This window comes from Neofelis nebulosa, chromosome 12, assembly GCF_028018385.1.
Source record: "Neofelis nebulosa isolate mNeoNeb1 chromosome 12, mNeoNeb1.pri, whole genome shotgun sequence".
NCBI classification, from domain to species: Eukaryota; Metazoa; Chordata; class Mammalia; order Carnivora; family Felidae; genus Neofelis; species Neofelis nebulosa.
Window position 1 is genome coordinate 5,331,352 of NC_080793.1, and position 140,023 is coordinate 5,471,374.

General features: G+C 54.2%; 3 protein-coding genes and 1 non-coding gene across 18 annotated transcripts; 1 reads left to right on the forward strand and 3 right to left on the reverse strand.

The window, feature by feature from the left end:
• The first annotated feature begins 1,006 nt into the window (after positions 1-1,006).
• UCK1 (uridine-cytidine kinase 1) lies at positions 1,007-7,153 on the forward strand. 3 transcript variants are annotated; one of them, XM_058693781.1, is made up of 8 exons: positions 1,019-1,253; positions 1,711-1,870; positions 2,833-2,929; positions 3,166-3,308; positions 3,386-3,480; positions 3,790-3,900; positions 5,247-5,295; positions 5,758-6,056. In XM_058693781.1, the coding sequence occupies exons 1-8, from the start codon at positions 1,146-1,148 to the stop codon at positions 5,934-5,936; spliced, it is 942 nt and encodes a 313-aa protein (XP_058549764.1). In that variant the 5' UTR covers positions 1,019-1,145; the 3' UTR covers positions 5,937-6,056. The 3 variants fall into 3 exon arrangements, with proteins under 3 accessions (XP_058549765.1, XP_058549764.1, XP_058549763.1); XM_058693780.1 differs by lacking the exon at positions 3,790-3,900 and having other exon boundaries at positions 1,030-1,253; positions 5,758-6,049; XM_058693782.1 differs by lacking the exons at positions 3,386-3,480; positions 3,790-3,900 and having other exon boundaries at positions 1,007-1,253; positions 5,758-7,153.
• POMT1 (protein O-mannosyltransferase 1) lies at positions 6,447-24,013 on the reverse strand. 4 transcript variants are annotated; one of them, XR_009251339.1, is made up of 20 exons: positions 22,921-23,078; positions 21,684-21,790; positions 21,199-21,249; positions 20,501-20,647; positions 19,688-19,799; positions 19,243-19,308; positions 19,062-19,155; positions 18,705-18,860; positions 17,393-17,523; positions 16,790-16,885; positions 15,753-15,845; positions 14,169-14,265; positions 11,954-12,046; positions 11,527-11,647; positions 11,051-11,148; positions 10,444-10,557; positions 9,549-9,675; positions 8,373-8,550; positions 7,258-7,947; positions 6,447-7,115 (listed from the first exon to the last, which is right to left on the reverse strand). XR_009251339.1 is itself a non-coding variant. In XM_058693779.1 (20 exons), exons 2-20 carry the CDS (start codon positions 23,040-23,042, stop codon positions 7,773-7,775), a joined length of 2,178 nt encoding a protein of 725 aa, XP_058549762.1. In that variant the 5' UTR covers positions 23,043-23,078; positions 23,919-24,013; the 3' UTR covers positions 7,145-7,772. The 4 variants fall into 4 exon arrangements, 3 of the variants coding, with proteins under 3 accessions (XP_058549762.1, XP_058549761.1, XP_058549760.1); XM_058693779.1 differs by lacking the exon at positions 6,447-7,115 and adding an exon at positions 23,919-24,013 and having other exon boundaries at positions 7,145-7,947; XM_058693778.1 differs by lacking the exon at positions 6,447-7,115 and adding an exon at positions 23,456-23,833 and having other exon boundaries at positions 7,145-7,947.
• Positions 24,014-27,734: 3,721 nt separating this feature from the next.
• Positions 27,735-116,255, reverse strand: PRRC2B (proline rich coiled-coil 2B). 10 transcript variants are annotated; one of them, XM_058693767.1, is made up of 32 exons: positions 116,019-116,247; positions 87,893-88,058; positions 86,966-87,143; positions 84,070-84,172; positions 81,478-81,550; positions 77,291-77,434; positions 74,807-75,048; positions 74,221-74,342; positions 73,314-73,456; positions 67,969-68,059; positions 64,556-64,748; positions 60,066-60,381; positions 57,876-58,069; positions 55,527-55,722; positions 50,547-50,763; positions 47,833-49,896; positions 46,313-46,509; positions 45,587-45,732; positions 44,895-45,036; positions 42,991-43,073; positions 42,336-42,524; positions 41,994-42,191; positions 41,459-41,545; positions 40,637-40,741; positions 40,286-40,478; positions 39,342-39,439; positions 38,281-38,408; positions 37,466-37,706; positions 34,581-34,760; positions 33,905-33,996; positions 31,697-31,778; positions 27,735-30,352 (listed from the first exon to the last, which is right to left on the reverse strand). In XM_058693767.1, the coding sequence occupies exons 2-32, from the start codon at positions 88,005-88,007 to the stop codon at positions 30,218-30,220; spliced, it is 6,687 nt and encodes a 2,228-aa protein (XP_058549750.1). In that variant the 5' UTR covers positions 88,008-88,058; positions 116,019-116,247; the 3' UTR covers positions 27,735-30,217. The 10 variants fall into 10 exon arrangements, with proteins under 10 accessions (XP_058549750.1, XP_058549752.1, XP_058549749.1 ...); XM_058693769.1 differs by having other exon boundaries at positions 42,336-42,521; positions 87,893-88,062; XM_058693766.1 differs by having other exon boundaries at positions 87,893-88,062; positions 116,019-116,246.
• On the reverse strand, positions 35,452-35,535 carry LOC131492274 (small nucleolar RNA SNORD62). Its single transcript, XR_009251977.1, has one exon. It is a non-coding gene; the product is annotated as a small nucleolar RNA SNORD62 (small nucleolar RNA).
• Positions 116,256-140,023: the final 23,768 nt, after the last annotated feature.

The following is a 140,023-nucleotide window of genomic DNA, read 5'->3' on the forward strand; positions in this document are numbered from 1 at the left end:
GAGGGACAGAGAGAGAGAGGGAGACACAGAATCCCAAGCAGGCTCCAGGCTCTGAGCTGTCAGCACAGAGCCCGAAGCGGGGCTTGAACTCACCAACAGTGAGATCATGACCTGAGCTGAAGTTGGACACTTAACAGACTGGCCACCCAGCCAACCCGGCTAGTACTTTTGAAGTCACCTAAACAGCGACTTTGCCTGGTGTAGTCTTTGTGGCTTCATACCTTATTGTCATCAAATACCCATGATGGGGTTTCACGCTGCATGGGGAGCCGGACCTGTAAAGAGAGTCTTGATCCCTTGCGGAAACAGACCATTTGAGCTCATCAGCGTTTGTCTTCTCTGCGCCAGGCACTAGGGGGACAGGGGTACCCAGTCTGCTTCCTTGGCTCACAGCCTGCCTAGTGCAGGCGTCTAAAAAGTCATCGTTGTCACCAAGTGCTGGGGAGGTTAAGGAGGCTTGGTGGGGAGCCGCTGAAGACGGGGGTTGGGGGAGGAGCGACGCGATCGGAGGAATTTTAGGAAACTCTGGCCGGTGTGGAGCGCGGGGTGAGGGAGGCTGTGCGCCGGCGCGGACGCTGGATAGGAGCAGAATCCGTACCGCGTTCTCGGGGTGACAGCTCACGAGGCCGTAAAGTCGGTGTTTCCCACCCTGGCCACGCGGCTCGGGAGGCTGACTTGCCGGCCCTGGCGCTCCCCTTGACCCCACCCCGGCCTGCAGTCTCGGGAGATCATTCCCGAAGCCCCTAGGCACCTGAGGCGCAGACGGAGGGAACTTCCCGGCCCACCGCCTCTGATGCGGAGGCCGCTCCGCGACTAGAATCTCCTACAGCCAAACGCGGTACTTGGCGGCTTTCGTCCTTCGCCGCAAACCTGCTGCGCGAGAGGCTCCGGCGGACGCCGCCGAAGGTCGGCGGGCCTCCGTTTCCCCGGCAACGGTGGGCGGCCCGCCTGACGCATGCGCGGCCGCCCTCCGCTGCCTTGGACTACAACTCCCGCCGTGCTCGGCGCGCTCCCGTCCCCGGGCTCCCGGAAGTGGAGCCCGGGGGGGGGGGGGCGTCTCCGACCTTCGAGCGGGGGCGAGCGGACGGGCTGGTTCCGGGAGGCGCCGGGAGCGAGGACCCCGATGCCGGCCAGCGGAGCCCGCGATGGCTTCCGCTGGAGGCGGCGACTGCGAGGGCGCCGCGCCGGAGGCGGACCGCCCTCACCAGCGGCCCTTCCTGATCGGGGTGAGCGGCGGCACCGCGAGCGGGAAGGTAAGGGGCTGAGCGGCCCGGCGGGGCCTGCGTGCAGCTCGATCCCCGGCCCCCTGAGACTCCGGGCGGCCCGTTGCGGCCTCTAGCCAGAGAAGAGACCCCAGCTCCGGCTGCCCAGGCGCCCCCCTCTAGGGTGTGGGCGGAGCGGGGGGCGGAGGGGCGCGGGGCTGCGGCCGTGGTGGGCGGGCGGGGCGGGGGGCGCTTGCCCTCGGGCCCCCACCCCCACAGCCTTCCCGCCGGCCTGGTTCCTCTGGGGCCCCCAGTGCGTGCTGCCCCTGCCAGTGCCCCGCGGCCCTACCCGAGCCCAGCCCCACCTGTCGCCGGCCTGCTGGGCAGTCCGTGGGGGCTGGTGGGTCGGTGTCCCCAGAAGCCAGCTCCCTGCAGAAACGGCCGGGAAGGGGCCGCCCCGTGGCAGGAGGAGCGGGTCCAGGCGGGAATCCTGTTTGTGTATTCCCAGTCCACTGTGTGTGAGAAGATCATGGAGCTGCTGGGCCAGAACGAAGTGGACCACCGGCAGCGGAAGCTGGTCATCCTGAGCCAAGATAGGTTCTACAAGGTCCTGACTGCAGAGCAGAAAGCCAAGGCATTGAAGGGCCAGTACAATTTCGACCACCCAGGTGCAGCGCGAGACCCTGAGGGGAGCAGGGGAGGACAGGCCAAGGGGTCTGGGCTCCAGGGTCGGATGGGGATGCAGAGAGGCCCGAGTGCTTCCATGGAATTTGCCTGGCCCCCTGGGCCCCGAGCGGCCCCCCTCAGGCGTTCCCGGCTTCCTTGGTTGGAGCCGGCCAGGAAGTCGTCTCCGCGGAGGGGGAGAAATCCATGCACCCCTCCAGCTGTTTGGGGTCCTTTGTGCACAGCGTTTTACATTTCCCCACCTGCCCTGGGGCCAAAGTCCTTGAGAGGCCAGCAGGGGAAGCAGTGGGTAAACCAGAGGGCGGACTCTGGTCTGATCTGGTCTGGTCAGGGGACAGGTGGAAATGGGGTAGATGAGGGGAGAGAGCCAGCCTGCCCTTGCCTGCCACTGCTAGATTTCACCCTGTGGCTGGCACCCATCTTTCTTTCTTGGGGGACACGTGGGAGGAAGGCCTGAGGAGTGTCCGTCGGTGGTTATTTCTCAGAAACGGAAGCAGATGGGGGCGCCTGGGTGGCTCAGTCGGTTAGGCGTCCGCCTTCGGCTCAGGTCACGATCTCACGGTTTGTGGGTTCGAGCCCCGCGTCGGGCTCTGTGCTGACAGCTCGGAGCCTCGAGCCTGCTTGGGATTCTGTGTCTCCCTCTTTCTCTACTCTTCCCCCACTCAAGCTCTGTCTCTCAAGATAAATAAACATTAAAAAAAAATAGTAGATTTCTAACCCACCTACCTCCCTGGGCTGGCCACTCAGGAAATCGCTGGGTGCAAACTTCTGTGTGGGACAGGGAACCTGGGCAGCGGCCCCGTAAACGTAGTCTGCAGGGGTGGCTCCCAGTCCAAAATGTTCCTGGAGGTCGTGACTGGCCGACCCCGGGGCAGAGGAAGTCGCTCCGTCCCCGGCACAAGGGCACCTGGATAGATAGTCTTGCCTTTTGTTCTATCCCCCGCAGATGCTTTTGATAACGATTTGATGCACAGAACTCTGAAAAACATCGTGGAGGGCAAAACCGTCGAGGTCCCAACCTATGATTTTGTGACCCACTCCAGGTGAGCAGTGGTTCCAGGGAGAGGGACCGTGTGCGGGGGAGGGGGGGGGGGGCGGGGGCGGCTAGCGCGTCCCCGCCGGGGCGTCCACAGACTGACCTGCGGCAGCCTTGCCCTGTGGTCTCTCTGCAAACCCACCCCTCCCCCGCTGTGATCTGTCCCCCTCCATGCCGACTGGGCCCGGGCCCCCCGGGCCCCCGGATCGCCAGCAGGGCCCATCTCTGGGTCTCACCTCACAGGTTACCGGAGACCACGGTGGTCTACCCTGCAGATGTGGTCCTGTTTGAGGGCATCTTAGTGTTCTACAGCCAGGAGGTCCGCGACATGTTTCACCTGCGCCTCTTCGTGGACACGGACTCCGACGTCAGGCTGTCGAGAAGAGGTGAGGCGGACGCGGGCCTCTCTGCCCCTGGCCGAGGCCGGCCGCCGGTCCTCACCGCCCTCCTCTTCTTGCCCCAGTTCTCCGGGACGTGCACCGCGGGAGGGATCTGGAGCAGATTCTGACCCAGTACACCACCTTCGTGAAGCCGGCCTTCGAGGAGTTCTGCCTGCCGGTACCTTTCGCCTACTCGGGACCCTCCTTTTCTCCCTTTTCGAGAGGGACCCCTGGCGCCCTGTTCCGTGAGAGCTGAATCGTGGGCGCACAGGGTCTGATTTATGAATGGAGAGATTAGCCCACTGCACCTCGTTGCCAGGCTGTTCCCAGGCCGGTCCCAGCTCTCGAAGCGTCTTGTGCGTTATCACTTTCTCTGCCTCGAAAAGCCCCTCGTCCCCCACGTCCACGCGGCTCACCTCCTCTCTGCTGCGGGCCTTGACTCACCGCACGTGCTCACCCCAGGAACCCCCTGCTCCCCCTTCTCCAGGCACCTCTGGTCTCACACTCCCTGCTTTGCTGGCCCCTCTCAGAACGGGAAACGCCACGAAGGCAGGGACGTGTTTGTTCGCGGCCCAAACGGACACAGATCTGGCACACCGTAGGCACTTCGTCCCCCTGTCCCTGCCGCGTGTTTCTCCAGGCTGCACGTGGCTGGCTCTCCAGGTCCAGGTGGCCTGCGGGGAGGCCTTCACTGTTGCACGGCCATCTGTCGTGTCCTCCACCTTCCGTCCTAACTAGATAGGGTTTCCAGGTGCTTCTCAGGGGAAACTTAATATTTTGCTTCTTAAAAGTGAAATACGGCACAAAGGCCCTCGAATGCGGCTTCCTGCTTTGGTTAAGTTGGACAAACGAATTCCCTCTCCCGTTGCTTGAAGAGAACGTTTTTTAATCTCACGTTCACGTTTCCTGAAGCGTCCGGAGAATGGTTAGAGAAGTAAATGGTTATATCCTGTTATTCACAGGAAGATGTTTGGCAAAGTAGGTGGTTTACGGCAAAACTCTGGGTGCCCGGTCTGACGGTGACCCTGCGTGGACCGCCCTTGAACTTGCCACTCGTTTTACTCACAGCCTCACACCGAGTCCAGCCTGGGTGGCCGTGTCCCTCCCCCACCCCCCGGGAGCACGACCTTTCTCAGCTCTGCATTGGGTTCCATCCCTCCTGCCCCTCGCCGTCCCCTCATCTGCACCCCACCAGTCAGCAAACCTTGTGGAACCAGCCTGGCCCCCTGTGCTCATGTCCTCGGTGGGTCCCCACCGCCGGCCCGTGTGGCTCATCTCTTGTGACGTGCCCTATTGGTCCGTATCGACACGCCTGCGACATTGCACGCTCCGCGGGTCGGTCCCTCAGCCCCCACCCGTTTCTCTTTGCTCTCCCTCTGCTTGGCCTGATTCACGTGTGTCCCCCTCAGTGGCATCTAGTTGGGGTCGCTCCTCGGTGGCCCTGTGCCTCCTGTGTATCTGTCTCCCTGCCCGTACCCAGAGGGGCACCTGCTGGGGAGGGGTTAGCGAGGGAGCAGGTGCTGACGACGGCCAGGATCCAGTCTGCTGCCACTGGCCTGCTCACCGCACCGGGCCTCCTGCAGAAAGCTTCCTAGTTCCTGAGGAGGAAGGTCACGTGTTGTGGCAGGACGCCCCGCTGTACTTGGCTCGGTGCGCTGTTTGCACAGAGAAATGTTCCCACGGTGGTGTCCACGGGAAAGCGCGAGAGACACCAGGGGAGAGACACGTCTCTTCCGGCTGCCTCCGCTTCTCCTTCTTGTTTTGCCTCTCGGGTCACTGCCTCCGGCTCCTGGCTAAGCCCTGAATCCCGGCCCCACTGTCTGCCACGACACCGGTCCCTGCCATGGCCTGGGGCTGATTGAATCTGGCCTCAAACAACTAGAAGTCACCCGGGGGGGGGGGGGGGGGACAGATCCTTACGAGACCCCCCTTTCTGCCTTGCAGACGAAGAAGTATGCCGACGTGATCATCCCCCGAGGGGTGGACAACATGGGTAAGAACCCGCCCCGCCTCCTCCGTCTGCCCCCCGGAGCCCCAAAGCAGACCCTGCCCGGGCCTGGCACCGTTCCTGAGGCTGGGACGGTTGCCTGTCCGTGCACGTTAACGACACAGGTTCCAAGTATCAAAAAAGGGGTTTGACACGTCGTACACCTTAAGCTGACCCGATGCCGGCCGTCAGTTATAGCTCAGTAAAGCTGGGAAAAGATGTGTATCGACGGGGGGGGAGTCCCTCGTTCACAGAGAGCGGCCGACCCAGGCTCTTGGTTCACAGAAACCCCCGCAGACCAGGCCGCCGAGTTTTACTGTGCTCACTGCCCGACCCGCGTCTTTCCGTCTGCTGAGACGCGGTGCCACCAGGCAGGCGCGGCCCAGCGAGCCCGCGGCAGATTTTTCGCTGGCCCGGAGGCCTCGAGGGGGAGCGGGCGCGGCTAAGTGCGCTCTGTCTCTGCCGCAGTGGCCATCAACCTGATTGTGCAGCACATCCAGGACATCCTGAGCGGCGACTTCTGCAAGTGGCACCGAGGGTCCAACGGGCGGAGCTACAAGAGGACGTTTCCCGAGCCGGGAGACCGTCCCGCGGTGCTGACCTCCGGCAAGCGATCGCACTTGGAGTCCAGCAGCAGGCCCCACTGAGCGGCGGGGTGCCCGGCCTCCCGGGCAGGCCCCCCGCCCCTGCCCCGACAGACTGTTCGGGCTGTGTCCGGAGATGCCTGCCCCCCACCCCCCGTGTGGACGCAGCTGCTGCTTCCTCTCTGCGTCTCGCGGTACAGACGGGGGGTGGGGGTGGAGCGCGAGGATCACGGGGTTCCTCCCTGTTGTGGGCAGACCTGCACCTGTGACACTCAGCCCCCCGGGATGGCGGCAGGCCCTCCCGCTGCCTTCACCTGCTTCCTCACGTTCAGGAAGCTTCGAGTCCGTCTTTAAGTTCCTGAGAAGCGTGCCACAGGACGTGTGGCGAGCAAGTCACGTTATTTCGGGAGCATCGAGCAGCCCGCCTGGACGCGGTGGCTGTCCTAGTGTGTTCGACGGGAACCCACGGCGTGAGGGACTTTGTCCAGGACGATCTGGTTCCCACACAACGTGTGACCGAAACATAGGTTTGGAGAGGGAGCGTTTCCCCTTTTTACGTGTTACACGTGCGAGTGTTTTGTTTCGTTGTTATTTATTCTACCGTTAGTTGTGACCTAGTGACGGAGTCTCGTGCCCCGCAGTGGGGTGCGACCCGGTCTGGCACGCACGGATGTAGGAGCCACGGAGGGGTCTCCTTCCTCCTGGCCTGTGCGCCAAGGGCAGAGTCGAGGAAGGAGCCCTGGGAACAAGCTTCCCTTAGCCAGCCTCGGCCGCAGGGGACGGGCCCCGCTCCCCCGGCCCGAGCCCCGTCCCCGGCCCTGCGGGTTGGGACAGGAGGCAGGCTGGCGCCCGCCGTGTCCACACACAGTCCTACTCGGGGTCAGGCCTCCCCGCTTGCAGGAGCCGCCTGGGCCCCGCGTGCTCTGCGGACAGGCCTTCCCGAGTCGGGGCGCGCCGTCCAAAGGCAGCCCGTCTCCCTGCACACACCTAGAGTCCGCGGCCGCACAGACGATGCCCGGGCTCCATGTCGTCCTGCTTTGTCTTCCCCTCCCCAGTGGCACCGTTCCTGTAAAAGCGACGCTTTGCCGTTGCCACCGGCTAAACCGCACGGGCACTTCCGGTTTCCTTCTAGCGAGTACTGTGTGTAGTGACACGGATGGGACCTCAGTTGGGCTTGGCCAAGCTCCGTGGCTGCTTTCTGAGGTGTGTGTGACAGTCTTGTCCAGGTTATTTTCTCCCCTTCTGGAGGGAGAATCAATAAATAACACCGGTTACCAATACCAATTTGTCCCTTTTTTAATTCTACACGGGAGGCAGGTTCAGCACACGGATCCGCGGGGCTGCAATACCCGTCACGTGCTGCAGGTGCCGCTCGCCCACGCACCTCAGCCGGACCCCGCAGGGGCGGGGGGTTGAGAGTCGGCGGCAGTGAGGGTCCTCACTGCAGCGGCCAGAATCCCACCTCTGCTTCTTCAAAGGCTTCTCACTCGGTAGCTTGTGTGACACCACCGCGTTCAGAGCGCGTCCTCAAGACCTCACCGGGGGCAGGGGCTGAGACCGCCGTAGCCCAGCAGGTCCAGCGGGCACTCGGGAGAGCGACCGGGGCCTTGGCTGGCGCGACCCTCGCTCCCTTCCCGTTTCTCCTCCCGCGTGAGTCCCACACTAGCCTGGTTCGGGAGGTTCTTGGGCGTCAGTGGACCCAGAAGGCCGCGTTCTTTAACGCCTGGAACAAAGAAACTCTGTTGCTCAAAACGAACTTTGCTTATCCGGGGGCTGTTTGGAAAATGAAACCGCGGTAGCCCGGCCAGCCGGCCAGGCTTAGGGCTACCCTGTCACAAGAACACCCCCGTAAAAGTTCTGCCTCGCCCCGGCCCCGGCCTTCACCAGGTTTGTGTCCTGCTAGTGTTTGCGAATCAAAATGTCCCAGCTGTCCTTCCAGCGAAGGGCCTTCAGTTCGCTGGGGGAGAGTGACTTGTCCCCGTAGGTGAGCGGGCGCAGCGTGTTGAACACGTGACAGGCACAGGAGTACCACGCCACAAGCAGGGCGCTGAAGAGGCTCCTCAGGAGCTGGGTCCTGCGGGCACCAGGGCAGGGCACGGGCATGAGGGGCCCCGTCACCCTCCTCACGCCCTGCCTGATGTGCCGAAAGTGACCCTCGTGCACCTTCCCGAATCTTCCATCTACACCCACGATCCCACAGTAGCGTCCCCACGTCCAGCGTCATCGTACCACAGCCCTCCCGAGAGGCTCTGCGGCCCCTGACCGCCCGGATCCCGAGTCCATGCCCTTTGGGCCAGCTTCCAGAACTCGGGTTTACACATCTGTGCCGTAGCTCTGTGCACCGGGCAGCCCCGCCACGGGGGTCCTTCCCCGTCTCCCACGCCCGCAACTCCTCTCCCAGCCAGCCCCAGCTTCGTCCCCTGGCGTCCCTGCTGGGACCTTAGCCCGTCCCACGCCACACTGAAGCCGTCACTCCGGGGCCCCGGGGAGGGCCTGTACCTGCACAGGTGGTCGCTGATGTGCTGCAAGACCACGGGGAGCAGAAGGATCTGGAAGGTGAGCGCCGGCAGGTAGTGGTACAGGAAGAGCGTCTTCTCCATCAGGAAGAAGGGGACGTAGTTCACCGCCCAGCCGCCGGCACACAGAGCCCCCGCCAGCACCCAGCGCAGCCAGGAATCTGGGGCGGGAAGGTCGCCCTGAGCCAGCGCTGCTGACTCAGGCCTCGCCCGCAAAGGCCCCGTGGGTCCCTGGAGCCGCCTGCCTCCTCTTTCAGGGTGCCCACTCGCTCCTCCCCCGCCTCCTGACCCTTCCCGTGATCTCTGGGGAAAGAGCGGACTGTGTCGTAAGAACTTTCCAGTGGCTTCCTGCGGGGTCCTCGCCATCCCGCCCCTCTGAGCCACACCGGCCCCCGGGGTGGGCGGGGGGCAGGCCCGGCTGGTCCCCACGGTCCCTGGCTTGTCCGGGATCACCACCAGGTGGGTCGGCCTCCCGTAAGAGCCATAAGGGGCTGTGTTTGTGCGCCCGGCCGGCCCGCTGGGTCCAAGAGTCAGCGGGAAGAGCGGAGACGGGCCGCACGGCTCCCGAGGCCTTTGTGGCCCCGCCCTGCCCAGGTCCTTACAGCTCTTCTGTCTCAAGATGGTTTATAGTGGTTTCTATTACTGTAAAGCACCCCTGCCCAAGAGATCGCCTGCTGGCCACTCTGTGCCATCCGGCCATGCCGGAGCGTGCAGGCACCCAGGCTGTCACATCCTGAGGTCACAGCAAGCGTCCCCGGAGAAGCCTCCGGCACAACCGGGGAAGTCAACGGCAATTTTGTCTCTAGGGAGACAAACACTGATTTAAGTTCCTTCTATGCAGAAAATCGCCTAAGGTGCAGGATCCTGGCGAGGCCGGGCTGTCACCGGAAGTGCTGTGAATGCCCGTCAGAAACATGCTGCACACTCGGGGCACCTGGGGGGGCTCAGTCGGTTAAGCGTCTGACCGGCTCAGGGCACAACCTCGCGACTCACAAGCTCGTGAGTTCGAGCTCGGCGCTTGGAGCCTGGAGCCCGGAGCCCGGGGCCCGCTTCGGATTCTGTGTCTCCCTCTCTCCCTGCCCCTCTGCTGCTCACGCTCTCTTTTTTTAATGTTTGCTTTCGAGAAAGAGACAAAAAGAAAGAAACTGGCCGCACTAACCCTCAGGGAGGTCACAGATCTTTCTTCGGCGTCTAAGCAGGTACCAGAAGAAGAGCAGAGCGTAGACCACAGTGGCGAGGCTGGCCGAAGCCCAGATCACGACGTTCCCAAGCAGGTGGATCTGAGCCTGTGAGCACACAGGGACACACCGTTGGCCATCGACCGCCCAGAGGGATAAACCCTCGAGGACGCTTGCCTGTCTGCCGGCCTTCGGCCCAAACGCTGGCGCAGGCTGGGACCCCACTGCTGATGGACGTGCCTATTCCCAATGAGTCTCCCTCTGGAAAAGTGCTAAGCTCCTTGATCTGGTAGGCAGAAACCCAGCCGGGCGCGGCCGGCACTCTTACATTATCAAGTGCCAACCCAGAGCCACAAAGGGCCAAGGACCCTGCTTCCCGGCAAGTGATGGCTCGTCCCCCGCTCCGGCGGGAACGAGAGAGGTGAGCGTTCTCAGCATGAAAATTTGGGGAATATCTGCTGGCAACCGACTGGGCGCCAGCTCCAGGGCCGTTGGTCCTACTGGGACAAGAGGGACGACACACATGGAAATGGCACTGGTGGGCTCGGCCGCTCATGCTCCGCGGAAAATACAGCTTTTGTCAGGAAAGGGGAACAGCGTTGCTCCCCCCAGAGCAGTAATGCCTGGTTTCCGTCAACATGCAGACGCGTAGGACCTTACTCGTCACGTGAGGGAGGGAGCACTCTCCCGGCAGGAGCACTGACCCTGTGCTGCCGACTTGTGTAGGGAGAAAGCCCAACGTGGGCTTCTGTGTGGAGGAAGGCCCTGGAGGAAGCCAGGCTGGGTAGGACGCGGTGGCTGCTCTCAACGCCACGGGAGTCTCGAGGGACGCCTGTGATGGCCGCCCACTTACGACCAGCGCAAGCACCCACTTACGCTGGTCCTGGGATGCAGCCAGTACGCGATGCTGGTGTCCAGCGTGACCCAGTCCAGTGGCGACGAGCTGTACTTGTGCTCCGAGCCGTCGCTCTTGGCCGTCAGCATTCTCCACTGCAACAAGGCCACAGGCTTGAGGCGGGAGGACAGCCAGACGCCTCACCGCGCAGGGACCTGTCCCGGTCACGGGGGCATCCCGCTCCCCCTGAGACGCGGCCCCAGAGCTCCAACCACCCTGTCTGCAGACGAGAGAACTGAACTTGGTGCTGAGAACGCTTTTAGAGACGGGAGGCCGACTTTCTGCTTCTGACCTCTCTCGGGCCCCATCGTGTTGACCGTGGCACGCGATGACCTGACCCGGGGGGCTCAGCGTGTGCCACGCTGCTGGCTGGGCTCTGACTACTCCTGCCCCCGACGTCATAGGCCCCCCGGGCTGACAGTGGGGCACTGGCCACTTCCAGAGACAGAGGAGCCCGCCCCACTGAGCCAGGCCCCAGGCTGATGCCGGGGAGAGAGCCGCTCTCCGGGGCGCAGTGCCGTGTGGCCGGGAGCCCGCTCCCCCACGCAGAGCCATGGTGCGCCCACCCACCCGCCCCCACCACGTCACCTGCAGCTCCAGGAACCTGGCCAGGAAGCTCAGGTTCCTGTGGACGTCCATCTGCGTGGGCGAGTGCAATTCCACTTCTCTCTCCTTCTGCTCCTGGCCTGACAGACACACCGGACCCAGAAGAACGTTAGCGGAAGGTCGGGGAGCCCGCGACACAGCCGTCGGCGTGGTGAAAAGCGGGCCTCCCCCTCCTCAGACCGCCCACAGCGGCTGCGTCAGACCGTGTCACTCCGCTCGGCTCTCCCCCCGCAACGGGACCAGATCTACCCACCAAATCTAGATCTTTCCAGTCAGACAGCTCAGCTCATACCGCCTTCCAGCAACACTTCAGAGTGACGGCTTCGGTTGCTCACGGCTCGGCTGAGCGGGGAGCAGCGTGGACAGCGCGTCCAGCCCCCGCCGGAACCAGAGCCCGCGGGGCCGGCGTCCTGGTAAAGGGGCGGCGACGGGTGGCCAGCAGGCCAGGCCGGACTCACTTTTGCCGTAGCGGTGCTCCTCCACGTTCCACACGGTGCTCTCGTGGTAGCCCCGCGACAGCTTCTCCCCGACGACCTCCAGCTGCCGGAACCCCCAGTCTGGGAGGTGTGCCCCGCTCAGCTGGCAAAACCAAGGGAGGCGGGGCATGACTGGGAGGCTAGGGGCCCCGGCTCACACCCGCCGCCCCCGCCAACCGGTCACTTTGTCTGCAGCCCCCAAGGGCGACAGCCTCTCCCCCGTGGGGCCGTCACGGCGGGATTCAGTGGTGAGAAGTTATAAAGTCCTCCCTCGTCAGTGGGCAGGAAACACAGCGAGGACCTTGGCCAGATGTGCTGCCCGCTAGGAGCCCGTTCGGCCCGAAGGATCCGTAAACCGATTTCACGAGCCCCCTGCCCAGACGGCGAGCCAGACGCGGCGCCCTCTCACCTTCAGGACCGCGGAGGTGTTCACGTGCACCAGGCGGACCTCAGACAAGATGGTCTTCCAAACCCCCGCATCAGAGTCTCTGTTTACAATGTCCTGTGAAAGCAGACCCCATCTGTCGTCTCGTTCCATCCCCCACTTCCTTCCATGGAATGTGAGGACCAGTCACCAGACGACACTGTCCCAGGCCGACAGGAGGGGCCAAGCTCCGGGAAGCTAAGAGGACGGCGGCCTTGACCTCGCTGCGGACACCCAAGCATAGGTGCCGGTGCCGCGGGTCCGGGACGCACGCCGCCCTCCTGCAGAGTTGAGGGACCTCCGAGAGCTGCCTTCTCTGGCAAGTGCACACGTGGTCCCCGACAGGTCCTTGGAAGGGACTCCCCAGAGTGCATGACGGAAACACGAACGTCACAAGAGCACTGGCCTTGTCATAGTCATATCTTATCGCAGCCTCAAGAAGACCCCGTGAGGCCGTGTGCTGCCGGTGAGAACCGGGGGGCCCGGTGGGCACGGTGAGGAGCCCTGGCCGAGGAGCACGGCCCATGCCAGCCATCTTCCGGCCCTGTCCCAGCTTTGTGAGCTCCCGTGGGAAATGTGGGTGCGTGGGGCTGAAGGTGCTACCAGCAGGAGCAGGGGAAGGGAGGGGGGAGGAGGGGGAGGAGGGGGGAAGAGAGGGGAAGAGGGGGAAGGAGGAGGAAAAGAATCAGCGACAGCAGGACGGCAGAAAGGGCGGTGGATAGGACCCTCAGTAGAGATTCCAGGCTGGGCTGGGCGCGGAGTGTGTGCGTCCAGCGGGGACATCTGGGGGCGGGGGGAGACGAGCAGACTGCAGGCAGACAGCTGCCCACGGAGACGCAAAGCGGGAGACACAGCGTGCACACGAGCACCGACAGCAGCCTTGCGGCCCTGGCTTTGCCGGGACGGCCTACGAGCAGCACCGCACCCCGTGGGATGTGCCGGTCACGCCTGCGAGAACCACAAGTGGGGCGAGGAGGCTGGTGTTCGGCGGGCAGCTGCTGCCGCCGCGAGGAAAGCCCGCCTCTCGTTAGGGAGGGCCCCCCAGCGGGTCACCACGCTCAAGGGACTGTAGCGGTGTCTGCAAGCACGTCCTTAACTCTTGCGGGCTCAAGGACCCAGCCACGGAACGCTTTCCTCCTGCCTTCTTTGCTAGACGCGCGTGCAGCCCTGGAGAGTGACTCTGTGGGAACGGCACGCGCCCCTGGAGGCTCCAAGGAAGGGCGACCACGGCGCCCGCCACCTCAGCGAAGGGCCACCTCAAGGAACCACCCGACTGAAGGGCCAAGCAGCCCCTGGGGAAACTCTGTGGGGGGGACGGGGGGCGCTGGTTAACATCAGGCTCCTCTGGTCAAGGGAGGGGGGCCGAAGCCCCCGACCCCGTGTGTTCAGTGACCTGGAGGCTGAACAAGCAACCAAGTCAGAGGGAACCTTCACCTGGAGGCCCACGTGAACCATACAGCCGGCGTGGAGCGCTGACCCACCGTTCCGTAACCTCGTCACTGCCTCAGGGGAAGTCTCTGTCCCCAAGGAAAACACCTATGACCTTACGACTAAAAATCACTAATTTTACATCGAAATCAGAATTGTGTTTGTTTTTTTCAACATTTTTTTTTTTTTTTTTTTTATTTTATTTTTGGGACAGAGAGAGACAGAGCATGAACGGGGGAGGGGCAGAGAGAGAGGGAGACACAGAATCGGAAACAGGCTCCAGGCTCCGAGCCATCAGCCCAGAGCCTGACGCGGGGCTCGAACTCACGGACCGCGAGATCGTGACCTGGCTGAAGTCGGACGCTTAACCGACTGCGCCACCCAGGCGCCCCTGTGTTTGTTTTTTTTTTAAGATTTTGTTTTTCAGTCGAGAGAACAAGGAGGAGAGAGAATCTTAAGCACGCTCCACACTCTGTGCAGAGCCCGATGCGGGGCTGGATCCCATGACTCTGGGATCATGACCTGAGCTGAAATCCAGAGTTGGATGCTTAATCGACTGAGCCACCCGGGCGCCCCTCCAGATTTTCAGGTCATCTCTACGCCCAACGTGGGGCTCGAACTCAGGACCCTGAGATCAAGAGTCACCCGCTCTGCCGAGGGAGCCCCTGGGCGCCCCTGAATCGGAACCGTTCCAAGTGGCGGTTCTGAACGGTCACGTTACAAAGGAGGCAGTACTGACGGCCATTAAGCCCCGTTTCCGGTGGGGACTCACCAGTCTCCAGAGGTTCTGAGGAGGCATGGAGATGTTGTAGTCGATGTAGCATGACACCTCCTGCGAGTGGGGGCTCAGGGGCGCCGCGACGTCATGCCTGGAGAAGGAAACAGGCTTGCGGAGGGACTGCCTCAGGCTGCTCTGAAAAGGCGTTCACGAGGTCTTCGAGGGTCCCCGAGGACGCACCACCCTGGGGCTTGCTGATAAACGTGACACTGAAAAGGCAGCCGCCTGCCACAGTCACACCCCTGGGGGAAATGACACGTGATGAGGGGTCTGACAGAGGCGTCGTGTCGCTGGACAAGCGCCCACGATCCCCCAGAAGCACGACAACGTGCATCCGGCCGCTCCCGGACAGCCAGGCCTCAGAAACGTCTGGGCTACGAAGAGCACTGTCGGCGGACAAGGTGCCCTCGGTGCCGGCGACCTCCAATGTCCAGAAACACCCACCACCCTCGTTCGCTGTGTCCTACTGTTGCGCTGGGCACTATGGAGCAGCTGGGGACCCCACAGGGAACGGAGTCCGTCTCACACCCTGCAGAAGGCAGACCTTCACACAAGAGAGTGCCAGGCTTGTAGGGCACCACCGATAAAACCAAAGTAGCAGGGCAAGTGCCCGGGCGACGCTCTGAGGAGGTGACGTTTCAGTGGACACAGCAGGCCATGGGGGTGTGAGTCCAAGAACTTTCCAGGCCGATGGAGCAAGTGTCAAGGCCCCAGGGGTGCAGCACTTGGTCGTGTGGGGACAGCAGAGGCCAGGGTGACTGCAGGGAAGGTGACCAGGGGGTCACCAGGGGCAGATCCCAGGGGGCCTGAAGCCAGGAGAAGTGGGGACGTTGAGTGTCAGGGCCACACCGTGGAATCTACTGGAGTGCTTCTGGCCAAAAGGCCAGCACTGTGTTCACAGGGCGCCGCTGTCGGGGGTGGGGGGAATAGAGGCAGAGGTCGGGGCACCGGCCCCAAGAGCACAGGGATCAGGCCTGGCCTGGGCCGCAGTGAGAACGAGGACGGGAAGAAGTGGTCTTCTCTGAGGAGAGGAAGGGAACACAGAGAAGGACCCAGGGGGCGGCTCAGCAACTGACTCTTTCCAGAGAGAAGCAGGCCGGAGGCCGGGAACCTGCTGTACCCCAAAGCCAAGGTCTGCAGTGTGGCCTCCGGAGGGGGAGGCCGGGACCCGAGGCACAATTCATGCGTCCTGGAGAGCCGTGAGATGACCCACGAAGCCGGGTGGAGGAAGAGACGGGGCCCGGGCCCATCGATGTGCGGACGGCTCGGGTTAGGTGAGGTGAGGGCTGAGAACCCACACGTAAGGACCTTTCCCAGCCCCATTGAGCCTGCGTTTGAATCCTTCTCGAATTCACGTTTGCTTCAAGCAACTGGACTTCACATCCTCCTGTGCGGGAAGCAACTCCCGTGCTCGCCCCAAACTTGTCTTTCGAAGCTCTGGGGCCTCCCGGGCTCGCACTGCTCCTTCGCGCCCACCGAGTGCAGGGTCCCGCGCGGGGCCGCCCCAGGGGAGGCAGACGCGGCTTCGCCACACGGAGAGCCCGAGGGGGACCGAGGGGGCCGAGCAGGGACACTCACGTGTTGAGGAAGCGCGTGGTCATGCCGTGCACCAGCTGCACCACGTCTCCATGCCGCACGGGCCTCGGAGGGTTGCTCACCACCAGCTGGTGCCTGCGGGGACAGAGGGCCGGCTGGGACCGAGCTCGGGCCCCCGCGGAAGCACCGCGCCCACCGGGCGGCAAGGGCTCCACATTCTCCCACCGGCGGCAATTTGTACCTTATGGGAGGTGAATTCGTAAAAATCAAAATAGAGAAGTCTGGTTAACTCTTTTCTGAGACCTCAGGCCACTTTCCAAGCTTCCTGTTGTGACCCCGCTCGCCATCACCACACTCTGGTTGCTCTGTGTTTCTCTACAAACGGCGGAGTGGCAGACACACCTGCACCCGCCCAGAAATCGCTCGAGCGGATGGAATCTGTTTTCCGGCAAGCCCTCGATGAAAGCGTACTAAGGGCCCGTCGGGTCGGCACCGTGCGTGCGGTCAACGGTCGGAGGTGGCCGCTGGCCTCACGTCACCACAGTAAATGGGGAACACAGCCGCCGAGGGAGCGAGCTAAGCAGCAGCCAACGGTTGTGCCACGACGGACACGGGGAAGCCATCGGGCCACCCACAGGGAGGAGGGCGGTCCAGGCCGCCTCCCAGAGGAGCCGGCTGAGTAGGACTGTTCCAGCCAGAGGGGCGGCACGCGTGGAGCCTGCCTCACTCCAGAAACGCAGGGCCGAGGGCAGAGGTCTGGATTGCACTGGATGGGCGACAGCACAGCCTGGCTGACGGAGTGGCCTGGGAGAGGGGGACAAGGGGGTCCTCCATCTGGGAGACCTGGGCAGGTGAATGCCCGGGGAAGGTGGGGTGGATGGTGACACAGGAGCGTTTGGGACGCACCTGTACAGAACCCAGGGGTGGGACAGAGAGCGGCCAGTTCACGGAGGAAGGATCTACCCCCCGACTGCGGCTCATCAGCACGGAGCTGCTCTCGGAGCTCCGAGGGAGGAGGTGCACACGGCGAGGAGCCCAGGAGCCGAGCCCTGTCCCGGAGGCCCAGCACCTGCACGCACCTCCCAGGGTCCTTTATGATCCACCAGTTGTTGACGTCTTTGAAGGGGTAACAGGTCACTTGCTGCTGGTGCGAGCTGCCTCGGCCGTTCTCGTATCTGTGAAGGAACCAACACAGAAATGCGTCTGCCAGCGGGCGGCAAGCAGCCTCCTCTCCGGGTCCCTGAGAATGTCACCTAGCAGGGTGGGGGGCCGCGGGGGGGGGGGGGGGGAGGGGGAGGATGAATGTCTAAGTCTAAGCGGGGCCGGAAGACTCCGGCAGGAGGCTGTGTCCAGCGTGGAGGGCGCACAGCTGACATGACAGAGCCCGGGCCCCCGGCTCCTCAAGTCCCTCTGTTTTAGACACCAAAACAACAAGGTTTATTGATAATCAGACTCTCGGAGCCCAAAGTCTTTCTGTCTCGTGTATTTCTTTCTTTTTTCTTTTTTTCCACACTGTGGAGCCTAACGCAGGGCTTGAACTCATGACCCCGAGATCAAGAGTCAGACGCTTCACCCAGGCGCCCCCCCATAAACTTCATTTACAGTGAAAGCTGGTAACAGCCAACGTGTGAAACAAACCAAACGTGTTGCAATGTTCGAGTCGCAATGGCCACTTTCCTTACATCATGGGGTAGGTGCTCTGGTGGGAATGAAGCCAGCAGGGCACGGGTTTGCCAAAAACGTTCTTCAGAGTGACCTGGGAACCGTAGGCCACCTCCAGGGGCTGGCCCTGCGTGATCCGAGCCAGCCCTCCCTAAGACAAAAGCGAAAAGGTGGCAAGTGAGAAAGGGGGGTGCCGATCTCACCAGCCTCACTGATGGCCACACCTCCATGGGGTGGGGGTGGGGGGGGACATATTCACAGTGGTGGCTGTTGTTATCACGTCACATAACTGTGATGACAGGGAACCTAATCGTAATGTCACGTTAGGTAATCGCTAACACAGCTGCTGAGGACTGGATGCTGGCTGTGGGGCCAGGCGCTCACCTACCCTTCCACAACACCCCTAAGATCCGACAGCATCTTCGGAGAAGGGCAACCCTGTCCATTCAAAAGGTGAGAAAAGTAGGAACGGGATGAGCTGACAGATTTGTGCAAACACCCAGACCAGCACTCAGGAGCGGGTCCGTCTGACTGGAGTCTCCTGTCCTAACCGCCCCGACTGGCACATTTCACTATCGCTGCAAAGTCAGTATGAACGAATGCCAGAGTCGAGCTCGTCCTCGGAAGCATTTGCAGCTGCCCGGAGTTTGCAGGACGTCATGATGTCCCAGGGCAGGTCACACTGAAGAGCTAACCCCTTCATGCAATAGCTCACCGTCAGCATGTGCAGTATTAATTTAAAAATACTAAAACAGGGGCGCCTGGGTGGCGCAGTCGGTTAAGCGTCCGACTTCAGCCAGGTCACGATCTCGCGGTCCATGAGTTCGAGCCCCGCGTCAGGCTCTGGGCTGATGGCTCAGAGCCTGGAGCCTGCTTCCGATTCTGTGTCTCCCTCTGTCTCTGCCCCTCCCCCGTTCATGCTCTGTCTCTCTCTGTCCCAAAAAAAATAAAAAAATAAATTAAAAAAAAATAATAAAAAAAAAAAATAATAAAAATACTAAAACAGACTCCTCTTGACTTGGTTTTCCCCTAAACGCTCAACGTTTATGTGAGAAAACTTTGAGTCCACCCTGTCCTCTTTTTTTAATGTTTTTATTTATTTTCGAGACAGGAGAGACAGAGCACGAGCAGGGGAGGGGCAGAGAGAGAGGGAGACACAGAATCGGAAGCAGGCTCCAGGCTCTGAGCTGTCAGCCCAGAGCCCGACGCGGGGCTCGAACCCACGATCCGCGAGATCGTGACCTGAGCCGAAGTCGGACGCTTAACCGACTGAGCCACCCAGGCGCCCTGTCCCTGTCCTCTTTCTAAGGGGGCCGTGGCACCGCGTCTTACCTCCAAGCTGGCCTGGAAGGCACTGGACATGATTTGATCGTGGGGCCCAGAGCGGTAGACCAGACTCAGGTGGACGTAAAAGAACAGCAAGTACATGGCGGCCGGGACGACCAACAGAGCTGCCGCGCGGGCCAGCAGGTGACAGAGCACAGAGACCTACACGGGACGGAGACACGTCACGTCCTGCCCCACGCAAAGGCACGCAGGTCAGCAGCAGGGCTCCGGGCTCCACGCAGCCGCCCGTGGGGGGCTCACGGAGGTCTGCCTTTTGAGAAGCCTTTTCTGCCAGCCGCGCCCGTCACAGCCCTCTGCCCCACCCCGGGACAGCCACACGCCCCGCTCTACTTCAGCACCTACGTTTGACAGACTCCGGTCTCCTATCAGGTGCCAGGCGTGGACGCCAGCGACAGCGAGCACGAGCAGGTACGTGAAAACACCCACGTATTTGACGCTGAAAGGACACGATGAGAAGCCGTTGCGACGAGGCTCAGAAGCAGGAGGCCGCCAACGCCGCCTCAGACCCGTGGACCAAACTCACCCCACGGCACAGGAGCAGGCCACTCCGGTCAGCGTCAGCCAAAACCACCAGCTCGGAGAGAAGGGCCTGGGGTCAAAGAGGAAGAGCGAAGCTGGGGACGGGTCACCAAAGACCACCCGAAGGCCAGAGAGGGCACGTTTCTCAGACCTCTCAGGGTCGGCTGGCTGTCCCCGAGCTTCAGGACGGGAAAAACAAATGCTCGTCTCCCAAATGTCGGCCCTGCCAAAATCTCTTTTTAGCCGGGACATCTCTGCAGTTACTTTAAGTACGCAAAAATGAGAACGTATTTCTGGGGTCAGGAAGGAGCAAAGGGCCAGTCCAGGTGACAAAAGGTAGCCAGCGGGCGGCTCTCCGAAATGAAAAGGCATCAGACCGTCTCAGGTCAACAAACCACCCGAGCCCTTCTTTCTCACGAACTAGGAAGGGCGTGTCACATCCTGCATACCTCTGTTTTTGGGAGTTGGAGAACTTCAGGTAGGACAGCACAGCCAGCAGATTAAAGAATATTAACACGGACTCCAAAAGCATTAGCCTTGACTGAGTGATGAGAGCGTTCTCTGTTGCAAAGAGGACACACGTGTCGGTTGTGATGTAGTGAGGGCAGATGTACGAAGGTCGAAGCACCCACGGGAAGGGCCCGCCCTAAAAGTCACGGCACGTGGAGGTGGGAAGTTCGGGACTGGGGGGCCGGACGGGGTGTGGTCCAGAACCACGAAGGCAGGTTCTTAGGCGAGAATCATGCCCAGCAAGACCTGTGCAACCCTGGGCGAGTCGCCGAACCTGAGTCTCTATTTTTCCCACTTGCCCAAGGAATACCAACTTGGTGGGGCTGCCCGTTAGGACAGGACACTGGTTCAGGGCCTCCGTTAGAGGGGCCACTCACTCCACAAACCCTAGTTCTTTGTATTTTCTCACATGACTTCTCATCTTAGTTTTCAGTTGTCCATAAACCCGGGCCAGACTTGGCTGGAGGCAGAGGCACCACGGAGCACCCGGGAGCCCCGTCTGGGCAGCCCCACCCCCACACAGGACTGCGCAGGTCTGAACACAAGGTCCCGCCACCCTGCAGCCTGGGAGTCAGGTGACTCCCAGAGTCAAATCTGGGCGAACCGGGCACACTTCCCTCCATCCTGGGAGTAGGAGACACCACGGGGGGCAGGGGGTGGGGGCACATCTGGGCGTCACGCTCACACATAACAAAGGCCAGTGCTCGGTTCTTCCCTGCGCGACCCCAAAGCAGGCCGAGGCCCGGTCTTACCGATGAGCATCAGCAGGGCGGCCCCCATGGCGGCACAGTGAGAAAAGCCAAGCTCCGACAGGATCTGGTAGGCCATGGGGACCGACAGGGCCCCCGTGAGGGCGGGCAGCAGGCGCAGAGACCACACGGGCACGTTGCCGCTGTATTCTGAAAGAACAACCACACTCAGCCGAACACACCACGCGCACACCTTCATATGCTGCAGCCGTGTTTTCCAACAGGGCATCGCGTTCACAGAACTGAAAATGCAAGTCTGCAAAACCAGGGGCCGTGTCAGGAACGCAGGTACAAGCGACAAATGAAAGCTCTGAAACGAGCCGCGCGCACTCAAAACCTAGCTCTCGTTACGCCTAAAAACAACGGCCGATGATTCGGGAATTGGTGCTTTCCTCATTTACAAATTTACCTCACTTTTCCCCCAAAACATTGCGGCAATGTAGAAAATTTACACGTACAGAAAAGTGACTGTCGTCCGATGCCACATATGCAACGTGCTACGTATGCCAAAAACTCAGGATGCGATAGTTACCACGACTAAACGCTAAGAGAGTTACCAGATCTTTCCGAAGTCTTCCGCTCAGACCGAACTTGCCATACCCTGGACACGTCATAAACCACGCTTGTTAATCCCTATGAAAGCCACTCTCCCTCCATTGTGATACGTACACATCAGTAAAGGCCACGAAGATGACTTTTACCTGCTCCGATTCTGTTCCACAAGAAGTTACCATCGAATCCTCCTAAATAACCTGAAACAGAAGACGAATCGGTAACTCAGCCATTCAGCAAACGGTTCTGGAGTTGCCAGACCGTGGCAGGGAACAAGGAAACAATGACAAATAATCAGAAATTTCACTTACAGGTCTGATTTCATCATTACTTTTCTTAATAAACTGCCACAATTTTATTCAGTTAGTTGTTTTTTTTCATTTTTCTTTTTTTGTTAGTGTTTATTTTTGAAAGAGAGTGAGTGGGGGAGGGGCAGAGAGAGAGAGAGAGAGAGAGAGAGAGGGAGGGAGGGAGGGAGGGAGAGAGAGAGAGAGAGAGACACAAAAACACAGAATCTGAAGCAGGCTCCAGGCTCCGAGCTGTCAGCACAGAGCCCAATGTGGGGCCTGAACCCACAAACCGCCCTCGCTTAGAAGTTTTAAAAGGACACTTCTCTCTAGGTAACGAATCCTACCTCCCAGTGCCAGCAGCATGTGGCCAAACGGTGGTCCACTGCCATCCAAAAAGAAGATCCGCTTCATGTAAAAAGAGATGTACTGCCCATAATACACTTCGTCGAAACTGAAAAGCAAACCCACGTGAGATTCAACCAGAAATCTTCAGCAAACAAAGGCGCAAGGGTAACCATATACCTGTTCCCAAACAACGTTAGAAAGTGCTCAGCAAAGGTCGGAACTTTTGCCTCAACTGCACTCCGTCCCCAAATACGGAGACACGGGCACGGCATCATCCACCAGGACAGGAGGGAAAACGCACAGAAGAACAGCCACACATACTCTGCAGGTTTGCCTAACACAGACTCTATTTACCCCCACTGTTCCCATTGAGGGACGTGCTAGCAGGCGGCCTACTGAAAAGCCACAGAGACCTGACGCTAATCCCCTCGTTCGCCACCACTTGTGTGACAAAGGGTCCAGAATCACACCTGGTAACCAAACGAAACAGGGGCAGGTGTGAAAGCAAAACACGCAGAAACCAACCGCAACAAATGCTTCAGTCAATCAGGGACATTCAATGACACTGTCAATATTGCCGTTAATTTCTTAGGCGTGCTAACGCTAATATGGTTTTTGTTAAGACTCGTCATCTTTTAGAACTATACTGAATTACTTAACCATACTGTTTATGACTTGCTTAAAAAAATCCACCACGAGGGAGGGGTGGCTAGGAGTTGATAACTTGTTGAAGCTGGGTCTTTGGTAAGGGTCGTCATACCGTTCTCCCTACTTTTGTGTACGTCCAACGTTTTCGGCCACGAAAAGTTAAACAGAAAGTACACAGGTATTAACCAGAGAGTGGATAGCGCTGCGATAACAGCAGTCACGTCCCGTTTTATAATAAAAGATGCTCTCTGAAGGTCAGTGACGACTCACTTCCGAATTCATCAATCCTCCTCCCTCCACCCTTGATTTTAAGTGGTTACCTAAGCTGTGGCACCTGTTTCATGGGCCAGGTTTCACCTGCTAGAAAACTACGGGTCAAGACATGATAGGCAGACTCAGCAGGGGCCGTCCGGGGGACAAACCGGCCTCTCCTCTGCCAGAAGCACCTGTCACCAGGAAGCCCAGAATTCCACTCTCCCACCTCCGCTGTTCAGAAAGGCACTTCCGGTCACCGGCGCATGAACAAATGACAACCCTTTCCGAATCCGCCGCCGCCCCCCCCCCCCCCAACGGAGTTGTTTGGCTTACACCACAGCCCTTGGATAGGAGAGCTGCCACAGGCGGCTCAGTAGCCCCATTGCAGTCAGAGCCACAACGTTCAAGTTGATGTCAGCCTTCACCACGACGGGGTGCTTCAAAAATCCCAACATCCCGTAGAAAAGCAAAAGCGGGTCCTCGAAAACACCCTAGAAAGCAAGGGAAGAGATGATGTCAATACATAAGCGGCAAACCTGAAGGCTCCCAAAGGATCACAACCGCCCTGGCTCTCAGGCGGCTCTAGAAAGAACCATACGCGTCGTGGGGTCATTGAGAGAAAATCGGGAGGACACGAACAGACAACTAAGGTGAGGGTTTGGGAACCTCGTGCCCGAAAATTCACTCATTCAACGACGCACCCCACGAACACCAGCTGAGCACTTCTTGGAAAGGAGCTGCTTTCAGAAGCCCGCTCACCTCGGTGACCTCGACCTTCTGACCCTCAGAAGCCTCCTCGTCTGCCGCCAGCATCTCCGCTCCTCCCCTACCCGCCGCAGCACCATCACCTAGGCGCCCCCCTTCTCACCGTGGGGGTGCCTCTGCACCCAGGCGCCCCCGTTTCGTCCCCGAGGCGTCATCTTCCCTTGAGCGCCACTCGTCTTAAGGCTGCATCTACTCGACGCCCCCTTTGTCCCACCAAATAAAGCTGCACCTGGGGTCTGGCGGTCCCCCTCTCCGCAGAGATCTCATCTGCCCCAGGAGGCCCCTACTGCTCTTCCAGACATTCCCCCCCACCTCCCCCATGGGCTGCACTTGTCCCGCGCCACCGTCCGCCCCAAAGGTTCCATTCGCCCGAGTACCCCTCCTTTTCCCAAGGCTGCACCTGCCGGGGCGCCCGCCTTTCTGCTCGCACTAGCCCTCGGTCCCGCCCCCCGTCGGCTACGACGCCGACGCCCCCGCCCCGGCTCGTCTTCAGGCCGCGTACGCGCGTCCCGCGCAGGCTCTCCCGGGTGCCGACCGGGCCCTGGTCCCTGACGCCCCCAACGTACTCGCGTTTCGTCGAGTTCCCGCAGCGCTGCTCCCGCATCCGGCCCCGCCTCGGATCTGCTGTGGGGGGGGGTGGGGGGGTGGGGGGGCTGACCGTTAGGGCTCCTCGCCGCGCGCGGGGGCGAGGCTGCTCGGCATGCGGCACCGCCCACGCGCCGCCTGCTCGGCGCTCGATTCGCCTTGCCTGCGGAGCCTTACGCGGGGTAGCGCGCGTGCGTCCCGGGCCCGGGCGGCGCGCGTGCGCACAGGCGCGGAGGTCCGCCTCTGTGGTACGTCGTTAACGGCCTGGGTGGGTGTGCGAAGATCGCCGTGCCCAGGGAGCGCTCCGGTGTCTTTTTAAAAAACAAGACAGTAGGGCCTTGTCCGCGTGCCTCTCAGCGCGAGCAACCCGCGTGGGCGTGTCCGCCCCGAGCCCGCGGGTGAGCGAGTGCGCCGGGAGGGCGGGCAGGGTCCGTGTGGCCGCTGCGCCCCACGGAACCCGTACCGCCCGGCCCCCCCGCGCCTGCGGTCCCCGCACCCCGCACAGCGCCTTTGGCCAGGGAACGGCGGGGCCGGACGGTTAACCGACGGCGACACCACCGTTCTCCCCAGCCTCACTCTTCCTGGGCCTCTGGGGTATGTATGCTTTCGTCTCGAGGACGGGAAGGGTGCTGCTGATTTGAAAACTGCAGTTAAGGTTCTTGATCGTCTGCAAGAATTTTTACTTCCGGGAATGTTGGTCTACCCAGCATTAGAGAACATCGGTTAAGTGTGTGGTGATTGAGGCGCCTGGGGGGCTCAGACGGTTAAGCGGCCGACTGGAGTTCCGCCCTTGTCATGCCCCGCATTGGGCTCTGTGCTAACAACGTGGAACCTGCTTGAGTTTCTCTCCCTCTCTCTGTCCCTCGCCTGCTGGCGCACACACTCTCAAAAATAAATAATGAACTTAAAAAATGTGGTGGTTACTTCTGACAAGCAGGCTTCTCCCAAGGCTGTGTAGACTGTGCCGGGGCTCCCTGGGCCTGGAGAGGAGTGGGGCTGGCTCCTGGTGTAGTTCCCTAAGCTCCTGTCCCTGGGGGCAGTAAATCCAGGGAAAGGGTACCGATGCTAGAGCTGAGACAGCCCATGCCCAGGTCCCAATTCAGAAGGAGTCATTTCTCGTGGAAAGTGTCCAACCTGGGAGTGATTCGTAAGCTTCTTACATTAATTGGTGCCAGGCAGCTATGTTAACTACTACCGTTACCTCTTTGAATCCACACGACCCCCATGAGGTGGGCACAGTTCAAAGTGTGCCTCTGGGGTGGGGAAGTGTCCTTCCCAGCTCCCAGTCTTGCAGTTGTGGGGTGTGGGGTGGGCAGCAGAACTGAGAGGGTCACCGCTGGGACTCCGATCCAAGCTCTTGATCCTTCACTGGCCCCAGACGAAAGAACTCCTCCCTCCTGCCCCAAAGCGCTGCACTCCTTTCTCCTCCCAGCAAAAGAAGGGGTCACCACCAATAAAACGTCAAATCGGGGATGCCTGGCTGGCTCAGAGGGTAGAGGATACAACCCTTGATCTCAGGGTCATGAGTTCAAGACCCACCTTAGGCATAGAGCTTACTTAAAAATATTTAAAAAAAAAAAAAAAAAGTGACAAATGCTTGCTCCTCTGACCCACCCACTTCTCATGGGAAGCAGGGGGAGGGCGGAGGGCAGGCAGATGTCCTGCACACCTTTAATATCACTCACACGGATAAAGGGCGGAGATTGCTAATGCAAACCCATTTGGAAGATGCACCCCACCTACAGGTTTCGATCCCTTCCCTCCCCCACCTTGCTTTAAAGCATTTCAGCCAACTCACTCTGAATTTCCTCAAGCATTGTGTAAAAACTCTAATTTTGTCAAATGACGGAAAATCGAGGGACACACAGCCTGAGAAAGCACATTCAGCTTTAGGGCTTTTTTTTTTTTTTTAATTTTTTTTTATTTAAATAAGGAGAATTCTTTCATATGGAAAGAGCTAGTACAATCACATATTTGAAAGGAGAAACAATAGGTACTGATCGGAGGGAAAGGGCAAAGGGTGAGTGTGCCACCATGGCCTGCTGAATCCATGATTCCGTTTCCCATCCAAGGCAAAAGCTTCCCAGAAAACGTATAAACAAGCTGCACGTTACACCTTTAGCCATCGTCTGCCCTTTCAAATATCTGGTCTACATGAAAAGACAAAGAGAGGAAAGGCCAAAATAAAAACAAAAGGGAACAAAAACAAAACACAACCCTCTTAAGAACAACAAAAAACCCAAACCCTTTTACTACACAAGGCATGAAGTCAAAAGCTTAGAGTACAGTATCCCCTTTAAACAATGGAAGAAAGTCATCCACACAGGGCCTTAGTAGAAATTTCCACTCTGAGGCTTCCTAACATGCTGAACACAGGGTCCTGGGGACACGGTCCCCCAGCCAGGGTGGGGAAATGGTGAACAGCAAGATCAGATGCGCCTGAACATCACTAGCCAAATATGTGCTGGTGGTCCTGGAGGAGGGCATGGCTAGGGGACAGTGTCAGACCCCAACACTGAGCCACCCTGTCCCAGGTGAGCTCTGTCTTAGGTCCATCTCATTTTCAAGCAGGATGAGCTGGCTTTCCGGAAGTCTGCGTTTCCCATTCATCACAAACCATGACAAAGCAGAGGCACTCTGTAGTGTCCTCGGTTGTCAAAGGCCATTTCCAACTGACCTTCTAACCCAGGCTTGCTCTGCAAGAAGTGCAAAGGGACATACAGATTTGAGGGGCAACATGCAGCCGCTTGGTGGAGGGGAACAGAACAGCAGGGAGGGGCTTTACCGGTCTGCCACACACTGCCTCGGTGGGCCGTCTCTGAACACGGCCGTGCAACCACGTGCACACCCTCGGCCTCCTTGGCTCTGAGCATCATTCACAAACCTCACCCACCATCCAGAAGGCAGATCCTGAAGACGGGAAGGCGAGGGCGTAGTTGGAGACCCGATGTCGACATTTAACAACAAGATACCCCAATACCCCCAGAAGTGGCTGGATGACCACAGCTTTGAACTCAACCAACCGATTTCTGAGTGTGTAGGTCCATCCTTTGTTTTCCCTCTTGAGGAACCCAGAGCCAGAAGTGTATGAATTCCAAGTTTGAAAACAAAAGTAAGGTGGATTAAAAAGGGGGAAGCAACGGTAAAGAAAACCAGACCAAATACAACTGGCAGAGAAGTTTTCAGTGGGTGTATGCCTCTCGGATACTCGACCCCACACTCTGAGACTTCGCCCCGTTCAGTAGCTGGCACTGGACGGACGCTCCTGCAGGGTCGCCTGTTGCCGAGCAACGGGCTGCACCATCAATGGCCAGGCCAAGCTGCCAGCATCAGAAGGGAGGCAAAGGTGCGGTGAGAGAGCTCCGACCCCTCCCCTCCCCTCCCCCCAATCTCGGCAGCAGGAAAGCTAAGTGCTGGTCTTCACCTGTTCCCACCAAAGGCCCCACGGCATCCTGGCAGAGGCCTCTGCGTGGATTTACACTCTGAGGATGAGGGTTTGAAACCAAAATAAGACCCTAAGCCCCATTAACCTTGAGCGCGGTTCTAAAACCACATGAAAGGAAGAGATATTGCACCTTAAACACCTCTGCACTAAAAACTGCATTTCATCAGACCAAGGAAGGGACGGGACGTCGGGCAGGCCTCAGGTCTGCCCTCTGCCCCGAGTCCAATTTAAAATCTGCATCTTAGTGGGAAAGAGACGGCAGCTCGGGCACACGGAGGTGGTGAATGCACTGAACTTCACATGCAATTTCCTGGCCTTTCCTGCACAGAATAATTCAGACATTATATATAAATAGAGCAGTGAAACATTTACTGGTTTTCACCTAGACCTACAACATCAATACATATAAATAAATTCTAGTGTTTTGTTTTTGTTTTTTTTTTTATTGGGGAGGGGGAGGAGAGAAAATACAAGGGTAGAGAGAAGGGCTGGAGAACAGGTGACCTTGTTTTTATTTTTTCTCAAAACAGGGAGGACTGTCACCCTGACGGCAGGTTTGCCTGCAGGGTACGTCTTGAGTGTGTAACAGCATCCACGACTGTTCTTTGAATTTCAAAACGAGAAAGCCTTTTTTTCCTTTTGACATACAACGTGCACCGGAATTAGGTGTGAGGGTGTGGCCGTGTTTCTAAGTGTACAGGTGAGCGAGGGTGGCTCCTGCGGGGCCAGGTGGTGGCAGAGGGGAGCTGTCGGCAGGGCGGCTGGTCACGGGGACAGCAGTCACACACTTGCAGGGGAGAGAAAGAGCAGGTGCGCACACGGGGGCGGTTGAGTGCGGGCAACTCCTCGAGTGAGCGGCCCTTCGAGAATGGACCTCAGAGTAAGCTAAGCTTCAGGCATGAAGGTGACCAGCTGGTAAGCGAGGTCTGAGGGTGGAGGCAGGAGGGGGAGCGCGGCAAGCTGCAGACTAAGCAACGGGGCGGCTTTCGGGAAAGCCGGCCCTCTCCGGGTGAGCCCCGCAGACGCCCGGCACCCTTGCGGGCAGGACGTGCCCCCGCTTCCTTAGAGCAGGGAACGGGGACAGGGAGTCGCGTGCACAGTTCCTGAGGCCCTGCCCTACCCGGTTCTGCACTGAACATACAGCTCAGAGCCACAGGGTGTTACACGTCTGTGGTGGCACTCAGGGTGGACTCTGCGGGGCACGTCCCCACTCACCGGCTGCTTGTCCTCTGAGCCAGATCCTCCCAGGAGCCGCCAGCGGGCTGGCTGGTTAGATGCTCTGCAGAGCACGTGCATTACTTGACATTTCCCTTCCCCTCTCCCTGGAATGACAAAACCTGGGACGATTTCCTTCTAGTTCTTATTTTAAGAAGAAACAACAAAAAACCAGCATAAAATGGCTCACACAAACAGTTTGCCAGAGGCATCGCTGCAGACTTAAGAGGCTGTCGTTTTCCCCCGAGGCCGCCCCCAGGCTGCTGAGGAACAAGGGTCAGACCCTCAACCCTCCGTGCCCCGGGACCCTGCCCCAGTCGTCTGCAGAGACGGACACCCACTGCCCAGCTCCGGTGCCTCTGTCCCAACAACCCGGGTCTGCCAGTGGGAGCCAAAAAAAAAAAAAGAAAGAAAGAGAAAAAAGAAAGGGATCCCTCCCAGCAGCCTTGCACGCCACACGCCTCTGCCGCAGACCCAGTCAGACAACCGTCCGTGCGCCCCTGTCCCCACGAGAAGGGGCCTCACGATCTCCAGGGACGAGCTGGGTGAAAGATGGCAGGACAGGAAGATCCAGACAAGAGACAGGCTCAGGAAGAAAAGAGGAGGGCATGTCACGGAAGGCTTCGAGAAGGGCGTGCGGGTCAGACAGCAGCCCCCAGGTGCTAGAGCCCTAGACGCGGAGGCGCCGCGGGGCCCGCGGTGCGGTCAGCTCGCACCGTCCGGGTCACACCGGAAAACGCCGGTGACTGTGTATCTCCGTGGTTTACCTCAGGTGCCCAGGGGTCAGCATGTCCACCGGCCGTAGAAGGGTCCAGGACAGAAACTCTGTGTAATTCCTACGCTAAAATCGTCATCAGCTTCACTGGGCTGTCCCTACACTCCAGGGGTCCTCAGGCCAGGGGCGAGAATCCAGCCGTGACACCGACCCACCTCCCCTGTCTCGCTCGCTGCTCCCAAGCAGGCAGCCGCCCCTGGCACGGCCCGGCACCGATGCACCGATTCACCGACGGAGGAAGCACAGGGGGTGGGGGGCGCCCGCCTGCGTCAGGTGTTAAGGGATCGCAGCGACGGACCAGCGGAGCGGCAGACGCGGTTAAGGGTAGGACCGGAACAGGAGGAGGTGAGGGAGAGGACGGCAAAGTAGAAAAGTTCAGCTACGCAGACATAGCTTGTGTTTTTGTTTTTCTTTTCCTTCCGCCTTTGTAAAAACTTCAGCCGCTTTTTACAACAAAAAGCCTCCAACTACAATGGCCCTGCTGACAAACCACTGTGCCTGGGGCCGGGAAGGCTGGGGACCCAGCGGCGGAGCGGGGTGGGGGTGGGGCGAGCTCATCTGTACTGCACAAAGGTGGGAGTCACTCCACAGTCACGGTGGAAAGGAGGCGGGGACGACATGGGGTCGGGGTCGTTTGCTTGCTTGCTTGTTTCATATTAAAGCGAGCAGGTCAATGTCACGTATCCACGGGGCAAGCCGGTTGGACGATGGAGCTCTCAGGAGTGGAGAAGAGAAGGGAGGTCTCTCAGTCCGGGCCAGGTGGTTGGACGATGGATCTGGTGAGATGTCAAGGCCAAGCGGGGGCCCTGTCCTCAAGGCGGGGGGCGAGGCGTGGCCAAGCACCTTCAGGCCTTGCTCTCCTCCACTTTGACCGCCCGAGGCTTGATTGCTCCGGTTCTCTTCATCTGGGAGGCGGCCGAGGGGGCCTCCTGAAGTTTCACAGCTCCCAAGCTGGGTTTTTCATCCACTCGTTGTTTGGCCTTTGGACAGATGAATGGGGACAAAGACAGTTACCCTTCCGTAGAAACACCGGTCTGGATACACAACCCCCACCGCCCCCTGACTGCTTCTGAGTCACAGAGAAAAGCCACCCTAAGAAGCCCATCCTTTGGTGGAAGGACCGGACTGAGAAGGAACTGGCATGAGTAGGAAGGACACTGGCGTGAGATGCTCTCTCCCCTCCCACGGGTGCTGAGGGCGGTGATTCGGAGAGGCAGGAAGAGGCTGGGTCCTCCAGGAAGCATTCTGTGATGCCCACGGGCCTCTGAAGGAGCAGCACTTCCCAGGCCGACCCGAGAGACCTTTTCAAATCCGTGCCCCCCGTGCCCCAAGGGTAAAAGGCCCCCGAGCAGATCCAAGTGCACCCCACGAGTCGGAACTCCCGGATGTTTGCCGAGGGGCACGGGGCCACTAGGTGGACTTGGTCCTCCCCAATCTTGGACCTCCCCCGTCTCCCGCTCTGTGGAGACCTTTCCCCAGGACCCTAGTATGCCCTCGAGATTCCCAGCCAGGGTCCCATTGACCTGCAGCTCTGTGCAGTGGACGGGTCACAGAGCGGCCAGCCTCGACTCTGCCCCCCGCACCGGGGTGCAAACTCTGGAAGAAAGCTTTAGCAGCTCAGTTCAAGCAATTCAAGGAGCGACCCTCCAGGGAACCAATCAAACTTCCACCTCCACCAGCCAGGAATGCGGTTCTAGTAAAAGAACCACGCCTGATGCGTAGGAGCCCTGGAGCCCCATCGCGTTTTAGAGCCGTAGCCGAGAACGGTGCCTGAAGGCAGAGACCCTGAGAAACCCCTTCTGTCACAGAACGGGAAGGCGTCATTCCACGCGTAATCCCACCCAGCCAAGACAGAGACAAGACACAGCACTTACTGGAGCCGGCACGCGCACGCGCACACGCGCACACACGCACACGCGCACCACGCACACGCGCACACACGCACACGCGCACACGCGCACACGCGCACACACGCGGCTTCTAGAGCTGACCCACAGACCTAACCGAGTCCCAGCGCCTTCACAGCCCAAATCGCTGTGGAAGGAGAGTCCACCTTCTGGCACCACCTCGTCAGAGGAATCCGCATCCTCCCTTCTCTGCAGGACAAGGAAGGATCCAGACGCCCGTCAAGAGGAGAAATGCCTTCGCCAGGAGGGACTCAGGCTGCCGGCTGCCGGCTCCCGGCGCCACACTCTAAGCGCTTAGGGCACGTCTCTCTTTATAAGAGGAGCACTCAAATGGGTTGGACACAGTCCCTTCTCTTTTGGCGCCTGGAGATGGGCCTAAGCGTCCGGGGCTGGAAGGTCTGGAAAGCCATCTTCTACCTGTTGAACGTAGTGTCCCTGCACAGAGCCCATGTTAACTGCTGATCCAGAGGGCTTCCCACTGGGGCTAGCAGAGCTAGGCCTGAAAAAACCAAAGGCAGGGGGTGAGAACACGCGCGTCGCCAGACAATGGAGTCAAGCCTAGCACACAGCGCGGCCCTGGCTCGGGCGGCACCCTCTCCGACAGAGGAAAGCCAAGACCTCGGACAGCCAGAGTGCAGAGGGTGCCGGGGCGGCTCACGCAGACGCACCCGAGGGCACAGAGGCCAAGGCCCCTGCCGTGGGCAGACACTGACCAGACGGGTGGACGGGCACCGACCGTCTCTCAGGGTTTGGGGGGTTTGGGCCAACGGGATTCTGTGACCCAGACACACGGTCTATGCAGCTGACTTAAGGGCGGTGCAAAGTATTTTCTTAGGTTTTCACTTTTATATACGATGGGGGTGGGAGGGGCGGAAAGGGAAACCAAGAGCAACAAAAATCTTTCAGGACGTCTTTCTGAATGTGTTCCACTGACTGGACAATCAGTTCTCGTGGACGCTAATTACATGCCACGTGGAGAAAAAGATTCTGTGGTCAAAAGCTTGAGAAGTGCTATGTGCTGAGTTTGTCAGGACCCGCGATGGTGGGGGTACCTAGACCCCCCTCGTGCTGAGGAGCATGACCCCCAATAAGCACGTCCAAGGACCTGACCGGAGGGCCCTTTTGTGGCAGGACGTGCCTCAGAAGCTCTGCGTCCAGAAAACATGGGAAACACTGCTCTGTGAAAATACACCAATTTTCCCAACCCCACTAACATGCCGACCGAACAAAGGCTATCCGTTAATGTTTATGTTTTCTACATAGTCTTTCTCCAAAGAGTTGGCTGCTGCTATTCTTACGCTAAAGAGACACGGACGACTCCTGTTATGTGAGTTTCCGTGTTCTGGTTTGTCTCTGTCCTTGGATGCGGCTAAATGCCACCTGTGGCAGCCACGGAGACACAGCATCTGTTCATCTGCGAAGCTTCCTCTAGTCCAAACTACGCTCACTGTTCTGTGTGGCTGTCTGGCTGCACCTTTCCTACAGTTCTGTTGTTTTGACCTTTGTGAAAAATATGGTTGGGGAACAAAACAAATAAACAAAAATAAGTGAAGCCAAGAGAATAAAAGAAGAACAGAAAAGATGATGAAATGGGGAAAAGGTCACAAAAAACGCCTTTCTCTGGAAATGTGGAAGTATGGAATGACCAGACGGACGGGACAGAGGAGAAACGCAGCCTCGACACTCCAGGAGCGACAGGGCAGCGTGGCCACGGCACGAAGACTCGAGATGGCGACCTGATGTGCAACAGCGTTCCCTTCAAGGGGCCCGGGCCGCCCCGGAACCGGGCTGCTAACCTCTCACGGGGCAAGGGTGCTGCGAGCTGTGCGCGTCTGTTCTACCCACCCCCTGCCCTGCAAGCCCGAGGGCTCTCCAGGCTTCTCCCACATGAGACAAGAGTTGGCTGCACCCACCCGTGGGCCCCACGCCACAGCATGCTGCCTCCGTCCCCGCACACTTCTCCTCAGGGGCGAGCAGGTCAGCGAACCACTGGTTCTGCCACTTTCTAGTAGAAGGAATTCAGCACAGGGATTCACACAAAGCCACCTCCAGATCCAGCTAAGTAAGGGACCCGGGGCAGCTATTGGAGGCAGAGACCGAGGCCAAGGACGCAAAGAGAAGGTGCCGGTCCGCGCTGTGGGAGGCCCGGATGCCCCTGTGAGGCCAGCGGCCACCGGCCTGGCAGGGCCAGAGGCTCGGTGCAGGGGACAGGCAGCCCTGAGGAAAGGGAATTCTCCCCGCCTTCCAGGGCGTGTACCTTCCTGGCCAGTAAATCCTTTGTAAAATCTGGTGAGAAAGCTGTGAGCAGTCAGGATGGGCCTCACACTAGTAAAACATCCGTTGTTCCTTTTCCTACCTTTCCAGAAGGCTCTCCCAAACCAGAGCATTTTATTATGACGATTAAAGGCAAACTGCTCTGACAGTTCCTGATTTCTCCATGGTTAACTAAAACAGGAGTGTGTCCCAGCACTGAAACTTCAAGGTGACACGTGGCCTCCAAGGGGACCCAGCCTCAGGGCCCTTTCGGGGCTCTCCCTGGTCCCCTAGGACTCGCCAGCACCACTGAGTCGCATCTAGACCAAGTACTCGGCGATGCAGCATCCGACTCCCGGGGCATTTCTTTACCTGTAAGTCTGCGGTGATGGCACGGAGCCTCCTGAAGGAACATTCTGTTTACTGTCGGCAAAGTGGAAGCCCTTCATCTCCATCTGAGAGGACTAAAGACATCAAGAAGGAATGAGGGGTCACTCGATGGCCCTGGAGACACCTGGCCCTCACTGAACCGCCCGTGCAGAGCCGCCGATGAGGACTTCGGCGGACAGAGGAATTCTCTAAAGAAATGCGTACTCCCCTGCCCCCCAGTCTAGGCTCAGGAGGCGGCTTCTTGGAAGTGGGAACTGTACTCTGTGTTTTTGTTTTTTTGAAGTGCAGTGGGGAGACAGGACTGTGCGTCACAACCGGGACGGCCATCGGCAGAGCCCAGGCCAGACACATTTTCTGGGGATCTGGGGGACGGGTCTCTGAAATGGCCCCACAGCGGCTCCACAGGCCGAAGGGCCCAAGCATCAGCATCAGCTACCACACTCCTCCCCTCTGCTCTGGGCCTTGGTTCCCATCGCTAGCTTACACAGGAACCAAGGGGGTCCCGCCATGGGGTTCCCCACGAGCATGAAACCAGTGGTCTGGTGAGGCCAAGAGCTTGCCCCTCACCTAGACCTCTGGCACTTTCTGCCACAACAGTGGTTCCTGACTAGCTAGTAAGGGTTCTCCCCAGGACGCGACAGGATGAAGTCATCCTTACCTCTCTGCTGGTGTTAAGGACCGAAGGCTGGGACCCAGGTGGAAGGATTCGTCGGGGAGCCCCGACGGAGAGGCTCTGCCCCTGTGGCAGCTGGATGGACTGTGGCAGAATCAGGGGCTGCTGCCCGGAGCCGTACCGAGGCAGAGGCAGCTGGGAGCCAGGCAGCGGCATCGTCAGCTGCTGGATGACAGGGACAGTCAAGAGGAGGCATGGATGTTGGGGAGAAAGCCACAGACTACTGGTCACACCTGCCCCCAAGAGCAAACACAGATTATGCTTCAGGTTCTCGTTTCCAGACAGCTAAAGAGAGGCCTCTGCACAGCCAAAGGTTCTGGGTTTCTGTTCGAGCACACCCTCTGAGGGAGGGGCAGGTCTGATCGCCAGAACAAGGCAGGGGGTGAAGATAAGCCCAAGGCCACGCACACGGCTCCTCTCTTGGGCTGCAAGAGCCACGTGCACCCCAGACCTTCTTGCTCGCACCCAGCAAGTGGAATGCGGGCAGCAAACCAAACCCCATGTGTGTGGGGGATGGGGAAGAGGAAGGGAAGGTCAGGAAGGCTTCTTAGGAAGCAACGTCCAAGCGAGCCCCCAGAGACGAAAGCTGTGTGGATGTGTATCTTTGGCCTCTTTTGTGCAGCACAAAAAGGCAAAACTCCTCTGTTGCTTTGCTATTGCTCTAATGGTGATACAAAACAAGACACAACTGGGTTCTGGGCTTCTGGGGTTCAGGGGTTCTGGAACTGAACTGGAGACTCTGGATCCTTCTGAAGGCTGTTATATCAGAAGAAAGTGGGGGCGGTGGGGGGGGGGGGGGTGACAGGGAGGAGAGGGGCCTGGAGACTCGGGACTGGCGCAAGGAAGCCACTTGTCGTCTCTCAGTCACTTTCCTCTTCACCCCCTGCGTTGAGTCCACAGTGGAGGGTCAGAAGGATCTATTGGAATTGCATCACTGAGACGAGCAGCAGCCAGAGCCTCCAGACCCCAGGCTCCTCCCTGCACACAGCAGGGAGCGGGACGAGGAGGAGGACAGCGCTGTATCTCGGGAGACTTGTGTTCCGGGGGCACCCTGGCTGGTGTGTGGAGAACAGACTGTCAGGCCCAAGAGCAGAGGCGGGAGATCAGGGAGGAGCCCCCACGGGAGCCTGGAGGGGGAGGAAGGTGGAGGGCGGGGATGAGGCATGGCTGGATTCGGAATGCTTTCCACAGGTAGGGCCAACAGGACCCCTGCGGAAGGATCAGAGGAGGCGCAAGGGGAAGTGGGGACCTACAGGGGACACGGACACGACAGCCAGGAGGACCAGGAGAACTCAGGTCTTGGACACGGTGCCAGCACGTGTCACGCAGGAGATGCCGCAAGACGCCAGAGCAGAGGCGACGCGTAACCCACAGGCTGGAGAACACAGCTGGGGGCACCACCAAGACAGTCTGGATGGGACGCAGAGCCACAGGGCTAGACAGGGGTCGGAGAGCAGAGCCCGCGGGACACGGAGAAGCCACAGACCAGGCGGGTAACGAGGAGGGTTTCGCCAGGATGGTGCCCGTGAACTGAGCGAAGAACAGGACTCTGGGGGAACGAGCATCTCTGGGTCAAGTGTGGCCGACGGGGCAGCAGGACGAGAGCAAAGAATAACCACTGGGAACTGATGCGTGTGCTTACACAATTTTGTTGGGTTTTTTTTTTGTTTTTTTTTGTTTTTTTTTGAAAGGAGGAACAATAGGGCTGTCTGGGTATAATCCGGAGGACCCTCCTCCCCAGAGGGTGGCCCTGCGAGCAGCTCGTCTGTGTGCTGACGGGACATGTGCTGTAGGAGCGAGCAGGAGGCTGGCTGGAAGGGACGGGGGGTGAGGGGGCCTCTCCCGGGCACGACTAGCCCACCCTTGTGGCAGGAGACCCGACACGAGATCTTGTTTCTCTAGGGACACCGTAAGCAAGATGCAGGCGGGTGGAAGGTGGTGAGGAGGAAGCTGCAAGTCAGGAGCGGGTGCTGGGGCGGCGGGGAGGGACCGGGCCTGAGTGCGGCTGCCGACGTGCAGCCGCAGGTGGTCTGAGCGGGGCTGGCGTTCTCCTGGCACAGACAGTTGTGCAAAGGCGGGACTGGACTCCACCAAGGTGGAAACACTGCAGGGGGGCCCAGAGAAGAGAAGAAGTGAGCAGAGAAGGAAGTGAGCCCATAGGGGGAAGGTGATAAAAAGGTGGCTGGAGGGAAAGAGCTAAGAAAGCAGAGGCGGTGACCGGGTAGGACCCTTAATCTTGAGATAAAGAAAGAGGTACAGTTTCTAGCAGTGACCAATCCAGACAGGATCACGGGCACAGAGGACCGGCGGCGGCAACGGGGCCTGTGCGTACAGAGACGACGTATCATCTACGCAGACGTCGAAACCACCAGCAGCTGTAACAGGAGCTGTGTCGCAGAGACTGGACCAGGGGCCAGAGGAGGAGAGGGGTGACCCCCGAAGGTGTCTGATATTGCAGACGGTCACGGGAGAGGACGACATGAAGCCAAATGCTAGATTCAAAATATGGACTCACAGCAACACGGAGGCCAGTGCGGTAGTCAACACTATGGGCTCCAGAGCTGGGGTTTCAAGGGAGAAGGGAGGGACAGCGGTCTAGAAGCATCGGTGGGAATGCCAGGAGGACGCGCACACCTCATCTCCAAGCCCCCCCAGGATGAGGGCGGGAGAGAAGCCGCGGGAGAAGCAGCACTCTTGGGATAGGCACATGAGGTGGGAGACCTGGCCCCAGTTCTAGCAGCCCGAGGACCAGTCCCAATGGTCGCAAACAGCATGTAAGTCAGCACGCAGCGAGAGGCAGATACGAGGGAGAAAGCCGTGGTGGAAGAAAAAAGCCCAGTGTTTTGGGCGAGAGGGGCCGAATTCCTGACCTGTGGAAGCTGGGAGTCCAACAGCTGCGAGGCACCCAGGCCAGCAGCCTGGCCGAGCTGGCCCTCGTAGACCAGGGCTTGGTTTCCGCTCATGGGCTGGTAGGGGGAGCCGGACTGGGGCTTCACCATCTCCAAGGGCTGCATGCCTGGGAAGGCCGAGTAGGGAGGCTTCAGGGCCGTGCCTCCAGAGAGGATCATGGTGCTGGGCGGTGACAGGCTGGGGTGCATGTACACCTGAGATCTGCAAAAGCCAGACAGATAGTGGGTCGGGTGCAGGACTACACCAGGGGGTCTCAAATGAGGGCACACCCCACCATCCCCCAGAGGGCTTGCTAAAACCCACACTGCTGGCCTCGCCCTCAGAGTTTCTGACTCAGAAGGGCCTGGGACAGAGCCTGAGGATTTGCATTTATGACAAGCTCCTAGATGGTGCTGACGCTGCAGGTCTAGAGACCACAGTCTGAGCATCACTCGATTACACGAGCGAAATCATCCAGGCTGTACAAGGCACAGGAAAACCCAGGGGATGCCAAAAGCACAGGACCTCAGATGCGTGGGAAGAGCCCACCGAGGGTGGTGGGAGATGGGAAGAGGAGGGGCTCAGGAGGGGTAGGATGACAGGGAAAGGAAAAACAAGGCCAACCATCGAGTGCTATCAAGCCCACGGCAGCTCCTGCAGCAGGTTAATAATGACTCTGCGGTGCCGAGACCACCACGCCCCCGACCCACCGCCAAGCAGAGAATTGTGGAGTGGAAACAGTCCAGAGGGGCACATCCACGGGCCGCGGGGGCCTGAGCTTCTGGCTGCACCTCACCTGAAGGGCTGTAAGGAGCTGAAGATCTCCTGAGACTGGGAGACGGGGAGCCCGCCCCTCAGTCCAAGCTGGGCCTGAGCCTGCAGAGACGTGTGAAGGGAAATCGGGATCTGCTGGGCAGCGGCAGCCTGTGGTGGGAAGCCAGGCAGGTAACCGCAGTGCCCTCCAGGGTGGGTGTCTGCCCCCCCCCCCCCGCCACACCCCCTGCTCCACGCAGCAGCTCAAACACTGCCCCAAATGCAAACTGGAGCATGGCCTTCCGGTGCTTTCCTTGCTCTTGGGGAAAAGGCAAAACCTGGGTATCAACCCCAAACCATGATTTCCTACGTTGGGTTCTATACAACAGCAAGAACGAATTCTGGCTACAGCTGTCCACAGAGGTGCATTTCAGCATGCACCTGTCAACGGGAAACATACACGAAAACTACATTCAGTATGATCCGGTACGTCATAAATCTCAACAACGTAACGTTTAAGAACATGTTTCATAAAGAGACCGGGACAGGCCAAGTCCTCTGCTCTCTGTCCCCAAATCTACTTCTGCCCAAGGGCCCCACCATCCAGGCACACAGGTCCATGGGGTGCCAGACCATCAAAGGCCCCGCACCAGGTTCAGGAGGGAGACTTCCAGAACTCTGCCCCTTGCAGCACAGAAAATACGCCCATCCTGCACGAAAACAAACACCTGCACATTTCTAAAACTACCTCTTTCTAACGCATCCATGCCTGGGAGTCTAGGCCTTTCTTCTCTTCATCAGAAGGATACCTGATACCAAAGGATACCAAAGAGAATTCCATTTCAGCTAATTCCCCAGCTAGGACACAGGAAGAACTGACAGAGGGGATCTAGGAGTCTAGAGTGCCAAGCTCCATTCCTCTTCCCTGCCTCTCCTGTGTTCATTCACCAAACATTTCCTGCCTGCTAGGATGGGCTGGGTGCTGGGCGGTCCACGTGAGGGGACACAGAAACAAGACAGTACGCAAGTCGAGAAGGGAAGTTAATGCCACCGTGTGCTGCGCATCCCCATCCCCCACGGGGCCACCTGTCCGGCTGTCATCACCTGCTGGTAACTCTGCTGCTGAGGTATCGTCTGAGGAACCAGCCGAGGCTGACCTGCAAACACGTGGCCGTCCAGGTACAGAGGTGGCAAGTGGCTGCCTGCAAACAGAACCCGAGAGCAGACAGGACAGGGTCAAGCCTCACCCCTCCTGAACGTCCACGCACGCACACTCTCCTGGGGAATCAGTGGGAGGGACGGAGCGTGTGCAGAGCCTGCTCGGTCCCCTGCTGCTGGCCCTGCGCCCCACAGCCCCACACTTGCTCGCCCCCAGGGGAACGCGGGCCCAGGGGGGTGGACAACTGACCTCGCTCACCAGACCCCGGGCCCACTGAACCACACCCTGGGGAGGGGCTCCACTGCCGCTCAGGCAGCCCTGGTCTCGGCCCCTACTCCTCTGTCTCCCTGCACGGAGTCCACGGTGGAGAGCAGGACGGTCCACTGGAAATGCGTCGAGACCCTGGCAGCTGGGCCCTCAAAACCCCTGCCCTCTCCCTTGGGGGCACCAACACAGCGGTCTACCACTGACGGGCCACCTGTGAGGGCTTGGCCGACACGAAGCACTTTGCAGGTTGACTCTGTGTCAACGAGCTAACAGCCCAGAGAGAGCCAGGTGTATCTCACAGAGGAAGGAAGGGGCCGTGGCCCGGAGGGCTGAGCCACTCGAAGGCGGAGAGGCCACGGCCCCTGCATGTGACCCGGCTCTGACTCCAAGCCCTGTCTCTGCTTGCCCCTGGTCTGCTTCCCACACCACAGAAGGGACGCAGGGTAGAGGGGAGGGCCAGGGGTCTGTAGCACCTGGGAGGCCAGGACCACCCGGCCCATCAACAAGCCCCTACTCTTGCACACTCAAGTCAGGGTAGGGGGAGGCGCTCAGGGCCGGCACCACTTTTCTCCTGACAGCGAAGGGAGCCTCCCTGAGCTGGTTCAGGTGAGGGAGGAGATACCTGGAAGAGAAGCAGAGGGTGCTACGGAGGCCACGGGCATGGGCGGCATGGAAACTCCGCCGAACGAGCTGTAGCTGACGCCGTTGGAGGCGCCCACAGAGGACGGGGGCTGGATTCCCGAGCCCGCGCCTCCCGGGGAGCTCTGCTCTGGCAAACTGGGTGAATTTTCCCAAGCCTTGCGTGCGGACTCCATCTGGAAAGCAAGGGGAGGGAAGAATTACTTCCAAGAAGGCGGGGGACGGCACAGATCGAGGCCCCAGGATGGGCGGGCGGGCGGGCGGGGCTGCGTGCTCCAGCCCTCGGCAAGCTAAGGCGCCCCGCAGCCTTCGCCTAGCACCGGCCTGGCGTTACCTTCAGGGTGAGGTCGGCGGTGGGGAAGGACATTTGGGAGAGGCCGATGGCCCTCTGGATGTGATGATCACGCCGGAGGATGGGAATACTTTGTGTTAACCCAGCCTGGAAGGGGAAAGGAGACCATGGAACACGACAGGCACAGGGCCAACATGACAGCAGAGCAAAACGCACCTTTGGTTTTGCCCGCGGGCGCTCAAGACCCCTACGGTGAACCTGCCGGGAGCAGACACCCAAGCTGATCTGCTCCGGTCGGTGGTCTTCCCCGATTCCCTCAACAGAAGTCTGTGGAGAGCCACCTGCACACCCACAGCTCACGGAGCACTCGGGCAGGGGCGGCCGCGCCAGGCGCAACGACGGGCTGCCAGCACAGAGGCGCCGACGCCTGGCGTGGAGACCCCCAGGTCCCGTCTCCGCCCCCCACCAGAAACTGAACGAGGTCCCTGGTAACGTTTCTTCACACATGTGGCCAACAGACCCTCCTATGTGTGCCCAGTGCCCCTCAGCGTATCAGAGGGATTCTGAGTAAACACGTTGGTTTATCCCAGCACTACCAAACATACGTAACCACAGAACGTCAAATAACCGGGACCTGAGAAGTTCTGTTTTCCCGTGGTTAAGATCACAAAACCGGGGCACAGGACATTTACACAACACGCCCGAGGACACGTAACCAGCTAGAGAACGCGTTGTGCCGCGCACCCAGGCCTGACCCCAAAGCTGGTGCTGGCCCCCTCCTCTGGCTTCAGAGCCCCCCAGAAGCCTTGCTCCTTTCTCTCCAGGGCCTGCCAGCACAAGAAACAGGGGGAAACACACACTCACGTTACTGGCCAAGGCATCCTGAAGTTTGACGACCGGATTCCCTGCGGGCCCAGAGGCAGAGCCAGGTGGCAAGCTGAAATCCGAGTCCTGAAGAGAAGGAAGAGCTCACTGAAAGAAATCATCTGCCCGCTTTTCAGAAGAGGCACACATTAATTTGATCCAGTCTCCAAGACTCAAGAAATCTAGTGGGCAGCGTCCACCAGATAGCACCCAAAAAAGGACGCCACCCCATGACCCTCCCTCCGTGCTCCCTGCCTATGCCCACTGGCCAATCCCGAAAGAGACGGTGAAGATCACTGGTCTGCCCAGCCTGAGAACCTGGCTGGTGTCAGAATAATCTAGAAGGCAGCTCAGTGGCACCTGCCTCATCCTGCAGGCTGACATACTCCCCCAGAGACCTGCTCAGCTTCTGTCCCCCGGCTCTTTCTAGGTGACAGCCCCGCCTCAGCACCTCCCCTCCCTCTCCAAGTTCAAAACCACGGGGGACTTGTGAGGGGGGGTTGGGGGGTGGGAAAGAAACACATCCAAGCCTCACTTTTGGATTGACTCCAAATTCAATGGGCGGCACCGGCAGCACAGAGTCCACGTGAATCTCCACTCCGTTAACGGGCGGGACGACGGCTCCCTGCAGCCGCTCGGCCCCCTCTGAGCCCTTCCTGTTTTTCAGAGAGCGCTCATTGCCAATGGGTCCCGGTCTGTGCTCCTTGCTCTGTCCTGAGCCTTGATCCGAGTCCTTGATAGAAAACCAGAGATGCTGAGAAACACGGGCTGGAAGGACCCCAGTCCCCAGCTTCTGAGCACCAGGAAGAGGGGAGAAGACAAGGGACGGCAGTCCCCTGCCCCGGCCCAGGCCTCCATGGAGGGACTTCCAGCTGACCTTTGGCTCGGGCTGCTTCTGGGCCTGCTCCTTGTGGCCGTCAGCCTTGGGCTCCAGGCCAGGCCCGTTCATGTCCTCCGGCTTCAGAGTGCCATACGGGGAGCTGCGCTGGGAGGATGTTGCAGACGACTCCCGAGACTCGGCGCTCAGGTCGACGCCGCTATCCCCCTGGCTGCTCTTAAAACCCTGCTGTGCAAGGCACAAAACGGGTGAGAACCCTGACCCCCAAACTCCAACACGGGACTGCCCAGGAAGTGGGACCAAGTGCGTGGCTGAGACACACCCCCGTAAGCCTGTCCTCTTTAGCCCCGTCCTGACTTGGGCCCTGACCCGCCAACAGTACCCAGCAACTGAAGACGCGATCAAAAAAACCACGATATGCAATGGGCGCCAGGGATGGGGCCGCCAAGCTCATTCCCTTGTGGCCAGGTCAGACAGGGCCTGACTGCCACCACGGGCCCGGTCGCCCACCTCCCCAGAAGTCAGGAACAAAGACCAGCGCCAAGCCAGGGCCGGTGGAATCAGGCTCTGGGCCGGGCTCATCGGCTCGGCGAGGAAGAGCTGGGCTGGGCAAGGGTGCACGAGGCCCAGGACGAGCCGGCCGTGGGGGCGGCGGGCTCGCGCGCTGCCCGCGAGCGGCTCAGTGGTCACTCACCTCGGCGGAGCCAGGCTCGGCGCTGTTGAAGGCAGTTGCGGCTTTAGTCCAGGAGTCGCTGGCCGGGGCCTGGACGGGGAGGGCTGCCCGAGGGTGCAAGACAGAGAGTCAGGGCCGCGCAGGGGAACCGCCTGGCTGGCGCAGCCCCTCCCAGCTCTCCTGCCCCATGCAGGGCACTGGAGCTGCTCTGGTAGCTTCACCCGACTTCCCAACATCCTCACACTCCAAGAAGCGTGCTTCCCTTTACTTCATCCGCTACTTGCTCTGGAAGGCACGCCAGCAACTTCTCGTTCACATCCGTGAGAAAGCTGTACCGCTACTCCGTGTACTGACGTGGTCTTAATCTTAAGCCGATTGTTCATTTCTACAAGCCTGGCAGCTTCACAGAGTCTCTCGAGGATCTAGGCTGGTACTACTCAACCTCTGTTAGCTCGAGGACCACTCCAGGACTCCCACCAAAGCCGCAGAGCCTGCGTATGTACGCAAACCCGACGTGCTATTTTCAGAGCCAGGGACCCTCTGAAGCCGTGCACGCGCCCCTGGGCTGAGCGGCCAGTGAGGCGGGTCCCGGCGGTAAAGGCCTGAGGGCAGGGGCTGGCGTCCAGCCTGCTCCGAGCGACAACCTGGGAGGTTATCTGAGGACATTCGGAGTGTGATGCCCTGCTCACACTGTTGATTTGTGTGAGCTGTTGATTTGTGTGATGCCCTGCTCACACTGTTGATTTGTGTGCCCTGTTGATTTGTGCTACCAAATCAACTCACAGCCATATTTTATGAAGAGAAGATCATACTTTGAATCAGAGTTGAACGTCGTCCAGTGTTATTTGTAACGTGTTGGAACCTAGGTTTTAGCCCGGAACGTGACAGGCCAGGAGGGAAGATTCAAAGAATCAACACCTAGGACCCAGAATTTTGAGTGTCTGTCATGTGGCTCTGGGATCACGTCACTGCACTCCAGGGTCCTCGGCTACTTTAACACACCGGAAATGGATAATTTCTCTAGGCTCCCCTGTGAAGCATCATGCTTTTCTTCACCTGTGTACTCTCCAGGGCTCTGCCTCAAGCAGGCGTTAATGAAGAATCTGCTCGATTAACATGGTTTTGTATCTCAGGAACACCTGGGTGGCTCGGTCGGTCGGGTGTCCGACTTCGGCGCAGGTCATGATCTCACAGCTCGTGAGTTCAAGCCCCACGTCCGGCTCACGCTGTCAACGCAGAGCCTGCTTCTGGTCCTCTGTCCCCCTCTCTGCCCCCCTCTGACTCGTGCCCTCCCTCAAAAACAAACGCTAAAAAAAAAAAAATTGCTTTTGTATTTTAAAACGAAGAGTTACCAAAAAAAAAAAAAGAGCATTGGGTTTGAATTTTTTTTTTTTTTTTTTTTTTAAGTTCAGGAAAATAAATTTTCCAAAGAGTGAGGTCTCCTCACTTTGGTCTCAAGCCTGTCTGGCTCAGGAGAGCATGAGGAGGAGCGGCCAGGAGCGCCCGGCGTCAGGGCCGGCACGCGGCACAGACAGGAAAGCTTCGGACCCGTTCCTCCTCCCTGGCGGTCACCTGGTGCTCCTCCACAAGCTGAGTTTCTTGGGTGCCTGACAGGGGCAAAGGAGTCGAGCCAACTCCCCCCGTGACCGGAGCCGGGCAGGGACGGGGCCTCCCCTGTCCAGATCAGTGGACGCAAGGAATGGTGCACTCTTGCCCCAAACCGCAGGCGGGGGAGTTTCCAGCTGTTCAGGGGCTGCCGGTGGTGCCGAGACGGTATCTGACACCGTGGCTCCGGAGAGGAGGCAGGAGACAGGCAAACCCCACAGGCATGCACAGCCCCAAAGCAGGACGCTCCCAGAGAAGAGACCCCCTGCCCTGGGGACAGCCGTGGACCAAACAGCTGAGCCCAAGCACCCAACTCTTACCCTGGCCGCTGCTCTCCCAGATCTCCGTGCCCAGGCTGCTGCCAGGCATGGTCACATCACCCTGCTCCAGGCACAAGTTGTTCTGCTTTTTAGCAAACCGAGGAGGAATACGGGAGGAAAGACCTCGACCCTTGACAGGCACCTAAGGAGAAAAGAGGTGACGCTGTCCGGCCCAGACGTGAGGCGTGAAGCACGAGTTCTCCCCGCCAGAACCACACCACGGGAAACTGCCCCAGGGGTGCAGGAACGCTGGCATCTCAAGGCCTCGGCCACGGGTGAATGGCAAGGCCAACCACACCATCCCCGGGAAGGGCGACAGGCCGGTGCACGCAGGCTGCAGAGGCCAAGGGTGCAGGGTCCATGCCTGACTGCAGTTCGAATACAGGGTCCCCGGCCCTCGAGACGCCCTGGGTGACGAATCTCATCCCACACAGGCTGGAGTGGTGGGAGGAGGGGGGCCTGGGGGGCCTGAGGGAGGTCTGCATCCTGTTGTCACCTGGGATGAGTCACCTTCTCCAAGCACTGGGCTAACATCACCTACTCCCACACGACAACAGGGTTGGTGGACGTCGGGGGCACAAGCACGCTGCTGTGCCCGCCTTCCCCTCTTCTAGCTTGGGCCTGATTCAGAACTTTCTCTCCTCGCTCTGGGTTTCCCTGTGCCGGCCTGCCCTCCACCCCACACCCCCTACCTGCACGGCCTGCTCCTTCTTCCTCCTCTCTTCTTCCAGCAGACGGCGCTGCTTCTTGGTCAGGACCTCAATGAAGCCTTCGCCCGCCATGGGGCCCACCTCACTCTCCTCCCCAGGGCTGGATCCGCAGTTTTCAATGATGGAATCTGAACCCAGATTTCACAAGAAGGGACAGTGTCTCCATTCATCGGAAGAAAGAACAACCCAACCTTACCGGTTTCTCATATCTAAGGACAGCTCAGCTCCGAAGGTCGGGCGGCACCAGGCCTGATGCCTCCAAGGAGCAGACTGTACTTGGAGTCTATGGAAATCCTGAAAGGGTCCCTTCCCCCCCCCTCCCCCGCCCAGGCCTCCTCGGCACATGGTCATCTCACACCGCAGACGCCAGTAACACTACAGTTTAAGGAAAGACGCGGGTGACCAAAGTCTCTGCTCTGGCACCAGCCAGCCGCGTGACCCTGGACACACCACACAACCTCGCTAAGCCTCGGGGTCTCCCTCTGTAAAACTGGGGCACCGGGGCTGCTACGGGGGGTGGCAAGGCTGTGAGCAGCAGGAGGGCGGGAACCATATCCGTTCTGCTCACCAGCGTCGCCCTGGAACTTGGCCCACCACCTGCCCAGAGGCCACGATGTCCAGAGAACAGATGGGCAAACCCAGTGACCCTCGAAAGCCACCGTGGCCCTCGGTTTTGAGGGGCCTGAAGATGTGAGGGGACAGACTCACTTCCATAGTTCAGGTCAAACTGTTTCATGGTCTCTCCCTGTTCGCCCGCCCTCTGAGCAACCAGCTTGGCCGCCTCCTCCGCCGTCTCACAGGAGGCCTCGGGGATGTCAGAGGCACCGTGGGCCACCCGCTCCAGCACGTAGTGGCCGCTCCCACTGCTGCAACCGAGACCCGCGGGCAAGGCCTCATCTGGGGACCTAGGAAGAAGGAGGAACCGTGTTAGCTCAGAAGCGGCCAGAGGCTGGGGAAGGAGAGAAAGGGACGATCAGCATGTGCACACGGCACGCACGTGGACACAGGGCCCTGACCTACAGCGCGCCCCCTCTGCGCAGTCGAAGCTGCTCCCCGGCGGCAGCCCTCCTACGGCCACACTGCTGCGGTGGCTCTGCCGGCTCACGGGGACAACTGGTCTTCTCTGACCCCTTCCAGGGCTCAGTGCCTCGGTTCTTTCCCACTGCGTGCCAAACTCAGCAGGGCTGCAGACAGGAGAGAACGAAGGGGAACGCCCAGAGCAGGGCCACAGCCCTTACCGCTCCTGACACAGGAGACTGACCAGGGAGTCAAGGAGCCGGGCCAGGCCGCACAACAAGGCTCTCAGCAGAAGTCAGAAGCAAAGCCCCGTGTCAGCAGCTGGGGCCTGGAAAGCTAGGCCAGCCCAACACCTGGAAAGATCAGCATTCCCCTAGGGCTCCTTCTTTGGGGCTGAGTGGATTCCAATCCAGGTTTCTGGCCCCCAGGTTTCTGGCCCTGGATTCTAAGGAGACTGGGAGGTAGGAAGTGGCCTTCCTCAGGCGGAGGCATGGATCAGAAAAACAGGCTGCACGAGTGAGTCTCTGCACGGGCTCTCCCCTCTCCCGGATTCCAGGCAGCCTGCAGGCAATGAGCCACACAAACCTGAGCCACCTGGAAGCCTCCAGATCCCCTGAGAGACGCTCACAGGGCCTCAGGCAGCTCACCTGCTTTTGCCACTGCCTGGCTCTTCCCACCAGGAGGTGGCCAATCCCTGAAACGGAGCCGCATCTCCTCACCGCCAAGAGGCAGAGCCACTTGGGAAGAGCTGTCCCTACAGGACCAGGAGGCTAGATGGCCCAGCAGGACGCGGGGGGAGAGCAGTCCAGGGGCAGAGGAATCTAGGGGACCGGCACCGTGCACAGGAAGCGTCCCCCTCGGCGGGGCGGCAAAGGGTACTTATGGAGGCTGAGCTCTCCTGACGGGTGCCGGGGCAGCCACCGCTCGAGGACCAACGGGCTGGGGCTCTGGGTTTCGGTTTTCAAGCCACAACAACAACAACGACAACAACATGCCACGAGAGAGGCAGACAAGCAGTGTGAGAGCGAGTGATGGAGACGCCCACACACAACGGCCCGGGGGGGGCAGCGGCCCTCCTGGAGGACGACAGAGGGACGGAGTCGGGGCGCCGGACACACGGCAGGGCATGCATGCATGGGTGCTGCTTACAACGACAGGCTTGGTAACAGAACAGCAACAGAGAAGAGCCTGGGGTTCGGTCTGCGTTTTACCTTTTGGCTTTCAAAGGCGTCCCATTCTGTTGGCTGTCATAACGGGGAGAGGCGTCACCACCACCTGGCCTAATGGACTTGTCCCCAAACCCCCCCGGCTCCAGCTTTCGGCTCTGCCTGTCGGCCAGGGGCCTCTGGCTGGAGAAGCTCCTCTTGGCCAGCTCCTTCTTCTCACCCGCGGCGGCCCCGGGCAGGCTGCCGTCCGCCTGCGGGTCGGGCTCGGCCCCCGGGCCCTCGCGCCGCTCCCGCCGCTCGCTGAAGTCACTGCTCTCGGAAGCCGTCTCCCACTCCTCGTTGGCGTGATCGGACGAGTTCTGGTACGAGAGCTCGGGGGACCCGCTCTTGTCCCCGGGGCAGAGCTTGGGCCGGCCCGGCCACGGCCCCGCCAAGAGGTGCGGCTCCTCCTCCGGCCCCCACAGGCCCAGGGACTCCCGCTCCTGCCGGAGGCGCCGGAAGCGAGGGGGCTTGTCCTGACGCGGGGGGCGCCTTCTCCGGAAGGGCCGGTTCTCGGCGCCTTCCGAGTCGGCCGCATGGTCATCGGGGAAGAAGGGCCTCTTGTCCTCCAGGCGGCCGTCCTCGAAGGCCCTGGCGCCAAGCGAGTCAGAATGTCTGTAGGCGTCAGGGACACAGTCTCTGTCTGCGGGTCGCCGGGACCCGCACGTGTCTGGGGAGCTGTACTCCTGCCAGGAGGCTCCCGGGCCCTTGCTCTGCCAGTGGGCGGCCTCTTTGGACACAAAGGTTCTCCGGCCGTAGCCGCAGCTGCTCAGCCGGGGAGGGAGCGCCCGGCCGAAGGCGCGAGGGCCTCGGCTCTTGGCCTCCGGGCCGCCGTGGTCCTCGGAGCATGCCTTGGTGGAGCGCCAGGAGTCCCTGAAGTCGCCCCTCCTCAGGGTGCTGCCCTCCCGCTCCAGGAGCGAGCCCTCGCTCCCGTTCTCCGAGCCTCGCTGCCGCCGCCGCTTGGGAAGCTCTTCGTACTCAGAGCCCTCGCTGTGCGTCTCGCTGGCGATGCGCCGTCGCGGCTTGGCCCTGGGGAAGTCCTCCGGCTGGCCAAAGTCCCGCAGCCCCCGGCCGCGGCCACTCCTCTGGCCGCCGCCGTAGACGCCCCGCGCCCCGAGCACCCCCCCACCGCAGAGGCCTGGGCCACCGCCCGCCGGCCGCCCTCGGAAGGTGAACTCTCGGAAGCCACGGCCGCGGCCCCGGGCCTGCCCTCGGCCCCCGAAAGCTTGCTCCTCGTCGATAAAGATCCAATTGTTCCTCTTTGTCGCGGGCGTGTCACTGGACTCCCGGGAGGGTCTGCCCTCCCAGGCCCTGGCCGGCTTCTCGTCCTCGTCACACCTGCTGGCCTCGCGGCCCACACTAGCACGGGCAGGGCCCTGGTCCTCCAAGGGGGAGGGGGAGGAGTTGGCCAGCGCGGGGTCGTTCTCTTCATCCTCGTCCTTCTCCGCCTTGCGAGCCAGCCCCTTCTCCTTGGCCACGCGGGCGCTCTCCTCCCCCAGCTCCTGCTTAATCTTCTCCAGTTCCTTCTCCTTGTCCTCCACCTTGAGGGCTTTCAGGACGGGCTTCTTGATGGGTCCCGACCTCCGCGTCCTGCTGGTCTGCTCCTGGTGCTGGCTGCCGGCGCCCCGGGGCTCAGCAGTCCACTCGGGCTCCAGGGACGGCTGTTTGTTGGGGCTCCCGTCCTTCTCCCAGGAGGAGACGTTAAAGGGTGGCTCCTCCCGGGGTGTCCCCTTCTCGATGCCGCTGGCCGTGTCCGTGGACTCTGGCGGGTGGCTAACGTCCCAACTGCTATACTCTGGCTTTTTCTCCGCTGGGGCAAAGTCGGGCTCCAGTGGGGAACACCTGAGGTCTGGGCTGTGACCCCCAGGAGCACCCGCTTCCTGAACATTTTCTTGGGGTGGAAACAAAAGCTCCTGGCCTATTCTTTGAGAAGAGACACAGCTGTCAAAGTCTGCTGGGGCCTTCTTGTCAAAAGCACTCAAGAACTCCTCCCCTCTCTCCTCAAGGAGATCGCGCCGGGCACCTACACCCCCTGACCTTCCGTGGGGGGCAGAGTAAGAGCTTTCATTCCTGAAAAGGAACCAGAAAAATCAGTCAATGTGATTGGAGCTTGGTTCCTGGTTTCCATGCTGAACACAGAGCTTAGTTTTAAAAAGAAAAAAAAAAAATCTTTTTTAAAAAGAAAATGAAAAAGAAAAAAAACATAAGCACCAACATTTGCTCTAGCTTTAAACACGTCTCAGAGCTGCTGGGCCATGGATTGCTCGGCGGCCCCTGGAGTCCAGAGTGAAGAATGCGGGGGCTGCTGGTGGACTCAGCGTGCCACCTGGAGGCGTAGCAGCTGGGGATCCTCTGGTTCAAGCGACAAGCTGGAGCCTGGGAGTCCACGGAGAGTCTGGGGCCCTGGGCCAGCAGGGCCAGCTTGCTCCACTCGGACAGGAAGGAGCCACGACCCGGGCACGTGGCCCCGCCAGACCCCACCCCTCGCCCTGACCCAAGGTTCAGCAGATCTGCCTCTGACCCAGGACCTCTCCTCGGCCGTCAGCCCCGCCGGCAGGTGAGCGCCTCTCACACAAAAGCGTTCCAGCAAACCTCCTCGTACTCCCCGTCCACGGAAGACGCTGCCTGTGGGGACAGCGCCCCCTCCCGGAGCCCCGCACGAGCAGGATTTGGACATCCTGCCTTCACTTGCAGGCCAGGAGGGCGGAGTTCCAGCTCACCTGACATGCATGTCCACGGCCAAAGCGTCGTCTGATTTCGGCTGCGGAAGCGAGTAGCCTTTGCTCTGCAACGCCATGTAGCCCTCTGGGCTCCACACGGGGGCCGGATCGAGGGCGGCCACTTTCCTTTCTTGCAGCGGGGGCACGCAGTTCTGGTCCTCAGAGCGACAGCCAGTCCCACCGAGGGAGTCTTGGGGCATCATGGGTTTCATGAGTCCTGAAGGAGGCACAGGCAAAGAATCACCCTGCATCAGCCAGCGCAGAGAGCCGCACTCCAACCTCGGGGGCAACCCAAGGCCCGAGGGAGACCGTAGTTACCAGTTACCCTATCAGGCGGACACAGCACCCCACCTGCTCGCCATCGCCGAGCCCTCTGTGTTCTCTCAACACGGAACCCCTGAAGGCGCACGAGCACGCGACGGGAGGGGTCTACGGATCCATTCTAAGACCTGTGAAGTCCAACCTGAGCTCCGGGTTCAGGACCCCATGCTGAAGAGTGCCTCAAACTGGCAAATGGAAACTGGAAATATCTAACTAGAGGGCCCATCATGTCAGCAAAAGGCTAGAGAGGTCAACCCGTCGGCCACGAGGGTCTGTGTGCGAGCAGGGACGCTGAGGTCTCCTGCCCAGGCGCGAGGAAGACCAGCCGTGTGGCCAAGAGGCACACGGACCAAGAGCTGCTGTCTGCAGGCTTCAAACCCCGAGCAGCAAGCCTTAGGAAGGGATTCTGGTGTCAGCTTTGTGTTTTTTTTAATGTTTACTTATATTCCAGAGAGAGAGAGAGAGAGAGAGACAAAGAAAGAGAGTGCACAAGCAGGGGAGGGGTACAGAGAGGGGGAGACACAGAATCCGAAGCAGGCTCCGGGCTCTGAGCAGTCAGCACAGAGCCCGACGCGGGGCTTGAACTCGCTAACTGCGAGATCGTGACCTCAGCCGAAGTCGGATGCTTAACCGACTGAGCCACCCAGGTGCCCCCATCGGTTCCTTTATTTATTTATTTTTAAAAAGATTTTATTTTTAAGTAATCTCTACACCCAACATGGGGCTCAAACCCACAACCCTTAGACCATTTAGAGTCGGATGCTCTCCTGAACAAGCCAGCCAGGTGCCCCAGTTCCTTTTATCTCTAGCCCTAGGACTGACTGCCACACTCCACGTTTTTATACGGTGAATGGGGGTGCACAGATGACAATAAACTGTTTAACGGGCCTGAGGTGATTAAGACACAGAGGACACCTCGGTCCCTCCAGACATAAGCTAGCAGGGGAAAGTGTGCCACCACACCCCTCCCCGCCACCGTGGCCTATCTGTCCACGTCCATCAACCTGGGGAGAGTGAGGAGGGAGGTGGTGCAGAAATTAAACGTCTCATCAGGCCTAAGTCTGTGGACAGAAAAAGATCTGATTTTTCAGATACTTTCTTCACAGAGCTTATTAGCATACACACATTTTGTGTGGCTTTTACACAGAGATAATCTGGCCAGAAAACAGCTCTGCGTTAGGCCGGTGCGTTAAAGCTTTCTTTTAGCTCTAGAGCGCCCTCTTCAAATGCCACTGATACGTGACTTCAACATAAAGTTAGTGTGAGTCAGCCGGTGGGGACCCTCTCTGGAACCCTGAAATTATACACCACTCATTAAGTACTCATTATGAGGCACACTGGCTTCTTTTCACAGCTCTTATTACCTGGAAAACCCTGCTACCACAAACGCGCGGGGCAGAATAGGTCATCACACATATCACTTGCAGAGCTGTGTTCCCAAGAAATTGGGAAATCTCCAGGGAGTTGAAACCACAGCCACCGACCAGCGCCACAAGCCGGTGCTTCCTGGAGGGGAGCAGGGGAATACACCTGTCAGTCCTAGTAACCATGGGCTTGGACTCTGACCCCCGGCAGCACAGGGGATGGAGCTTTCTGCACAAGGAGAAGCTGCTCAAGACAGAGGCCCTCAATTCAAAGGCAGATTTAAAAATCTATGCTCTTTTGGGTAACCCGGGTGGCTCAGTCGATTGAGTGCCTGACTCATGATTTTGGCTCAGGACATGATCTCACAGTTCGTGATTTCAAGCCCCACATCAGGCTCTGCACTGGCAGTGTGGAGCCTGCTTGAGATTCTTTCTCTCTCCCCGCCCCTTCCCTGTTCACATGGGTGGCTCGCTCTCTCTCTCAAAATAAACAAATAAAAATATTTAAAAAAAAAAATATATATATATACATATACATACACACACACACACACACACACACACACACACACACACACACGCTCTTTAGTACAGGGAAAGAACTTAAGTTTGTGTCCTGGCCTGGGCCAGTTAGGGAAAAATGGTTTGCTGCTAGGAATGTATAACTGTGCTGGCTTTCATGCAGGTTGTGGGGAGGAGGGTTTAGATGCATTCCCAAGAGTGGTCCAGAATTTTCCCAAGTTAGAATAGCAAGGGATTCTAGGAAGGCAAGAGAAAACATAACTGGAGGGACAGACTCTCCACTCGAGCCGTACCGGATCCCCACAACAAATACAGCTCTGTTGAAAATGAGCTCACAATCCAAAATTCCCAGCATGTGTGGGAAGCTGCCCGCCACTAGCCCACAGTGAGCCCACAGGGTTACCTACCTGAGAACTTCAGATAACAGAATAATAAATACTAGAAATTAGGTTTTAAGTTATTAAAAGCATAAAAAAGGAATTAAAACCTTAAGAAAAACATGACACACACACACACACACACACACACACACACACTAGAATTGACAAAAGAAATTCCAATAATAAAAAATATAGTCACTGAAAAAACTCACTGGGCAATAAATTAAAGAGAGAGAGAGAGAGAGAGAGAGAGAGAGAGAGAGAGAGAGAAATTGGACACAAGCAGAGAGAAAATGGACACAACACGGGGAGACGAAACCACAGAGGAAAGAGGAGATCTTAGAGAAGCCAGGAAGAACACAGAGTGGGTTCCACAGAAACGAATCACTCTGAGCAGCCACAGAACCAGAAGAAAATGGACTACTACCTTCCTGGTCCTGAAAAAGAGACGTGCCAACCCAGAATTCTACACCCAGCTAGAGAAAGGGTGTCATAAAGACTTTTTCAGGCAAAGAAAACCTACTGCCAGAAAAACTTCCTGAAGAACTCGACAGAATGTACTTCACAAAGAAGCGTATCGCACCCAGATGGAACACACGGGAAGGAACTAGTGAAGGGACAGGCGAGTCTGCAGAAGCAGACTGCAGGAAGCAACAGAAACAATGCCCGATTTGGTGGCATAAAAACAAGAACTAAAACTCGAGGGAGAAATCAGAAGGCAGACTGATGAGCTAACCAGCTCGGCTGAAGGGTGAGAACGCCCATCAGCCTATGCCAGTCACAGGCACGTCTCAGAACGTCACGTAACCACTAGCACAGTACAAACAACACGCAGAAGTAAAACAACCCAAAGCATAGGAAAACTTGATCCAAAGAAAGGAAGAAGAAAAGTAAGAAAGGTGGGATCAACAGAAAGCATAAAGTAGGACAACAGAAAATCCGAATATCATAAGCGCCCCAAATCCCAAGAGAGGCACTTTGGCGATTACAGTCACAGATTTTCAGGGTGGGTAAAACCGTACACATCTTGTACCTACAAATGCCCCCTGCAAAAAAGGACTCAGGGAGGCGGATGGTAAAAAGATACCAAATGAATCTTCATCAAAAGAAACCTGGAATGATGACATCAGTATCAGACACAGTGGACAGGAGAGGTGGACAGCACAGTTAAGGAGGACAGTGCCGTGTGAGGATAAGGAGAACGAGATACATCAGTCCAATCCCGTTTGCTTCCAGACAGAGCAAAGCCCAACAGGCTTAGGGATTCAACACACCTACAGTCACAGTGGGAGACTCTCACGCACCTCTTAGTAAGTGATGGGGGGGGGGGGGGGCAACAAATCGTGATGGATGTGAGAGAAACTCGCACAGCACAGCCAGCAAGTTCGATGGAATGGACCACATCCAATTGGAGAATATTCTTTTCAAGAAAACACAGAATGTTAAATAAAGAGTATGTAATAGCCTACAAAAAAAATCTCAACAAAACGCCAAGCAATCTCGATCGGGAGCTAGCCGGCATACGAATGCCCTTGAGCGAAACCCGACCCGCCACCTGTTTTTAAAAATAAAGTTTTACTGGAAAGCGACAGACTCGTTCAATCACTATCGTCTTTGGTCATTTTTGTTCTACAACAGCAAAATGGAGTAGCTGTTCAAAGCCCAAAATATTTATTATCTGGCATTTATAGAAAAGCTTCCTGACCCCTGTTCTAGATCATACAGACAATGGTATCTGACCACAAAGCAGCCACGTTAGAAATTAACACCATCCGGATATTCTTAAAACTCTGTATTTGGAAAATTTATGCCATACTATTAAAAACCATCAACCAAAGAAAGGTAACAAATCAAAATCTGACGAGCACTGAAAACCGTACAGTAACAAAAATGCTGTATCTTAAAACTCCTGTTCATAGCAATTTACAGCTGAAGTAATACTTAAATACTTACATCTAAAAATCAGAAATTACTGGGCTAAGTATTCAACGCAATTACAAAGGAGTACAATACTTAAAAATGGCATTTTAAAAACGGGGAGGAGAAATCAAGGAAAAAGAGAAGTCACAAAAAAACATTAAGAATGGAAAGAGAGATATCCTTCAGTAAGAAAAAAAAGAAAGAAACAAGGAAAAAAAAAAGGAAAGAGGAACAAAAGGGCATTGCAGGGACATCGGAACTAGTTAAAACAACATATAATGCAACATCAGAAAGACTCTGCCCAGTAATTCTTTGCGACTGGTACTATCCATGCCCTCATGGTGCAAACAACAAAGTTAAAACTCAGACTGGTCACGTGCGTTACGGGAGCGGCCAGACTGGATCCCGAAGCAACACCCCGAACACCACACCATCCTGGACACCACTGGGGTGGCCCACTGGGGCTCGCTCACCCGAGGGATGGAGGGCGGACGGGTAGAAATCCACTGGGGCCCGAGTGGGCGGGATCCGTGGGTCCATGTAGGAAGGCATCATCATCCACCTGGGATCGAAGCCCAGCATTTGGGGGTGGTGGGGGTAGAAAGTGCGCTGTGGGTGGGAAGGTGGGGGGTACACGGGCTGCCAGTGCTGCATCTTATACAGCTGCTCCTGAGCAAGACAGAGAGAGAACAGGTCAGACCGGTGCTCGGGGCAGAGACCGCGCAGGTGTGTACACGCACACGCACACACGCTCACACATATACACACCACACACACACACACCCCCCCCCCCGTACCCACACACTCACACACACAGGCACATTAACCCCGGGCTGTAGGAGTCTCTAATGGCTCCCCACAGCTCTCCATGGAACAGCCCAAGTCCCACCAGGCCCCACATGACCTGCCCGACCGCCCACCAGCTTCACTGCACACGACTGCCTGCCCACATGGGGCCCTGGTTGCACACTGGGGCCTCCGTCTAGGAGGCTTCCTACTCCCTTGCATCCTGGCTCATCCCTGCTCCTCCTCCAGGATTCCGCTCAAAACGCCCTTCCTCCGGGCAGCCACCCCAAGTCCCTGGACGAGATGAGGCCCCTGCCTCTGCTCTGCAGCACTGGTCCTCCTCCTCTGTAGCACTGACAATGGGTGATCATTTTGAGCTGCCGGTCTCCCTCACAAAACCATAAGAAACTACACGCCGGGTTCACTGTCGTATCCTTGCGGCCTACCACCAGTCACGGCACATAGAAAATCCAGTGCACAAATGGATGAGTATCAGCAAAACCTTCGAAATCTGGTCCTAGACCCCGTGGGGGCGCATTTCCAGCCCTGCCCCTTCACATCAGTGACCTCCGGGGCTGCCCTCTCCAGTGCACCCAGAATCAGCATTCCGGCAGGACCCAGGTGCAGAGTCAGACAAGAAAAGCGGACCGGGCCGCACCCTTCCCATCTGCAAACAAAAAGGCCCGGGCTGGATTCCCAGGACGGCTCTGTGGGCCTCCGCCCAGAGCTCCTCCTCCGTCTGGACCCCAGGCCCCCGGGGAACCTGACCAGACAGTCTGTCTGCCAGGCTCCTTCGGCAGTCCTGGTGCCTTCAGATTCCTTTCTCTTCCCGAGGAAGGACTGACCCGTCCCCGCCCCCCAGAAGCGTTACACACAGGAGCTCTCGCTGCTGTGTCTGGCTGGAGTCACCCCAGAGACCTTCCTGGTCAGTAGTTCTCCACCAAGCCGGGGAGTAACTGCACAGTGCTGGCTCACACTGTAACACCGTCACAGCACACAAGGAACACAGCTTCGTGTTTACAGCTCAGGACCTGATGAGCTTCCGGAAGACCTCATAGGGGCCCAGGGGAAGGAGGGTCTGGGGTGAAGGTTTCACAGGCAACTAAATGAGATTCTGGAAAAGGCTGGAGATGCTGGAGATCCTGATTTGTGTCCCTAAGGCACACATGTTCTGCACCGGGCTCGTTGTCATTAAGGATGATTTACTGCACATCCAGCTGCTGGGCTACGTGAGGTCCACGTTTCATCTGTTTCCCACCCGAGTGCACTGCTCATCAGTAATCATCTGTTCCTTCACTGATCACTCCTGGAACACACACGATCACCAACGGTGCTTCCGGCTGGCCACCAGAGATCGGCACGATTACAACCATCACCCACGTAATCTTCTCTGGGGCGAAGAGCAGGTCCCTTTTAAAGTTCACAAGACACTAAAGAAGATGACACTGATAACACCGATCAACCAGAATGCAGGTGCCACAAAACCCTCGCTGCCCCTCTGAGGCCGGTACTCGTTGTTCCTGGCCCATCTGAGGCCACACTCGACCCGAGAAGCTGCACGATTAGGACCAGGAGGCACTGCAGTTCAACTCAACCCCTACAGACCTCCGTGCTTATCCCAAACTAGTACACCTCTCTGCCAGCTTTCCAAGCCCCTCCCGGGCCTCCTCACTCCTTGGGACGGTCCCAGGGCGGACAACGCTGGCCTGCGGACAGGCTGCAGTGCACTGCTCTGAATGAAAACACCACTCTTCAGCGAGACTGCACTGGGCGAGCGCACACCCCGCTGCCACTGCCTCGCCAACACCAGACAAGGGAAGACGCTACCAACAACCGTTCTATTCATCCACGGGAGAAATCACTCGGGAAAACAAAACACGCCCAGGGATGATCTTCCAAGGCCGTAAGTTTTCAGGTGCAGCCCCTAACATCCGTGCCAGCGATGGGGACATTCGAGTCGCTTCTTGTCATCGAAGGGGGAGGGGACCAGAGGAGGAGACAGGGGACATCCGCACTCAGCGGTCCGATCTGTTTACCTGCTGTTGCTGCTGCTGCTGGCGCTGGAATCTGGGAGGAAGAGACTTCTGGTACTTGCCGAACTCCTGTGCGGGGGACCCAGCCTCCCTGGCGCCCTCCTCACTGCCGCCGCTCTGAGCCACAGCCGGAGGAGCCGCGGGGGCTTCTTCTGAAAACGTGTTGGGGGTTCCCTGAGCGGGAAACTCAGGGGAGCCTAGAGGACAAGTAACCAGAGAAACGGCTGCGGTGAGCTCACGGAAGCCGGGCCAGCCAAACGTCGACGGCAAACGCTTGCTCTCGTTGGCACGGACGGTGCACGAGCTCATGGACTCCCCACGACGCCATCGCTTCAGAGGTGAGAGAGCGCTAAGGGTCGAGAGGTCAGAGGAACCTCCAGGGTTCCAGAAGAGAAGGGTTCTATTGAAAAGGACCCCAGTAAATGAGAGAGCAGCCACCAGCTCGGCGACAGCCCACAGCCATCACCTGAGCGACATGAGTCAACGCAGCCAAAGGCCGTGCTGGCCACCAAGTCAGCACGCGTCCCCTGGCTGGTTGCCTCATCTGTCAGGGGAGGACAGCAACTCTGTCCATCCCACGGGCCTCTGTGAGCCTTAAGGGAGACGATCCATGCAAGGCCGGTAGCAAGTGCTCCCCACAACTTCCCATCTGTATACTCTCTGAAATTCCCTTCTTCCTTACCTCCACCCACCTTTACAGCTTTAACGAAGTAGAAAAGACGTCAGCATTCTTAATTTTACTGCAGGGGACACCCAAACCCTGATGCAAAGCCTCAGGGACCCAGCGGTGCAGCGCAGGGGGAACACGGAAGCAGCACAGAGCAGGTGCCCACACACCCCGAAGGCCAGTCTCAATTGAACACACTCACACCGTGGCACCCGCTTCCTGGACTCTCCACTGCCTGTCTCAACGAGTGTGGACACCAGCACAGGCCGCACTCGGGCCTCAGTGAGAGGCGATGGACAGGACAGTGGCGGCTTCTCGGTGCTCCTTGGCCAGAAGGGGGCTGAGGACCAGCAGACCATGACCATGAGTGAGACCCACCTGAGAAGCTTTCAGGGTCTGAAACTAACATCGGGCCCCTCTCTCCTAAACAGAGTTGGTTTTAGTTCGTTTAAGAAGGTCCCAAAGAACAAAGCTGGTCACAAAGAACAGGTTCTTTACAACTGCTACGAGGCACTTTCCGACGTGCAATGCTGTTCCACATCTCTTATGGAGCCATGTGGATCCATCCCTCAGAACCCAGGCCAGGAAAAACATACTCTAACAAACAGGCGGGCTTCTCCCCAAGGTCACAAAGATACTTTGTGGTTTCCTTTCTTTCTTTTTTGAGATAGTGTGCATGTGCGAGCACAAGTGAAGGAGGGGCAGAGAGAGAGGGAGAGAGAGAATCCCGAGCAGGCTCCACGTTGTCAGCACAGAGCCCAACTTGGGGCTCGATCCCACGAACACGAGATCGTGACCTGAGCAGAAATCAAGAGGTGGACGCTTAACCGACTGAGCCACCCCGGCGCCCCACTTTGTGATTTTGGTGTTTTTTTTTAATGTTTGTCCATTTTTGAGAGGGACCGAGAGACAGAGCACGAGCAGGCGAGGGGCGGGGAGAGAGAGGGAGACACAGAATCCGAGGCAGGCTCCGGGCTCCGAGCCGTCAGCACAGAGCCCGACGCGGGGCTTCAGCTCACAAACCGTGAGATCGTGGCCTGAGCCAAAGTCGGCCGCTCCACCGACTGAGCCCCCCAGTCGCCCCGCTTTGTGATTTTGTTAAGTGAACTCAGAGGGCCCTGGGCTTGCACTGAGGCCCGCCACTATCCGCATCTTTGGTTGAGCAGTGGCAGGGGTGACAATGGCCACGAGGTACGGAATGACAACCAAGTGGGCAGCGCGCACACTTTCCGTGTCTAGAAGCTGCACGAGGTGCTTTCTGTACGTTATCTCACGTGCCCCTCAGCGTGCGGCAAAGCGCATACTAATTCCAGCCCATTTTACAGATGAGGGAACGGGCACCAGGGAGGTGAGTGGCCGCAGCCAGCCGGTTTCGGTCCCTGACACGGGATGTGAACCCATGCCGAAGCTCAACGGCCGGTGCTTCCCCGCCCCCTCCAGCTGCCCGCCACAGGCTGAACCAGTAAGGCAGGGAGGCACCCGCAGCCTAGGGGGTCCAGTTGATGGGACAAGGGCCCGGCGCCTACCTTTGCGGACAGCAGGGCCATTCTCCTGTGGGGGCACCTTCTCGGTGCCTGGAGATCGGGGCGCTTCCTTCTCCACCGGTTTCGGGGCCTCGCCCGCCTTCTGAGCCTGCTTACGCTTCTGGTCCAGCTGCTTGAGCTTGGCGGCACAGGCAGCCAGCCTCTCCTCCCGTGCTCGGCGCTCCTCCTCCTCCCGGCGCTTTCGGGCTCGTTCCACGGCCTCGGACATCTCTGACTGCACAAACTTCTGCCGTGGAGGTGGCTTGTCCTCTTTGTCCTCGACAGACTGTTGCCGGAACACGCTGCCCAGCGAGGACTTCTGCCAAGAGAACGAAGTCTGCTGGAACAACAGACCCCAAACCCAGCAGACGGGGCCACCCCAGCATGGGAGCAGTTCTGCTTCCCAAGATCCCCGAGCACCTTCGAGAGGCAGCAGTCACGTGCGCCACGGACCTGGGTCTCCGGGCCCTTTCCTAACCTGCAGTGAGGTCTGGGCAAGTGTGAACCCTCTCTCCCTTAGCTCCCCACTGTAAGCTGGGGATAGAGGAGGCCCTCGGGATGGTGGGTGTGCAAGGAAGGACTCGCACCACACTCTGCATGGTGACCGACAAAGAAAACGGCACCCTGGTGCTCCCACCACCACTAATGGGCACACAAGATAAGGGCCTCCACGGCTACTGGACGGGAGCAGGGACCACACGCTCATCCCGAGTTGCAAGACGGCTCTAGTCTTTCTCCCGTAAAAATACAGAAGCCTCTGGGAATAAAGAGGTACGAGAAATTAAAATGCAGTCAGACTGGGGCGCCTGGGTGGCGCAGTCGGTTGAGCGTCCGACTTCAGCCAGGTCACGATCTCGCGGTCCGTGGGTTCGAGCCCCGCGTCAGGCTCTGGGCTGATGGCTCGGAGCCTGGAGCCTGTTTCCGATTCTGTGTCTTCCTCTCTCTCTGCCCCTCCCCCGTTCGTGCTCTGTCTCTCTCTGTCCCAAAAAAAATAAATAAAAAAACGTTGAAAAAAAAAAAAATTAAAAAAAAAAAAATGCAGTCAGATCGACGGTTACGAAGTGACGCTTCATCTAAAAACATCTCTTCTGGCGACTTCATCCACTCCTGAGTCTCTCTCACCGGTCGCCAGTTACCGGACAGCAACAGAGAGAAGCCCACTCAACACCGGGAAGGTTCCTCCCTGATCTGCAGGGAGCACCCAGAATATGCACCAGCACGGACGACGGCCAAGTTCAACCGATCCCCAGCCACTGGAACTCCGGCGAGGTGACCGTCACAACATACAGCTTCCCATTCTGAGTGCTAGTGATGCACAGAAGTGTCATGAGTCCTCAAACATAAACAAACACGGTCTGGGCCTTCTCCGGTCTGCTCATGAACCCTCCACAAAAGCGCTATGCAGGGGCGCCTGGGTGGCGCAGTCGGTTAAGCGTCCGACTTCAGCCAGGTCACGATCTCGCGGTCCGTGAGTTCGAGCCCCGCGTCAGGCTCTGGGCTGATGGCTCGGAGCCTGGAGCCTGTTTCCGATTCTGTGTCTCCCTCTCTCTCTGCCCCTCCCCCGTTCATGCTCTGTCTCTCTCTGTCCCAAAAATAAATTAAAAAAAAAAAAAAAAAAAAAAAAAAAAAAAAAAAAAAAAAAAAAAAAAAAAAAGCGCTATGCAACACGTTGACCGCAGTCAAGGACTTTTCCTCCTGAGAGCTGGCTTCTCATAATCCAGAGACAACGGTGACACTTGTAAAAGATCAGAAACTTCTGACCTGGAAGCACGAAAGTACTTTCACACGATGTAACTGGGGCCGACGTGTGCACTGTCCTTCACGTGGCCCTTGACCAGCCCCGGCCGCGCTCTGTAGCGCTGGGCACAGTGGCACGACAGAGCCTCCACCACCAGCCCCCAGTGCTCCCAGAGAGGCAGGAGCAGCACTCGAAGTGTATGAATACTTCCATCGAGACGGCTGACGTGCCTTTCCGAACTCCCCTAACGGTAGCTACCATTTCATAGACTCCATGCTCTGCAAAATACTTGAACTTTTCAGAAATCGGAATGCAGAAAACTACATTTTTCTTTCCCGACTCAGTTAATTCACATTGTTATGAGATCAAAACGAAATCTTCTTTGAATACTCACCAACCCCAATATATGAACGAAATTTGGATTCATTGCAGGGTAATTTCCAAGAATAGGTCTGTGTCAATTTGTTTTTTAATGTTTGTTTATTTGAGAGGGAGAGAGAGAGAGAGAGGGAAAAAGAGAAAGAATCCCAAGCAGGCTCTACCCAGTCAGCGCAAAGCCCGACGCGGGGCTTGATCTCATGAACCTGGGAGACCATGTCCTGAGCCAAAATCAAGGGTCAGACGCTTGACTAACTGAGTCACCCGGGTGCCCTAGCTCTATGTCAATTTTGTTTCGTTTTTGTTTTCCCCTGTACCTAGCACAGTGCCTGGTACTCAATTTTAAAAAAACAAACAAACCTGAAGATAAAGGTATTTTCATTTTATAAGATATGGAACCAGACTCCCTTAAATGGCAAAGTGCATTAAAAATGGCAAGTTTGGGGTGCCTGGGTGACTCAGTCACCCAGTTGGGAGTCTGACTCCTGATTTCGGCCCAGGTAATGATCTCATGGCTGGGCCTGCTTAAGATTTCTCTCTCTTTTCCTCTGCCCGTCCACTGCTGGTGAGCTCTCCCTCTCCCTCTCCCTCTCAAAAAAAAAAAAAAAAAAGCAAGGTTTGTTTTGGTTTTTTTTCCCCCAAATGTATTTAAATTAATGCCTTTTCTGCCCCTAACACCGTGCCTCCTGCACAATTCAGTCCCAAAGTCATGAAGTCATGAAGTGTGGCAGGTCTGGCACCAGGAAGTCACGGCGGCTAAGAGCAGGTGGTCAGAACCCGGGCAGGGAGAGGAGGATGTCCGTGTGGAGATGTGGCTGGTGTGGGAGTGAGCGCCCCATCAAGCTGGGTCAGGAGGCAATTCGTAAGGAGAGGTGGCCTAGAGGGGAGATTCAGGGCATCTGTGGGGTTGGGAGTGGGGGAACGACACGGATGGCTGAGTGAGTGAGGAGGGCATCTTTACAAGGGAGAGAGGGTGGGGGCAGAAATGGGAGACGGGTCACGTATAGGGGAGCTGATCGAGGAAGTGTGAATACTGGGGACAATGGGAACAGGTGTCTCACTGTTGGGAGACAGGAGTTACAGATACGCGGTGGGAGAGAACTACGTTGGAATGTGTGGAACCTGAGATATTACTGTGAACTCATAGTTCTCCACGTAGATACAGGACTAAATAATAAAGACAACACAAACATGTACGTACGTGTGCACGCACATATCTATGTATACACACACGTTTCCTCACTCTGTCCACCAAAAGGACCCAAGAGCAGTGAGCACTCCTGGTGACCACATACTGGTTTCTCAATATCACAAGGGCTGATTTCAGACCAAGGCAGGGTAAGGACAAAATGAGCTTGGGAAAGGTTCTCCTGGTGGGCCTGAAGAAAAATTTTGAAAGGGCAAGAAAAGAGAGAGAGAGAGGAAAAAAAAAAAAAAAAGAAAAGAAAAGAAAGCCAACTTGTCTAATCAGAAAGCAAGGGATTTGCTCCATAAGGATGGAGACACATAAAGACAGATGCAGCTTGAAGAGGTTCCCAACAGCCAAACCAAAAATACTTGGGGCTTCAGAGCCAACAATCAGAGGCACAGATCATAACCCATTGGTATCAATAAATAAATTCCAAGTTTCATAAGAACCAGGACATTCATAGCCTCAAAGTATCTCCCCACAAAATTCTCATCAATTACGAATGTGGAAGACAGAAACCCCACAGCGTGAATTTCGGCAGACATTATAACCTTAGTCAAGAGATCAGAGTGAAGGCTGTCAGCAGGCGGGCAGAGTGGAATCAGTGACCTGGCGGGAGGCAACGTGAGCCAGTGTCACTCCTGAGAGATTCTAGCCACAAATGGAAACCCTGAACCTAATCGTGAGGAAGCACCAGACCCCACTCGAGGTACATTCTACAAAATAACTGGCTTACAGTCCCCACAAGTGTCCAAGTCCTGACCGTTAGGGAAGGCTGAGGGGCTATCGTGGACTGAAGGCGGCATGTGACTCTGAACCGGATTCTTCCGTACAAAGAACATCAGTGCCACCACTGGTACAAGACGGAGGGGGTCTGGGGGCCAGATGGCAGTGGTTACCGATGCTGCCTTCCTAACTTTGGCTGAGGTCACCCAGGAGGTAGAAAATAGACGCCAACGTGTTCTGCGGTGACAGGGCCTGGTCAGCCCGGCAACTTACTCTACAAAAGGTTCAGAGAAAAATAGTCTTTGTATCCAGCTAACTGTTTTGAAATTTTCAAAGACAATTTTTTTTTTTTTTTTTTTTAATTAAAACAGGAGAAAGAAACGTCCACCTAGGAGTTTTATGCACGCGTGTGCGCCTTCCAAGCTCATCACATGCACAGAACCCCTCCAGTGCCCATGGTACCTGGTAGTCTGGGCCAGATGCCCAGCTGTGAAGCTTCCTAGAAGGTGGCTGAGGTTCTGGCACTTTGCGGACAACACGGGCCACACCCACTGCTTCACCCCAGTCCTTTCCTTCCTCTTGGGGACGTTTAGCATCAGCACTGTCCGCGGAGCTCATCGACAACTGCCGCTGCCGCCGGGGGTCCCAACTGTTCCTAGGACAAACCACAGTGAATGTGAGTTTTCCCATTCGGCCCCAGTGCAGTCTGATCTTACCCTTCACAGGGCCTCCGGAATTCCGAAGCCAGCTGCCCACATACCAGTGTCCTTCCCTCGAACAGACCCAGCCCCTCACGGCTGAGAGGACACACCCAGAACACCACAATCCGGTGGCATCAACATTTACCAAGTCCCTCTTGCACACAAAGCTCTGGGCAGGATGTTTCACACCCATTACTTGGTTTACGGGAAAACAAGTCCTCACCCCCATTTTAAAGGGGTGGTAACGGAGCGTCAGAGAGGCTGGGGAGCTGCCTTCCCAGGAGGAGTGACTAAACTGGAACCTAAGATCCCAGAGGAAGGTCTCTCTCCTCATACCAGGGCTCCCTCCCTGTGCTTTGCATAAAGGAGGTGCTCGATCGATTTTCCTCAAAATAGCAAAAGAAGGCTCACTGAATAATGCCGTAACAGAGACCAAGAGGAGGAAAGCAGAGCAGACTCCACGTGAGAAAGGGGAGAGGTTCCAAAGGGAGGCTCGGAGGGAATGGAGATCCAGCCCGTGCTCACCTTTACCTGCCGCGGGGGAAACAAAGGCACCAGGGAAAAACACTGTGCGCATTTACCAAGCACCTCGTGTATGCAAAACAAGTGCCCAGCACATATCAAGGAGTTCCGAGAAAAGCAGGGAGTCAGGTGTGGCCCGCATGTGCGTGTCCGCAGGTGTCCACACACACACCGGGGGTGGGGGGGGTGGGGGGGGGGGTGGAATGAGGCCACGGAGGTGGCTGAGGTCACGGCAGGGCACTAAGTGCTAGTGACTACTGCCTTCACCTTGAAAGGCGCGGAAACCACACGAGGCTCCCGACCCCCCAGGAAAGATGACAAGGGCACAGTGTGAAGGAAGGAGGCGAGCCGGCTAACCTCTGAGTGGTCTGGAAAAGAAAGGATGAGGTCCCAGTGACCCAGAGACGGTGAGCGGGAAGGGCTGGGATCCAGGGAAGTGTCAGGAAGCCGTCACAGGTGGGGAGACAAGATGTAAGGAAGACCTGGGAGCTTGGAGGAGGAGACTCACAACCAGCTCAAAGAACACCGTAGAAAGATCAGGTTCAGCAGGGTGGGGTGGGGGCGGAGGGTGGTTTGGGGATTCTCAATTTGAGATGTCCTTGGTCACATTAGCAAAGCTGCGTCCAAATCCATGCCTAACTCTTTCGGTTGAATATTCAATTCACATCAACCGAAAGAGACAAGGAACAGAGTGTCCTACTATTCCAGAAGTCTGTAATATTTTATGTCTTTGCTTTTGATTTAAATTCTTGCTCACAATTCCTTCTGAGCTTAGTGTTCCAAGAACTGACCCACAAGATATTTCCCAAGTGCGTCTAAAACTTCAGTTAAAATCACACAGCATTAGAATAAATTAGAGAAGCCTCAAATAGTTAACTGTTTGTGTATCAGTGAAAAACTAGCAGAAGGTCACTACCAGCTCCCTCTAGAACAGCTTTGAAGGGAGGAACATCGAATAACCAAAAAAAAAAAACAAAAAAAACACACAAAACCCCAAGGCTCACAAACTTGGCCCTCTGAACATTCAGTTATAGACAATAAAATAGACAAAAGGAAAAACATCAAGGGGTGCCTGGGTGGCTCAGTCAGTTGAGCGTCTGACTTCAGCTCAGGTCATGATCTTACAGTTTGCGAGTTTAAGCCCCATGTCAGGGCTTGGAGCCTGGAGCCTATTTCGGATTCTGTGTCTCCCTCTTTCCCTGCCCCTCCTCTACTTGGGTTCTGTCTCTCTCTTTCTCTCTCTCTCTCTCTCTCTCTCAAAAATAAACATTAAAAAATAATTTTTTTAAGGAAAAACAGCGAAGCATTAATACCTAAACAATATATAACATTGATCACATTTTAAAGGAAATACATTAAGTCTAATAAATAGATATGCAAAGAACATAGGCAATTCCATACAAAAGAAAGCATCCATATTTGGTGGTATTCAACATAAATAAATAAAAAGCAAATTAATGCAGCTGTAGGTACTATTTAAAAAGAACCAGAGGCGCCTGGGTGGCTCAGTCGGTCGAGGTCCGACTTCAGCTCAGGTCATGATCTCACACTCTGTGAGTCTGAGCCCCGCGTCTGGCTCTGTGATGACAGCTCAGAGCCCGGAGCCTGCTTCGGATTCCGTGTCTCCCTCTCTCTCTGCCCCTCCCTTGCTCATGCTCTGTCTCTCTCTGTCTCAAAAATAAAAAAAAATTAAAAAAATTAAAAATTAAAAAAAAAAAAAGTACTAGCCATGGACACCTGGCTGGTTCAGTGCATACAAAGTGTGACTCTTGATCTCAGGATTGGGAGTTCGAGCCCCGCGTTAGGGAAGGAATTTACTCCAAAAATAATAAAAATAGGGCGCCTGGGTGTCTCAGGCGGCTAAGCATCCGATTCTTGGTTTCGGCTCAGGTCACGATCTCACAGTTTGTGAGTTCGAGCCCCACATCGGCCTCCATGCTGACAGTGCAGGGCCCGCTTAGGATTCTCTCTCTCTCTCCCTCTTTCTCTGCCCCTCCCTTGTTCATGTTCCAGCTCAAAATAAATAAACTTAAAATAAGTAAATAACTAAAAATAAAAAGTCCTAGCCAATCATTCTACAATCGATCTATTATGACAAAAACTAGAGGGACCAGACTACAATGCAGTGATTTTTGCAAAAGGCGTCATAAGTAAAATGAACCCAACGAAATGACCCAGAAAAGGGAAGACCGAAGGGGTCGAGGAAGCTCCGGAAATCTCGTATCCCCCGTCCGGTGCTTCTCCCAAGATCCCTGATGTGCACTCTAGCACGCACAACCCCGGGGTAAAGGGGTAAGTTGAACCCCGGTGGTTTCCCAAACGTGCCTGGCTAGAGAAACCCTTCCGGGCACCACACCCACAGAAGTGACCTGTGGAACAAGCGGCGTATACACACACACTCAGGGGGACACCGGCACAGCGGCCGAAACCACCGGGACTCAGCCGGCCCGCCAGCCACCCGGCCAGCGCGCCCTGGCTCCCGTCCCGCACGGCTGTGCCATCCGCAGAATGGAAACCAAATCTGCCCCAGTGAGGCTGCCGGGGCGACGAGTCAACGCGCCTGGCACGCTGACCGGCACTGATGCGTGCGCCTCCGGCCGCGGTCAAGCCCCGGGGCGCGGTGCCACGGGCAGGGCTGGGGGGCATCCTTACCGCTTGGGCCTGCCGTCCTTCCCAACTTCCTCCTCCTCTTCATCATCACTGAACTTCAGTTTCTCGGAGTAGTCCACTTCCTCATGAAGACCTGTAACCGGGGAGGGCCAGGGAGAACGGGCAAAGCCAAGACTCAGCAGCACCAAGAGCGCCAAGAGCGCCACACGGGGCGAGGGGTGGGGGGGTGGGGGGGGCTTCCTCCGGTCGGAGCTCGTCCTGGCCCAGCTGACGAGGAGGGCCACCCAGCCAACCGCAACCACCAGACAGACACTGCGGATCAAGTGAGGGACAGCTCCGGCTTCGGGTGACAGCAAGGTGGCCCCGTCAGATTAAGCTTCCCACAGAGGACAGTTCTTAAATCTGGACAAAGTATTTTGGAATTATATTGGAAGGTGCAGAAGAGTGAACGAAAGAAAGCAGGCAAAAACCAGACAGGACCCAGATCCATCTGGCAACACAGAGGCTTGGCCAGCGTGATTCGTGGGCTGCTGCTTGTGCCCTTAGGGCACTCCCCGGCCTGAGCAGCTCAGGGGCAGAAAGTGCCCATCAGCTGGCAAGTGGGCACACACACTGTGGGAGATCCACACAGGGGAATGGTACTTTGGCCACAAAAATGAATGCAGACAGGGGCACCTGGGTGGCTCCGTCAGCCGGGTGACCGACTTCAGCTCAGGTCATGATCTTGCGGTTCGTGAGTTCAAGCCCCGCATCGGGCTCTGTGCTGACAGCGCAGAGCCTGGGGCCTGCTTCCAATTCTGTGTCTCCCTCTCTCTCTGCCCCTCTCCCACTCGTGCTTTGTCTAACTCTCAAAAATAAATAAACATTAAAAAAAAAAAAAAAATGAATGCAGACACACCCCCTCAACAAGACAAACCTTGAAAAACAAGCTCAGTGAGAGAAGCCAGACGTGAAAGGCCACATTCTATACTGGTGCTTCCATTTATATGAAATGTCCAGAATAAGCAAAACCACAGAGATAGAAAGTAGCTCAGTGGTTGCCAGAGGCTGTGTGCGGGGCTGGGGGGTAAGTGAGAGTGACGGTTAATGATACAACACTTCTTCTGTGGCTGATGAGAATGTTCTCGAACTGGACAGTGGAAGTGGTTGCACAAACTTGTCAATATACTAAAGATCAATGAATTGCAGACTTTAAAAGGGTACATGTTATGGTATGTGAAATTTGTTATATGCACTGTATCTTAGTAAAAAGGCAAAAAGCCCAATACAATGACAAAGCAGATTTAATGAAAAAGCAAGGGCAACTATATGCTGTCTAGATCACCCGTTGAAATACAACCACAAGTGGGTTGAAAGGAAAAGGATTAAAGAAAAAAGACACACCGTTTACACAGTAACACCAGAGCAGTAGTAGCATAGGACAAGACGCACTCCAAGAAGCGCTTCCAATGATAAAGGACATCTGCAAACAATACCAAGGGTCAATGTGTCCACTCACAAAAATTATAAATGTGCATATGCCCAACAATAGCTTTGAAATCAATGAAGCAGAAACTGATAGAATTAAAGGGAGAAACAGATAAATCCACAGTCACAGTGGAGAATTTACTGCTTCATTGTCTGAGAGGATCATACAAAAACATCAGTAACTATGTAGGGTCTGAAAGACATGTTCCACAACGTTGATAGTGACTAAATTGAGATTTACAGAATGTAATAATCAACAACCGTAGAATACGCATTCTTTTCAAACGCACTTGGAATATTCATGAAGAAAGATCATGTTCTGACCATAAAACAAGTCTCAGGAAGCTGAAAAGAACTGAAATCATACAGTGCATGCTCTCTGACTATAATGGAATTAAATTAGAAATCTAGAGAGCCCCAATAATTAAAATGAACAGATAAAATGAAATAGAAACAATCCAACAATGGAGAAAATGAAAGCCCAAAACTGCCTTTTAGTAAAAGATTAATAAAACCAATAAGCCCTTGGCATAAGTAAGAAAAAGAAGAATACAGATTACCCAATTAATGAGAAAGAAAGAAGTCCATCACTACAGAGCTTACAGACATCAGAAAGAAAAGGAATTGCTATCGACTTTATACCAATAAATTCAATCACAAAGAACAAATAAATCCCTTGAAAAACACAACGTACCAATATTGACACAAAACAACAAAGGGAATCTGAGCAGCCCCATTAACTACTCATAGAAATTAAATTTATTATCACAAATGTCACCACAAAGAAAATACCAGCGCTAGGTTATTTCACTGGTGAATTCTATCAAGCATTTATGGGAGAAATGATCCCAAACTTACAGAAACTCTTTCAGAAAGTAGAGGAGGAACATTTTCCAACTCATCTTACGAGCCCAACAAAGAAATTAAAAAAAAAAAGAAAATTATTATAGACCAATATCCACCATGGACATGGAGGCCAAGAACCTTAATAAAATATCAGCACATTGAATCTAGGTATACAAAAAGGTGTAGCTTAGTCTAGGAATGCAAGGTTGGTTTAGCATTAAAAAAATCAGTTGGTGCAGGGCACCTGGGTGGCTCAGTAGGTTGAGCATCTAACTCTTGATTTCGGCTCAGGTCATGATCCCAGGGTTGTGGGACTGAGCCCAGCATCAGACTCAATGCTGAGCAGGGAGCCTGCTTGGAATATTCTCTTTTTTTTTTTTTTTTTCTTTCTCTCTCTCTCTCTCTCTCTCTCTCCTCTTCTCTTCCCTGCTCATGTACATAGAAGGAAGGAAGGAAGGAAGGAAGGAAGGAAGGAAGGAAGGAAGGAAGGAAGGAGAAAGAAAGAGAGAGAGGAAGAAAGAAAGAAAGAAAGAAAGAAAGAAAGAAAGAAAGAAAGAAAGAAAGAAAGAAAGAAAGAAAGAAAAAAGCAATCCGCCAGATTACCTAAATAAAGGAGAAAAACCTTATAATCACAGCACAGGAAAATTTATTTAACAAAATTCAATACCCATTCGTGATTTAGAAAACATTCAGCAAGCCAGAAATACAAGGAAACCCTCAATCTGATAAAGAACACCCAAACCTTACAGCTGACATCAGATTTAATGGTGAAACACTAAACGCTTTCTCCACCAGATCAGGAACAAAGAACTTGAAACAACCCTGTACTGAAGTACCACACAGTATTTAGGCAAGAAATAAAAGGTATGGGGCGCCTGGGTGGCTCAGTCGGTTAAGCTGAGGCTCAGGTCATGATCTCACAGTTCGTGGGTTCGAGCCCCACGTCAGGCTCTGTGCTGACAGCTCGGAGCCTGGAGCCTGCTTCGCATTCTGTCTCCCTCTCTCTCTCTGCCCCCCTCCCACTCTCTTTCTCAAAAACAAACGTTCAAAAAAAAAAAAAAAAAAGGAAAAAAGAAATAAAAGGCATATAATCTGAAAAAGAAACATAAAACCATCCCTATTTATAGACAACATGATGGTTTATGTAGAAAATTCTAAGAAATGGGGGTGTCTGGGTGGCTCAGTTGGTTAAGCACGCAAGTCTTGATTTCAGTTCAGGTCACGGGAACTAGAGCCCCACGTGGGCTCCACACTGAGTGTGGAGGCTGCTTGGGATTTTCTCCCTCCCTCTCCTCCTTCCCCACTTATGTGGTGTGTGCACTCTCTCGCTCTTTCCCTCTTAAAAAAAAAAAAAAAAAAAAAATCTTAGAAATTCTAAGAAATCAACAGAAACTAGTAAAACTAAACAGCGTATTCAGCAAAGTGCCTACAACAAGGTCCACACACAAAAATCAACTGTATTATCTATAGGAACACCAAACATAAGAAATAAATTACACTTAAAAAAAAAAAAAAACAATGCCATTTACAGCAGCATCCAAACAACATCAACTACTTAGGAATAAACTCAACAGAAGATGTTCAAGACCTCCAACACTGAAAACTTAAACAGAACTGAAGAAAGTCAGAGATTCACCCAAGTTCCTGGATGGGAGATCCAAGGTATCATCTATCCAGAAATACATTCGACGCTGTCCTACCCAAAATGCCTCTAGGCTTTTTGTAAATACTGACAGGCTGATCCTAAATTTATACGGGAATGAAAAGACCTTACAGTCAAATAACATGAAAGGGAACAAGGCCAGAAAGCTTACGCTACCTGAACTTTAAGACTTACTATAGAGCGACAGTGTGGTGGTGGCATGAATGAATCAATACATCCAGGACACAAACAGCGTCCAGAAATAGACCCACACTTATCTGGTCAATTGATTTTTGGCAGGTGCCAAAGCAATTCAATAGGCAGAGGGAAGTTCTCCCAACAAATGGTGCGGAACCGGATATCCTGACGGATTAAAACGAGCCTCAACTCCATCTTATGTACAAGAGTTAATTCCACGTAAATCACAGACCCCAAAACAAGAGTTGAAACTATAGAAAATAAGGGAATATCTTTGCTGTCAAGGAGAGACGAAGATTTTCAGATAGGATGCAAAAGAAACAACCATAGAAAACATAAACTTACAAATTAACCTTCATCAAAATAAAAAAACTCATCAAAACAGTGCTAAAAAAAAAAAAAAAAATGAACCAACAAGACAAGCAATGGGGGAAATATTTGTAAAAAGTAAGTGGCCAAGGACTCGTACCCATGACTTACTTGTAACCTACCGCTCAAAGAAACGAGAAAATCTACCAGTTGCCAAATAACACAAGAAAACTTATTCATCAGCATTAGTCATCAGCAAAATGCAAATGAAATGCACAATGAGACACCACTACACACCCACCAGAAGGGCTAAAATTAAAAAGACTTATCACGTGGAAGCGTCGTGAGGATACAGGGGACCCGCGTTCCCCACAGCCACCGTGGAGAAAGGTTTAGGTGGGTCTCACAGGCCCGATCACACACCTTCCCTCTGACCTAACAATTCACTCCTGGGTACCGAAGGCCCTGGGTTGGGAGCGGGGAGTTGGGGGGGAAGTCTGGTGGGGGGCGGGGGAGGGGGGACATTCGGCACACATGTATCCGTTTGTCAAAACTGCATCATTAAAATGGGCACCTGTCAACGGAATTCACATGTACGTGAACGCAAATAAAAAGGATTTTAAGAGAAAATCGTCAGGTTGGCAGACGGGGCATGGTAGTTGTTGAAGCTAGGTGATGGGAAGCTGGGGGTTCATTACCCCATTTACAGTTCTGTTTAACTTTCCCATTCCAAAAAGTCTTTTTGGCAAGTTAACAAAATCTCCCATGGATCTGAGATCAAGACCAAAGGCCAACAGGAGTCCGTGCTCAGAGAGGAAGTCACCGCTGGCGAGGTGGCTGGCTGAGGGACGCACACCTTGCTGCCGGGGGGCCTTCAGCCCTGGAAAGCAGAGGCGACCCCGACCCTGAAAGCCCCACAACCCACCTGCCCAGCCGTCGTCGGCGTCGGCGTCCAGGTCGTCCAGGCCCTTCAGGTTTTCCGCGTTGATGATCGTGGGCCGCGGCGCCCGTCCCACCAGCTGCCTCAGCGGGCGGATGGGCCGAGTCGTTCCCAGCCTGCTTTCTTTTCTGATGAGGGCGAGAAGAGTAAAGATCTGGCCTCGTGTCAAGTGCACAGATGGAAGCAAAAGCCAATACTTTTCCAAAAATATGTCCCACATTGCAAAGGTTCATGGCTGCATTTAATATTTAAATCCTCTCCTTTAAGGGAAAAAAAGAAAAAAAAAAACTTCTAACGGGGGCGCCTGGGGGGGGCGGGGGGGGTGGCTCAGTCGGTTAAGCGTCCGACTCTTGGTTTCGGGTCAGGTCATGATCTCTCGGTTTTGCGGGTTTGAGCCCCACATCGGGCTCTGCGCTGGCAGTGCGGAGCCTGCTTGGGATTCCGTCTCCCTCTTTCTCTACCCCTCCCCCACTCGCACGGTCTCTGTCTCTCCAAATAAATGAAGGAACTTAAAAAAGTTAAAAGAAACTAATAATGAAAAGATAAAAGAAACCTACACCGAACAAATACGTCCCAGAGAGTATCGCCTCATTCCACAGTTTTATACACTCGGCACTAACGCCTCGCATAGCAGCCACAAACACATGCCAAAACTTCCAACTCTGTCAAGGACTCGCGATCATAATACACCCTCGTCTAGCTCCAGATCCCAGCCACCCCACACACCCTGGAGCTCTGAGTTGGTTTTCAGAGTCTCCAGGACTCTGAGCTCTGAGTTGGCTTTCAGAGTCTCCAGGAGACAAGACACCTTCGCACATGAGCCCACAATGTTGTGCAATACAACCACCGGGGGCAATTTCTACACACGGGACTATTAATGCAGTAGCCTTACCCATCTTGGTCATTCATCTGGAACTGTCTAAAAGGGACACGGGGCTCAAGACGGAGCTGGGGGAGGGGGAAAGGTCCTCGTTCCACGGTACCCTGGTTCTCTGATGACTGTGGCGAACACATCTGAAACATAACATCAATGAACAGGATTTTCCGGTAATGGCTCAAATTCTAAGTTCCCCTTGCATTCGAATTTGTTTGGGAAAAATAGAAAATGGGAGAAAGAGACAGGCAAGTCTTGGAACTTCCCAGTTAATCCTACCACCATCTCCCCCATCTGTTTCCTGCCGTCAGTAAGTGAACCTGGGGACTTGTGGTGTCCGGGGCAATGCCTGCCTCTCCTTTTTCTAAAGAACCAAGGCTGAAACAGTATCTACATCACCAGGGAAAGAAGCCGAAGACCCTTAAGATCTGAAAAGGGGGAGAGCAAACGCAGAAGTAACGGGCACTTCCAAGGCAGGGTATATCGGGGCAAAGACACTGGGAGGGGGAACCGAGGTGGATATTCAACCACTTAGAGTAGGTTCTGCCTTCGCAAGCAATCCGACTCCATGGGAAAAAAAAAAATGCACACTCTGAAAACTTACAAAAGCAGGAAGCATGTCATGGTATGTAGGTGGGTGGTATACATTTCCCATGAACTGTGAAGCCCCTTTGCGGACAGGCTGAGCCGGGCGGAGAGAGGGGTCCTTAGAATCGCTGGTACATGCCGAGGAGGGGGCTCCGTCTCCCGCACTCGAGTTCCTGCTGCCCAGCTCAGTCGGGGAGGCGCTCAGAGACGTGGCAGAAATTATGTTTCGCCCACCGCCCTCCCTCCAGCTTGTCACATCTGGAAATCGAAAGGGGGCAAAAGGGGAAAGGAAAGAGGAGGGGGGGAGGAGGGATTGTATGAGGGTCTGAAGGTCAAGGGACCCCCTCATCCACCAAAAACAAAAGCCCCGAAAGTGCAGAGTCAAGTCAAGTGGTCGAATCTGTCACGGAAGGTGGAGGACGGACACCTGGCCAACGAGTATGAACTTGCTGCGGGAAGTCGGGCGTAAAGAGAAACACAAAATAAGGTCCACTCACAGAGAAGGCAGGTAGAAGCAAGACGTGGTCTTCATGGGTGAATATAAACCACGCACACCCACAGATCGACCACCCCAAAGAAATCAGGACAGCCCGGATGAAACAGCGTTGGGCCATCTCTCCCACGATCACTGACGCGTCAGGAGCAGCACTGGCCTTTACGTTAAAACTGGACCGAGTCCTATGGTGCCTGGCTAGAGGAGCGTGCAACTCTTCACCTCAGGGCTGTGAGTCTGAGCCCCACTCTGGGTGTAGAGATTACTTAAAAATGAAATCTTTAAAACTGGAGTAAGTCCTGACGTGTTTCGACTCTGATTCAAGGTGACATCTCTGGTCAGACAGACTCCCCAGGTCATATGAAGCAGAGCCCCTCTCCCTCCAAGTGGGGGCATGAAAGGGTCTGGGGCCCTACCCACCAGGCCTTCACCCGACTTGGTCCTGCTCCAGCCCAAAGGGCCCTCCTACAGGTCACAGATTAAAACCTTCCCACCTATCGACCTTTCTAAGATGACATTTCCCACTGCCAAACATAGCAAGACGTGGGGGAATTACGGGCCAATGAGAAATCAGATAAGCCTGCCCCTTCTCAGTCAACGTATGGCTAGGAGGTGAAACACGAAGCCCCCGAGTACTTGACCCTCAAGAGAAAGAGACACAGCACAGGAGCCACAAAATCAGGGTCAGCTCCCGGCAATATGACCGCCTTGAGTGTGACCTTGGGCAAGCCCTACGGCCACTGCTCTGGCCACTCCTGCTTCTTCTCCTTCTCCTCAAATGAAGAGACGGAACTGATCCCAGGAGGCTCTGCTAGGTCTAAATTTCTGCAGTCCTACAAAGCAGGTCATCTTAATCCCAGAAAGCTACACAGTTCTCGGCCTGAGAATTTGGTTACCTGTTTGGGGCAGACAAAATAACCCACCACAGGCCCCTGAAAAGGTAACATGCTCATTAAGGAGCCACCTAGTGATCACTTCCTTTATCGGGTGTCAGTTCTAACTCTAACCCCGGGACACCCTGGGGATTAATCAGGACAGGCAGACAGAAGTCCCTCCATTTCAAGACCTGATCAAGCCCTCCCCTCCCCCCCATCCCAAACAAACAAAGTACATAAGAGCTATTTCACAACCCTTGCTTAGAACAGATGGAAAAATCTCATTCCTCAAAAAACCTTAACCTCTAACCGCTCGAGGCCACTAAAAAGAAAATCCTACCTGCAAGTATTGCTACATAATCCTGCCAACTCCTTGGCTAGACCCCAGGTGAGGGAACTGCGGAGACAAATCCTAGACTGGCTACCAAACAATCCCCAAGGGAACATGTTAAAAAACAGAGATTCTCGGGGCACGTGGGCAGCTCAGTTGGTTAAGTGTCCGACTCTTGATTTCAGCTCAGGTCAGGATCTCACAGTTCATGGGTTCAAGCCCCTGCAATGGGTCTCTGTGCTGACTGACAGTGCAGAGCCCTCCCTCTGTCTCTCTGCCCCTCCCTCAGGGATGAGCTCGCTCGCTCGCTCGCTCTCTCTCTCTCTCTCTCTCTCTCTCTCCCCCTCTCAAAATAAACTTAAAAAAAAACACACACAAGAGATTCTAATTTGGCTGAGGACGGAGGAGGGCGGGAAATCAGACTTTTTAACAAACTCCCCAAAGGATCCTGACAGGACTCCGCTAGGTTTAGGAACCACTGGCTTAGAAAACAAGCTCCTGGCTCGGGGACAGAGTTAACGCGCCCTCAGTCTGTCTTTGCCAGGACCACCTGAGCAGAGCAGAACTCACGTCTGATGACAGCTGGGGAAGCAGACAGGCCTGGCCCAACCCAGGGGCAAGTCCCACAGAGGCAGAGAGCAGACAAAGGGTCAGTAGCCATGCTTTCCAGGCAGGGAGCCTGGGCCCCGGGAGCTCGGCTTGCTGAGGACACGTATGCTTCTAACAGGCAGAGAGGCAGGAAGATGAGGGGGAGCCCCGCTGTCCCCACAGGTGCCCGGACAGGGACTGCAGCTCACTCACTCTGAGGGCGGAGGCTTGGTCCTGGCCCATACGACAGATCTAAGACGCCCCTTTCTTTGCCAGCCTTGTCCTGCCCTCCAGCTGCTTTCAGCGTCGGAAATTCCTCGGGAGAGAAGGATAACAGTCGGCTTGAGCCCCTTAAACCTGCCAAGAAAACCAGAAAGACTCAGTTAGGGAGCAAGTGAGATGGGCATCGACAGTTCTCTGCTTCAGCCGCTCCATGGGCCGGAAGCCACACTGCCCTGGCGTGAGCTCCTGTTAAGTGCCCCATCTGTGCTGGCATCTTGTGCTGGCAGGGTGGCACTGGAGACCCCATGTGACAAGGAGAGGCCAGGCACAGGCTACACCAGGCCCTAGCAGCTAACCTGCAGGAGCAAGGGAGAGGACAGCACAGCCGCTCCAGCTCGGATCCTTCACGCCGCCGGAGAAAGGCAGTAAGGACCTCCTGGTGGCCCCAGGGGACACACAAACACAGTCTTCAGGGAAATCAGCCCAGGGAGGTCAACTGCTTTCGTGTGGAGGTAATGCCAACAGAAAGGTCTGCACCCTCGTTCCACCCTCATGAGCACCGGACAGCTTACACTGCCATCTTGGGATCAATTCCCTCCTTTGCTGTCCCATCCGTTCCCCAATGCCACAGGCCCCTGAGAAGAAGCCCTGCTTTATCTCTGCAGGAGCCCCTCCCAGCACTTAACACTGGGGACCTCTGATCTATTTTGGACGAACAGATAATAACAAAAGGTGCATTCTATGGTCCAGAGTGGGATTTGGTGCTTTTATCTGGACCGAATGCCCAGCACCATCTAAACTTAACACGACAGTAACAGCACATGGCCCATGTCTAACTGAGAAATGCCTCGTTCCCTAGGCGATAAAACCAAACTCTCCCCCCTCTTCCCCACCACTGTTTCACGGACCCATGAACTACAGCAGACTTTGCAGAAAGCAGCAGCTGGGATTGGTGCAGACGCACAAGGCATAACATCCCTATTTAGCAAAAAGTCCCAGGGTCAAATACACCCGCCAGGGTGACACAATCTCCCGGTGTCACGAAGGAGCTCCACTACTCTGCGAAGGGGGACTTGGACCCAGGTTAAAAAATCCTTGGCAAGGATGAAATGTGAAAGTCATGCCTTAAACACACGCAGATCTGGAGCTTGAAAACAAACACTCAGTACTTTTATCTGCCTCAGCAGTCACGAAGGTCTTACTCTATGCGTGAATTAAACTTCCCTTCCACAGACCAGAAGGACAAAGAACCCAAAATCTCAAAGCCAAAGCAGCAGCATTCCTAAGGTTTTCAGTGCTCTACAACGTTCACCACCAATGCCGTGTGCTATGTGATCTCTGCCGTGAGAATCTGAGGCTGGAATGTCAGGGGCTTCTTCTAAGGTCCCAGATGGAACCATCCCCCTGGCCTCCACCCGCACCAGTCAGGCCCCCCCCACCCCGCCCCGGTCTGACCCAGCTGCAACAGGCCCAGACACCACTCTCCGTGCAGTGGTCTATCGACGCAGGAAGAGCCCTTCTGAACTGCAGAGTCTGAACATGTGTGTGGGCAACACCACCAAGTGCCCACCGCCCTGATGGCACCACAGACTCGTGACGGCAGCACAGGACGGGGAACCGGGGGCTGCTCCCACCTCAGCCCCAGCAGAGGCCTAGGATGCGTCTGTCCCTCCTCCCGGGCTCCTGGGCTCCTGGGCCCTGTTGCCTCCCAGACGAGCAATCACACATTTACAGAAGGTGCTGCTGTGTTTTAGAATTCTTTTCTAGATCACTTATTTTTCATAAGAAACACAATCACATGGTTCAAAAGTAAGAAGCATAGAAAACTACAAACAGACGACTCCCTCCTGCCTGCGTGCCCACCTGCCTACTTCTGACGCCCTGAGAAAACAGGCGGCTTCCCCCCTCCCTCTCAGGCTTCCTTCCGGAGACTTTTTTTTTTTTTTTTTTTTTTGATGGCACCTACATTTTCTATAAGTACACTTTCCCTCGTCCCAATTTTTTTTCATGAATAGTAACATACTCTACATATTATTCTGAACTTTTTTTTCATTTAAGAATATATCCTAGAGATCTTGCCAGATCTGTGGAAAACTACTTTTTTTTTCCCCCTAGAGGCAAGTAGTATTTCTTTAAAGCACCAACATTTAACGGACATTTCAAGTGACTGTTTCCCATCTTTCCCTACCACAATTTCGCAATTGAGTATCTTTTGAATATACGCCATTTCTCACATTGGCAAGCATCATTTCTGGGGTGATCTTCCTCCACGTGGAAATGCTAGGTCAAAGGGTGCACACATTAGTATTCTGATAGCACCAAGCTGCCTGCCAAGGGGCTGTACCAATTTACTCTAGTATTTCTTTGTATTATTTTTTTTAATGTTTGTTTTCTTTTTGACAGAGAGAGAGAGAGAGAGAGAGAGAGAGACAGACAGACAGAGGGGGGCAGGGGCCGAGAGAGAGGGAGACATAGAATCCGAAGCAGGCTCCAGGCTCTGAGCTGTCAGCACAGAGCCCGACACGGGGCTCAAACCCACGAACCATGAGATCGTGATCTGAGCCGAAGTCAGACACTTAACTGACTGAGCCACCCAGGTGCCCCTACTCTAGTATTTTTTTAATCTCTGCAGGTTTTATTTTTTATTTTCTTTTTAATTTTAATGTCTATTTTTGAGAGAGACAGAGTGCGAGTGGGGGAGGGGCAGAGAGAGAGGGAGACACAGAATCCGAAGCAGGCTCCGGGCTCCGAGCTGTCTGCACAGAGCCCGACGTGGGGCTCAAATTCATGAACCGCGAGATCATGACCCGAGCCAAAGTCGGACACCTAACTAACGGAGTCACCCAGGCACCCCTCTGCAGTTCTTTTTAAATAAAAATGAATGCATGTGATTTACTTTAAAAAATCCTAACCCACAGAGTAAAAGCTGTAGAAAGCAAAGACCACTGTTAACACAGTCTGGTGAGCACTCTCTGTAAAAAGCCTCTTTAAAGACCTAATTTTAGGGGACCGAAATGCTGGTCGCCGCTCCCCTTGCCCCCCGCCCCCGCTTATCTTGCCCCCTCCACCTCACCCCACGGACTGGAGAATCCGTAAAGCTCCCTCCTGCCCTTAGCCCCTCCACAGGAGCCGGAGTCTGACGTCAGTGGGCACACTGACTGACATGTTGGGGACAGAGCCTCCAACCACACAGGACTCCCACCCAGAAGGGGCACGTGCTGGGTAGGAGCGGAGGGTTTAGGGCAGGCAGGATGTTCGCTGTTTCTCTACACGAGCTACAGAAGGCAGCTGGCGAAGCCTTGGCGGCCAGGGGCACGCAGAAGGCCGAGGGCGCCGCGGTGGGGAGGCCGGTGGGGGGAGGGTGGTGGGAGGAAGAGCAAGCGTGGCCCGCCACTCCCACCTGCAGCCCTCTCCTTCCCGTGCGGGGGCATCGCCCAGTTTGGTCCGTACAACATGCTAGAAACATTCCAGCTGTCAGTGGTGGCTGGGGGGTGGGGAGTGGAGCAGTCTGGCCGCCCTCTCTGCCCAGGTGGGCCCTCCCCTCTGCTCTGGGCCTGCCCGGGAAGCCCTCTCACCATCTCCCCTTCCTGCTCCTCCCCGCCATCTCCCCTCTGCACAGCTGCCGCGGCTGAGGTCCTGCGGGCAACACCTCTGACACTTCCCGTGTCGGGCGCGACACAAACGGTACCAAGGACCGTGTGAGCCGTGAATGCTCTGGTGTCACCCACCAAAAAGCAAGCAGCCCAACTCCCAGGGCCTGGCTTATTTAGAAACCCAGGCCCGAAGCTCGCCCCACACCACACCACACCACACCTCCTCCTTGCAGGCCCCAGGGAGAGGAAGTAGGCGCGTGTCGGCCACACCGCTGAGCAGGTAGCAAGGGCACCAACCACACGGCGGAGTCCAGGAGCAGCAGGGCCAGCGCCCAGCCTCCCCACAGCCCCCAGGGGGGATGTCAGGAGTAATAAGGTTCAGTGAAACCAGGGAGCGGACAGGCCTGGCAGACACAGCGCCCCCACCCCCGGGGGCAGAGGTAAGGCTCCTCAGGGTAGCAGCACAGTCGGGTGAGAGATCCCACAAAGCTCTGGCCAAGGGCTGCCTAGACCCGGGCAGAACTGTCCGGAAAAGGCACTCGTCCCTCCCTCCCACCCAGCCCAACGCCACCCGACCACACTTACCACCTTCGTGTCCTGCTGGCTTTCCATTCAGCTGTGCCCATGACTTTGGTCCACCTGGCACTGAATTTGTGCTCTGGAAGAAAGAAGGAAATGAAAACAAAGCCAGCCCGGTCGGCCTGCTTTCCGCCCAGCTCCCCACCCGGGCATGGCAGCCTGGGCCCACGGTGCGGGGGGTGGGGGCAGCTCCCACGGCTGGTTCCACAGCCCAGCCAGGACTCCAACCCACGTCCGCTTCGTGCCACACTCCGGAACACTGGCAGCTACGAGGCCTTGCTCCAGAGATAAAGACCAGACCCCAATTCTAACACGTGTCTCAAAACCCGTGTGCCACCGCGAACCGAGGAGCATCGGCACGGGAGGCTGGCGTGTCTGATCTTCCGCTGGAAGGGCCACCGCACCGCTCTCCATAATTACTGTCGTTCTCCAAGGCACAACTACTCAAGTGAGAGGCCTCCCTCCTCCGCTAATCCACACTTGCCTGGCTCGGCACACGAGCCGAGGAGTTGAGCGTGCTGAAAACTCACTGCAGGCGAGGCTTTGTGCTGGGCACACCCTGCCTGAGCGAATCCTCCCACACCCTGGGAAGGTTCTAGTCCTATCCCAGCGGAGGCTCACAAAGGAGCGACCGGGCCCAGCCCAGAGGGACTTGGCCCCACTCTGCCTGTGTCCCAAGCCCCGGGAGTCCCCAACCACTGAGCCCATCTGCCCCTCCCGACAACATTCAACCAACGGCCTTCCCCTCCAACTGAAGGTGCAAACACACAAAACAAAGCTGGGGCAGCACTTCCTGGGTCAGACCTCACGTTAAATAATCACCCTTTCTCAGCACCCCCGCCTCCAGTACCACCAAGCTCAGGGCAGACGGCGGCCTCTCTCACCTTCCATGTGGAGCCGGCCAGGCGTAACAATCCATTTACCAATCAGGAATTGCCGTCAGCGCCCTGGGGTGGCCACAGGCCCCCCGCACACACGCACACAGACCACAGAAGGGATGTGCCCGCAACGTCGCAGGGCAGTGCCACCGGGGCTGGCAGGTCCCCAGGAGGCACAGGGGCACCACCTGTCCCACAGCCTCCCACTCGGCGTCCGCAGGCCGCACGAAGATGCCCCTGCCCTCGCCCACCAGAGGCACTGACCGGTTAGAGAAGGGCTCCCCGGGGGCCGAGGAGGGGTTACTAACGTTGCCGTTAGAAGGCTGCCGTGCCTGAGGCGAGGCTTTAGGGGCTGGGAAACGCTGGGGGTCCCATTCCCACCACGGCGGGAAGGGCTGCGCCCTGGACGGAGTGAGCGGCGTGCTAGCCCCAGGACAGGGCTCTGACCTCCAGCAGTTTGCTGACAGATGCCGGGACCACACCAGGCCCCAGCCTAAACCCCGCCGTGCTTGGGTACGCCACATAACAGACACCCTTCGGGCGGCTCTGAAGGGGAGTCGGACATCCAGCCAGAGCTGTCAAACCGAGGCTCTCCGATCTCTGAGCTGCCGATCCCAGGAGACAGATCCAAACTCGACTCTCTGTGCTCTGACTGCGTGACAGCACCCATGGATGCAGGCCAATGAATACAGAGTTCCGCATGAATGTGGACCTCTCTTTCCTTTCCCTTTAGTTCCAAAGGCACAGTTCAGTGTTGGGTGGGGGAGGGTGCCCTTCTGGCAGACCCATACACTGTCCCCCGTGGTTGGGTGGCACCCCAGACCTTCTGCTGCCCAGGGCACAGTACAGAACGAGAGCACACCGTTCAGGTTGTCTTCCAGAGAGCTGCCAAATGCTAGGTACCCGTCCACGCGCCTTGCGGTTTTCTACAGGATTAGGAGACCTCTCATCCAGATTTCTAACTACCAGCTAAGTACACCCTCCTGCTGGCCGCGAAACCCAGACGGACTCGGAGGGGCTGAATATATTACGAGCCCCGGCTCGGTTAAATCCTAACTTTCTGCTTAGGAAAACACTTTACTTATTTAATTTATTTACTTATTTTTAGACTTTATTTTTCAAGCAATCGCTATACCAAACGTGGGACTCAAAACTCACAACCCCAAGATCGAGAGTTGCGTGCCCTACTGACTGAGCCAGCCGAGGCACCCCTGGGGAAAACACTTTAAATGCATCAACAAATAAAGGGTCACAGATCAGTATTTCCCAAGTGTGTTCTGAGGGACAGTAGTCTCTAAAGTCAGTCAGTTAGAAAGATTTCCCAGGACAAATGAGTTGGGGGATGCTGTCCCCACTGTGTCTTTACAGAGTCACAGCACACGTCAGCACGTTAAAGACACTGATGAGAAGTGTGACAGTAAAGGAGCATGCTTAATTTTTTCAACTTACCTGACCCCCAAACGTTCCCGTGGCCTAACCAGTCCCCACGGCTCACATTCAGGGGACCCTGACCTAGCGTAGAGCTGGCCCCAGCGACCTTGCCTCCAGGTAAGTCACCAGGAAGCAAATTAGGTGTCCGTACTCTATTCTGCATCTGGGGTCTTTCTCCAAGAGCCGTGCGTTCAGGCACCTCCTGGGAACTGGGATAACCTCCCACGCTCATTTTCTGCAGCCACCCGCCAGGCTCACCCCTGGAAGGAACAGGTCACGCGGCACCTACCTCCTGGCTGCTCGACTGTGTCGGCTTCTGTAAGCTGGAGACAGGCCTCTGCAAACCCGGCTGCGGCAGCGACTCCGGCGGCTGAGAGCCCGTCGCACTGGAACTGGACAAGGCAGGGGGCGCAGGGGTCAGATGGGCACGCGCGGTCCCCTCCGCGCTTCCCACAGCGGCGGCTGCTCGGTGGCCCAGGGGCAGCACAGAACCTCTCCAGCAGACTCTGACGCCTCAGAGCCCACAAGAAGCCGGGCCCCATCCGAGGCCTGCCCGCTGACGTCTGCCGGGCAGGACGGTCCTCGGCCCCCTGGCAGGGCTTTCCTGCAAAGGCTAGAGGTTCCCCACAAACAGGTGCTGCAGGGGCTGCCAACAGGGAAACTGAGTCAGCACAGCGAAGGGGCTCTGAGCCCCTCGCTCCTGACCAAGAGCTCATAGCTGTACAGGGGGCTGATTGCTTCGCGACGTGATTTTTTTCTTCTCCTGGCTTATAGAAGAAATACATGCCCGTAGTGAAAATAAATGTATAAATATAGAGAACACAGGATTTGTCACGATCTCATCCTCCAGAGAGAGATGCCAAGCAGATTTTTCTATATGTGTGTGTGTGTGTGTATATATGAACATAGTATTTTTTTTAACACCACACATACAATTCGTAACCTGTTTCCTACTTACTGTATCGAACATGTTTTTAGGACAACGCCTGGATCTACCTCTTTGTTCTAGTGACACAGTGTAGCCGGCTAGATAGGCCCTAACTTAACAATTCCCATCTTTTCTTCCCATTACCGGCGAAACCACAACGAGCACTTTTTATACATAACTCGGCACCCTTTTGTGTAGGTAGTCCAGTAGTCTAAGCTCTCAGAAACAGGACCGCTGGATCAAAAGAGGTTTTGAAACTTAAGAGATATTGCCCAAGCGCGCTCCCCGGAAGGCGGGGTGAGTCGAGACACAGTCCCCAAACAAGTAGGGGCTCCGAGGAAGACGTCTGCTCACCCAGAGCCTTCCAGCCCACTCCCTCATCCCGATGGGACCCAAGGAGGGCAGCGGTCTACTCCGCCAGTCGCCCAACGCCAGGGGCTCCCCGGTCAGCTGAAGCCAAATGCTCCACACACAAGCTTCCAGGGTTTATGTGATCCAAGGAAGTCACCGGGCAGGATTCCTCCGTAATGAAGGCCACTCATCTCTTACTTCACCTCCTACCTACAACAGAAGCTTCCGGCGAGTGTTGCTTCTGTGTTCTCCAAGCCTCAGCGTGGAGTCCCAGCAGCCGTGGCCCTCCCTCTGTCACCTCCCCGCCACTCCCGAGGAGGACGTGGCCCCGGGGCAACGGAGGACGGCGCCTGGGGTCCACGGCCTCGTCCGGTGTTCTGTTTCTGCCTCTTCCCTGGCTGGCATGCTTCAGCGCCACCGGCCCCATGAAGGCCGCCTCATCCCTCCCGTGCCCGTGTCGGCGGGAGCCGATACCGGGAGGGAGCGATGCCTCGTCCCCTCTCTGGCAACTTCCCGTAGCAGCAGCATCGCAACGCTCGTGCTGGGATGTGCGGTGTCCGTTTCATCAGAGAACCTGTAGCATCTACCGTGTGCACTCTGGAATGACAGCGGTGGTAGCGGCACCTGCCGCGTGTCCCCTGCCAGGTGCTGCGCCAGGTGCGCGACTTGCGCTGCCCGGTCTATTTCTTGCGAGCAGCAGGCAAGGCCGTAGTCCTGCCGCGCAGGAGGATGCGCCGGACCGCACCGATCAAGCGAGTCTCCGAGTTCCGCGAAGCCAGCAGCAGGTAGCCCGGCTGACTCTGAAAGTCGGGCCACACCCCCGGCCCAGTGTGACCCCTAAACAAATCGTGAGAGAAGTTTTAAAACCAGCTTTTCAGACCCTAGTTTGGTTACTGCTACCCCACGCTCATCTGAACAAGTGACGCGCTCACTCTCTACGTCTTGTGTCGAGTAACTGCGCGAAGTTTCACAGAAGCTACCGCGGCCGTTCCCGGTGAGAGAAAAGGACACCGGCCGGCGGGCTGCACCCTGGGTCGTTTACTCTCTGGATCCCGAGCCTCGGCAGCCAGGGCACAAGAGATGGAGGGCAGGAAGACGCACGGGACCGAGTTTTGTTCTCATCCCCCGACGGGCAAACCCCAGCATCAGGGTCCCATTCCTCTCTGGTCCCTTCCCAGTGCAAATCCCAAATCCTGTCCCCTGGCTGGCGCCCAGAAGACCTGCAGCGGAAGGGGAGGGACACGGGCTTGGGCAGGAGGTTACGTGCCCGGGGCAGAGCTGGCACCGGCCACGCTATGCAGCAGCAGCCACGACACTCACTCTGTTGCCATGATGGGGGTTTCTGTGCCAGACCCCGGGCCTCCGAAGGCTGCCGGAGGTGGTGTGCTGGCAGCGGGGTGAGCCTAGCGAGGCTGCACACCCGCCCCCACTAATGAGGATTCTGGGTTGCCACCCTTCATAACTGGGTCTGTTTGGAGCAACTAACCGCAGCAGTCTGTGTGGGACGCCGCTGACCCCGCACTTAGAAGTCGGCCTCCTCAACCCGGAGCCCAGCACACAGGATGCCCCAGAATGGAGCGTCCAAGCACCCGCTCTGGCCACAGTGGCCCTTACTGGCTCAGGCACTGGCTCTGAGGCATTGCATAAGCCCCTCTGGGGGGAGGAGGTCCTTCCTAATAAGGCACAGGCGACGCTGGTCACTGGGGACAAGGCGGCCCACGGAGGCAAGGCTGCGTCAGCTCCAGAAGCCAGGAAAAGCGAAGGCAGGGAGGAAGAACCAACCAAGCGGGGGGGAGTCCGAGCAAAAGCAGCCTCCCTCCTCTGGGGTCACCCGGTTCTCCAGCTCTGCCTTCTGCAGAAGGAAAGGGAGCTGCCGGGCTCCGTGAGGCCCCGGCTCGCCACCCACCTCTTTGGGTCTTGCTGGTCCTGCTTGTTTGCCCATCCCGTTCCGTCCTTGGGAACGATAACGATGTTGGGGTCGTTTCCTCTGTTTTCAGACTTCAAGCTTGGCAGGTTTGCAGGGGGCGGCATACGCCGGGCTGTGGCAACTTTCCCGAGACTCTGTAAGCCATGTCGAGGAATAACTGTAGGGAGAGAGCGGTGGGGGCGGGGGAGGAGTTTCAGAAGCTCTCGCAAGCTCTAAGCGATGACGGCAGACGGCCGAACCACCACCGAGGGCGGCCCTGTGCCCACAGACCAAATGGCCTGGTAGCTGCTTTCGCCACTTTACGAGCCCTTCACCGAGGCCTCAGACACTTGGGAGCTGCTGAGGTCTTCAGAGGCTTCCACTTTACTAGCGGGCAGGAGCAGGCGTGGGGAGTTTATGACGGGGCGGGGAGCTGGGCCCAGAAACCTCCGGCCCACAGGGTAACCACCTCTCCACCACCTCTCCTCAAGTTGAGACTGCTCCCGCCTCCCTGGCAGGACCCAAGGGCCAGCCTCCACCTAGCCCCGGGCAGGGCCCTTGACATCCACAAAATCCTCCCGGGGTGTGGACAAAAGGTCCAGAACGTCAGAACCCCGAAGCCTAAAACTGGTTGCTCTGACGCCAAGTCAATTCCATTCTACCTCACAGGGGAAGAACTATCTGTGGCCAACGAGGGAACACGGTTAAGGAAACAATCCCACTGTGGCAGAGAGGGGGTATTCCTGCTCGAAATCGGACATCGAACAGGAGCAGGGGGTGACTGCACGTCCCCAGAACTGCCTGGTGACCACTCCGTGCCCCGAAGACCATCCGGCCAGGCGGGGACCCTGGGTCCTCACAGTTCAGGACCTGGAGTTTCTCACGGAAGGGAAAGCATAAAGAAGTGGCCTCCAGCCCGGTTCTTACCTGAGGATCTGACCGCGTCTACTGATTTTCCTTTATACTTATCAAACAGGCTGAGAGTCGAATACTTGCTTTTCCCATCCTTGCCCTTGGTTATTTGCCCCAAACGATCGGACATTGCGATGAAATGTCATCTAGTAAGGAAATTTTTCTCGGCACCGCTCCCGATCTGCCTTTGAAATGTAAGAGAGGAAAAAAAAAAAAAAGAAAAAAGAGTGTTAATCCGCCAAAGTCCCTGAGCCAGGGGGCTGAACCCATCAGGGATCACGGATCTCCTTGACGACCTGAAGAAAGCCCTGGATTCTGTCCCCAGAAAAACACCCTCACCGTGCACAGGCTGTTTCGCCCACATTTAAAGTGTGTTTCATTGTAGGTACCTTCCCCAACCCAAGTTCAGAAGTCTTACTCTGTCTGAACTGACCAGAGTCTACTGCTCACCAGTGACACAGAAATGTAAACTTTTCCACACAGAGTCCTCCGGCCAAGTCAAGGACCGCTCTTCAAGATGGAAAAACAAATCCTCACCGCTGTTATCTACCTAACATGAAAAACTAAGGCAGAGCGTACGTAAGGAGGTACGTAACCTGCTTGTGGAAGGCTGTTCATGTCGAGGATGAGCAAAACCAAATCAAAGGGAAGCCACCAAAATCAGTAAGTCTTCAGGAACAGCTGGGTGTGTGCACTTTTCAAACTAAAGAACCAGCCTCCAGAGAAAAAACACCTGCGAGGGGAACGTAAGCGGGGTTCTCTGGGGCGCAGGCGTAGAAGAGGAAGCAAGGACTTCCCAGGGAGAGACCACTTGGGGGGCCGTAGCGGTGACACCGCCCCCTCCACTCAGAAAATCTTGAGGGGATGACCAACAAAGAAGCCCCTTCCCCCTGCCACTTTCTGACTTCCTCCGGCTTCACCGAGTCTATTAGCCGTTAAAGCATTAATTCACTCACTCATGCATTCACTCAAACACCTAGCGTGTGCCTGCCAAGGGCGGGTGAGTGCCACATGGCAGGCACTGGGGACTCAGGGCCACAGGTTCTAAAACTTGATCATGATAAACTCGGAGAAGTGCCCACCACTTCCCGTTGGAATTAATGGATGGGAAGAAAGCTAAACCATCCGCTTAGGCATAGTGCTAATAATGTCTTTAGTGACAAAATGGAGGGAACCATAAAAACATCCACTGGTAATAAAAAGACCTTGGTGGCCCCAGCAGTACGCTTTGCCGTCTTATACTCTTCCGAAGCCACGCAGGCCAGAAGGAACACGTGCAGTGTGCTGGCAAAGTGTTCTGCACCCCCAGAGATGACTCTAAGATAAAACCCTATACATTATGATCCAAGACTTTGTATAAAGCGCAAGGGGCAAAGAGGCAAAGATCAATTATAAACCGAGGCCAAGAAAAGCGAACCAGGGGACAGTGACATCACACGGAGCCCGGTGCCACGCCAAGTGTGAACCAAGCTTGTTCTGACACAAAGCCGGGAACATCCACCCTTTCATTCAAGAAATCCTGACAGTGAAAGAGATGTGTAGGAGAATCAGCCTCCATGAAGAAACCAACCAGAAATGCTCGAAAGTGCTCACAGCTCCCAAGTTTCCATGTTACATGCCAGCAACCCTCCCCCAACGCGCCTGCCTCGTGTGCCAGGAGCAGAGTGACCAGGAATGGAAACTGGCCAAACGTGTCCAATTTCTGATTTTGGTGCCCAGGGGTTCCATAACGTACCTCTTTCTTTAAATTTCCCTCCCCGGAGCTGGCTCCAGGGAGTTTCTGCCCTGCCAGGCCCCAAAGTCCCAACTGGAAACAACATCCCTCCCCCACGCTCAGGGCAGGGACTAGATTTCATTTTCATCAGAATAAGTGGCATTTAACAGGCTATCAAATGTAAGTCAACTTGAAATTCTCTATTAAGATCAGAAGAGATCTAACTTCTAGACACTTCTATCAAATCAAAAGATCATGCAGATAAAAATACAAAACACCACACCCACACACCCCACACTACTAACAAGCCCTGGAAACTTCCAGGGTGGGCGGTGACGGCAACATGTGGAGCCTGCGTCACAGAGCTTACAGTCCCAGTCCCCAAGGGGTGGCAAACACTGGTCGGCGACCGGCCAATGGCCTGTCTGTCACAAAGCCCTCAAGCTAAGAATGATTTTTTAAATCCGTTTTCACCTTTGTTTAGAAAAACAAAGAATGTGTGATAACCCCATGTGGCCACAGGTAAGAAAACTTTGCAGACCCTGAGCCTAAAAGAAAAAACCTTGAGCAAGCACTTTGAAAAGTCCCCAGGAGGGAGGGGCGCCTGGGTGGTTCATTCAGTTCAGCGTCCAGACTCTTGGCTCAGGGTTCGTCAGTTCGGGTTCGTCAGTTCGTTTCCAGGTCTAGGTCTAGGTCTAGGTCTAGTTCCAGCCCTGCATCGAGCCCTGCATCGGAGGCTGCTTGGGATTCTCTATCTCCTTCTCGCTCTGCCCTTCCCCTACTCGCTCTCTCTCACAATAAATAAATAAACTTAAAAAAAAAAAAAAGTCTCCAGGAGGGAAACATGAGAGTGGGGAGAGAACCAGGGAAGAGGCCCTACTGCTCAGCCAGGAGACGGGGCAGGGCTCAGCACAAGGGGGAGGGGCCCAGGCAGAGCAAATTATACCCTGGACTGTGAACTGGGCCCTTAGGGACTTGTCTACTTAGTACTTTTTACAAACTTGTGTAGCATGCTGCATAACCAAGAAGTTCACATCCTAACTCCCGGACCTGTGACTTCCTTACCTTAGCAAGCGAGAAAGGGATTCTGCAGATATGATTCACGTAAGGATCTCAAGATGGGGATATTATCCTGGATTATGTGGACAGGGCCACTGTAATCACAAGGTCCCTAGGACAGGGACGGGAGGGCCAGAGTCAGAAAGGCGTGCCATCCGGAGCTAAGGCTGGGGCCTGCTCTTCGAGGATCAGTGGGGCCGCTGCAGAGAGGTGCAGGAGCCCCTGGGAGCTGGAGAAAGCAAGAAAACGATTCTCCCGTGGAGCCTCCAGAGGGAACCAGCCCAGCCCACACCTTGACTGTATGCAGCCCAGTAAGATTCACCTGAGACTTGTGACCTCCAGAACTGTAAGAGGATAGGTCTGTGTTGTTCTAAGTCACTGGATTTACAGTAACCGGTTACAACAGAGAATACACTCATTAACAGGCTTTTACTAGGCACTGCCCTGTGCCTAGCACTGAGCTGGGCGTGGGATGCAGCAGACAGCAGGCTGGGCCCTCCCCTCCCCATGTCCAGCCCGCAGAGACGACGGGACCACCCACAGTCACACAGCTAATCAATAAGGAACCTGTTCCAGAATTTTTCACTTGGGCACAGTGATGAAAACTGCCCCTCTCTGCCACCCCTGACCACGGCTTTCACCTGACCCGTGAACCTACACACAGTGCTGAATAAAACCAGCGTGAATAAAGCCCCCTTCCTGGCCACATGCCTTGCGGGACTACACATTTAGCACTGTTAAACTTACGTAACTACAGAGTCCTTTACTAAATTAAAAACCAAACTGACAAAGAGAAGAAAAAATTATCGACCAGCCTATCCAATTCCCACATGAAACCTTAATGGGCTTGATTTTGACACATCGAAGGTCTTTCAATTTTGAGACCTGGCGGAAAATACTTGTTTCCACAGATAGTGATCAAAAGTCCTCTTCAAATCTGTCAGCCCAAACTCCTGCCAGTTCGTGAATACAAACAGGTCTTTCTTGGATTGATTCTGCACTGCCTGGGCCCACGGGCAGAGGTTAGAGTGAACACAGGTGGCTCTCTCTGGCCTTCCTGGGGACAACACACTTCTGAGAACTAACCTGTCCGCACCCCCACCCCCAGGAAGCACTGGGAGACGGGAAGCCTGACCGCACCCTGACTCCTGGCACCCCTGGGAAAAATTAAAGAAAAACCCCGGGCCAAGGGGACCCACTCTCCCGGGAACTGAGAATTCTGTCCACGACCGTTAGCTGGCCCGCAGCTGTTGCCTGAGGCCCTCCCAAGAAATCCAACCATTCAGCAAACAGCTGAGTCCCTACTGCGCTGGGACCCCTTGCAAACGGGGCTTCAGAAAAGCCAGCACAGGCACGCGCTGAACTAACGCCCACATTCAACCTGCGCGCGCAGTTTTTTGGTGGCCCCCCCTCCTCCTGCTTTCTCACCCAAGCTCTGCACCTGCGGGCCACGTTAGCGGCCTCTCTTGCCCTCAGCCTCCCTGTCCACAGAACGGAGGGGCCACAGCAAGATTTCCCAAGTGGCAGCCGGTTCCAAAAATCAAACACGCCAGTGTGAAAAACCCACAGCCACAGCATTTAGGAATGACTCCCGGTCAAGGTGGCCGTCTCTTGCCACACACGTGCTACTGCATTCTATCTTCCGACCGAACCTGGGATGCTGCCGGGCAGTGCCACCGAGTCACCATTGCTATGGAGACAGCACCTGTGGGGGAGGGGCCGGATACCTCTCATTCTAACACTGGACGGGAGGACCGTACAGACGCAGGGTCTCCCGGCCCCCGTTTTCCCTTTAGAACTGGGGTCGCCGAATTACTGACAGCCCGAAGAATACGCAGCAGAGGCCTAGGAGACCCACAAAGCATAACCTATTTACCGTCTGGCCTTTAGATTACAGACACCAGCCCGACAGCATACCAAGTTCCTTTCATTAGGCCAGATTTCACTGGACACAAATCTAAAACACAAATATAGTCACTCGGGTATTATTGCCATATTTGGGGCCCAGCCCAGCCCCACACCCAACTGGCTACTCTGCCTGCCCCTTGGTTTTCATAAACCTCAGGCCGGGAGCATTAACTGTTAACAGGAGTTTGAACGGCTTACAGGTATCTGCTGAGTTGCTACCCACCAACACACACACATACACACACAACATGCTTGACTGGCCTCATCAGATGGCAGAAAAGTGCAGGCAAATATCTGGCTGTGAATCATGAGGCCGGTCAAGGCGAGAGAACGTCGTTCTCGGTGGATCAGAAGCATGTTCATTCAAGCCTGACTCACGGCCGGATCCGTGGGACAAGAACTGGCTGAGACGCACCAGGTCCTTGCAGATGGGCATGACCACGCTTGGCTTGTAGCCACCGCTTTCTCTCCCTTTTGTAGGTAACAGAATTAATTTTCTTTCCCCAAATAAAACCTAACTTGGACCCTCCATATTACATACACAACAGCCAGGGATGCCCTGCCAGGAGGGGTCCGGCCTACACCCCACCCCCTACACTATAACCCACTCTTTCCCACAGCAGCCACTCTGAGACACCAGGGAGGCATGCCGCAGGGTCCTGGAGCATTTTGGAAATGGCTGGCCTAAATGAAAATATTGCCATTAGGCACAGAAAAAAAGGGCCTAAGATCCATGTGTGAAGAGAGGCACACCTGGGGGGCTCAGTCGGTTTAAGTGTCTGACTTCAGCTCAGGTCATGATCTCTAGGGTTGTGAATTTGAGCCCTGCATCAGGCTCTCTGCGGTCAGCCTGGGGCTGGCCAGCTTCTGATCCTCTGTCCCCTGCTCTCTCGGCCCCTCCCAGCTCGTAAGTGGGCATCTTGCTCTATCAAAAATAAACCAACATTTAAAAAAAAAAAAAAAAAAAAAAAAGGTCTGCATGCATATTCTGGCAAGTTATCTAAAAAAGCTCAAGAGGCCCAGGATTTGCTGGCATAGAAACAACCAGAAAGATTCGCCAACAAAGAAAGGCAACTTAATACCCAAGCCCCGCCTCTCCAGACAGTAGCCCCACCTGTCAAGCAGGTTACTGAGCCGGTCTGTTATCTGCCCACCAGAGGGAAAACCTCCCTGTACTCCCATCTTATCAAAAGCTATTTCCAGGAACAGGATTAATTTCACTCTGCTTGGGTCCCGGCCAGAGTCAGAAGCCCCCCCTGGCCAGGCGATCTGGGATGGCCTATAAATCACCAGGGGACCACTGCAGCTACACGTTCACTCCTGAGAGCCAGGCACCCTGCTGACCAGCCACCACTCTCGTGCCCTCACAGGGCTCCTCCCAAGAGCCCTTTCTGGAAGACGCTACTGCCACCAACCTGCTTTACAGAGGACGCGAAGGCGTAGTTGGGGCGGAGAAGTAACTTGTCCAAGGTCACAAGACTACACCCGGAGACGGCACCAACACTGAGGAAGGACCCACTGTGTGCCCCAGCTCCAAGATGCCCTCTCAGAGCAAGGCCAAGGGATCACGGACGACCCACGACCCGCTGACACAGGGCCAGAACAGTGCGGCACAGGCAGAACTCCCAGACCAGGGTGGGGGGAAAAGGCGGCAGAATGTCCCTGTAGAGAAGGAACAGGAAGACCCCAGTGCCACAGAAAACATATCAAAAGCCCTGATCCGACAGGAGTGGAAACTGAGAGCAGGCTGGATAAATGCTTGAGAAAACAACCAGTGGGGCCGGAAAGGACGTGGTCATTAGTCAGTACACTTGTTAAATCTCAGTCAGACGTGAAGAACCATCGCCACAAAAGCCAGCTAGAAGATTAATAAGTAATTCCACCCTTTTGCAACACGCCAAAGGCATGTCCTCTTCTCGGGCAGAAGAGAACTTTAATGTAAGAAAGGCACCGCGCCACCTACTTCAAATTCTCAGACATTTTTTGTGTCGGCAACGAGACTCCAACCTTGTCCCCAGAACCCTTTTTCTGTGAAAGGACAAACAGTATGTCAGGCTCTGCGGCCGCAGTCCCCACCACAGCCACTCCACTCTTACCAAGGCCGTCACTGCAGCACAGAAGCTATCACAGACAACACGCGCAAAAGAAGACTCTTGTTCTCATAAAACTTTATTTACAAAAACAGGAGGCAGGAGGATTCGGAGCCGCAGTCTGCTGACCCCACCCTAAAGGGAAATGATGGGCTACAGTTAGACGGATTCAACTAAAAGAGGTTCGCATACACAGCAGGATAGAGCAGGGGCATGAGACAGACGTGGGGGTGGGGGATCCTAGCTGGGTTTCGCAGGGGAACTCTGCCGCCTCCCCCTCAGCCACAGCAGGGGTCAAACCTTCCACTCCCCCCCCCCACACACACACACCCCGCTTTCAGAGGCTCCTTCTGGGGCAGCAGTGAGAAAAGCAGGGACCTGTACTTGTGCGTCCCCTGCCAGTCCTTCCACCTGCAAATGCCCGGCCTCGAGGTTTCTGCAGGAAAAGTATGAGGGGTGCCTGCAGACGACAGCACAAAGGGATGAAAACGAGGTTTCGGGTCCCCACCATTGGGCACCAGAGCCCCCACCCCCAACCCAATTCCCAGACGGCATGTTCAGGAAGCAACAGAAATTACAGATAAGAAAGAAGGCGTGTGCTGCAGGGACCCAAGCACTTCCCAGGCCCCTCTTCTGCACGCTGGGTTTGCCAGCCCCATCCTTGATTCCCTGGACCACACTCAGGCTCAGCTCTCGCGGACTGGACTGACCCTCGGGCCCCCTCCGGGACCGAACTCCATCTGGAGCCCCTGCTGTAACCCTTTCATCGGCATGGCATCGGGCATTCCCACCACGGCACAAACAAGCCCGAACTTCCAGCCCGATACCCTGGCCCCGAACAGGCCCCTCCAGTCTCACCCCCACGCCACCAGGCTCCGCTCTCCAAAACAAGCTGTTTGTATCTTGACTCCGCCCCACGCTGGCTGTGACTTTAGGCCTGTTTCCTCGTGGATTAAACAGAGATGAACATACTGTTACCCACCTCCCAGGTCTGACGTCAGGAATAAATGAGACAAGGAACACAACACACGTGACCCAGAGCTCGCCTGCCCTTAGAAGGTTCTCAGCCAAGGGCAGCTGTCACACCGGCTCTGCACAGTCCAGCCCTCAAGCTGCCCCGCCCCACCGTCAGCCTGGCACACAGCACTCCTTCCTCCGGATTCCCGTGCAAGCAACGAAGCCTTCGTTTTCCCCACCTCTGGGCTCCCACAGGCCTGGGTGCTGGCACACCTGGGACCTGTGCCCGCCTCCTGCTGTGATCAAGGGACCTGTCCCCACTTCGGGGTGTCACAGCTTAAGAGCCCTGATGCAGAGCACAGGCCTCTAAAACCACGGCAAGAAATTTGTTCAACGTTCAGGATCTGTTGGTGAACCCCATAATTAATTCTCAGGAGACAGACACACTTTAATTCTCAGAAAACCCCCTTGAGGTAAAGAGTCCGCTGCGACTACCTTTTAAACAACACTCGACTGCCCCCGCTTCAACGTTTCCCACTTCAGGGCAATAAGCATGGTGTTCAACGCAATCCCACACCAGTGTTACCACAGACCCCCTCAAGGAGGGGGTGATCCTAGCCCCAGTTCCTTTCTTCATCTGTAATATTCTTTAGGAAAAGGAATACATACTGGTCACAAGCTTTACGACATACAGAAAAACAGGGCGCCTCGGTGGCTCAGTCGGTTGAGCTTCTGACTTCAGCTCAGGTCACGATCTCGCGGTTTGTGAGTTCAAGCCCCACACGGGGCCAGCAGGCTCTGTGCTGACAGCTCAGAGCCTGCAGCCTGCTTTGGATTCGGTGTCTCCCTCTCTCTCTGCCCCTCCCCTGCTCACATACTGTCTCCCTCCCTCTCTCTCGAAAATAAACAAACATTAAGAAAATATATATACAGTCAACCACCTCCCAGCTACACTGGCAGCTCTCCCTCTGGCAGTATGAGTACTCCGGCCACCTGCCTCCTGTTCCGCTCTTCTGCTCTGCTTTTGTTTCCTATTTCAAAGGAGTTCGGCAAGGAAGGTCATATAAAACACTGTCACTAAATTCTAAACCGATTTGCTACTTGTGTAAAAAATACTGCACAGGGGTGCCTGGGTGGCTCAGTGAGTCAAGCGACTTCTGACTTCCGCTCAGGTCATGCTCTCACGGTTTGTGGGTTTGAGCCCGTCTGTGCTGACAGCTCGGGGCCGGGAGCCTGCTTCGGATTCCATGTGTCCCTCTCTCTCTGCCCCTCCCGTACTCGCACTCTACCAAAATAAATAAACGTTTAAAAAAAATTTTTAAAGAAAATTACACGAATGACTTTAAGGATAGCTCCGAGAGGGACAGGCGGTCCACAGGCACACAGAAGGAGAGTCCCAGCAGTGACTTTGTTGACAGCCACAGCCTCCCCGCAGGAATGATGTCACAGCACAGGCTGGAAGCTGGGCTAGAGGAGGGAGGACCATGGGCAGACAGCATCTTTCTTCAGCCCAGGGGAAAGCATCCTGCCACCTTCCCAAAGCCCGAGTCCTCTAAACACACAGGATGGTGCAGGGACAGAGGCTGGTTCTACAAATGCCGAACACCAGCCACCACTGACCCCATCGCTTCACACCTGCCCCAGTGACCACTAAGGGGCTCTCGGGCAACGCCCCCCTACCAAGGGTGAGCCCCCTCTAGCAGACGGTCGCACCCTCTACACACACGCAAGCAAGCGCCAGGAGTCCAAGGGCCACCTCAGCCACTTCTGTTTGCTTCTCTACAAGCAGGGACAGGAAGTGTACTTCAGCGGGTTGTTAGAAATGCCGGTTGCAAGACGTGATACAAACACGCCTGGTGGAGGACTCGCGGCTCCACTTACTCCCCTCCCACCCTCCTCCCTGCGCCGGACTCCCGCCAGGACTCCCTCCACAGCGCCTGCAGCCCCAGAAGCCTCTGGCTCCCAACCTTCTCAAGACAACTGGAGGGGAGGGCGGAGTTCACACTCCACACGCGAGGAGGTGGAGACAAATGACCAGGGATCCCAACCAGCCCTTTCACTGTAGCGGGGGAGGGGTGGGGGACAGCAGCAGCAGAGCGGTGTCACTGACAAATACGTACACAGGTACACACGAGCACACATTCAAACACGCACACGTTGGGGCGCCTGGGTGGCGCAGTCGGTTAAGCGTCCGACTTCAGCCAGGTCACGATCTCGCGGTCTGTGAGTTCGAGCCCCGCGTCAGGCTCTGGGCTGATGGCTCGGAGCCTGGAGCCTGTTTCCGATTCTGTGTCTCCCTCTCTCTCTGCCCCTCCCCCGTTCATGCTCTGTCTCTCTCTGTCCCAAAAATAAATAAAAAACGTTGAAAAAAAAATTAAAAAAAAAAAAAAAAAAAACAAACACGCACACGTAAATATGACCGAGTCTCTATATATGCACACACATCCCTTAATTCAATTCCATCCAAAAAACACCATATAGAATATGGGGGATTCTGGTTAAACACGGCAAAAGGACAACAGGCATTCCTAGCTCACCCTTCCAAAACCCCCTAAAATGAAAACACACCCAAAGGTCAGGGACAATATTGGCAGACAAGAAACAGATACACGAGTGGAAACTGATTTCACAGACTGAAAGATCCTCAGACAGGCCTGCAGGACACCAGAGAGAGCTCAGGAGGCACTGGGAGGCGGTGGGCACCTTGTAAGACGGGGAGGCAGGGATTTGAAGGTGGGACAGCTTCTTGAAAGACCCCTCCCCCGCCTGTATAACTTAAACAAGAGAAGTCTAGACTTGAGAACGCCAGGGTCAAAGGGAATGGAAATGAGGAAAAGACTTAAAAAAAAAAAAAAAAAAAAAAAAAGCTAGGTGAAAACCTGAGTCACAAAGCGAATCGTGGGGTGCCTCAGCCCTCTCTGCTGTGGGCCTCATTGCAGGGTGGCGGATAAACACATTCTGTCCCTTTCTCCACGTCCCTGGCAAAGATGAAGGAGTCTTCTCTTGAAAACCAATAGACACAAACACTTGGGTCTTGAGAAAAGAAGGGCGGCTTCCCACCCACTCACCCTACAGGGAGGTAGGCCACCCAGAGCCAGCCACCCCATCCTCAATCAGCTGTATGTGCCCAAGACCACAGTCATCTGAAGGGCCTCACAAAAAGGCTGATACGAAAAACGCAGACAAAAGAACCTGCAAGAAACAGACAACACCAGGAACCAAAGATTCAAAAAAAATAAAGTAACATAAAATTAGGGGCTCCGGGGTGGCTCGTTGGTTAAGCGTCTGACTTTGGCTCAGGTCATGGTTCTAGCCCCACGTCAGGCTCTGTGCTGACAGCTCAGAGTTTGCAGCCTGCTTCGGATTCTGTGTCTCCCTCTGGCTCTGCCCCTCTCCCACCTTTCTCTCTCAAAAATAAGTGAATTTTAAAATAACAGTAAAAGAAAAAAAGAAAGTAACATAAAATTAATATCTTCAGAAAATCGGAAGATCCTACACCCATCCAATAAAAACAGGGTTTCTTTTCTTCAGGGACAATCAAAAAAAGCCCTGGGAAGTATTAAACACAGGATAGGCCAAACCCCACCACCTCACGTGAATCACGAGGAAAACAGCAGACACATCTCAACTGACAGATATTCTAGAAAATACTGGGCCGGTACCCCTCAAAAGTGTCAAGGTCATCAGAAACAAGGCAAATCGGGTAAGGGTCAGTCTGGAGGGAACCAAGGAGGCATGACAACTAAATGTGGTATCTTGGAACAGAAAAAGGACATTAAGTATAAAACTAACAAAATCTAAGGGGCACCTGGGTGGCTCAGTTGGGTAAGCTGCCAACTCTTGATTTGGGCTCAGGTCATGATCTCACAGGTTAGTGGGATGGAACCCCACGACAGGCTCTGTGCTGACAGCACGGAGCCTGCTTGGGATTCTGTCTCTCCCTGTCTCTCGGCTCCGCCCCTGCGTGTGCACATGCTCTCTAATAAAATTTCAATTAATCATAACATATCAGTACTGGGTAATTAATTGGGACAAAGAACCGTACTAATGTTAGAACTTTGTAATAGGAAAAACCGGCAGCACAGTATACAGAAACTACAACCGTTGTGTAAATCCGAACTCTTCTAAATTTTTTTTAACTTTAATTTCAATAGAAAAAATGAAAAATAAAGCGAAGAAAATCTCAGGAAATTAACAAAGAGATGAACGCTAGCTTTCCGTCAACCCAAAATTAAAGGATGAACCCAGGAGTCCAAATTTAACCAGGAGTGATAAAAACAGAGAGGAAAAGAGGGGAGAAGAATTTATCAAATGAAAAAAACCATGAAAAATCCCCAGAGCTGAAGTGCCCAAGATTGCAAGGGCACCCCTAGTGCTCAGAATAACGGACGAGAAAAGAACAGAGTACAAGGTGACATTCCAGTATTATGAGGGACAAAGAGAAGAACCCCAAAGTTTATGAAAGCACCCCACGTACCAGGTAGAAGCAATGAGAACGGCCATGAAGACTCATGAACAACAATGATGTGTGTCTGCATTTCTCATCCACATCATTCCCCTCCCTGGAAAAGGATTTTCAACCTAGAATCCAATACTCAGCTGACCAAATCAAATACGGGCATAGAAAAAGATACTTTCAGACTCACATGAGGACTCAAAACATATACCTTCATAGAAAGTTCCAGAGGAATATACTCTAACAAACGAGAGAGCAATCCAACACAGAAGCAAACGTCATAGATGCTAATTCTCCCTTCCTCTTTCCTAGAGGAAAAGTGATCCCGTCCTTCCCCAGCCTGAGGGGGTTGACCCACACCCTGCTGGGGGTGGGGGTGGGGGGGTATGCAGGGTCTAGAAGCCCATTCCCCTGGCTGGGCTGGGCTGTAGGCTCAGCGGCTCAGCATGGGTTCATGACCCACCCAGACAATTAACATACCTGGTTCCTCTGTCAATAACGTCCTCGTGGTTCAAGGCAGCTTAAGACGGTTGCAATTACTTAATGTTCAAATTACCCGACTGGTACACACATGGGATCCAGGAAACAAGGGATCCAGCACAGAGGGACAAGGTCCCAGGATGACATGCAAAGGAAGCCCAAGATGGCCACTGCACGACAGGCAAGAAGACGGTTCCAGGAGGTAAACAGAGCTCACAACTACCTAATGTATCTGTGCAATCTGAAAACAGCATTTGCTGCATTTTACTGAGCATTTGCAAAAAAGGAGAAGATTCAAGTTTTATTGTCATTCAATTTATCAACCAATGTATCCGTTCTGGTGTGTTTTCCCACATAAGGGATTTTGTCTCACCTGAAATCGGGAAGATATTGTCCTATGTTTTCTTCTAGAAGGTTTACTATCTCATCTTTCACGGTCAGCTCGATGCTCTATGTAAACCTGATTCTGGATATGATTTGAGGCAGAAGATTCATTTTCCCAGTACCTTTTTTGAAAAGGCCATCTTTTCCCTTTGTCGTGAGGCACCCTTGTCGTAAACGGCCTTCTGTGAAGTCTGTTTCAAGACCTCTCTTCTAACAGCCTATTGTCTGTCCTTCTGACAACACTGTGCTGCCCTAATTACTGCAGCTTTTATAAAGTCTTGACATCTGGTAGGATAAGTCCTTCAGCTTTGCTATTCTTCAAGACTGCTTTATTCTTGGCTCTCCGCATTTTCGTATAAATTTCAGAATCAGTTTGTCAATTTCCAAACAAAACAACAACAATAAAAGAAAGCTTGCTGGGATTTTTACCGAAATTACATGGAACCCAGAGTTCAAATTCGGGAGAACTGACATCTTCACAAGGCCAAGCGCTGGTGATATGCGTGGCCAGGACAGCTGCCCCGCACTGCCAGTGGACGTGCCCGTTGGTAAAATCACTGGAAAACTGGCAGCCATCCATTAAAGCCACACATATGCCGACCCTGCGACCCAACCTTCCCATTTCTGGGTACGTACCCAACAGAACAAGTTCGCACACACGTCCAGGGATATTTGTTTGAAGGTGCACGGCAGCATCATTCGGGAAGAGCTCAAAATGGAAACTAACAGAAGCTAAAAGTCTATCACCACTAGAACAAATAAATATCATACCCACATAATGGAATGCTACTCAACAATGGGAATGAATAAACTGTCACACACAAACCACACTGATGAAACTCACAGATATCATGCTGAATGAAAGCACGTACAAAAAAGAAGCAGAACAGAGAGTCATTTTATAAGCATCAGGGGGCAATCCGTAACGAAAACACGGACCGGCGCAAACCTATATATGCAGAGTAACTTCAAAACGAAAAAAAAAAAAGGCATTGAAAAAAATCATTGTTAAATAGAAAACACTGGGAAAAAAATCTCTGCACCTTGGTGGATAAAGCCCACTCAAAAGAGAGAAGATCACAGATGGTCTGATTAAGGTAGATCAGCCAACATGTTCAGAAAGGGACTACATGGCACCTGCCTGACCGGGTCGATGAAGCGCACAACTCTTGGTCTCTGGGTTGTAAGTTCAAGCCCCATGTTGGGGGGCAGAGATTACTTAAAAATAAAGTCTTAAAAAAAAAAAAAAAAAAAGAAAGAAATTACTACACATGAAACTTTAAGGAAAAACCCAAATTCTGAAAAGCAAAACTCTCTGACCACAGTGCAATAAAAGAAGACATAATGAAAGCAGAAGTAAAAAAGAACACTACCGGCTGGAAAACTTAAAACACTCTTAAAAAATTCTGAATCAAAGGGAAATTCAAAACCATAGATGCAGAATCCCTAGAAAACCACAAATGGAGGAGAGAACACTACACTATCAAAACTTTTAAAACAAATTTATACTCAAAGGAAATTTAATAATCTAAAAACTTTAAATTTCCTTTTTTTTTTTTAATTTTTGTCTATTTATTATTGAGAGACAGAGAGACACGGAGCATGAGCAGAGGAAGGGCCAAGAGATGGAGAGACACAGAATCCAAAGCAGGCTCCAGGCTCCGAGCTGTCAGCACAGAGCCTGACGCGGGGCTCGAACTCACAAACCGCGAGATCATGACCTGAGCCGAGGTCGGACGCTTAACCAACTGGGCCACCCAGGTGCCCCAAAAAACTTTAAATTTCCAAGAGAAAAGAATGAGATTAAATTAAGCATCCAATTCTAGAAGTCAGAAAAGACACAATGGAATGCAAAGGAAAGCAGAAACAATGAAGAAAAATGAACCGAAAATAATTAAATGAATTTAACTGAATACATTGGAATAAAATGGTATTAAAAGTAGTTCTTTGAACCAAGAAATAAAACAGATAAACCACTGAGAAACAGTTATTTGTACCTCATTTCACAGACAGGGCACCAAGTCTGTGAGGTTAAAAGACTGGCCCAAGGTCACTATCAACAAGTTAGGACGTTGTAAAACCTGAGCCTAAACCCAGCTCAGTCTGACATTCAGGTCTGCTCTGAAGCATGGACCCATGTGGGCACCAGAGAATGACCACGTGGCCACCAGAATAAAATGCCCACAGTACCCCCCAGCTCTCCCAGTGCTCCTGGGGCCGTGGTGAGTGTACAGGTCAAATGTGGGCTGGGGTGGGGTCTGAGGAGGCACCACGTCAGGTGAGGGACTCTAACAAGAGTCCTGTGGCCCCAGCGGGTGTGCCAGCAAGTGGGGGGTGGGAGGGTGGGAGGGTGGGGAGGACGGAGAGAGAGGGAGACACAGAATCCAAATCGGGGCTCAAACTCAGGAACCGTGAGTCGGAAGGACGCTTAACCGACGGAACCACCCAGGTGCCCCTACAGGGGTCTGTCTTGAGTCTCTAAGCCACCGTACCTGAATGGTTCCAGGGACCCTGTCATCACTCCTGACCAACTTAAACTCTGTTATGGCTCCTTTCTTCATGGGCCATGGGGTCAGTCACTACACGCCCAGCTCACATGCACACAGGAACGGGCTGAAGCCTGCAGAAGAGTCTGCTAGAAATCCATATGCAGTCTGCAGAGTTCCCAGCCAACCTCACCTTTTGAACATACAGTTAATTTAGTGAGAGAGAAAAAAAAAAAAAAGACAATTTCAATTTACAGCTGGAGACGGACACTCGGGATAGACATGCCACACACAGGCCTCCCTCTCCAGGGTCAAAACTTACCAAGGACTGGGTGCATGGGTGGCTCAGTCTGCTGAGCATCTGACTCTCGATTTCGGCTGAGGTCATGATCTCAGAGTTCATGAGATCCAGCGCAGAGCCTGCTTGGGATTCTCTCCCTCTCCCTTTGCCCCTTCCCCATGAACACTCTTTCAAGTGCTCTCTCTCTCTCAAAATAAATGAAGAGTGAAAAAAAAGAAACAAGAAAAAGAAAAACTTACCACAGACCTGGCAAAAAAAAAGAAATACACCTTTATTTCAGTTTCTCCTTCCTTTCTACCTCCCGTTAATGGTAAATTAGCAAGTGAGAAGCACTTTGCAAATGCCACCAAAATCCATGTTCTATATTGTAAGGTCTGATTGAGCAGAGAACAGAAACCGAGACGGCATTTGAATTGGATTGTTCTTTCTAACCAGATCAACAAAGCGGTTTCCAAGGGCCATGAACAGAGACTGAACAGAACATGACTGAATCAGGTGGATTCCTGTGAACCGTCAGGGCCCCAACACCAGGAGCAGGGGCACTCGGGATGAGGCTGAACAAAATACTGACCCTGGGCGAAGCTGTTGCCGGAAAAGAGCCAGTAATGCGCGAGCTGCCCAGTCCTGGCCCTGACCACCCACAAGCACGCATGTTTGTTACACCTGTACGCCCTTCGCAACCAGTACACGTTACTACCCCGCATCCAGTGTAACAAATGCAAATAACACGACAAGTCAATCCAACTCACTAACGTGGTGGACGTCCGCCATACCGTTTCTTCTCAGCTTGCGCAAACCTAGCAGCGGCCCGTGGTCTTGGGAGTTTCAGCCCACCAACGTGGGAAGTTTCCATATTATGCTGTAGCTCATTCTCTTAGTACACCGGGGTCATCTTTCCAAGAAAACACATACAGATCCATCTCATCGTTTGAATGCCTAATCGTGTTTCACGATGTAGCTGTGCCTTTACCCACTGCCCTACAGACAGATACAGAAACGACTTCCAGCTGTGTGCTATGACAAATAATGCTCCAGCCAACATCGCAGTCCACACGCCTATACGCACTCGGGCCAACACTTGCGGACCATCTGACATTTCCACGGAGCAGGTTTCCAGTTTGTGCCCAAGGAGCTGAGAGGCAGCAGATGAGAGCTGTCACCCCGCCCCGCGCTGCGGACTCCAGACCCTTCCCCAGGTGAACCTCACGGGAGACAGATGCCCTCTGGCAGGGGCGCCCTGAGGGCTGCAGAACGCGCCCCACTTGTGACAAGACGAAGACCCCATCTTGCAGCCCTCCTCCAACGGTGGCACTCTCGTGGCCGCACCCTGAGGAGGCAGGGTGGGGGGCAGCAGTGGCCTCCTGACAAGCCCCAAAGGAGACTCCCTAGCAACAAGCCATGCCACCCGGAGGTGATGCGCCCTTTAATCCGGCGAGGAAATACTTCACCAGGCCGCCTCAATCACGGTCACAATGCACAGAGGACCCTGCTAACCACCGCAGAGGTGGGTGTCCTAACTATCACCCCCACGTGGAGGCCACAGGTGAAGGAAGAACAGGCCCAGGTCACTCCGTTCTGTGTTCTGTCACTCAGCAACTCATGTCGACCCAGAGGCGAGCCACACACACCAGGGGGTGTGCTTACGCAGAGACGTTTCATCAACAACTCAGCCCCTGCAAATCCACCTTCTCTTTGAAGAAAATAAATTAACAAACCCAAATATGCTGAAGGCGGGGGGCGGGGGGGGGGGGGGGGGGCTAAAAGGGCTCAGTTGGTTTAAATGATCTCCAACAAAGCCCAAAGCACTAGAGCCCCGGAACCCACAGGCTATTTATTCCCCAAGCCTCAGACACCACAGGAAACCCAGGATGATTACAGCCACTGGGCCTCCAATCGGGCAAGACCAGGTCTGAAGTAACAAAAAGGAAGAACCCAAAAATAAGGGCCAAGTGTCCCCAGGGGCTCTCACAGGCGCGCCAAGCCAGTCACAGGTCAAAAGGAACATGTGCGCCCACGGCTGACACACCAACTCCACTCACTCATTATTCGTAACAGGTCTTAGAGACGTCACCCCCACCGATGAAGCTCTATTGTCACAAATCCCGGGCCCCCTCCCGGCTCCATCGTCCCCGAACTACCACAGGCCGTGTGTGCTGCTCTCTACCCTAACAAGTTCACACCACAGACCACACGGCCCACCTTGTTCCCCACTCCCCGTGTCAACACCGAATCGCACAACCGCAAGATCTCTGCAGGGCCACACTGGCTCACTAAACCTCCTCTTGCCACTGCTCAGTATGACCGGCACAGCGTCATGACTCACCCGGGGTGCAAGGAACTACGAGGGCCTTTTGTTTTATTCCTTAAGAGAACAAGAAAGGACCCCCATGATAATATATACATTATATAAACATATAATATAGGAAATATTATCTAAATCTGTAACACAGGCAATTATACATTTAACATATACATTAAATATACAACATATATGGACACCACATATAAAATGTCTTTTATTTACCTTTGTTTATATTAAGATATACCTATAAGCACCTATTAGCTCCTATTTTCCAGTGGTCACTTCCGATTTAGAATTCATACGCATAAAGCCTTCCCATTAGTGGAAGACAAAATTGCTCTCAAGACAGCACTCATCAACTGATCTGAAAAAGGGATGGCGGCCTATGGCCATCCCACCCCGAAGGTGCCCTATCTCATCGGAAAGCAGAATAGTGGGCGGGAAGAAGTGACTCATTTTCTACTTTGGGCACTTCTAAAGCGTTTGGGCATTTTTGTAACAAGCCTGTGTCATTACTGATACATTGTTTTTAAGGTCTGGGTAAACTGAGCAATACAGAATCGACACCTTACACCGTTTGAGCTGAGTAGGTGCCGTGGTCACCGCAACACCGTATGACAGGTTTCATCCCCATCTGGCAGGAAGCGGAGGCTCGAAGGGATGAAGGGCACTTGTTCAAGGTCCTCCAGCAAGTAGATGGAAATGAACGCTCCCGTTTGCCTGATGCCGAGACAGGTCGTAGCCCAGCAAGCTGCAGGGCCTCCCTTGCACCCGTGAACTGCCTGAGTGCACCTATCTCTATTCCTAGCAAGACATTTACCTGCAACAGCACAGGGCGCCAGCAAGTGACCAGATGCCAGTATTTACCTTGAACGAAGACAAGTATGGCAGAAAGTGCTCCGATGCACCTGCCCCTCGGGGAGGCCCCTGCTTAAGGTGTCTGAGCTCCTGGAGGTGAAGACGGGGGCTATCCGATTTGGGTCTAAGTCTTCTGCACGTAGCACAGGACTTAGCACACTATTAGAAACAGCCACATCTAGTAAACAAATGAGCCCCAAGTGTATACGCCTGCCTACTCCAAACCCCCAGGCCCTTGGCTAGTGCTGTATCCAGGAACCATTAATAGCTACTGTTTACTGCGAGCCTGCTTGCCTCGTGCCTGGTACCTTCTACACACTTTGGTACAGGACCCACTGGATCCCTCCCCCTTCCAGGAGGACGGCATTACTACCCCCCGTTTTGCAGACAAGAACAGAGACTCCAAAAGATTAAATAACCTTAAATCACCCAGCTCACAAGTGGATGGACGAACCTGGATATGAAGCCAGTGGACCTCGAAGCCGAGGGCTACTCTCCGTCAGGAAAGGGAACAGAGGAGAGGGCAAGGCATTCCCAACTCTGCCAGCGACCCTCAAGGGCAGGAGCAGTATAATCCCAAAGGGCACCTCCCCTGGGTACAAGCACAAATCCTTCCCAACCCCGCCTGATGAAATACCATCCAGGCACTTCCAGGGGCTTCCTTTCTGCAGTCACTTCGCCCAGGAAGTGTGATTTCCTTGAGTAGCTAGAAGGGAGAGAGACGTGGGCCCTGAAGCCAAGTGGTTGAGCAGATCTGCCTAAGAGCCATTAGCAGGAAATGCAACGGAGAGCTGGCCTCCAAATAAGTCCCACACAGTAAGAAATATTAACAGCAACAAAACCACCAAGGGCTGCAAAACGGGAGCCTCAGAAATCTCCAGAGAGGCTAGGCTCCAGTGTGTAAAGGCTGGAAGAAAACATCTGTGCCAAGAGGCTACCTGTGCCTCTCTCCACAACCTCCTTCTGGTTCCCACCCTGACCTTCCCCCAGTGAGGTGCCCAGGGCACCACTCCAGCACCGGAAGGCCACAGTGAACACTGCTTCCATAAAAAAAACCCTAAGATTCGACACTGACTACTAGAGCAAGTCCGAAACAGTGACTGCTTTTGATTTGGGAAACCGTGCTCATTCATCCAAAAGGACAAGTTAAAGGCTCTAGGGTTAGTAAAGTCCACAGTCCAGAAACACCCGCTCTCAGATTTATACTATTACTTACAAATGGGCACAAGTTGGGTTTAAACTTATTCTTATTTCTGAGAGAGAGAGGGAGAGAGAAAGTGTGAGTGCGGTAGGGGCAGAGAGAAAGAGGCACAGAATCCGAAGCAGGCTCCAGGCTCTGAGCTGTCAGCACAGAGCCCGACGCGGGGCTGGAACCCACGAACCGCGAGATCATGACCTGAGCTGAAGTCGTATGCTTAACCCACTGAGCCTCCCAGGTGCCCCCGACACAAAGTTTTTTGAAGAGGAATTTAGCAGAATTCTTTCCAAAATGCTATTCATCTCGAAGGGTCCACACTACAGAAACACATGCAATTATGTACAAATTATACATTTCTCAAGAGAAAATTGGCAGAATTTTACCAAAACTGTGCAATATCCAAAAGTTAGAAACAGCCCCAATGTCCACCAATGGGAAACAGATTAAACCAAGTGTATGCACAAAACATCCTCTGCATTGCTAAAACAGACGACGTAATCCATCTGTACGGACTGTCGTGGCATACGTGTGCACAATTTTTTTCTGGAAGGAATGACAAACTTCTCACGGTGGTTTCTCTACAGAGAGACTGGGGAAGAGCCCTTACACTTTTAAACAGCTTAACTTTCCTAACTGTTTTCTTGAAAAAAGTCAACTGGAAATATCTGAGTCGTGGAATTACTAGCCGTTTTTGTTTTTCTTCATACGCTTGTAGATTTTTTAAAAGCTTCAGAAGTATTATTTTAAAAATGTTAGCAGCGTAACACACTGGTACGCATGAATATGAAAACGTGCTCTTGATGTGTTTAAGAACGCATGTCGTGGGGGGCGCCTGGGTGGCTCAGTGGGTTAAGCGGCTCGCTCTGGGTTTCGGCTCAGGTCATGATCTCCCGCTGACAGTGCAGAGCCTGCTTGGAATCCTCTGGAGAGCACTCGCACGGTCTCTCTCCGCCCTTCCCCCCCCCCCCCCCCCCCCCCCGCCCTTCCCCGCCCTCAAAATAAATAAACTTAAAAAAAAAAAAAAAAGACTCGAGTCTGGGAGGATAAACACACTGAGCTGTAAACAGTAGTTACTGCCTGGAAAGCTAGAGGAAAGAGCTTTCATTTTCCCTCATACACTTGCTTTTTCTCTTTCTTAATGAGTGTGTATACTTTTGTAATTAATTTTCTATCAGGGGAAAAAAAAAATTCCACTTTCTGCCTTAGGACAACGTTTCCACTGTCCCCAGCTATTTCTGAACACTCAGCCCATTCACTCCCCCGGCAGGTCGGCCAGGCAGCACCGCTCCCAGACAGGCCTATGTTTCTGTAGCGCCTGAAACAGAGCAGTTCTTTAAGCTCTGAACTGTATGTAAACAACACCTGCCGAAAAAAGCGCTGGAAGACACAAAGGAGCCGTGGAAAGAGTGGAAAGAGTGCCGGGGATGACCTCCTTTTCCCAGTTGGTCCTGCGGCAACGCATCCCATCCTTCTACACAAAGAGATGATCTCGAAGCCCCAGTGGGAGAAGTCAGCTCGCCCTCCCAGAAGTCCTGTCTGCCCTCCCCCGGGCTGGCCACCAGCCACTGCAAAGTACTCGCCTAACAGGTTCCCGTCCAAAGGGCTCTCGCGTTCTGCAAAGCAAGCTGACCGGCAAGTTTTCTACCGTGGCTCACGCGGTTCTGATTCCAACTTAGAAACGCATTTTTAATACTCCAGGGGGCTTGGCATACTGTTTTCAACAGGTGCCTGGTTCTGTTTAAGAATTTTTTTTTTTTTTTCTTAAAGCAATCTCTACACCCAACATGGGGCTCAAACTCACAACCCTGAGATCAAGAATCACATGCTCTTGGTCAGGTGCCGATTTCCAAGTCTGCTGTAGTTTCCAGAAGGTCTTCCCTGACCACCCCACACCCAGGCTGGGATGGCCTTGACTCCCACGCACCTCATGTGCAGCTCCAGTGCTTCCGCACCTGAGCCCCCTCCCTGTGTCAGACGCCGAGCACAGCAAACAGGAAACAGAATGCTGCTTCCTGGCCCCCCCTCCCTCACTCACCCCACTGGGGAAAACATACCCGTCAACAAAGAGCAAAACTGCATTCAAAAGCTGTCATCACTGACAGACGCAGGGGTAAACGAAATGTGATAGATAAACAGAATATGGAATACTACTCGGCCACCAAGAGGAATGGAGTTCGAACACCCGCCACAGCCTGGGCAAACCCTGAAAGCATGAAGTCAGACACAAAAGGGCCAATAGTGTATGATTCCTCTCAGAGAGACATAAAGCAGACGGTCGCTGCCAGGGGCTGAGGGACGGGAAGTGAGCAGTCAGTGTTTGACGGGCACAGAGTTTCGGTTTGGGAAGGTGACAACTTTCTGGAGGGGGGTGGCGGTTACGCAACACTGTAAATGGACTTACCGCCACTGATCGTACACTTAGAAATGGCTAAAATGATAAACCTTACATATATTTCACAATAAAATAACTGTTTAAGAAAGTGTATTTAAAGTTGTGAAAAGAACTACAGAGAACAGCAACGGAGGAAAGGAAAGAATCAAGGGAGGTGATGACACAATCGGGTTGAGAGGTCCGGAGGCCTCTTTAAGGAAGGGCTCGCTTTCTCCCCACTGGACAAGCTCCCAAGGAACACAAACGTGGCACCAACAGCCATGTGGCCTCAGACTGGTAAATGTCGAAGTCAAGACACTTGGTTCAGACTCAACCCAGTAGATGGATTAAAACCCCAAACTTCACTCATCAGACAGCTTAGCCAGGACTGAAACAGCCAGGTCCGAGACACCCAGAATTTGGTGGCTCAGGCAGGAAGCCACCTTGGGAGTCAAAAGGGACAAGGGCTAAGGGAGAAAACAGAACTGAAGAAGGAGCCTGCATTCTCTCTGGCCAGGAAATGCCACTTATGGGAAATCACGAACAACATACACCAAGATTTACATGGGAGGATGTGCCCTAAAATTTTGTTTACGTGAAGGAAAAATGGTAACAACAACTTAAATGTCTAATAACAGAGTTAAAAAAAATCATGGCAAGTCCACATAAAGCAATTACACAGTTACTAAAATGTTTTCCGGGGGCCTAGTTGGCTCAGTCAGTGAAGCGTGCAACTCTTGATCTCAGGGTTGTGAGTTCAAGCCCCGTGTTGGGCAGAGAGCTTACTTAAAAAAAAATAAAATAAAGTAGGGGCGCCTGGGTGGCTCAGTCAGTTAGGCGTCCGACTCTTGGCTTCGGCTCACGTCATGATCCTACGGTTTGTGGGTTCGAACCCTGCATCAGGCTCTGTGCTGACAGTGTGGAGCCTGCTTGGGATTCTGTCTCTCCCTCTTTCTCTGTTCCTCCCTTACTTGTGCAGGCACGCACTCTCTCTCTCTCTCTCAAAATAAATAAACTTTAAAAAATTAAAAACATAAAATGAAATAAAATAAAAATATGTTCTCGATAAGTTAAGAAAATACACTCTAACGGTAGGAACTATAAACCATGGGGGCACCTGGGTAGCTCAGTCGGTTGAGTGTCTGACTTCGGCTCTGGTCAAGATCTCGCGGTTCATGAGTTCGAGCCCCACCTCGAGCTCACTGCTCTCAGCGCAGAGCCTCTGTCCCCCTCTCACGGCCCCTCCCCCGTCTGTTCTCTTTCAAAACATAAATATAAACATTAAAAAAACCAAGAACTATAAATTGTGAACAGCGTATATAGTATTTGCCTAACTTTGAAAAAACAAATACGTAAGCAAAGGAAAAAAATACACCAGTCTTTTCTGTAGTTCTCTCCATATGGTGAGCTTAGAGGTGTTTTATATTTTTTTATCTTTATTCTTTCAATATTTCCCTTTTTTTTTTTTTTAATAAAGATGTTATTCTTACGAATAGGGAAAAACGTACTCCTAGGGCCTTGCACAACGCCTGGCAAACAGTACACGCTCAAGGAGTAGCTGGTGCAGGACAGTGACTCTTAAAGGCGCTACATACTGCCTCGCCACACCGCCGCTGAGAGGAAAGAGGCTGAGAGGGAGAAAGGATCCAGAGCCCGAGCTCCAAAACCAGCTGCAGAGGTGGGAGAAGAACGTGCTCTCAGAGGGAACGCGAAGGGCCGCCAGCAACCTAAGACAGACCTCACTCTGCCCACAGACCGCTCCCGCTGCAGGCAGAGAGCTCTACAAACCAGTGCGGCTGCCAGCATCATACAGAAGCAACCCAGCCCTCTGCTCAGGCCACACGGGGCGGGGGACAAAAAACAAAATCAACAAGTACAGCTAACAGCAACACTCAACCCGGACTTCTGGCTCAAGTCACCAGAGCAAGCCTCTCTCCCAGGGCCGAGGCTTCGCACACGCCAGCCACAGACACGATCGGTGACACAGGTCCGACAACGGAGCCGGGGTCTTGGAGCTCCCAGGTGAGGCGGCCTGGTCCAGACGGCACCTTTGAAGCCGAAAAGCTTGTCATCCACAATTTCCGTCCACCAGAAAGCTCTCAGTCTTTCTCATCCGTCCTGAGCACCACAAGCTCTATTTCTCCGTCCAAATGACAGACCAAAGGTTCCCAAGTCCACACGAGGCCCAGAAAAAAACGAGACTTTCTTAAGAAACTTGAGTTACGACTTGAAAAGCAGTCTGGTTACCCCTGACCAAACTCTTGAGATTCAGAGCACAAAGCCCCACAGCTCTCTGCCGGAGACTATTTTTCAAGGGGAGCGCATGGCTTTAAAATCTAGTGTAGACAGGCCCCACTTAAGATCTGCCTGCCCATAACAAGACACATACGCTTGATAGTAGAGAAGCCTCATTATCAAATTTAGAAATACATGTCCTGACCCACCCGGCCTATTCTGGTGTGAAACAGAAACCAACACAGAAATGATCAATCTTAAATGGTAGAATAATGAGACATCCAACCAGCACACAGCCATTAGCAACATGAGTCAGGACTTTGTGCAAGCCAAAAAAAAAAAAAAGAAAAAGAAAAATCTTTCAAGTACAATAAAATAATCCTTCAGGAGAAAAGAGAACTGAAATTTAAAAGGGGGTGGGGGATGGTGAAGGGGCACAACAAAAACCCCTCGGCAGGGCCCCAGGCAACCAGTAGGTGCTGGAACTAGTTCTGACTTGCCATTCCTGAAATTCTACTCTCCCAGGGCTTTCTGGCTCTCCCTTCCCCAGGCTCTTTCTTTACCCATTTGGGCTTGAAGGAGACTGCAAAGGACCCAGGCCGCTGCAGGCAGGCCCCCACAATGGGCAGAAACATGGCCCCTCCAGGAAGCCTTGGGTAACTGAAATTCACAGGTAATCCAGAAGCTTAAGGGGAAGGACAGCGGATTCTTCTCCTTCCCTAAGTAATAGTGCAGGGCCAGACCTGGCCACAATGAAATCAGACAGAAAAGACAGGCCAAGAGGCAGGAAGCTGGGAAAACTAAAGACAGGGCCCCCCCGCTAAGATGTCTTCAGTCCCGCAGCCAGTGGGCCTGGAGGAGTTTCCAAGGAGGCTTAAAAAAAAAAAAGAGAGAACACAACAAAACCAAGATGGTTGGGGGAATGCCAGAGTGTACCAAAACAACTGCCCAGGAGACTGCAGAAGCACAGTAAGCCCAAGCAGAGCGTCTCCAGGGCCGTTTCCAAACATGCTACAGGTGTGGCCCAGACATAACCTGGGTCTCGGCCCTCACCCATGACCGAGACCCGGGGTCAGTTTCCCTTGCGTTAGCCTCAGTCCTCCCTATGGTCTCTAATAAACACCCCGGGGCAGCCTAGCTGCTCTAGGCCGTTCTGTTGCTTCCAGGCCCCGAGCAGTGGCCGTGACACGCAAATACTAGCTAAGGATAGAATCTGGGGTGGGGAAGTCACGGCGCCATCAGCCAGGAGAACAGGAGAAAAAGTTCAGGAGCTGAGAAAGGATGAGAAAAGCGGGAAATCAACAAGAACGAGACACATTCTCGTCACCCTCCCACAGAACGAAGCGGTTTGCTGTACAAACAGAATATGAGGCTCACAAGAGCCCCAACAGACGCTCCAGGCAAGGCATAATCATTCCCATTTCACAGATGCAGGAGCCGCGGCTCAGAGACTTGCCGAGGGCAAGCCGGTGAAGACCAGAATGCAGGCTCCAGGAGAGACACTTGGCCGAGCAGGCACAGGCTCCCCAAGTGGTCATCTGCCATCCCCAAAGGAAAGCAGTCTTCCTCCAAAGTCCCCGGCCTCTGCTTGTTCTCGGTATCTCTCACTGTTCTAAGTCTGCCTTACACAAAGCTGGAAACGTGCCTGGGAGGGGGCAAGCAGCCCAGACCCGAGGACACGGACTTACAACCATCAGTTCCTGGGAGCTCCACACGCTACTCTCTCCCACCCTTGTCTCCCCATAGAGGCTGAGCACCGAACAAGCCAAGTGCTCCAAGACGTTCGGTGCCTTCGATGCCTCTCCCGTCCACGCCTTAGCCCAGCACCTGTGGCATCTGCACCAGCTCCGTCAGGTCAGTCAGCCCTACGGGTGGCATCACGGTGGCTAAATTCCATCCTGGGGCTTGACGGCAGTTACAGAAACTACTGCTAAACACTCACCGGCGGGCCGGGCCCTTCCAGATCTTTCACCACCTCCCTAACTCTACAAGGTGGGGGATGCGAAATTTAGGCCAATGACGGCTCTCTGAACCCTAGATTCCTCTGGCAGAAGGATCTGCACCCCAAAGCCTGGGCCCCCCCAGGCCCTCTTTGCACCACACCACTGTATACCGAGCTAAAAGGCTCAGTTAGATTCGGAGAAACCACGCTCCGACTTCACACGGCTGGTTCCAAAAACCAAACTGGACAAACGTATACACAGCCACACAAAATGCACAGAAAATCTTAAGGGGGAGGGGGGGGAGGGCCAATTTAACAACCCCGTAAGCCAAAGGCTTCTAAAGGTTTCTCCCTGGCAGCCATTGAGCAAATGACACCGTCTGGGGAGCCTCCCCAGCCCCCGTTTCCCCCCACTTCCTCCGAGCTACCCATTCCCTCGAAAAACACCTCCTCTTCTCGCCGAAAGGTGGGCTCAGACCTCCCACGGTATTGAGAGAGAGAGGGAGGAGAGAGAAAACCGCCTTCCAGCTTTGTGTGTGGGCAAATCCACTCCAGAGGCCCACGGTCTCAACAGCGCTGTTCCTCACTCAGGCGAAAGGGGGGAAAAAGAAAAAAGAAGGAAGGAAAAATCCCCATCTGGCAGGCCCCGAGGAGCGACATCCTGTTTATTATTAAACACGCTCAGTAACAGAGCATGGAGTATTTCGAAAATAATCCTGTCGCTGGCGCACCGAAAGGGCGGCCGGCGGCGGCGAGCCCCCTGCCCCCTGCGCGCCCCCGGCCGGCGACTCCGCGAGGGGGAGGGGCACCGCCGCGCCCCCCGCCGCCGCCGCCCCCCACACCGCCCGCCGGGGAATGGGGGGAATGGGGGGAAGGGGGGGCGCCCCGACCCCGGGACTCCCGGGCGGGGTGGGGCCTCTGCAGGCCGGCCCGGGGGGAGGGGGGGAGGGGGGGTGCGGCGGGGGGCGCAGGAAGGCCGCCCCGGCTACTTCCAGGCCAGCGGGGCGCTCCGGGCCGCCGGCCCCCGGCGGGCGGGAGGCGGCCCCGGGACGCGGCGACCGCCCCCCCCCCCCCACCTCCCCCGCCGGCCCCGACCCCGCCGCCCGCCCAGGCCGCGCGGCGCCGCACAACAATGGCGAGCCCGGGCCCGGCCGCCCGCCGCCCCCAGGCCGCCCCGCCCGGCCCCGCGGCCCTCGCCCCGGCCGGCGGGGCCCAGGCGGCGGCGCGCTCGCGGACGGCGGGCGGCCGGGCCCGGGCTCGCCGCTGTCAGTCAGTCGGTCTGCCGCCGCCGAGACAAAGCCCCGCCGGGCCGCGCCGCCTCCATCTTAGCGCCCGACCGCCGCCCCGGCCCCCGGCCCCCGGCCCCCGGCCCGCGCCGCCACCCCGCCGCCCCGGCCCACCTGGTCTGGTTCCGCGGGCGCGACTGGGCCGGGCGATGGCGGTCGGGCGGCGGTCGGGCGCGGAGGCGGCGGGATGGCGGCGGATTGCGAGGCGGCGGCGCGGCTGCTCGCTCCCTCGCTCCCTCCCTCCCTCCCTCCCGGGCTCGCTCGTCGCTCGCTCGCTCGCTCGCTCGCTGGAGCCTCGGAGCCTGTGTCTCGCCGCTCGCCTCCCTCTCGCGCTCGGCTCCCCGCCCCCCGCCTGCCGCCGCCCCCGCCTCCTCCGGGCCTCCTCCTCCCGCCGCCCGCCCGCCCGCAGCCGCGCCTCGGCCCGCGCAGCGCCCCCTGCCGCGCCGCCCGCCCGCCCGGAGGGGGGGTGGGGCTGGGGGCCCCGGGAGGGGAGGGGCCGGGCGGCGGGGGGGGGGAGGGGAGGGGCGCCGGAGGGAGGCGGAGGCGGGGGCGGGGGCGGGGGCGGGGGGGGCCCCCCGAGGAGGCGAAGGGGCCGGGCAGCGGAGGGGAGCGGCACGGGAGAAGGGGGCTTGGGGTTCGGGGGAGACGGAAGGGAAGGGGCACCGGAGAAGGGGGAGGGGCTGGGGTCCCGGGAGGAGAGGGGAGGGGAGGGGCCGGGCAGCGGGGGCGGGGGAGGGTCCCGGGAGGGGAGGAGCCGGGCAGCGGACGGGAGGGGCACGAGAGAAGTGGGGGGCTGGGGTCCCAGGGGGACAGAGGGGAACGGGTACGAGAGATGGGGGGCTAGGGTTCTGGGGTGGCTGAGGGGGCTAAGGGGGAAGGAAAAGGGCCGGAATTGGGGCTGGGAGACGAGGGGAGGAAGCCGGGAGAAGGCGGTCTGGGAAGCGGGTGGACTTGGGATGGAGGCCCAGAGAAGGGGTCCGGGGAGAGAAGGGGACGGGGTTCTTAGGGAGGGGAAGGGGAGGCGGTCCTGGGGAGGAGGTTGGGGCGAGCCGGGGGAGGGGGGCGGGGAGGAGTGGTCCGGAAGAAGGGCTGGGCTAGAGAGGGAGAGGGCCTGAGGTGGTGAGGCCCAGACGGAAGAAGGGCTGAGAAGGGAGGGGGTTTGAGCCTGGATCCCCGCCCCCTCCCCTTCAGCTCTGCCGCGCCTCCTGACCGACCGTGAGCCCGGATTTTGTTATAGGATATGTACACAGAGAGGAAACAGAAACAATACATTGTTAATTCAAAAGCAAGGTTGTTGCACGATATAGATACTTTATCCGTTTTTGGAAAATGAGGAATAATAAGCCAATCGTCTTCGGTGTTTGTGTACTTGCGTCAATGCAAAACAAAAGGTCTGGGAGAATGCACTCTTGTCTCGGTTACCTCTGCAGTCTGAGGTCTGGAGAGCCAAGACTTCTCGCTTTTCATTCTCAATACATTGGCAATTAGAACAACAAACAATTCGCAAAAGCAAACAGCATAAGGAAATGTGGCTGGGACCTGGAATCCAAACCATCTGCCCCTGTCTCTGGCACTTGATCACCTACACCTTAAACCACAGCCACAGGCCCTACCCCGTGTGCAACAGTCTGGAGTGGTTTGCCTCATTTAATCCCACCCCTGAGGCGGATGTGATTTTTCCAATTCGCTGATGAGAAACGGAGACTCTGAGAGGTTAAGTAACTTGCCCAAGGCCACACAGCAAGACCTGACAGGAAAGCCAACCTACTGCAGCCTAACGAATGAGGTTAGGGGTTGCCACAGAGCACAGTGCCTGGCACACAGTAGGCGCTCTATAAATACTGGCTGGTTTGTTGAATGGCAGAATGAGTGGCTCTTATAGGCTGGTGGGTAGAGACTCCCTAAGAATGGTGGGGGGGGGGGTCTCTTTTTTAATGATCTGACAAGAGAGAACATAAGATGAAAAGCTTCAGCCTTGAGTGCTCCAGGAAGACAGAGGAGGAAATAGTGAAGACCACAAAGGGGGTAAAAACCAAGTCAACAAGTGCTCTGCTCTGGCAGGTCTGGTGTAGGGGAGTGACGCCCTCTGGGGACAGGAGGGCTGCTAAGTTCCTGGGACTTCAAAGGCAGCAGATGCTTCACTCCTGCAAAACCCAAGGATCAGGCTGCATCCAAATCGCTTGCCCTGTTCGAGAAACATTTTTCTTTGTGCACTTTCCTGGGGTGACAACAGCAGCGACGCTGGGTACCACTTACTGAGCACCTTTTCTGGGCCAGCCAAGCCTGGCCAAATTTTCGTAGAACTAGGGCCCCAGAGAGACCAGAGGGAGGGAGGAAGGAGGGAGCAGAGCATGAGGAGGGCTGGATCAAGGCTCCTGGGGTCACTTAGCCTCAAGAGACTGTCCACAGTGTAGAGGGGTACATTCAAGGAGACATTTCCATATCATTGAAGTTACTGTAAACAGCAAGTGTCCAGAGTGGGAATACTGAGAGGAAGGAAGGAGCAGACCAAGCAGAGAGTTGACAAGAACCAATGAGCAAACATTTATTTCACTTGCGTTATTATTATTATTATTATTATTATTTTTTACTTTCCAAATATTAGGTAACTTGCAACTCTGCAAATGGGTGGGGAAACCCCTTCAGACCTCCAAACTGAACAGAAGGGGAATTTCATCCATCCCTAGAGACCTAATGCAGACTTTATATCTACATAATTTTATTCTTCCCAAAAGGTGATTGATGATTTTTGTTACATTGAAATGTAATATTTTTGTATAATTCTTATAAAGTTTTTCATCCATTGTTTTCTTTTTTATTATGTTAAAAGAATTTTTAAGTTTATTTTTAGTTTTTTTTAAATGTTTATTATTTTTTTTAATGTTTACTTATTTTTGAGACCGAGAGAGACAGAGCATGAACGGGGGAGGATCACAGAGAGAAGGAGACGCAGAATCCAAAGCAGGCCCTGAGCTGTCAGCACAGAGCCTGACACGGGGCTCGAACTCACTGACTGTGAGATCATGACCTGAGCTGAAATCAGACGCTCAACCGACTGAGCCACCCAGGTGCCCCTAATGTTTATTTATTTTTGACAGAGACAGAGCGTGAGCAGGGGTGGGGTGGAGAGAGAGGAAGACACAGAATCCGAAGCAGGCTCCGGGCTCTGAGCTGTCAGCACAGAGCCTGACGTGCGGCTTAAACCCACAAACTGTGAGATCACAAGCTGGGTGGAAGTCAGAGGCTTAACCAACTGAGCCACCCAGGTGCCCCATAGGTTTATTTTGAGAGAGGGAGAGAGAGAGAGAGAGAGAGAGAGAATGTGGGGGAGGGGCGCAGAGAGAGAGGGGGACAGAGAATCCCAAGCAGGCTCCATGCTGTCAGCACAGAGCCCCATGTGGGGCTCGAATTCACAAACCATGAACCACAAACTGAGATCGTGACCTGAGCTGAAGTTGGACACAACCGACTGAGCCATTCAAGTGCCCCACATCCATGATTTTCTTTGTTGAGCCACAGTATGACTAGATACGGATCTCTTTCACATTGATTTCTTGTAGAATATACAAAACCCTGCCATGGTCACATTCTGTGTTTTGTTTTGTTTTGTTTTGATTTGTTTTTTTAACTCATCTAAAAAACTATCTCCTTTTATGTTCTGTTTCTTCTTTCTCTTCCCTGTGCTCTGGCTTCTTCTTCTCTAACACTCTGACATTCCCTCTATCACAGCCTCTATCTGGCTGGTGGTTGTCATTTCTATACATACCTCTGTCCCCTGTATACAAGACCAGGAGCTTAGCCAAACGGAGTCACTGAATTATTCAATATTTTTAAAAAATTAATTTAGGGGCGCCTGGGTAGCTCAGTCGGTTAAGCGTCCGACTTCGGCTCAGGTGACGATCTCACGGTCCGTGAGTTCGAGCCCTGCGTCGGGCTCTGGGCTAATGGCTCAGAGCCTGGAGCCTGCTTCTGATTCTGTGTCTCCCTCTCTCTCTGCCCCTCCCCCATTCATGCTCTGTCTCTCTCAGTCTCAAAAATAAATAAACATTAAAAAAAATTTAAAAAAATTTAATTTATTTAGGGGCGCCTGGGTGGCTCAGTTGGATAAGCATCTGACTTCGGCTCAGGTCATAATCTCGTGGTTTGTGGGTTCGAGCCTCGCGTCAGGCTCTGTGCTGACAGTTTAGAGCTTGGATCCTGCTTCCAATTCTGTGTATTCCTCTCTCTCTCTCTCTCTCTCTCTCTCTCTCTCTCTTTTTCTCTCTGCCTCTCTCTCTCAAAAATAAACATTAAAACAATTTTTTTAATTAATTATTTTTGAGAGAGAGAGAGAGCAAGCAAGAGGGGGCAGAGAGAGAGGGAGAGAAACCCAAGCAGGCTCTGCACTGTTAGCACAGAGCCCAACACGGGGCTCAAACCCACGAACCTCGAAATCATGACCTAAGACAAAACCAAGAGTCAGACGCTTAGCCATCTAAGCCACCAAGGTGCCCCAGCACCTGGCACACAATCTGTGGCATATAGTAGGTGTTTAATGAGAAGTTATTGAATGAAAGAAAAAATTTAAGGCAGAGAGAATTTGAGAATCTGACCTCTGCAGGTACCATGTCCAGTCCTGGCCTCAAAGGGAAGCCAGAAAAGCTTCTGTGAATCACAGCCTCTTCAGCAGGCTTTGCGACTTAGGGTCTATTATTACTCCCATTTTACAGATTAGTAAAATGAGGCTCCAGGACATTCACTTACCGCTGCTTAGTTCCCAGATGCTTATCATATCACTGTGGTTAGGAGAGCTTTTCTGGTCCCCCAGACTCCAGAGCCAGCCTTTAAAAGTGCTAGCCCAGGCACAGAGCCCAGGGGCAGGCCCAGAAGCCTCTCAAGTGGACCCTGTCTAGTTTCAAGGCAAGCCTCCCTCCAGCTCCTCTGAGACTGAGTGTTGTGAGCAACGTGGGCATGCATACTGACACTGACTCCACAATACACAGAAGCCTAGCCAGGTTCATCTCAGCTCACCTCCTCAGTGGGGCCTTTCCCAGATAAACCCAGAAGCAGGCACTGGGTCTGTGCCCCTTCCCTGGGCTGGCCCCCAGCATGGAGCCACGGTTAAGAGTCCAGAATTTGGAGTCAGACCAACCTGATGTGAATTTTGTCTCTCTCCTCATTTACTGTGTGTCTTTAGACAGGTGACTGCGACTCTCCGAGCCTCTGAAAATCGGGGAGGAGGACCGTTGTGAGAATTGAATGAGAATTCCGTGCACTGCCTGCCAGCACGAGCTGGCATCTGGCCGGCACTCAATGCATGTCTATAATCACAGTCGTTCCTGCCTGTTCTCAGACACATCAGAGCCCCTCTTGCAGTCACTCATGCTGCATAACAAAACGGCCCCCAAATCCAGAGGCTTAAAAAGTTTGTTACGGCTCATCATTTGGTGGGCTTGGGAACAGTTTTCCTGTTCCACCTGGTGTTGATTGGGGTCAGTCATGCTGTCACACTGCCTCCCCCTCCATGTGATGTCTCATCACCCTCCAGGAGTCTCCATGTGCTCTCTGTCCAGAAAAGTGGTCTGGGCTTCTTAGAGCATGGCAGCTGGATTCCGAAGAGGTAAGAGGAAGCAGACAGGCGTCTGTCCTCAGGGTGTCGCTTCTGATGCATTGTTTTGTTCATCAGAGTGAGTCACGGGGCTAGCTCAGACTCCAGGGGAAGAAAAGATAGCCCCCCTCTTGAAGGTGAGAGCTACATACGCGTGCAGGGAGGGAAAGATTGGTTGGCAGATTACTCGTGGATGAACCTTCAGGTTCTCAGGACCTCTTGCTTTCCCCCGCCCTATGCCCTCTACCCGTTCTGTCCAATGAAGACATTCGGTCTGACTGCAAAAACGACACAAAAACAAAAAACAAAAAACAAAAACACTTCATACTGAGATCAGTCACGGCCAAGCCAGTCAGAGTGCTGGGAAACTGGCGAGAAGAGAAAATACACACTCCCTATGCTCAAGAAACTCCCAAATTAAGGGGCATGAAAAACAAAACAAAACTGCAATAATGAACACTGACATATGTGGCTCTCACCACCTGCCGGGCACCTGCCTGAGGTGGGTCCGAATCACCAGGGCCTGCTTCTGACCTGGTCTGGTGCTTCCTTGCGGCCCAGGACTGCAGGAGGACGCCGGGCGACCTGCCCACAGCTATCCGGCAATATACTCCAGGACCGGGAGGCCTGCAACTTGTGTAGCGAGCGACCATGCGTCCCAGGATTCCTGGAAGGGCCCTGCTTTCGTATTCACTGCACCTGTTCTCCAAAGGGCACTGTCTAATGAGAGAGCGAGCGAGTCCCTGTTTCAGTCATCTGAATGGGGGCAGAAAAAAGGGTAATAGTCCAGGGAGAAATGGACTGCAGCTGGGGAGACTGGGCAAGAACATTCCAGATGGATGGGGCCGGCTTGAACAAAGGCCTGGAGGTAGGAGTGTCTGGGCAGCGGGAGGGGCCCACGGGCTGGCTGGTAGCCATTGAAAAAGTGGCCCCATCCCAGGGAATGTGCATTCCAGTAAGGGTGGGAGCCTTGAGCTAAAAATAAGACACGCGGGTCTGAGCACACAGCGGGGGGGGGGGGGGGGCCCTGCCCCTGCACAGACCTAGGGGGGCTCACGCCATGGCGCGGACAGCAGCTGAGTCTCAGCACCTGACGCACAGAGACTAAACGCAATCTCCTTGGAGAGGCTCAATGACAAGGACAGTCCAGGGCAGAGAGCCCTGACACCTGTTCACATCACACGGAATTCTTACAAATTTGCCCTCCTTTTCCCACTGGGGAGACAGGGAGGAAAAGAGCCAAGACTGGGAATAAAAGAAGATTGAGGGAAAGATTTAAAACTGAGCAACTTCAGCTGAGAAAAAGCAGCGACAAATTGAGGGGTGGGGTCTGAGAAGGCAAAGGAAAGAAAGGAAGAGTCAGCTCTTCCCGGGGGCTCCCAAATAAAGGACAGGGACGGCAGACACCGGCCAGACAGCCTACCTGCTCCCTTTCCGTACCCACGCCTCCTCCCCCGTGAGCCCCTTCACTGCCTTCCTCAACACGTTGCTCTCCGGAGGGTCATCGGCGGGGGAATTTAGTTATCAGGTCTTGTCCTCTGCAGCCACTGTCTCTCCGAAATGTAGGCACTAGAGAAAGAAGAGATCTCCAAATCTAACTTGATTTCAAGAGAGAAGACAACCCACAGAATGGAAGGAAATGTTCGCAAGCCAAATATCTGGTAAGGGTCTGATCTCCAGTAAAAAGACACCTGCAACTCAAAGACAGAAAGACAAACAACCCAATATAGAAGTGGGTCACAGACTCGGACACACATGTCTCCAAAGACATACTGATGGCCCACTAGGATGTGAAAAGACGCCCAACATCATTAGCTACCTGGAAAACGCAGGTCAATAGCACGGTGAGATGCAACCTCATAGCCACCAGGATGACTGTAATCTAAAAGATGGGTGATGGGGCGCCTGGGTGGCGCAGTCGGTTAATCGTCCGACTTCAGCCAGGTCACGATCTCGCGGTCCGTGAGTTCGAGCCCCGCGTCGGGCTCTGGGCCGATGGCTCGGAGCCTGGAGCCTGTTTCCGATTCTGTGTCTCCCTCTCTCTCTCCCCCTCCCCCGTTCATGCTCTGTCTCTCTCTGTCCCAAAAATAAATAAAAAACGTTGAAAAAAAAAAATTAAAAAAAAAAAAAAAAAAAAGATGGGTGATAACAAGCATTCACACGGATGGAGAGACACTGGAATACTTCTAGGCGCTGGTGGGGATGTAAAATGGTACAGCTGCTGTAGAAAACAGTCTGGTGGGTCCTCATGAAGCTAAACAGAATCATCCTGCAAGGGGCGCCTGGGTGGCTCAGTCGGTTAAGCGTTGGACCCCTGGTTTTGACTCAGGCCATTGATCTCACCGTTTGGGAGTTCAAGCCCCACGTTGGGCTCCGCGTTGCTGGTGCGGAGCCTGCTTGGGATCCTCTCTCTCTGCCTCTCCCCTGCTCTCTCTCTCTCTCAAAATAAATAAATAAACTTAAAAAAAAAAATTATCCTACGACCCAGAAATTCCCCTCCTAGGTATATCTGAAAGAATTAAAAAGAGATGTTCGAACAAAATGTACACAGGAAAGTCTACACCGGCACTATTCACAAGAGCCAAAAGGTAAAAATAACCCCACTGTCCGTCCACTGATGGTGAGTGGCTAAACAAAATGTGGCAGATCCATCCTGAAACATTATTTAGCTGCTGAAAAGAACGAAGGACTCTGCACGCTACAACACAAACGGATCTTGAAAACATTATGCTGAGAGAAAGAAGTCGGACACAGAAGCCGCGTAATTGTATGAACCACTTAACATGAAATCCCCAGAATGGGCAAATCCATAGAGACAAAAAAGCAGATTAGTGTTTGTGAGGGGAGGTGGGGGGGAGGGGAGGGGGAGTGACTGCTTAACGGGTATGAGATTTCCTTCCGGGATGATGAAACAATCCTGGAACCAGACAGAGGTGAGGGGTGCAGAACACTGTGAAGGTACTACGTGTTACTGCATTGCACACTTTAGAAGTAGTTAAAAAGGTAGATTTTATGTCGTGTGTCGTTTACCACAGCAAAAGTAATCTGATTTGAAATGGCATTTTTGCAGGGATCTTGGTCAGTTACGTTACCATCATTCGTTTACACGTGTACCATTTACATTTCCAAACTTCCAGGTGATATTTAAATTTTAAGGAAGATACGCAACTTTCTGTCTATTTCTAAAAGACTCACGCAGCTGAGTCCAAGGTGAGGTGAGGTATTTAAAGCCGGGGAGCGGGGCGGGGAGGGGGGGGCTCTGTCCTGAATGGCATCTGAGGAGCCTTCTGGGTTAGCTTCCGGGCCGACAAGGCTGGCAGATTGCAGGGTGGTCCGGTGGATGGCAGGTCCTAGAATTGAGTAAGAACCCCTGGGAGGAAATTCACTGAGGGAAGGAGGAGCCCAGTTGAGGGGCAGAGAGAGGGAGACAGAGGATCCAAAGCAGGCTCCAGGCTGTCGGTGCAGAGCCCAATGCGGGGCTTGAACCCACAAACTGTGAGATCGTGACCTGGGCAGAAGGCAGATGTTTAGCTGACTGAGCCACCCAGGCGCCCCAGAAGCTTAGGATTTTTGAAGGGAGGTGGCTTTGGACTCCTTGGTGGCAGTTAGAGACTATGGAATGGACAGTTCACACAAGCTATCGCATTGGCTTGATTTAAGGCTCAGATGACAGTATGCACGAAATGCTCTGAACAGTTTATAGCACGTCGTAAACAAAGTCAGTGCTTCTAAACCTTCTTGGTACTAGAATTCCTTTTCAATCTTAACACAACCCCGAAGAGATTTTGTTTACACGGGTTATAACCATCTCTATTTACCATATTAGAACTTAAAACTGAGAAAAATTCTAAATATTATTTCAATTAAAATTACAACAAGCCCATTACATATTAATATAAATACTATGGTTTTATGAAAATAATTCAATTTTCCAAAACACTTCTTTTTTTTTTTACCAAGGAAATTGGCATTAAAAAAACTTTTTTTATAAATCTCTTTAATGTCCGACTTAACGGAAAACAGCTGGATTCTCATAGCTACTTCTGAAATCAATCTATTGTGATATGTTGTTCTGGTTGACGTATATAAGGAAAATGCAGTCTGACAGAAGCACCCCGTTGGAGAAGGGGGGGCTGTTTCAAAAGACTTTGCCGATCACTGTGGATATTATTCTCTAACAGTGCACCAAAACTCGTCAAGTTTTAGTTTCTTAGCGGCAATGTTGAAGCTGAAACCACAACGATGAACTTTTCCTACTCTGTGATCTCGAGATCCATTGGTCTATCCTTCCCTTTCAATGGATCCTTTACTCATCTTGTAGTATCGTGCATTGGTCATTTGGGAAATACTGATTCACGGATTCACACAGACCTGCCAGATGCCAACAAACTTAATTTGACAACACTTCCAAATCGCATTTGTTCAAAGCACCACCAAAATCTTAGAAACTAACCAGGAAACTGTCAAGCTCACAATGGCTGGTACGTGTTTTCCAAAATTCTAACTTTGGCCTGCAATTTCAAGTTGTGTCAGTGAAAACAAATCCTGGCAGTTGCTTTCCTTGAAAGGACAGGCCCCCTTTGTTCACTTTCAAAAACGAATCCATCTAGTCTCGATCGCCATCATTTGTCAGGTAAAAATGGTGGTCCACTTCAGCTGACAACTCCGTCCTCCGAGTGCTGTTCTTGGAGACAAGCACTGTACCTTCTGGTATGTTGCAGAAAAGTGCCTTCTGGGTACTTCTCATCTTGTCAGACAAAGTACTGTAAAGGTATGTCCTCAAGGGTTGAAATTTAATAAAATGATTCTTACTGCTTCATCAAGGACACTCTCGAATAGAAGTGGCTTTTATTTTTTTTCCTGCAAGAACGTGGCAATTGAAGAATGCAATGGTCACAATACAGCTTGGAGGGACCGCCTCGATTCGCCCTAAGGGGCCAGCTGGTTTACCGACCTCTGTTGTTGTACCACCCGTGCAAAAACGTCCACACACAGTGAAAAAGGCAAATCATATCTCAGTATTATTACAAAAATAATGTTCACCCTTGCAGGTCCCTGAGAGCTCAGTGACCCCCAGGAGTCTGGAGACCACTTTGAAAACTACCTGTTTTAGCTCGTTTCCTTCATGGTAATTTAAAAGCAGAACAGACAAAAACCCACCCAGAAGAAGCAGACTCACTTTGAATTATTTATGGAGCACGTGACTCATAGTAGGAGCTCAATAAACATTTTTAAATCTTTTTTTTTTTTTTTTTAAGTTTACTTGAGAGAGAGAGAGAGAACAAGCAGGGGAGGAGCAGAGAGAGAGGGAGACCAAGGACCCAAAGCAGGCAGAGAGCCCAATGCGGGGCTCAAACCCACAAACAGCAAGACCATGACCTTAGCTGATGTCAGATACTTAACCCACTGAGCCACCCAGATGCCCCTTGAATCTTGAATACTGGCTTCCTCCTACCATGCCAAATGATGTGCTAAACATTTGACATACACTGTCTTATTGAATCTAACATCCCCATTCTACAGATGAGAAAAGCAAGACCCAGAGAAGATAAGAGCCCACGGCAGCTAGTGATGACCACATCCAGGAGTTAAACCCAGTTTTGCCAGACTTCAAAGCTAATCCTCTTAATAACTGTGCCATACTGATTCTGTTTGGCACCAAAACCTTTGGTCATAAGTTAGATCAAGGGGGAAAAGGAGGAAAATAATTAAAGGAAAGTTTAATATTGTAACTAAGTTTGAATAATTACCCTGCCTATATGAATCTATTGTTGACTTCCCAGAGCCAACAAAATGAATTCGCCTGGGCCAGAGGGTGAGTAGCTGTGTACAAGGCTGGTCTAAAGAAGGTGTATTTTTTTTATTAAAAAAAATTTTTTTTGGGAAGCGCCTGGGTGGCTCAGTCGGTTAAGCGTCCGACTTCGGCTCAGGTCATGATCTCGCAGCTCGTGGGTTCGAGCCCCGCGTCGGGCTCTGTGCTGACAGCTCAGAGCCTGGAGCCTGCTTCAGATTCTGTGTCTCCCCTCTCTCTGCCCCTCCCCTGCTCATGCTTGTCTCTCTCTGTCTCTCAATAATAAATAAACATTAAAAAAAATTAAAAACAATTTTTTAAGTGTATTTGTTATTGAGAGAGAGAGGGAGAGAGAAAATTCCAAGCAGGCTCTGCACTGTAAGCGTGGAGCCTGATGCAGGGCTCGAACCCACAAAGCATGAGATCATGACCTGAGCCAAAACCAAGAGTCGGACGCTTAACCGACTGAGCCACACAGGTGTCCCAGGTGTATTTTTTTTTTTTAAATGTTTATTTATTTTGAGAAAGAGAGAGCACAAGCCAGGGAAGAGCAGAGAGAGAGAGAAAGAGAAGGGGACAGAGGATCCGAAGCAGGTTCTGCACAGAGAGCAGCGAGCCTGATGCAGGGCTTAAACTCAAGAACCGCAAGATCATGACCTAAGCCGAAGTCAGATGGTCAACCAGCTGAGCCACCCAGGCGCCCCTAAAGAACGTATATTAAGAATGATGGGCTGTGATCACGGCGAGTCCCTTCTCACAAAGGCTGGGTGTACAGGTTTTCATAATCCCAGTGGAGTACCTGACACAAACAACAGCCGGGGGCAGGAGAGGGGGGAAGGACATGCCCGTGGGGCCCAGGTGTGCAAATTAAAATGCAACAAGAATAATGAGATGATTGGCTTCCCTGGGCTGTGTCCCCACAGGTCAGGTTCTACACCTGCAGAAGTTCTGGCAGCATGGCGAGCGGTGGCTTTTCCCAGGTGCTTATCCCCTGTCCCGGCCCTGAGAGGCTGAGCTGGGAATTAACCAGTGAAGTACCAGTTGGAAGTCTTTCTTACCAGGTCTTCACGCCTTTGGCCGTATTAATACCTTGGCATTCTGGAATATCCTCTGGCCCCTCCTGACCTCTCCAGCCTTCTCTCCACCTCCTCACTTTCCAGAGTCATGGCTTTCTCTCCCCTCCAGACTTGGTACCTGTTCTCTCTGCCGGGAATAAACTCCCCCCTTGCCCACATAACCTCCTTCACCTGGGTGAATCCTACTCAATCCTCAGGCCTCAGCTTGGACATCACTTCCTTTAAGAACCCTTCCCTGTGGGTGCCCACCTCCAAACTGCCAGAGGACCAGCCTTCTCACCTCTATCACTTGGCCAGCACCTGGGCCAGGGATGCAGTGACTTACAAGACATACAATGTTCATGAAGTTCACGGGCCAGTGTTTTACATCAATGACACTGTTTGCTTGTCTTCCTTGCCCATTAGACTGTAAGATCCGGTGGACTGGGATGGTGATTGAACGTTCAGAGCTATGCTTCTGAGTCTCATACGGTGCCCGGCACAGGGTAGGAGCTCAACAGATACTTGCTAAACCAATGGGTGAATGGATGAACAAAGGAATCCATCAGAAAAGGAGGGGAGGGGAGAAGTAGGTGAAATAACAAGTCAATGAAGTAGGAAACAACTTTTGTGCCCACCTCATCATTGGTGGCGAGAGATACTTACCACTCTCATCATTCCACAGGGATTGCCGGAGGAACTGGGCTCCGTGAATGTGAGGCACAGGGCAGGGGTGAGGGCACAGAAAAGATACAGAGCTCAGAGAGGGGCTTCCAGTCGTGTTGAGCACACATTCAAAATGCCCTCACATGCGCCTGGGTGGCTCAGTCGGTTAAGCGTCCGACTTCAGCTCAGGTCACGATCTCGCGGTCCGCGAGTTCGAGCCCCGCGTCGGGCTCTGGGCTGATGGCTCGGAGCCTGGAGCCTGCTTCCGATTCTGTGTTTCCCTCTCTCTCTGCCCCTCCCCCGTTCATGCTCTGTCTCTCTCTGTCTCAAAAATAAATAAAACGTTAAAAAAAAAATTAAAAAACAAACAAACAAACAAAAAAACAAAATGCCCTCACAAAACAACACACCCTCAAAAAGTACGATTAATCTTGTGGCAACTGAACCAGAAGTGCTGAGGGAGAAAAAGAAAGTAAAATAATAACATTATAGGAATAATAGAAATGACCATGTATTCGGTTGACCTTTCACAGTGACAAACAACCCCAGCATCTCGGCGGGGCATCACAATAAAAGTCTATGTTTTGTTTTCCTCCCAAGTGTTTTCCTGGTTGAGCTGCTCTGTTCCAAGAGGTGTCGCAGGGATTCAGGAACCTGCCACTATCACTCTCAGCTGTGCAGACACAGCGACGGAGAGGGAGGCAGGCCCGGGAGTGTGCACATCACGTCTGCCCACGTTCCACTGGCCAGAACTCAGTCTGGTGGCCCCACGTGACTGCACGGGAAGCTGGGAATTAGTCTAGTGGGTCCCCTGGAGGAGAAGGAAGCGGGAATTGCTGACCACAGAGCAGTCTCTGTTACGGGGCTTATTTACTGAATGAGCATCTGATAAATGTCAGACACCGGGCTGAAGAAGTCACACGCATGTTGTCATTTTATACTTGTGTCCGCTCTCATTGACAGAGGAGAAACTGAGGCTTAGAAAGCTTCCGTCAAGTTTCTGAGGTGAAAGGCTCATGTGTGCAGAATCACTGTGGAATCTGATCTTTTCAACTCAAAGCCTATAATTGAAAAGCAAGCACAGGGGCCCCTGGGGGGCTCAGTGGATTAAGCATCGGACTTCGGCTTAGGTCACGATCTCGTGGCTTGTGAGTCTGAGTCCAGCGTTGGGCTCTGAGCTGACAGCTCGGAGCCTGGAGCCTGTTTCGGATTCTGCGTCTCCCTCTCTCTCTCTCTCTCTCTCTCTGCCCTTCCTCTGCTTGCAGTCTGTCTCTCTCTGTCTCTCAAAAATAAGTAGACATTAAAAAAAAATTTTTTTTAAAGAAGAATAAGGACAGATGACACTAGTGAGCCCCTACCTGCTCTGAGACCCCACCCACCCACTCAACATCATTATCACTGATTAAGTGCTGCCTTTAGATTCGGCATTGTTCTAAGCACTTTCATATTAACTCATTCAATCCTCACAAGAACCCTGCGACGTACTGTTAATACTCTTATTTTTTTATTTTTTATTTTTTTTAATGTTTTTTATTTATTTTTGGGACAGACAGAGACAGAGCATGAACGGGGGAGGGGCAGAGAGAGAGGGAGACACAGAATCGGAAACAGGCTCCAGGCTCCGAGCCATCAGCCCAGAGCCTGACGCGGGGCTGGAACTCACAGACCGCGAGATCGTGACCTGGCTGAAGTCGGACGCTTAACCGACTGCGCCACCCAGGCGCCCCAATACTCTTATTTTAAAGTTGAGGAAATTGCACAGAGAGGTTAAGTGACTTGGCTGAGATCACTCAACAAGTACGCAGCAGAGACAGGGCTCCAACCAGGTAGTCTGTCTCCAAAGCCTATTTACACATTTACCCCTTTCCTACCTCTTTACGGACAACAAAAGAAATTGTTCTAGAGCAGAGTCTCCGAAGTGACGCGCTAGTACCCTGGGGAGGATGCCAGCTGGTCCACTGGGGCGCGAGGGGAAAATAGGTTCCTTCTATTTATGCTTATCTTTATTCTTTAAAAAAAGTCAGAGAGATAGACTTTACTCATACGTATGATACAGATTGACCCTGGTGCCTTCACTCAGCTGAGGACCAGTCTGCATAATACATATTAGTAAAATGTCATGCGCTGTGGGTTTTGTTTTGTTTTGTTTTGTTTTGGAATAAACATAAACAGAGGCGCCTGGGTGGCTCCGTCGGTTAAGCGTCAGACTGCAGCTCAGGTCATGATCTCACGGTTCGTGGGTTCAAGGCCCCTGTCGGGCTCTGTGCTGACAGCTGGGAGCCTGGAGGCCGCTTCGGATTCTGTGTCTCCCTCGCTCTCTGCCCCTCCTCTGCTGACGCTCCGTGCGTCTCTCTCCCCAAAATAAATAAACATTAAAAAAAATTTTTTAACAGAATAAACATAAATAGAAGGTGTCACGTGCAGTGCTTGGATAAGTGGATCAGCGCAGTAAGTTTGGTTTTAATTAAACTGGCTCTCACAGTATGGACAGGTGGTTTTAAAAGATTCCCACAAAGAAGGGTTGAGGGTCAGACACCCACCTTCGATACCGCCGCCTCCGCCTTATTGCCCCAGGCTCCTTCACGCAGGCGCACCACCTCTCCTTCAGAGTGGAAGGCGGGGCCTTGTGGCCACACCCCTTCCCTTTTCCCCGCCTTCCTCGTTTCTCCTGGAGGCGTCATTGGCTGCTTCACCTTGCGATTCGGCGAGCCCCCGGGGTCGGTGAGACGCGATTGGACGGAGTTGCCGCCTCTCGCCCGGTGGCCAGCCTCGATTGGCCGAAGTGCTGCGGTGGGGGCAGGATTTGCCAAGTTACGTCTAGGAGGCTGCCACCCCAGGGGTCTGCGGGCGCCCGAGGGCGGCTCTCGCTTCCGGGTGCTGGTTGCTGGGCTGCGCGCGGCGATCCCCAGGCCCCAGGGGTCTGGGAGCCGGTCAGGTGGAGAGGCCTGAGGCATGAGGGGCTAAGAGGGCTAGGAGGAGAGCCGGGGTGTGGCCGCCGGCCCGCGAAGGACCGAGATGCCGGCTGGACCTCTGGTGGAGGACATGCGGTGACGCCAGGTGGCGTGGTCGACACGGGACACCTAGCAAGGTCCCCGGGCTTGCCACCGGGCCTGGGAAGCCTAAGGGTTCGGAAGCCGGGATCGGAGGCTTCTCTGCTCCAGCAGATAGATGCACAGGACCCGTCAGGAGCAGTTGCAGAAAACTGAATCTGACCGAGCAGGTGGAGAGCTTCTGGAGCACACAGAGGTCCGGGAGCAAGGGAACTGGACGAAACACAGCAAAAAGCTGATTGCTGGCAGCGAGCCTCTCAGCGCTCAGACTCCTCTCAAGAGGCAAGTGGTTGGCGGGGCGGGGGGGGGGGGGGGGGGAGGATTGAAGACATTTGGCCAAGGGGGAAAGATCCAGGAGAAACGTGACCAGCGGAAATCTGCGCACAGGTGCTTCTGTCAGAAGCTCCGTGGCCTCTGGGCGAATAAACCCTGCCCCGGACTTAACTGTGGTGGAGGAAGAAAGAACATCTGTGGGAATGAGCTTGTCTTGCATAGATCTTCCTGAAGTTATTGAAGAAGTTACACGAAAGACTCGCAAGAAATCCACCACTACAAAAAGCCAAAAAATGTTTTCCTGCATCAAGATTGTTATCTGTGAGATGCCCGAGGCCCAGGAGAGATCAGACTGACTTTCTGAGAGGAGGTTTTCCTGCCGGCCTATGGGAGGTGCTTCGTCACTCAGGGGGTCCTTGCTGCATGACAAAGACAGGTAGTGGCAAAAATGGCAACAGCAACAGCCAGAAAATTGGGCAGTTTCCATGTTAATGGAAAGATGATGGGAGATCCTACGTGTGATGCCACCTGATTGTATTCAATAAACTGAAGCTTGCTTTTCGAAGTGAAAATCCCTGCAAAGACCACCCTCTGCTTGTGGCTTGTTGAACCAGGGTAACAGACCCTGAAAAAGACGTAATGATACTAAGAAGTGAAGTCCCCCTGAGTCAGTCCCTTGCATGATCGAATCTCCAAGAGACCCTTGGAAACGGAGGCTTACGGGTATAAAGGGGTGCCACGTAAGGCGACCTGAACAGCATTCTTCCTTAGAGTCTGCTTGACGATATTCCCGAATCAGGTCATTAAGAGCATTCCAGATCACTTAAATTTTCTAGGGTGGTGAAAACACACAAGATTATTCTGCCAGCAGAGGATCACCCAAAAATGACCCGGAATTTTTACTTAGGTCAAGTTGCTAAATAAAAAGTTCATTGTGTTCTTCAGAACCAGCAGGGGGGAATCCACATTGAAATACTAATAATCATAATTAGTACTAACGACACAAATAGTTACTCCTCTCCATGTGCACCCGGGCGCTTTGCAAGTGCTTTGCATGCTTTAGTTTGTTAAGTCCTTACGACAATCCTATGAAGCAGATACTCTGGTCACTCCCACTTTAGAAAAGAGGAAACCGCCATTTGCGCAGCAGGTAAATGACATAGCAAGGGTTTGAACTTAGCAACCGGCCATGGAACCTCCACTTTCCACCATTAGGCTACTTCCCAAGATGGCTCACAGGGCTATGCTCTGGCAAAGAACGATGGTCCCTTTATGCCCTGGCACGTTTTGTGTAATTTCAATAGGACAAGTGAAAATATCAGTATTTGCCTTCTCAAAATGGATCCAGGAAGAAGATTATTGACAGTAATGGATGAGAAAGATTATAAATGTAAGGGTTTTTAATCCCACAAACTCTGTCCCTCCTGACCGGTTAATTGGTGCTCAGTTACAACACGATTTGTGAATATGATCTGCTCTTTCAAAACAGTGTCTTAAGAAGAATACGAATTATTTGCCATAAGTTAGCTTTCCAGATCCCCAAAATGGGCCCTTTAAATCCCAAAGTTTTTTTGTGTTTCAAATGACAATCTTATTTATTTATTTATTCTTTTTTATGTTTATTTTACAGAGAGCATGCCAGTGAGGGAGGGGCAGAGAGAGAGGGAGACAGAGGATCCAAAGCAGGCTCTGCACTGAGAGCGCAGAGCCTGATGTGGGGCTCGAGCTCACAAACTGTGAGATCATGACTTGAGCCGAAGTCTGACACTTAACCGACTGACCCACCCAGGTACTCGAAATAGCAATCTTTTTTTTTTTTTTTAATTTTTTTTTTAACGTTTATTTATTTCTCAGAGAGAAACAAAGCGTGAGTGGGGTCGGGGCAGAGAGAGAGGGAGACAAAGAATCTGAAGCAAGCTCCAGGCTCCAGGCTGTCAGCACAGAGCCTGACGTGGGGCTCAAACTCATGACCTGAGCTGAAGTCAGACACTTAATCCACTGAGCCCCCCAGATGCCCCATAGCAATCTTATTTTTTTTTTAAATCTTAAAAAAAAATGTTTTAATGTTTATTTATTTTTGAGAGGGAGAGAAAGAGAGAGAGAGAGAGAGACAGGGGACAAGTGGGGATGGGGCAGAGAGAGAGGGAGACACAGAATCCAAACCAGGCTCCAGGCTACGAACTGTCAGCACAGAGCCCAACATGGGGCTTGGACTCACAAATGGTGAGATAGTGACCTGAGCCGAAGTCTGACGCTTAACCGACTGAGCCACCCAGGCGCCCCAAAAACATTTTATTTTTTAAGTAATCTCTACACCCAATATGGGGCTTGAACCCACAGCCCCGAGATCAAGAGTCACATGCTCTGCTGACTGAGCCAGTCAGGTGCTCCAAGAATATGGCTCGAAGGTCTGTATTGCTGGAAGACTGACCAATAGATAAGCAGTTTACATATGTACTTACCTACTAGTTGCTTGGCAAGTATTCTCATGATATAAGTTGGAGATTCCTTTTTCCAAAAGGCTAAATTACTCTAGCCTTTAGGGGTTGGCAAAACAAGGGCTAGAAAGTGAATATTTCAGACTCTGAGGGTCGTGTGGTCTCACTGCAGCTGCTTCCCTCTGCTATTACAGCGTGAAAACACTGCAGACGATTAGTAACCAACAAACGAGTGTGGCCATGCTCCAAAAAAACCTTTATTTACAAAAATAGGCAGCGGACCAGATTTAGACCAGAGGCTGTGGTTTTCCCCACTCCTGCTGTAGCATTTGATAATCTGAAATCTTCTGCAATCAGAAATAGGCAGGGGCGCTTGGGTGGCTCAGTTGGTTGGGCATCCGACTTCGGCTCGGGTCATGATCTCACAGTCCGTGGGTTCGAGCCCCGCGTCGGGCTCTGTGCTGACGCTCGGAGCCTGGAGCCTGCTTCCCTCTCTCACCCCACTTCTCTCAAAAATGAATAAACATTAATTTTTTTTTTAAAGCAAAAGAAAGTGCCATTTGCATGTGGTATAACTGATGGGTGGCAAACCTCTACTGGGTACCCGTCTGTTAGTTTAGACACAAGTACCTCGTGGGTTGTGGTGCTATTATGCACAGTACTTTTTAGAATTCAAGGTCCAGGGCTCGGTACTGGGGTAGCAGCCCCCCCCCCCCCCCCCCCGTGAAGGCTGTCAGCGATTCCCTCTCCTGCTCTCCATTCCCTCGAGGGGTTAGTGCCCTTACGCCCTGCGTAGAACTGACCTATGCCGCCAGCGGGATATGACAGAAACGACAGACTGTGACTTCCAAGGTTCAATCATAAAGCATAAAATGTTACAGCTTCTGCCCTGCTCTCTCTTGGTGATGAGGACACCAAGGGAAGTGGGTCCTCCTAGGTCCAGTCAACCCATCGGGTGACAACGCAACTCCAGCCAACATCTTGACTGCAACCTCGTGACAGATCCTCAGCCCCATTTCTGTATTCCTGACCCATAGAAACCACGTGAAATCATAAAAGCTTGTTGTTTCAGGAAGCTAAGTGTTAGGATGGTTTTGTTACTCAGCAGTGGGAAGCTAATGCAGACGCACAACTGACTCGTGTATACTGACCTTATTATATTTTGTAACCCCACTAGACTCACAAGTTCTAGTAACTTCCTTGTAGATTCTTTGAGATCTTTCTTTCTTTCTTTCTTTCTTTTTCTTTCTTTCTTTCTCTCTCTCTCTCTTTCTTTCTTTCTTTCTTTCTTTCTTTCTTTCTTTTTCTTTTCCTTTTTTTTTAATGTTTGTTATTTTTGAGAGACAGAGTGTGAGCAGGGGAGGGGCAGAGAGAGAGGGAGACACAGAATCCCAAGCAGGCTCGAGGCTCTGAGCTGTCCGCACACAGCCCGACGTGGGGTTCGAACCCACAAACTGTGAGATCATGAGCGGAGCCAAAGTCAGATGCTTAACTGACTGAGCCACCCAGGCACCCCTGGGATTTTCTACACGGACAACCATGCAGTCTGCCAAAAGAGACAGTTTTATTTCTTGTTTTCTGATCTGCAGGACTTTTATTTGTTTACATTATTGCACTGGTAAGAACAGACATCCTTGCCTTGTTGTTGTTTTTTTTAATGTTTATTTATTATTGAGAGCAAGAGACAGAGTGCAAACAGGGGAGGGGCAGAGAGAGGGAGACGGAATCTGAAGCAGGCTCCAGACTCTGAGCTGTCAGCACAGAGCCCAACGCAGGGCTTGAACCCCCTGAACCGTGAGATCATGGCCTGAGCCAAAGCGGGATGCCTAACCGACTGAGCCACACAGGCGCCCCCATCTGGCAGTTTCTTAAGAAGTGAACCCTATGCTAACGTAGGATCCAACTATCCTGCTCCTAGATAAACCCAAGCATATGTCCACACAAAAACTCAGACACCAACGTTCATTGTAGCCGTAACAGACAGAATAATGGCTCCCGAAAAATCTCCCTGTCCTAATCCCCTGAACCTCCGACCGTTACCGTACACGACTCTGCAGACAATCTGATTAAGTTAAAGATCTTAAGATGGGGAGATCAGCCTGGGTCATCTGGGCGGGCTCATTGTAATCACCAGTTCTTAGAAGAGGGAGGCAGGGGGGTCAGAGGCAGAGAGGTGTGACGTCGGGAACACGGGCTGGAGGGATGCCCTCTGAAGATGGAAGAAGGGCCACGAGCCACGGAATTGTGGATAGACTCAACCTTTCTGGGTCTCGGAAGAAGTAGACTGAATGAAAGAGGCCAGAGAGTACATGACACGTGAGCCAATTTATATAAACTTCTAGAAAATGCAAACGGATCTAGAGTGATGTATCAGTGGTTGCTTGGGGATGGGAGAGGGGGGGCAGAGGGTGACAAAGGAGCCCAGGCAAACTTGTGGAGGCGGGGGAGATAGACCGATGTGATGGTTTCACACTGGGGCGCCTGGGTGGCTCCGTCGGTTAAGCGTCCGACTCTTGATTTCGGCTCAGGTCATGATCTCACGGTTCACGGCATCCAGCCCCGTGCTGGGCTCTGAGCCAATAGCACTGCCCCTCCCCCATGCTCGCTCGCGCACGCTCTCTCTCAAAATAAATAAAACAACAACAACAACACACATCACACTGTGCACTTGAAACTTGCAGTTTACTCTCCAACAATTTTACGTCAATAAAGCAATAAAAGAACAATGAAGCCATCTAGGGAAAAGCAAACAGTGGCTGAGGGTGGTGATGATAAAAACTGAGCTACAGTAAGACAACGTCAGAGCCGTCGGCCCTTTTTCCCTGTCCCAGGGCTTGGATTAATCCAGAAGACTATTCGAGATGGGGGGTTTCCAGCCAGTCTATTTTTTATTTTTTATTGTCTTAAGATTTTATTTTTTTAACTTTTAAAATGTTTACTTTGAGGGGCGCCTGGGTGGCGCAGTCGGTTAAGCGTCCAACTTCAGCCAGGTCACGATCGCGCGGTCCGTGAGTTCGAGCCCCACGTCAGGCTCTGGGCTGACGGCTCGGAGCCTGGAGCCTGTTTCCGATTCTGTGTCTCCCTCTCTCTCTGCCCCTCCCCCGTTCATGCTCTGTCTCTCTCTGTCCCAAAAATAAATAAAAAACGTTGAAAAAAAAATTAAAAAAAAAAGTTTACTTTGAGAGAGAGAAAGAGAGGGAGAGTAGGAGAGGGACAGAGAAATGGAGACACTCTCAAGCAGGCTCCACACCGACAGTGGGATGTGGGGCTCGATCTCAGGAACCACAACATCATGACCCGAGCTGAAATCGAGAGTTGGACGCTCAACCGACTGAGCCACCCAGGCGCCCCAAGATTTTATTTTTAATCTCTACACCCACGGTGGGGCTCGAACTCACGACCCCGAGATCAAGAGTCACATGCTCCACTGACTGAGCCTGCCGGGTGCCCCAAACAGTGTCTTTAAATGGACATAGAATTGGCCTTGAGATATATGTTATACTAGGTTATATGATACTCAGCCATCCCAAGTTGGAAAACATGTAAAAATCAAACGTGTAGACAAATCTCCACAGTTTTTCCAAGAATGTTTAAAGCTGTATCATACTCAATATTTTCCTTCCCCCAAATTTCTTTAAACTTAATGTAAATGTTTTGAAGTCTTCCTTGGAGGTTTCTTTTTTTATTTTTTATTTAAAAAAATTTTTTTAAACGTTGATTTATTTTTGAGACAGAGAGAGACAGAGCATGAACGGGAGAGGGTCAGAGAGAGGGAGACACAGAATCTGAAACAGGCTCCAGGCTCCAAGCTGTCAGCACGGAGCCCGATGCGGGGCTCGAACTCACAGACTGTGAGATCATGACCTGAGCTCAAGTAGGCCGCTCAACCGACTGAGCCACCCAGGCGCCCCTTGGAGGTTTCTTCACGGCAAAAGCAGAAACTTAAGTACCGTTGGGAAACCTTTGTTCTTCCTGCTGTGATAAAACTGTCTGTGGTGAAAATTGTAACGAAAATAAAAAAACAACTTGGCAAAGAACCAAAATGTATTTCATCTATTTCCTTTTTTTTTTTTAAGTTTATTTATTTATTTATTGAGAGAGAGAGAGAGAGAGAGAGACAGCACAAGCAGGGGAGGGGCAGAGAGAGAGGGAGAGGAGCCAGGATCCCAAGCAGGCTCTGCACTGACAGCAGTGAGCCCAATGCGGGGCTCGAACTCTTGAAACCAGGAGATCACGGCCTGAGCCAAAACCAAGAGTCTGATGTTTAACGACTGAGCCACCCAGGCGCCCCTATTCCCTCCTTTAAAAAACGTATTTCTTCACCAGCAAATACTATTGGAAGGCTGGGCAGAAAGGGCGGCTGAAGACACATGTACTGGGACATACTGTGCAGGCAGGTGGGTGTTACAGGTGTTTTCCCCATGTCTCTGCTTTAAGGCATTTGCCAGATTCCGCATCACTGATGAAAGACCAGAGCACTACTCCTTAATTTCTGTGAGTCTCAAAAGCAAAGGTGATGTGGTCTGCGTGGTGAAGTGACTCATTTAATAAAAACGGTGATTCATGGAAAAAATAAACCCGACTGTGTGAGAATAGTTATTGATGGGGCAGCTGCTTTGGACCGGGGCAAGCCGAGGATCCTGGGATGCCATTATTGAGATAACAACATAAAAATCACTCCATGTGTCACTTCTGGGGAAGAAAGGAAGCCAGAAGTACATGGAGTACAGTTTTGGGTTTTTTTTTTTAATTTTTAAAAAATAGTTCCTGGATTTTTAAGAATTAAAAAAAAAAATGTTTATTCATGTTTGAGAGACAGACACACACAGAATGTGACCAGGGGAGGGGCAGAGAGAGAGAGAGGGAGACACAGGATCCAAAGCAGGCTCCAGGCTCTGAGCTGTCAGCAGAGAGCCTGATGCAGGGCTTGAACTCATGAAGTGCGAGATCATGACCTGAGCTGAAGTCAGACGCTCAACCGACAGCCGCCCAGGCACCTGCTGCTGCTTTTTTTTTTTTTTTAAGTAATTTCTACACCCAACACGGAGCTCCAACTCATGACCCCAAGAGCAAGTCACACACTGTACTGACAGCCAGCCAGCCACCCGTGCAGGCTGAAGACTAGATCTCAGTGAAATATTGGGTCCCACAGTTGCATACTCGTGATAAACTCTGGTTATTTTTACCGAACTTCTGATGGAACCATTTTGGGAAGTTGAGTGTAAGCACTTTGGGGGAACGTAGGGAAGGTGAGCTGTG

Excerpts from the sequence above, each read along its gene's own strand:
- PRRC2B (XM_058693767.1), bottom strand. The coding sequence starts at position 88,007 with ATGTCCGATCGTTTGGGGCAAATAACCAAGGGCAAGGATGGGAAAAGC. Across the intron at positions 87,144-87,892 it reads AGACGCGGTCAGATCCTCAG|TTATTCCTCGACATGGCTTA; the intron begins GTAAGAACCGGG and ends CTCTCCCTACAG. Across the intron at positions 68,060-73,313 it reads CGCCGACGACGGCTGGGCAG|GTCTTCATGAGGAAGTGGAC; the intron begins GTGGGTTGTGGG and ends CCCCGGTTACAG.
- POMT1 (XM_058693779.1), bottom strand. The coding sequence starts at position 23,042 with ATGTTGGGATTTTTGAAGCACCCCGTCGTGGTGAAGGCTGACATCAAC. Across the intron at positions 19,156-19,242 it reads GCCTGCTCCTGTGCCGTGGG|CGTCAAATACGTGGGTGTTT; the intron begins GTGAGTTTGGTC and ends GTGTCCTTTCAG. Across the intron at positions 18,861-19,061 it reads GAGACCGGAGTCTGTCAAAC|GTCTCTGTGCTCTGTCACCT; the intron begins GTAGGTGCTGAA and ends CGTCCCGTGTAG.
- UCK1 (XM_058693782.1), top strand. The coding sequence starts at position 1,146 with ATGGCTTCCGCTGGAGGCGGCGACTGCGAGGGCGCCGCGCCGGAGGCG. Across the intron at positions 3,309-5,246 it reads CGTCAGGCTGTCGAGAAGAG|ACGAAGAAGTATGCCGACGT; the intron begins GTGAGGCGGACG and ends TCTGCCTTGCAG. Across the intron at positions 5,296-5,757 it reads CCGAGGGGTGGACAACATGG|TGGCCATCAACCTGATTGTG; the intron begins GTAAGAACCCGC and ends TCTCTGCCGCAG.